The following is a 132,500-nucleotide window of genomic DNA, read 5'->3' as shown; positions in this document are numbered from 1 at the left end:
CATCATCTTTATTGTAGTTCGGACATCAATTGCTGCAATTACAGTATCTCTCTCCATCAGAAGAGGAAGACGACATGCATACAAAATATACAGATTGAACACGCTGCGTTTTGCATTGTGCATTGGGGAAGGCAAGGACCACAGACATTACGTGAAAATCAGCAATGGAGGGATCGATTGACATGAGACATTCAGTTAAGTGTGAGAGTCTAAGAAACACATTTTCACGGTCCACTCTGCCAACACAGTCACACGTGCACTGTAACGTGCACAGAGTGATCGATGTGCCGAAATTCGTTTTACACATTCGCACACGAGGGCACATCAGCAGAGAGCGCGCACGCCCTCACACACATACTGTAGGGACCCGTGCGGGCTGAGTGCAGCAGTGGCTCCCCATCATCTGCTTTCATTTATAATTCACGCAGGCATTTATCACACACATGCACTCCCCACTGTGCACACTAAGGAGTAGCTATAGCACCGGGTAGCATGGACATATCGATAGGGTGCGGCTGCTTCTACGGTATATGCCATACCGTATGCCTGTATTTGTGCAGGCACCCCCATTCAATGTTCTTTTTGGATTGTGAAATGAATGAAAGTGCAATGTGTGCAGACCGGGGAGCGTTAGGATCGATCCCTGTCTGTCACTGTCAGTGACAGGCTGTTGAGGGATGATGGCCTTTTCCTCAGATTGATTACAAAGGACAGCGGACAGCTAAGGGTTGTATCGACAGTCCTGCATCGGCCGCGTGACGGCGAGGAGAGTCACTGCACGACTCCACTGACGTTGCACGAGTGACGATTGGAACAAAAGGGCGAGGGGGCGACAAGAGTGACGGCACGAAAAAGGCCAAAAACGGGTGCTTTCACACCGCCTCCGACTGTTTGTTCAAGGTTCGTTCACAGATGGTGCAGAAACAGCGAAGGGAGGGAGGGGTGTGCGCGCGCATGCGTGCGTGCGTGCGTGTGTTCTGCAGTGTATAGCAGTGGCAGACGAAGGAATTAAGAACCTTTGTAGAATGCTTTGCTCTTTACACAATGTACAAGACAGTTTGAGCCAAACAGAATCAATCTGACTCCTATGGCTCGCAGTCAGAGCACCAGCAGTCAATTCCATCTAAAAAAGACCCTCCAGTCTTAAGATGACCCCTCGCACCAGCCTCCCTCTCTGCCTCCCTCCTTCGGAGCCTGTTACCATGGCAATTGGCCTCAGTGGGTCCAGGGTGCCGTGTGTGTGTGTGTGTGTGTGTGTGTGTGTGTGTGTGTGTGTGTGTGTGTGTGTGTGTGCAGATGGGGAAGTGTCCTTTCCCAGTGTTCTGCTGAGGGTGGCACAGTGACACATTGCCAGCTGGAACGGCACAAAGGCTCCACCGCAAGAACAATCTCAGGATCGACCTCCATCTATCTTTTCCCACATCACTCTACATCGATATCTCTCCTGATCTTCACGCCCATTTCCTCTCTCTCTTTCTCTCTGCTTCCCCTACTTTCTTCTCTGGCTCTTGTTTTTTTTTTAGCCCTCTCCATTCTTTATGCTCTCTCAATAAGCGCAACGTGAGATTGTGTTTACTGGACTATGCTGGGGAAGATTATCTCGATACAATTTGCATTTTGTGAGAAGGCCAATGGTGTTTGATAACAGGTTGCCTTGCGGCACAATATACATTTAGAGCAGCAAACTAATTCAATTTCAATGTTTGACATTATGCTACAGCATATCAAGCTGGTGTGATACCATCAGAACAAATAATAGATTTTGTCCCCTTGACAGGCATGTGGACTGAAATAACCTTTTACTAAGAACCATATGGATATTGTTCATTTTCAAGAGTGTAATATAGGGGCCGAGCAAAGGGCGGAGACCCATTAAAGAATTGTTACTTTTCTTCGTCTTCATTATTATTCCCATGGGTGCCTGTGGCATGCAGCCAATAGAATAGATTGGTCGCATTTAATTAAACTTGGCCCACTGATAAAGGACTGTGTACCTTACTCACACAAAACATTTGGTTGTCCCACAACCTTTACTCTAGCGCCATGCACCAACAAATCAAACCTTCAACAATTAAACTGGCAATTAAACAGTCATAAAACTGGTACAACTTTGCCACTGGAAACCTATGAAATCCCTCCATATTTCCACCATTAATTGTTTTCCCCGCTAAATCACACAAATGTTGTCCAATCCTCACCAGATTTCCTCACACAATCAAGTCAAGTCTCCTGATCAAGCTGCAACCATTCGTGATTATTTTAGGTGTATTTCTTTTTTTATGCTGTGTTCCCTATGTAATGTTATATGTAAAATGTATTCCACTGTTTTTCCGTTTTGTGTTTCCTGTGAGGACTGCGGATGAAAATTAGCAACTGTGCTATATCCGGTGTATTTACGTCCATGTGGCGTAAATTAATGAATGCATTGTCCTGTCCAAATAAACAAATAAAGTAAAGGATATCCCTCAAATTTACAACAACAACTCTTCCACGCATGGCCTCTCTTAACATTATTGAGCGTAAGTCATAGCTCATAACATCTGTCATCATCACAAGCTGACACAGATCTGCTGTATCACATTATAACAATCATTGGTCACAGCACCGCATCCACACCGTCTGCTGTAGACTAGACTGAACTAGACTCTCACTATAGACCGATTCAGAAACGGGTCTCATGGTCGCAGGCAACGTATTTCCTGTAGGCGGAGACGACATATCTGCGCTTTCCCCCGCACCTCTTCTACTACAGTGAATGGAAAAGTAACTGATGTTAGTCTGCCTCAAACGTTACTCTTTTACCTCCTTTTAACTAACACTAACATAACAAAGATGCCCAGAACATTGGGATGAACCTGTGTAGTTTATGGCTGCTCCAACAGTAGTGGCAACATAATAAAAAAAATTAAATAAAAAAAGAATGTCAAAATATCTACCGCGGTGGCTGAGACCAGAGCCATGGAGTGAGTAATGGTTGAGACGAAGCCGTGAAAGGTCCTGAAAGATACATAACGCCAGTCTTACCCAATACCCAATCTTTCTGTTTTATGAACACAAGGCTGCTGTTATTTATGCCTCATACTAAGCATTTAAAGTAGAAGAGGTGCAGATATGTCGTCTCCGCCTACAGGAAATACGTTGCCTGCGACCATGAGACCCGTTTCTGAATCGGTCTATAGACTCACGAGGGCACTGGTTCCCAAACACTGGGCCAGGACCCATATGTGGGTCGTGGACACCTTTTTATGGGTCCGTTTATTTTTTGTTTCCCACAATTATAGATCTTTCCCACATCTATAAATTAGAAGAAGAAGAAGTAGTGAAAATAGCAGACCTACAAGCAGACAACACGGCCTCGAAGCGACGCATTGTGAGCTTGTAGATCTGCTGTTTTCACTAGTTCCTGGCAAACATCTAATTACTCTTTTGGGTCTTGAGCTAAAAAGTTGCACTGCACAGATTATTTCATAGTATGACCTGTTGGCTATGAGACAGAGACATCTGCTATCCAATTCCTCAAACCCCCATTCCTCCTCTGCAATGGCCCATTCATTATGGCTATAATTCACATTAGGGGTGCACATTTACGGTCTTCGCCATCAGAAATAATGCAGTACCCAAATATACTGTTCACCATCTACTGCATCACAAATCCTCCTAACTCCCACCTGCAAGTCATCAGCCTCTCCTGATTTATGAACTAATTTTACACTAGAATGTAAATCTATTATATTGCCAGTGCGTGTGCGTATGCGTATGCATGCGTGCCATGTGCGCATGTCTGAGATTATAGAGAAGATATGTGCTTTTTCAAATATTCAGATATTTCTGGGGCTTTTTCTGTCTATTTGTTAGTGTGGGGTACGGGACATGGTAGTAGAGACATAATGGGGAGTGACATGCAGCATAAGGTTGTCAGGATCGGGACTGGGATTAGCATGCAGCCTATAGTGCCCGGAAGAGCCATTCTGGCTAAAGTCATTTTTTTTACTCCAGTATTAGCCTCTGGGGGTCCCTGGAACAAAATATTTTGAGAAGGTCTGCAGCCAAATACATGATTTGCCAAGTGCATAATTGTTATCATTTTTGAGTGGTGCAACCACTCCAAGGAACAGCAATGTCCGTGTTCACCTACCTATGTGTCTATGTGTTGGTTAATGAGCACCAGTATATGACTCTGAGTACCAGTAGGGGCGCTGTTGTGCCAGAAATAGAGGGATAGTGCTGCACTGTTGCCTGCTAATGAGAGAGAGAGAGAGCGAGAGAGAGAGGGAGGTGTGTGTGTGGGGGGGGGGGGGGGGGGGGATTGCACCACTCAGTTCACACGGGTATGATTTTTACATATTACTGGATTATGACTTTTTCTTTTTACTTTTAGAATTTTGTATGGGCATTATATGGTTTTAAAAAATCACATCACAAACCCCTATTGGTTGGTTTGCAATGAAACCATAAGCATTGTAAGCTCCCTGCAGCCATTGTGGACGCCATCTTGAAAACGATGCCTTTCTAGTTGTTTGTTTTTCGTAACATTTTAGTATGTTATTTAGCACACCCAATAGTAACAGAATCCATTGAAAGATCTCTATCAATTATTTGGGGTTTCAACCATATACTGACATATCTAATGTTGGTTAATTTGGTTTAATTGCAAACCGCCCACTAGGGGGCGAGCACAATTGGTTCATCATGCCAAAATTCAAAAAGTAGTTGCCAAGTGCAAGGATTTTTTTTACATTAAATCCCAGTATATAGGCATTTTAGCTCAATTTAGCCACCGTGGCATTGCGGCATTGAAAGGGTCGAGCTGTCACACAATAGGTCAGGGGTAGGCAACCTGCGGCTCTAGAGCTACATGTGGCTCTTATAGGCCCTCTCCCTTGGCTTCCAGTTGTTACGGCAAAGAAGTATGAAAAGGAATAATAATAAAAAAAATTACATTTAATCATCATTTATTATTGAATTTGTAGGAGGCATAAAGTTATTCTTTCACCACCAATGCTGCTGGCTTACTGGTACAGTATACTTGATATGCTTTGAGAAATTAGCAAACAATAAAATGTAATATTGAAAGACCAGAAAGATCCCAAATAATTAAAGTTTGCTTTATTAAAGCAAACATAATTTTGCGGCTCCAGATAGAATTGTAATACGTTTTTGGGCCAAAAATGGCTCTTCTGATAATAAAGGTTGCCTACCCCTGCAATAGGTGGTGACCACGACCTGCTGCTAGCTTTTTGTGATGCCTTTTGGATTTTCCCTTTACAAACACCGAAAGCTCTTAATGATGAACTGAAATGTCATGCTTTGATTTGCACTTATTATCCTTCAGATTGCTCGATATTTTAATTAGATTTTTCTTATAACATACTGCAGTTTGATTTCAAAATTATTTTAATCAGATGTATATAAAGCACTACACAGGCTAGCCCCAAATTATTTATCTAAATTAGGACTCGGCTAAAAACTGAGGGTGACTGAAGTCTAATTTATACTGCATGAGACAAGCCTAATGATTCATAGCTATAGATACAATTAGAGAGCTACAGCTTGGCAAACACAGTATAAGCCCCCTCTGTGGAATAGTTCTGAAAGCTGGTTTATAAATACAATTGACCTTAGTTGAACTGCAAAGAGCAAACTACTGTAATTGTAACCAATCGATTGTAATTATGTTGTCTGTTTGCGTAGATTATATTTGTCCTTGAATACGGCTTAACTATGCACATACCTCTAGCCTCTAGGTTGCCTCGTTTCATTTACTCATCTAATGCTATGTGATGTTTGAGCTTTGCAGGACTTTGCTATTATAAGTTAGTAAGTATCCTTGGGAACCAAATGTTCCGAGCCATATGGCCCAGAGACAGATGTACAAGTAGACCCCTGAACATGATGCTTGTATGTCACAGGGACTTGCCCACAATCCAAACCTTGATGATCAATGCCAAGAAGGGAGGCATTGGGTACCACTTTGTCAATGGTAAATAAAATGGTAAATTGTGCATTTATTTATATTATATTTGCTGCATACAGTAGCAACCGGATCAATGTTAACAGCTGGACTGGGGCTCAACTACTATATACAGTACGGAGTACATGAGGGGGTACGAACACGTTCGTACCTGGCTGATAACGTCCCATGGCTGGGGGGTACGAATATATTTGTACCTTGCAGAGAAATAATTAATGAGGCAGCAGTCACAAGAGCCAAGTGCCAGAGTTTGAAAACACTGAGTAACGCCAGAAGGGGTGGAAATGCTCTTCTTCAGCAAAGCCGTTGCTTCACACGGATACTTGCTGCCTTGGGGGGAGATTCTAGAATGATATGTTCACGCTAGATCCACCATGCGTGCTCGTAAGTCACGGCGACAGTAAGCGACTAAGCGTACACGATATGTCCCCAGACGGATAGCCGCGGTGCTGGTATCAGCTAGCCTCTCACATGAACCTGCAGGCCTAGGGGGCTGTCTCTGTCTCTATTAGAGGACTTCTCAGGGTGGAGATGGTAGGACAGCTGTTATGGTGATTGAGATGTCTGCAGGGCGGCTCGTAAAGATTGAAGGGGAACATAATAATAGGACAAAATCCAATATCGTATTAAGTGGAAGGAAAGCCTGCTTGGATAAACAGAGCCATAATTTACCACAACCTGCTCTGTGCCTTTTTTGCTCGTAATCCCTGAACTCATTACACAAGGCACATCATATACTGTAGTAGTGGGCGGCCTTTTAATGTTTGATGGGGCAGATCCTTGTTATCAAAATATCCTCCCCCCTCCCCCCGAAGGGATTACTGGTAGTCTGCTCCCACTGAGGATTGGAAAACTGTGACACAGCAGAATAGGCCAAATTACTGCAGCTACGCGAGTCCAGCTCATCATCGTAGATCTGTAGTAACCTTGCCATGATGTCCTCACCTTTGCAGAGTGCAACTCTGCAGTCCGGTTCTCTTTGATGCTGCCAACGAAAACGCTGTGTCAAATATCAACATAGCATTCACCGTAGGATACAGTGTCACACACTGCAGGCATGCAGTGTTGTGTACTGTACAGAACTGATTCCCAAACTTTTTAGCTCGTGACCCAAAAGAGAGATTAGATATTTTCCCGGGACCCAAACTAATGAAAATAGCAGATCTATGAGCTTGTAGATCAGCTATTTTCACTACCTCTTAATTATTATGTATGGAATGTCTTAGATTTGTTTGTTTGGTTGTTTTAGAAAATGTATAAAATTCGAGTCGTGACCCATAGAAATTGGTCCGTGACCCACAAATAGGTTCCGACCCAAAAGTGGTGTACACTACAGGATGCTATGTGCGTAACCACTTGAACCTATTGAAGTGGTTATTTTTGGCGAAGAGATTTGGTATAGACTATAGGGACAAGAAGAGAACACACAAGTACAGAGTATACCCTGGATCAATATACCAAGTATAGAGGGTTTAGTTGTTAAAATAACACGATATAGCGGTGCACACATTCTGACAGTCCCTTCTGGCTCTCCATGCCCCTCCGCCCCCAACTAATTAAATGGAAGCTGCGGGCCACAGTATACTGTGTAATAGTATTCCAGGGACCAATCATTGAACCAAGGAAACCAAGGAAAAGCAGCTTTAATAACAATAGTTTTCTCGCTTGCCTTCCCTCTCTCACCTACAATACAACCCCCACCAACTGTGCCTCAACACCACCACCATTCGAAGCATTCACCTTTACTATGGACTCCCCAGTCTTCTGATACTGTATGCATACTGATTTATTGTGTTGGCAGAGTCGAGGCAGATATTATGTCTGGTGTTTGCAGTCTGTCTGTCTGGGGTGTGTATACAGTTGTGGACAAAAAAGCCAGCTCATCAAAGCTTGCAAACACACACAGCAATGCGCCCACCTGCCCCACAGATATACGTTAAGTGCCTATACACTCCACACAGTAAAATATTCTGTGTTCAATTTATCCATCCGAGTGTACAAATACAACCAAATGGATCCGAGTCCATTTTTACAAACACAATCTAAATTTGTACATTTCTCAATAGAAGAGTAGGGAGACCATCTCCAGCGACCACAGATGCACTGTAGTAATATAGTATAAACAGTATCTCTATACTATTACAGACATTACACTATAAAAGGTTATTGCAGCTTTAAACTCGCACTCAGGATTTTACACACTGCCTTTCAATCCCAAATAGCCCAGTGTGACTATAACACTGCTGTCCTCACATGCCCAACAGACCTGAAGCCAGCCGGGCATGCAGAGCTACTCTATGCCTCTAGGTCTCCATCACTCATCTCCCCATCACTGCCTCATTGAGGCAACCTCCAGACCAGCCTCAAGGTCAGCACGTAGCTATCAACAAACCGGCAAAGAGCGATGCTGCTGGCTTTTAATGTCCACACAATTAACAAAAATCAGACCCGTCTGAAGTTAGTGGTACTGTACTGTACTGTACTGTACTGTACTGTACTGTACTGTACTGTACTGTACTGTACTGTACTGTACTGTACTGTACTGTACTGTACTGTACTGTACTGTACTGTACTGTACTGTACTAGCCCTCCTCCCTGGCCCGTGTGTGTCTGACTCTGTGTCTGTGTGTTAGGCTGTGCAACAGTGACACTGAACTGAACAAACGCTATAATGCTATTTTCGTGCTCGGACACAGGGACCCAGCCACACACATAGCTGTCTATAGGAGTGGTTGCACCACTCAAAAATATATATCACCATGATATTAAATGGCATATAAAACATAAAGCATACACACATAAGTAACGCAAGCAATGCAAGATAATAATAAAGAAAGAACCCACCCCACCCCCATCCCAGGACCAACAAACAACATACATAAAGTGTGCATTTCTCTTGTACATATAGTCAAAGACTTTAAGCTCATTCTCCCTCGATGGCTCGATCCATGCAATCGTACTAGCAGCAAGCCTCAGGCCTGCTCTGACTGACAGTACAGTACATGTCCCCACTGATTATTACTGCTGCAGGATTTGGAGGTATGAGTGATTGTGTGTACTGTGAACTGTGTACAGTAAAAGTGCAAAGTACCTCGGCTCCCCACCTCGTGGAGTCTAGAGATTTGAATCCACCATAGTGGATTGAGCATCATGTCATGTATGCGGGAGGGAAGGGGGGGGGGGGGGGGGGGGATCTTTGATGCTGTGCTAGCGACTCCTGTGGGCTGGGCTGGTCCCTGTCAGTGGGGGGGGGGGGGGGGGGGATAGACTCCTGTGGGCTGGGCTGGTCCCTGTCAGTGGGGGGGGGGGGGGGGGTAGACTCCTGTGGGCTGGGCTGGTCCCTGTCAGTGGGGGGGGGGGGGGGGGGGGATAGACTCCTGTGGGCTGGGCTGGTCCCTGTCAGTGGGGGGGGGGGGGGGGGTAGACTCCTGTGGGCTGGGCTGGTCCCTGTCAGTGGGGGGGGGGGGGGGAGGTAGACTCCTGTGGGCTGGGCTGGTCCCTGTCAGTGGGGGGGGGGGGGGAGGTAGACTCCTGTGGGCTGGGCTGGTCCCTGTCAGTGGGGGAGGGGGGGGGGATAGACTCCTGTGGGCTGGGCTGGTCCCTGTCAGTGGGGGGGGGGGGGGGGGTAGACTCCTGTGGGCTGGGCTGGTCCCTGTCAGTGGGGGAGGGGGGATAGACTCCTGTGATAGCCCCACAGGTTACTACTCTAGGCGAGGCACTCATGCAAGTGTCCTCTGATGGTAGAAGTATACCGGCTAGTATAAAATGGTACAAAGGCAATGGCAACACAGAAATGTATATGGGGAGGGTTAATTGGGGTGCGCACGCTTTTCCGACACACCGAAGCTCCGAAGCGGGGGGACATGCGATGCGAAAAAGCGATGGTCCGACATGCGCTGCTCCCGTGCTTACGGTTAGGGTTAGGTTAGGATTGAGGTTTCGGATCAATAGTATGTCGGAACTAAAGCCTGCACCCGGGTTAATTGCCGGCATAATGACTAAATTGGGAGAAGAAAGTGAAATAAAATAAAGATTAAAAATAATAATAAAGTAATGCTAATGGGGGGTTCGTAAAGTAACAGCAGGGCTGAAGTGAATTAACCCAGGCGGTTCATCGTCGTTCATTTGTGGCTGCAAAGTTCTACTGCACATTCCAGTCAACTAGTGTAACTAATCAATTATTCTAGACAAATTAATAACGTGGACCAGAATACAAATGATCTTACCCGGGTCATTTTATTTGCACGCACATCCCCTCAGGCTTGGCTTTGATGGCGTACCCAAACACAAATCGAGAAAGAAATCTTTCTATTCTACCATCATGAATTACACAGCCATGGCAGCCTCATTATAGGCAATCAATATCATTTTGATGATGAAAATGACTGGCGGGCAGATGATGTGCTTGGGCAGTGAGAACACAGGGCTGGGTGTGGAAGGTATTATGGCAGGGAATTACTGACATTAATCACTAGAGCCAAGAAGATTACCTGGATGTGCTTAATTAGAACTCTCTCTGTCTCCACAGGGGGAGCAGATGGTGACATAGCACTAGCATAGCTGAGATCAGAAGTAAAGTTGGAAAAGGTCAGATCATGTTTGTCTTAAAACCCAATCTGACAGCACACACCTACAGGAAAATGCGCTATTGATGATGGCTATTTATTTATTTGACAGCAGATGGTGTACAGAATAGATACAGAGCTTACAGGAAGCTTATAACAAACCAAAACCAGCAATGATATCACTGGGATCGCATTCCGAACATTTTGATGAACAATAGAAACACTGAGAGCCAATCGAAATTCATCACCATTTCATGTCAGTGTCAGTGCGTGGCTCATCTTTGAAAGTGACTCACACAAGTGCACCCTAGTACCCTACCCTCGATTTCCCTATTTAAGAATCTTGTATCTACATTCTACAATAGGACTTAGTGCCACTTTAATCGTTTTTCTACTAGTCCTCGGCTTGACAACTTTGTATGCAGCATGGGAGCTTAATAATCAGTAGGCAGACTTCCTTCCTTCTAACCTTCTAACCCACCCGTAGAATATTTTGAGAATGTGCGTCCCTTTTGGATTATAATTTTAACACGAGTGTTGTCATCACTCAGATGCTATCAGTGTGGACACTCACACTGATATTGTTATCATGGTGTGGAGAGTTGAGTTTAAGCTTTACTCAAACTCAACTGGGGGAGGAGTTATGTCTCTCACCCAGACCCCAAGCAAAGCTTCATCTAGCACTTGCACCCAGCTTTGTATTTTAATAACACTATACTATAATAGCAATTGTTATTGCATTTTAAGATTTTCGGTCACATCCACTAAAATGGGGGGGAACATTTTGGATGATGTCCCAACCGGAAATTACATTGAATGTTGCCCAACAAGCGCTCCCAGCCTGAGGAGCGGTGCGCTCGGTTATGATATAAAAAAAGTTCCGTCCTGTGATTAATCTCACTATTTTATCATTGTCACTTGCAAGTGCATGTTATTGTTGCTATTCTGAGCTAAAAATAAAAATAATAAAAATAATAAAAGTATTTTTTGAAAAGGGTAAGTTTTCCTTGGCTGGCACTCTGCAGTTACTGTCATCAGCAGATAAACAGTGGCATGCTGTCAGCTCTCCTCCAGTGGGGTAATATTGTGCAGGTGCCATCGCTCTGCATTAGGCACCAAGAAGGGACACAGGCAGGCAAATAGAACTTCCAGTCGGATGAAGCGGCATCCGGAGAACTCGCCAGCTTTACGACTCGCCGCGTTTTAGTGCATTTATTGTTTTACTTCACCTTCATTTAATTTGCATTGAATTGAGAGGGAGAGAGGCTAGTTGTTTAGAGTTAACACTAGATGTGGTATTCACACCTTTTTATCATTATCTAGTTGACCATTAAATTGCACAAAATAATTTGATCACTTTGGAAATGAACTATAACATCTGTGAGTTTGACATACTACACTGATGAATGTTAGTTAACAGCATGTTAGCATAACGATGAAGACATTGATGAAGAATATTCAGCACGTCGACTTGGAAAACTGACGAGTTCTCCGGTATCCGATGAAGCAACAACACAAGAGCTGTCCAGGTGCAAAAGGGTGGGTGGGGATGAAAGGGCCTGGTGGGGGAGGTTGTTCACATCATTAAATTATAATGATGTGATCTCAGCATGGTCTATGGCAGGGTTGTGTTGTGGTCCGAGTTGGTTGCCCTTGAAGCTAAATGCAATGTTGAGTAGGGCTGGGTAACATAATATCAATATAATAGCGATATTGTGAGTATTCAGCCTAATATTTTATACGTTAAAAAAAAATTGAACATTTGAAAAGCAAAATGCGACACGTTGTGAGCTTGTAGATTGTCTATTTCCGCTATTTGAAAATGTCTAAAGAAACGTTATATTATTAGTATCACCACAATACCCATATCGAGGTACAAATATTGTGATATGTGATATGATATATTGTCCATATAAATATGCCCAGCCCTATGTCAAAGTGCCTATAAAATGTATGACGACTTTTCTTTCATCCCCTTGGATGTAGTGGCAGCATAAACATCTCCCGTGCACGAGAATGCTTTATTCTCCCTGTCCACGGGGAATAAACCAAACAGTGGTCTTCAAGGGACAGGAAGGTGACCGACCACACACACTGGTAGCCAAAGTGCCAATACACAGAGTAAAGAAACCAACGTTTTGGCAGGTTTGCCTTCCTCAGCAAAGAAGAGATTACATATTTGGGCTGTATTCTTGACATCAAACTGTCAGATGAAAGCATATGGCAACAAAGGCGATGAAAAAGGTAAATCAAAGAACAAGATTCCTGGGCAGAATGTCCTCTTTTGTCAACAAAGGTGCTGTCAAGACTCTTGCGGGTGCTCTAATTCAGCCCTCCTTTGACTATGCTCCTGGTTCTCCAGCATCCCAGTGTTACTTAAGACTAAGCTTCAGACCTCCCAAAACAAACTAATTCGACTACTTCTTGGCCTGGGTCCCATGACCCACCTCTTACAGACCCATTTATTTTGCTAGTCTAAACTGGCTTAGGGTAGAAGACACAGTTAAGCACTTGAAAATGGGCCTGACCTTATAAATTGTAAATGCAACCTTGCCCTCAATGCCCGCATACCTCAAAAACGTGAGCAACACCCACAGCCACAATACTACTACTATGTTGCCGTTTATACATTCTGTCTAATAAACTATTCATTCAATCAATGAATCAATGAATCAATCAATAAATGGTAAATGGTGCATTTATATAGCGCCATTACATTCACCCATTCACACACACATTCATACACCGATGGCTGCGGAAACCATGCAAGGCACCAACCAGCACATCAGGAGCAATTAGGGGTTCAGTGTCTTGCTCAAGGACACTTCGACACTAACTCTGGGGGAGCCCGGGTTCGAACTGGCAACCTTGCGGTTCCCATCCAGCCACTCTACCCCTGAGCCACCGCTGCCCCACCGCTGCCCCAATCAATCAATCAATCAATCAATGAGGAAGGCAGTTAGGTCAAATATAAATCTCTTCTTAGCCACTGGCCTCAGGTCAGCACTGAGAATCCTGCACCTGATACTCTCATCTGACCCCTTGTGGCTGCCTGCCATTTAAGCTGCAGTCACAGTGACCCCACATACATCTAATAGTTATATCAGGCAGCAGAATATAAACCTGTAGGATACTATTTGTGCCCCGTGGGGGATTAGGTTTTGAAAACGAAACCTTGAATCCAAGCTCAGACAGAAAAGATGAGAAAGTGAGACATCAAGGATGGAGATGGCAAGGATATAGCGGTTAGAGGCAAAGCCATTTACTCCAGGAGGAGCCGGGCGGCCATAAGGTCAGCCACTGCCAGAATCCTTACACTGCTCAGGTGATTTACACTGGCTGGGCCAGACACTGGAGGGATCTTTCACAGTGCCAGAGCACACAACTCTCTCCTGGCAGTCAGATCTCTCACTGGTACAGCAAATCCAACATCATAAATCTCTGAAAGGACGGGTTGATGAAAAGGATGGGTGTTAAGGTACATAAGCACATTTTATCCTTGAAGGAAAAAATGAGGAGCTACTGTAAATGTTGGCACGCATGAATCTGAAGGGGAGGAGGAATGCCAGCCCCAAAATCACTCTGGCTGGATAGCAAGCAAAGGAAACTTTCCCCGTTTCATTCGTCAACTGCTGGCATCCTGGAGAGGGTAAGCTGATTGCTGAATCATGTTATGCACAGTTAACTGTACCGTTAACTGTACCGTTAAATGTAACATGAGTCACAGTCAACAGAAGAATGATGAATATACAACGACTTGTCAGGGACTTAGTTAAAACACAGTCCCACGTTAAGCAGGACATGCCATTTGCTTACTCCATTTTGTGTCTATTTCGACATCATAGATAGAATACGAGAGATAGGAAGCTAAAGAATTGCCACACAATTTAACAACTAATTGACGACAGTGCTTTCCAGTGTTCACAAAGGCTGTCCTCACAACCTGTCTGCTGGCCCTTTCTTTTCAGTGGCTGGAGCAATTGATCTGAATTTGCATACGGGCATTAGCATATGCACCTACCTGCGAAGCCCTTTTTTCACTTTCCCAAAATGTACACCGTTTATTAGTGTTTTTATATCTATTTTATATTCCTCTGTTCAGGCTATGGGATGGCTATGGGACTTTTAAATTCATCAAACTGCGTGGCACAGACCGTTACAAAGTCTCACTGCGCATCCTCACTGTTTAGTCAGACACAACGCTGAAAACTTCATGGCACAAACAAGCACAGAGAGATTCAGGTCGTGCACTATGGATATCATTTTCCATAGCACTCACACGGCGGGTGCGTGTTCGCGATTGATTGCGCGTGTGTGTCTTGTAGGAACTGTTTAGGAGAGTGTGTGTTCACCAACGGGTCGCGCGCACGTGTGTGTGTGTGTCTCGCCGGGTCCGGGGAACACTCTGAGGCGCCTTACACACTATTGAAACAAAATCGCTCTCTCTGTTCCGGGGGGAGGGGTGGTAGAACACAGCCATGGAGCAGAGCTGCTCTGTGAAACCCAGCAGGAGTTTAGGACACAGAGAGTTAGGGGTCAGGCAGAGAGGGAGTATAAGACACAGAGAGAGCTAGGGGTCAGGCAGAGAGGGAGTATTATAGGACACAGAGAGAGCTAGGGGTCAGGCAGAGAGGGAGTATAAGACACAGAGAGAGCTAGGGGTCAGGCAGAGAGGGAGTATTATAGGACACAGAGAGTTAGGGGTCAGGCAGAGAGGGAGTATAAGACACAGAGAGAGCTAGGGGTCAGGCAGAGAGGGAGTATTATAGGACACAGAGAGAGCTAGGGGTCAGGCAGAGAGGGAGTATTATAGGACACAGAGAGAGCTGGGGTCAGGCAGAGAGGGAGTATAAGACACAGAGAGAGCTAGGGGTCAGGCAGAGAGGGAGTATTATAGGACACAGAGAGAGCTATAGGGTCAGGCAGAGAGGGAGTATTATAGGACACAGAGAGAGCTAGGGGTCAGGCAGAGAGGGAGTATATTACAAGTATAAATTAATAAGGCACACTGTCAGACAGCAGTCTAGGACAGGCGCCTGGAGACTGCCCGGATGACACCATTTCCCTGTTAAAAAGATAGCATAACTAAACTGAGCCAACTGCCCCATAAAAGTGGACTCCACATTGTGTGTGTGTGTGCGTGCGTATGTGTGTGTGTGGGGAAGCTGTCTCTCTGACCAAATAATAGTATATAGCCCACTATATCTACCTGTGACAGGCCTCTTTGCACATGATGCCATGATAATATTGAGCCTGCAATTCATCACTGCCAACACACAGCTGCCAATTCCAGCATGTAACGGCTACATTATGTTGCTGTTGTCAGGCAGAAACCTCCATTTGGGGATGCGCGTTGCCTGTCCACTTGTACACATGCAGATCAGGCATTCAAATGCTAATCTTGTTTTCACATGCCAGGTAGGGTATTCATACTGTACTGTAAGCACTTCACTGTGCTTAGGCTACTTGTTCACACTGAAAAGGAGTAGCCTACCAGATGACTCAGTGCTATCATAGCATTTAAACATGCTCCAGCTCTGTGACACGTTTAAAAAGTGTTACAAATAAGTGTTTCGAACCGTCATAACGCTGACGAAGGCCACACAGGCCGAAACGCGTTCGTTATCAACGTCAGAGGTAAATAAATTCATATGATAAGGACATACAATGAGTGCTGGCATTTTCTTCATTTCAACTTATATATTCGAGCCTTGCACCGTAAGGACTTTATTCTAACCTGGAGTGCTGGGGGTTGTCTGCTTCGGCAGTACTTTCTTACCCCCTCTAATGTTTAATTATTTTTTGAAGGGCGCTAGCCCCTCCTATGCCCAGCTTTCTGGGTCTGTGTGAACACTGATCACCCCATAGCGATGTTTGATTTGCTGCGCAAAGTACATTTCATTGCCTGGCTGAGCACGGAATGTGTATGAGGATAAGAGCGCCCCTCACTTCACACAAGTGTGATTGTTTAATATATGAATTGTATTTGTTTACAACACAACACCAGTGTGCATGTGGCTTCTGTAAAAGCAGGTCACAAATTAATCTGTTGAAATCAAAAGAAGCCTGCTTCGCATACTTGCACAATACCACTTGTATGATGTTTATTATTCATCTTTCCCCACAGCACGAGTCATATCATGCTTCTTCTATTGCACGGCGATAATGGATTAGAAGGCCTTAAGTGATAGACAGAGCCATAAAGCCCGCCCGCGTTTAGTTTCATCTGGGGCCAATTTGCATAAACGTCTCACATTAAAGGTGCAGTCAAGCAGTTTAGAGGCAAGACAAAGCGAGGGGGAGATAACGGCATCTGGCAGATGTCCATTAGAAGATGGCAGCTGTGTGAAGTATAACACGGCAATCCCCAGGGTTCAGAGCAAGGGCAGGGGAAAGGGTCCTCGTGAGGATCTAATTGAATGAGGGGGACAGAGGGCTGGCAGAGACGGTGCGAGGGAGAGGTGGGCGAGGTGGCAGCTGTCTGCACTTCTGCCGCACAACAGCACAGAGGGCACCTCTGAGTCTGCACCTGACGGCTCCATCTCACCTGGTTCAAATATATATATATCACACTAAACCCAAGGTGCCAACTTTCACTGATACGAGTGGTGGTCTGGTGGACACTGGACACTACAGTAATGAAATACATTTACAAAATAAATCTGTACTTCTTACTTTTATAACCCATTTTAACCTGAGATCAGATTCTAAAAATGTCTTTTCAGAAAAAGCTGTTTCTATGTCAGTCGTTCTTCGATTTTTCAAAAATAGCAGACCTACAAGCTCGTAGCGTGCCATTCGGTGGCGCGCTATGAGCTTGTAGATCTGCTATTTTTCAATAGCTAAAGCATGACATGATGCTAACACCAAAAGGGGTTCCCGCCCAAAATGGGTTTGTACTTTTGACTCATTTCTAGGAATGGAACCCTGTAACATTTGACCAGGAGCATCTCTACTTTTGACTCAAGTACTTTACCGATGTCACAGCTCTATATCGTGTAGTCACGGCCAAACCATGCATATTTATGACAACTACAGTACACATTGCCTGCCCTGTAGAACTAACAAGAGAGCATTACAGCACATAAACTTGGACAGTGGTGTTCAAACTCTTTGTGCCAAAGGCAATGACCACACATGTATTTTTGCCTATAATGATATGCCAAAAATAGTGATGCCAGATTGAAAGTGATTAAAATGCTTTTAGGGTAGAGAATTTCCCTTTGTTGGGTAATGTATTGATACAGTAAAATAATCCAGAGATGTTTGTATACTGTAGTTGTACACATAATGTGTGGTTACGCAAAATCCCAAGGCACACCTGGACTTGTCTCACTGCACACCATTTGGGAACCGCTGAACTAGGACATATACTGTATCTATGTCACAAACTGGGGTCTTATGGGAATTATGGGTGAATGAGCGCCTTGATAAAGCACATCCTTTCAGCCACTTTGAAGAAACTTCATGAGACATGCATGTATTATTGCCAGAGGCCCGACTCTACTTTGCTTTATAGATCACATACCTTTGAGCTGGTCAGCCACCACGCTTTGTCCCACTCTGTCAGTGACACGTCCGTCTTCCCGTTGATAGCGGTCATCCAGGAAGTTAGCGGTGGCCTCGGAAAGGTGGACCTTCCCAACCATGCCCAGCTGCTCCATCAGGTTGGCCAGGTTGACGTCGTTGGACCAGACATCAAACTTGAAGCGTTTCATGCCGAGGATGCCACACAGCACGGTGCCCGTGTGGACCCCGACCCGCATGTTGACCATCTCTCTCTTCTCCTGGCAGAACTGTTCAATAGCCTGGATCATGCCCAGGCCCATCTCCACACAGCAGTAGGCGTGGTCAGGTCTAGGCTCAGGGCAGCCAGCCACACAGTAGTAACAGTCTCCTAGAGTACTGATCTTCTCGCAGCAAGTTAGTTCACAAAGCCGGTCAAAACGACCAAACAGGTCATTGAGAAGCGACACTAGGGCATGGGCAGACTTGTTGGCCGACATTTTGGTGAAGCCCACAATGTCTGCAAAGAGTATGCTGACTGGCTCCATGCGTTTCATGTTGAACGGTCTGAAAATGATCTGACCTCGAGGAATGGAGGTCTTCTTGCGCTTGTTGCTTTTGGGGCTGGAGAAGGCCGCCGCCGCACCGCCACTGGAGTATCGTTTACCGGCGCTGACGCCTAACTCCTCGTCGCTCTGCTTCATCAGTTCGTCGGCCACGAGCCTGGGCATGACCGAGTGGATCATCCGCTCCTTCAGGGCTTTCTCCACCTCCAGGTCTTTGCCATGCATAATGGCTTGTCCCACCTTGAGGAAGGTGCTCCGTAACCGCACTTCAGACATGATGAACATATGAATGCCGATGGCATGGGCGCAGAGGTGAAGCAGGGCTTTGGCTGGCCCGAGCCAACTAAGGGTGTTCCAGTCTGATGGAGATGGCAAACTCCACCCTGCACCCACCTGCGTCAGGTGCAGCCAGCCCAGACCCTCGAAGACGACAGAGTAGAGGAGGCCCAGTAAGACAGAGGCATAGAGACGAAGGTGGAGAACGCTGTATAGTAACAGGAGAACCTCCATGCTGAGTGAGAATGTCCCTACGGGAGAAAGGCAGGGGGCCCACGGCCTATCAGCCACAATTCTGTCATAAGACAGGTTGGCCACGAGGCCTGTGCCACTGGCATCATCCACGTCAAACTCTAGGGAGGAAGCCTCAGGGTCCCTAAACCCTGATGTCTGCATCTGGGGGGCCAGGGTCAGAGTGAAGGTCACCAGGATAAGCAGCAGTGAGGCCTGGTTGTAGCAGCGGGAGTAGAGCTTTGTGAAGGTCAGGAGGAAAAGGAGGAGGCAGAAGAGGAGAAAGGAAGCGGTGGGAAGGAGGAAAGCCGTCTTGTCACAACGGGAGGGGTTGATGGCAAAGTACAGGCCCCAGAGGAGGCCCGCCACCGCCAGGTAGAACAGGACGTAGCGAAACCTCCTCTGGGTCTGGGGGAAGCACCTCTCCCGGCACGCCTCCTCTAGGATGGACGAGTCAAATTTGGGGTCCCAGAAATGGCCGGCCGACCTCTCAAAGAGCTGAGGCATCTTCCTCTGGGAGCGCAGGCTCTTCCCCGCCGGCCTCCTCACACCAGACTCTCCGGAGCTACAGCTGGAGGAGATGCTATATTTGCAGTGTTTGGACACCCCCATGAATCCCCCACCGATTGAACCCAGCGCTCCGGTTCCGTGCTTGTGTTTCACACCACCACTGATCTTCACAGAGATGTTCCCATCTCCACTGGAGTCACAGCTTGCCTCTGTGTTGTGAGGCAGCAGCTGCTGATGTTGGGGAGATGCCATCTTGCTATCAGAGACTAAAGACTATGAAAATGGACTGGAGTGAACGATTTTAGAGGCAAAGCAGGCAGAAAACAAAGGCAACTTTATGAATCCACAGTAAGCCTGTGAATTAAATAGAAGAAAGCAAAAGAAAACAAAAGCTAGATAAATTTTAAGCTGTTCATTATATCCTCTCTACCTTTCTGACTGTATTGACCATTTGACACATTTCAGTTGACCCCCCTGACAGGTCGACTTACAGGTCAAGTCCCTTCATCTCTATTTGAGCTCTTTGGGTTGGACAAGTCACACAATTAGGCTGTAATATAGGCCTACTTGGCTGTAGAGAAAAGTAGAGAAAATAAAAATGAAATTATTCTGAAGGTTTACATTTTCAAAGCCGCTTCCAAATGTTATCTATATTGGCCATTGAGATATTTTGCTGATAGTAAAGAGCTTAATTGACATCAAAGTAGCCTAGTAACTAACTACACAGATGCCTCCTGAACGTCACATGGGCGCACTTAGTTTAGCCTACTGGCGGAACTTCGGAAGGTAACTTCACAAATAATAATGATAGTAACAATCACCACAAAGTCATGTTTGTATTGCCGAAGTAGGCTACAAGCTATGGACCGATTGCATGGCACTGTGTGGCAGCAAGTGTTAATCATTAAGGCGCAAATGAAGTGGAACAACGTGTGAGCGAGGAGGACGCAGACAGCCTGTCAGCAGAAAGCCCGTTGTGTCCCTCTGCTCTGCTTGTTGCTACAGGCCTCATGGTTAATATTCCCATGAATGGAGCCCCGTCTTTTCCTGTCTTCCTACGGAACGAATCTCCACCGCGGTGACTGCACAACATGCGGGGGACACGCACGCACGCGCGTCCATAGCCTGTTTAATAAAGGACGCCGAAGCATGAGCCACGCGCGCGCGCAGATGCCATTAAAAACGGTTAATTAATCACACGTGTGCCACACAGTGCCAGAGGTGATCCGCCAACTGGCATTTAATGATATTGCTTTGATGCAAATGTTGTCGAATTTAGAGGAGTTAATCTCTTTCGGAATGTTTGCTACTAAACTGTATTTGAAAAGATTTAAAAATAAATAAAAATGATGTGCATATTTCATCCCCGAACGACCAGGCAGGAAAATTCCTGTCCGGATAAAGTCTCTTTGAATCCTTGCTTTGTCCCCTTGTGGAAAGTTTGATCAATATCCTTTCATTCAATTGAAAGCCAGGCTAATAAAAAGCTCTCCTCTCCGATCACGTCTCCCCCTGATCTGGACGCAAAGTCCACACTCAAAAGTGACGCCTCGATTCAGCGACTTTGATTCAATTCATTGCATCCTTTATGATGACGATTCCAAAATTGTTATTCCAGTCGGATTGACTGGAGTAGCCGGATACAGAAGAGCAATAGTCCAATGATTCCACTAATCGTCTCCAGTGTTTCCCATGATCATCTCCGTTCGTTGGTACCGTCGGCGTCGACACACTGACTGGCATGAATTCAGCGCTGGCACCCCACGCTCCGCTGCCACCATCTTCTGAGCGCTGTCAAAATGTGTCTTCCTCCTCCTGTCTCATGGCAATATGTGTGCGCTCACTGACTGTGCTGTAGCCTGCAGTGTGTGTGTGTGTGTGTGTGTGTGTGTGTGTATATATTGTATAGTCAGTGTATGAGTGCGTGCGTGTATGTGATGTGAGGTGGCAAGCGCTAAGGAAAGGTTGACTCTACTGTCTGACAGGACTCATGACATGAGGGGAGGGAGGGTACCGGTGGAGAGGCGTGCACGTACTGGGGAGAAATGAAAGACACTGAATGGTGGGGCGAGCACGTATAGCCTTTCAGAGGATTGATGGAGGGAGGGAGGGAAGGAAGGTGTGGGAGTGGGAGTGGAGTGGGTGTCCTTCCATCCCCTTTTATTTCATCCTCACCACTGTCACCAGAGATGGTGGAAGTAGCCGCCTACTTTTTAATATTATTTTTGAGGGGCGCTAGCCCCGCCTATACACAGGTTTAATGTCTGTCTTTAGTTCATTGCTTGTTTTGTAAACGCATTGACAATGAAGGGGAAATGAAAATGTACGTCATAATTTGTCATTTACGTCATATTGCACGCACGCACACGCGCGCGCACACACACACACACACACACACACACACACACACACACACACACACACACACACACACACAGGCCTACGCAATAGAATAGGTAAACCTACTTAAATGTATTAATATTCTGTTACAAGTAAAATGTTGCAGTTTTTATAACTTTATGCTGCTGCATATAATGTATCCGTTAATCAGTTTGGTATTAATAAAATAATAAATAAACTAAATATCCAAAGTAACTATACATTTTCTAATTTCGGCCAATTCCCATCTGGGTTGCTAGTCACTACTGTTTGCATGATTCCATCTGGTTCTCTTGATGAATTGAAAATGGTGGACCCTGTTGTAAGTATAAGTCTTAGTGCTTTATCATGGTTTCGTCCACAAAGTAGCAGTTTTTGTATTGACTTGTCAATCAATCAATCAATCTGTTTTCGGCATCTTCCTCTCTCCTGTGTGAGACGTACTGACTCCTGCCACCCTGTCCTTAGTAAAGTAACTATAGTAGTTTAATTATAGTGGAGTAAAAAGTACAATAATTGTACTGATATAGTGAAGTATTTAGTACAAAAATCACAAAGTGAGGGGCGCCGTTATCATCTTCCAACATCGCTACCAATGTATATACATCTTTTATGACGTAATTATCAGACAAAACAAACATGGACAAAACAAACATTAAACTCTGTTCATTCTTAATGGCATTTAATGTTTGTGTTAGTGACAAAACAAACATTAAACCTGTATAAAGGAGGTCAAAAATAGGAATATTCAATAGGCCTCAAAACTGTACAGTATAGGGTACTTGAGTAAAGGCAGTTACATTGTCTCTTTACACACAATCCTGGAACCAAATAGACCCTAAAGGCCAAGAACTTGCATACCCAGATGTCCTGACTCTCTGAACTATAGAGTTGGGAAAGCCTGTCCGAATGACACCCGATGTCAGGAGCGTTTTTACTCCCATAAATACATCCATAAGACAGACAGGAGCTCTCCTAGAACTGTCTGCTCCCATCCCACAAGATCACCCCCAGGGTAGAAGACTTGTAGATTGTAGTATTTTTACTTACCGGTTTATTTAACTGGCATTAATCCAACGTATATGCTTAGTTGCCCGGGGTGGCGGGGTCGCCCAGGGCTCTATACTATAGGTGCGCTCGCCTTTTCCCTCTACTCCAAATAGGAAAATAGCAGATCTTCTATTTTCTTCTGAATGTTTACCTCCAGAATAGGGAGGCTAGGGTTCAAGGTTTAAGTTAAAAAGTGATAACGCAATCCAAGAAGATCATACATATAGACTATTCAACATCTTCACGGTGAGAGAGTATTCCCTCAAGGGAGCAAAGGAAGGGAAGTACAAACTCATGAACAGCTTCTTGCTCTGGCTGTCCATTTGGACCTGCTTTGCACATAAGGAAACAACAAGGTTCCTTTCTGTTGCAACAAAAAGAAGACAACGCAAAATAAATCAATATTACCTTCATTATTTAATCCTTGAATTAGGATGAGCCAACTTAAAATGTAAAGAGTTGGTTTATGTTTGTTAGAGAAGTCCATTGTCTCCCAATTTAGTCGTTATGCCAATGAATTCCTCACCACACATGTTTGTGTTACCAAACTTAGAGTCAAACTTAGAGTTTAATGCAGCAGTGCTGCATTAAAATGGGAGAGCTGACTGAGCTCACATAGCTGAGCGGTCATAAGCAGGTGGTTAAAGTGAATAGTAACTGTCCTCTTCACTTCAGCCAACATGTGGGGTCCCACAAAGGAGCATTTTGGGTCCACTCTTGTTGAGTGTTGCAACCACTCCTAGAACCAGCAATGTCCGTCCGTCCCTCTGTCCGTCTGTCTGCGTCCGTCTGCATGTTTAGGGTACCAACAGGGGGCGCTGTTGCACCCCTCACTTCAGACAGGTCTGATTTTTTTATTTGGCAATGACATGAAGTCAGCCTGTGACTGTGGTCTGTTCTATTTGCTCTCCTCTATACCATCTGGACAAATCACAAATTAGAGGTAAAATAAAAACACATGTAATAAGAGCATCAAGCATCACCTTATTAAATGGTAAATGGTGCATTTATCCAGGGCGCTTTACAGAGATTGTGCATTACATTCACCCAGTCATATACACACATTCATACACCGATGGCGGCGGAAACCATGCATGCAAGGCACCAACCAGTACATCAGGAGCAATTAGGGGTTCAGTGTCTTGCTCAAGGACACTTCGACACTAACTCTGGGGGAGTCCGGGATCAAACTGGCAACCCTGCGGTTACAATCCAGCCACTCTACCCCTGAGCCACCACCGCCGCCTGGTAACACGTTATCCCTTCACCTATATGAAAAACGGAATCCATTTTATTTGGGTCAAACGTGAGACTGAGGAGGGCTGATGGATTCATGGTTGTGGTGGGTGACATATATAAAAACCTAAATGCCTCATTGGCCACTGCAGTTCATTGGAGCGACCTGCATTGCGACACGAGGACAGTGTGCAGTGTGCAAAATATGGCTTGCTGAACTTAGGTAAAGTTAGCAAAAGTTGTGGAAAATCTGGAAAAACAATGCTTAACACTGAGACCTGCTGTCAAAATATGACCCCCCCCCCCCCAGTCAAAAAACACTTTGTTTGAAATAGACACTCGTGCTTTCCAAGGTGTGATTTGGGGTCCTATACAAAATTAATATCAACATCTTAAAAATGTTGAATTGTGGGTTTGAGCTCACATGCCCTTTTGATGTAAATCAAAAGGGAGGGTAACTACCTGTCAAAAAACACTTTGTTTGAAACAGACACTCACTAGGCTGGAAGGAGGAGTAGGACTAAGGCCCTATACGTCCTCTCTGGGGGGGGGGGGGGGGGGGGTATACTATTTATCATTATCTACTTCATTTCTCCCCTGGGCTCTCATGCCATTTTGATGTAAATCAAAAGGGGGGGGGGGGGGGGCGTTAACTACCTGCCAGTGGGGAGTGTTGGCTGGGAGGAGGCCCTATACGTCCTCTCTGGGGGGGGGGGGGGTACTACCTGTGAGTGGGGAGTGTTGGCTGATGAATGAATATTAACATCCTAATACATCCTAATACTGGGGGGTCAAATTTGACAGGCAATTCCTGCTGTCAAAATATGACCCCCCCAGTCAAAAGACACTCACTATAGGCTGGGCTGGGAGGAGGAGTAGGACTAAGGCCCTATACGTCCTCTCTGGGGGGGGGGGGGGGGGGGGTACTATTTATCATTGTCTACTTAATTTCTCCGGCATGCAGCTCCCACAGAGACTTTCTTGCGCACCTCTGCAATCTGCATGTGCACTCACTTGCACTTTTATCACACACATGCATTCAAGCATTCATTCATCAGTATTGTTTACATATATGTTTGGACTGCAATGGAAATAAGATGTTAGCTGTATTCTGTGTTTTTATCCTTTTGATAATGATGGAGCCTGTATGCATGCAAAAGCCCCCCCTTTCCATGCCTTGCCCCAAGGCAGCATTCAGGAGAATTGCTTCTGAACTTGAACACAGCATTTTGCGTTGAAATAATTTGTCCTCTGTGTTGAAATCCATGGTGTACCGCTGCAACTTCAGTACGGAAGGGGGGGTCACACACTGAAAATAGCTGATCTACAAGCTCTCAATGCACCGCAGTGCGATGTGTTATGAGCTTATAGATCCGCTATAAGCTCACAACACATCGCACTGTGATGTGTTGTGAACTTGTAGATCCGCTATCTTTTGCTGAAATTTCCCCCTTAGGAAGCCCTCTAAAATTCTCTTCACGTCCCTGCCTGACAGTGAGGAGACTCAGGAGAGCCCACTGGGAGGATGCAGTGCATCTGTTCTACTCTTCCCATTTCACCCACCCTGCTGACAGGTGCTGCCCCCAGGGCACATGCATCAACACATATAGTGTAAAATAGAATGTAACGTTATAAGTGATCGATCGATTCAATGTTTTAATTTATTTATTTTATTTTTATCCCACGATTTTTGTAACCTTTTTTTCACTCAGTGTCAATTGTCTAGTGTATAACCCTGGGCGCTACACTCCCTCTGCCCAGCTGGGGAGAGAAACGGACTGACCTCATGAGTCATGCTTCCTTGCATGAGAAGTCCGCTTCTTTTCACCTGGCAGGGGGGAGTTTCCCCGGTTGAACGTAGCACGTGTTATTATTCCAGTTCCGTTCCCCTTCATCAGACTGGCAGGCTGGCGGGGGAGGTCGTTTTAGAGACCAGGATTACTGCATGTTTTTTGCATCCAGCTTTTTCAGGCTTCTATGCGAACACAATTGGCCTGTGTTCAGGGGCCGGGATAGGAATTGAAAGGAAGAGTATTATTTATTTAATTATTTAATTTAAATTGTATTGGTGATATTGATCATTGCATGAACTCCTACAGGCTGGGGCAGCACCTGTCAGCAGGGAGTGTCGGATGGGAGGAGTAGGATGAAGGCTCTGTCAGGTTGGCACGGTGGCGCAGTCGGCATCGCTGTCACCTCACAGCTAGAAGGTCCTGGGTGGTCCTGGGTTCGATTCCTGCCCGGGATGCTGTGGGCAATGGGGGCGTGTTCTCTCCGCGTTATCAGTGCCCATAGGTGGGGTTGGCGAAAGGGCCTTTCTGCGTGGAGTTTGCATGTTCTCCCCATGTCCCCTAGGGTAGGTAAACGTCACAAAAACATGCAGTAATCTTGGTTTCTATACTGCCTCCCCCTGGTCAGTCAAGGGCACCTGATGCATGCAGGGAAAGGTTGGTGGTTGGAATAACGTATTCCTTCCACGCGTTACGTCCTACCGGGGAAACTAACTCCTGTCAGTTGAAGAAGTGACCTGCTGACTCCTCATGCATTGAAGGTAGCATGAGCTCAGTTCGGAGCTCTCCCCAGGTTGGCAGAGGGAGAGAGTAGCACCCAGGAATACAGCTTAGGCAATTGGCACAGAGTGAAAAAGTGGGTTGGGATAAAAATGTAAGAAAAAAAAAAGGATAAAGGCTCTACATTCTCCTGGCAAGGGCTCCTCACTGGCAGCAGGTGAGTCAGTAGGATACATCAGTAGGCCTATAATGTAACACGCAGGAAGGAAATGAAGAATTAGGACTAAATTGGGGAGAAAAGGGGGTAAAAAAATATTATCTACTCTAAATTTTAGAAGAAAAGAAAATGATCAAATGTGAGGCCAGAGGTTATTTAGGCTGTATAAACAGTGCACATGAACACACATACACACAACCTTACACATGCACGCCTCTCCACTTCTAGTCACGACAAAACTACTGATGCAATGCAGCTATCTTATATACAAGTGAAAAGGTGTACCCATACTCATTCTTCATGCTCTATCTCCGACCAAACCACACTTTCACCACACATCTCTATATGCAAAATAAATTCGCCACCCTCCCCGAACTGACATAGCCTATTTTTTCGCCACACAGCCAACTGCCCCCCCCCCCCCCCCCACACACACACACACACACACCAACATGCGATTCATTAAATAACCATTTCTCCGCACGCGCGCACACAACATTATTCACGTGAAGCCTACAGGGAATTACCGACGGAATGTATATATATATATACACACACACACACACACGCTTAGAATTTCTAGATGCGCGATTACATAACAGCTGTGCGTCATTATAGCCACACACGTCTCTAACTTGCGGACACAGTCGCGACACTTTTCAGTTCTGTGGTACTTTCATATTGATTTAACTGTAACAGAAAGTTCCCAACTCCCAGCCACGGAGCTGCAACAAAAAGCTGGCCAGTGTTGCCAAATAAGCGATTAGTAAGTAATGTAATTTAATTTATCAGCGATTTTGGGATTCTTTTTGTAGATTGAAACTATATTGGGGGTCCTTTGCTCTTGCCATGACAATGTTTGAGAACCACTGCTCTAAAACAATATTAGACAAAGTTTGAGACACAAACACATTGCTCTCTCTCTCTCTCTCTTCTCCTTTTGTATCAATTTCATAGGCCTATTCATGATTCTGCTTAGAGAGAAGTAGCCTATGTTAGTTTGTTTTATGGACTTGAGAGCTACTTTCAAAACCACCAGCACAACATACCCACCAAATAAAACTATCATCCCATTGCTGCAAATAGTGACAAAATGTAATTGACGGGCCTTTCATATAAACGCACATGCATGGGAAATAGAGGGGGAAAAATGCAAATCGTAGGCTTTTATTTTTGTTGGTATTTGACTTTGCTACTGATGATTGTAAGCAACAACAAGTATTGCATTGTGTGTTTGAGCTGACAGGCCCTTTTTTATGTCAATCACTCAAGTAATCTCAGGTCATCTAAAGCGGAAGACGCAAAAATACCTTGCATTTCACCTTTATTTCTGTCTCATGAAAAGCGTACATGACCTGAAAATGAACAACCATTTATTTCACTTCAATTGACGTTTGCTTTGGAACAATGCAATTACACACACTACAACTCGCTTAGAATTCGCTAACCTGGCAACCTGGAGCCAGGCTTCCCATTGGCTCCCCAACAAGCACAACAACCACACACACACACAACTGTTCCATTCATGTACCAACAACAACTCACTTGGACACGACACTTCTGAACTTTCACAACAATCGCATTGGAATTTTTAACGAGCGCATTGACGCCACTTTTGCCGCGGTACCAAGGGGAACACATTGCTCATTGCACGCACTTTCACAACAACCGCATTGGATATTTTAACCATCGCATTGACGCCACTTTTGCCGCGGTACCAAGGGGAACAACTCATTTGGACACGATACTTCTCACTACGGCCCTTTTACTCTTTACCTGCCACTTGGACACGACGTCGTCTTCCACCATTGCAGGTAACATAACATGCGTGTTTGTGCGTCTGTGTGTATCTACAACGTTTGCTTCGTCTGGAACTGTAACCGGTAGATTACATGTCAATGCAATTGCATTTAACATTTATTTGCTTTGGACAGTTGGGTTCTTCATAATAATATTAATAACAGACAACACACTGGAGTAGTTTTACACACTGTGGTGACCCAAACATGTGGAACTACTGTCTCTCAGGCTCCCTGCCTGTGAAGTACGCCAGACATTTTATTTAAGAAGACTTGGATCGAGTGTGATACAGCGTATGAAAGCTCACTTCCCAAGGATTGTGGAGATGTTTCTATTTTTTTAAAAGGTTGAGAAATGAAATAATTATGGTCGTTTCTAATCTCAACATTTCAGAAACGGATGCTTTTTCCGCCGCGCTGTTGCCATGTCTCATAGAAACCAGTAAATAGGTCTATACAAAAAACCCACAATAACCGCATATAACAGGGGTCTGGAACCTATTTCAAAATTTAACATTTATTTGCTTTGGACAGTTGGGTTCTTCATAATAACAGACAACACACTGGAGTAGTTTTACACACTGTGGTGACCCAAAAATGTGGAACTACTGTCTCTCAGGCTTCCTGCCTGTGGAACAATAGAAATGGTTTGCAGAAGTACGCCAGACCCAAACATTTGGAACTACTGTCTCTCAGGCTTCCTGCCTGTGGAACAATAGCAATGGTTTGCAGAAGTACGCCAGACATTTTATTGAACAACACTTGGATCAAGTGTGATACAGCGTATGAAAGCTAACTTCCCAAGGATTGTGGAGATGTCTTTATTTTCTTTTAAGGTTGACAAATGAAAGACGTGGATGCTTTTTCCTGCGCTGTTGCCATGTCTCATAGAAACAAGTAAATAGGTCTAATAACAAAACAAACAAAAAAAAACCGCATATAACTGGGGTCTGTAACCTATTTCAAATGAAGTGCCATGTTATTATTTTCTACATAGTGAGTCTGCCATATCCTGCAGTCACAGTTCATAGTTTTAATGAATGAATGTGACTCATTGTGAGCTGGTACATCTGCTATTTTCAAAAGTAATCCTGGACATTTTTTAGTACATTTTTTTATTAGCCGTCCTTAGTTGGGCAAATGCATTCATCTGGGTATCCTTCACATGGGAATGTGCTGTGTGAGGATCACTGCTTTAAACAACATTAGGAGAAACCTTCACAAACAAGAAAGGCAACCACAACTACCAATATTTACAAGCAACTTCACAGATCAAACAACCACTTATAATAAACAGACTTGCCAACACTCCTCCAGCAGCGTCCCAGAGCCGCTCAACTGTAAAATCAAACAGTGCTTTATCTGCTTCTTGCGTTTATGAGCTGGATAGACCCACGTCTAATCGTTATGCGCAGGTCAAGGGGCTTAATAGCAAATTGCGCACAGCAAAAATAAATAACATATGGACACTCCCACAATGCTAAAATATTCAGGAACGCCGTATGCCATACGTGTGTGCGTTCAACACGGGACGATAACACTTCTATAATACCATTGTGCGCAGAGCGAGGCCAATATAGGCCAAATCATGTATTACCCCATTGTACAACGGACATTCCAAATGGGGCCTACATCTCAGCTGGAGAAACATGTTTGCATGCATGCATCGCTGCCTTGCATGCTGTGTGCTACTGTTGAGTCTGTCACTTACTTTCACTGATTTATGGCATTGTCTTTCTGTTAAAATCCAACAATGTTAATTTAAGAACTCTGGACATATAGGTCATTATCGGTAGATTACATGTCAATGCAATTGCATTTCTCATTTTTTTTGTCTCATGAAAAGCGTTAATGACCTGACAATGACAAACCATTTATTTAATTTCAATTGAAGTTTGCTTTGGACGAATGCAACTACAACATGCGTAATTGGCACATGCGTGTGTGTGCGTCTGTGTTAGCCTACAACTTGCGTGTGTTTTCCAAGAGTCAACCTACACCACTGGTGTGTGTGTGTGTGTGTGTGTGTGTGTGTGTGTGTGTGTGTGTGTCAGAGTGATTACTACACCATTCTGGATTTACAATTTCAATGCTGAAAATAACAGCTGCTAATGCTATTATTAATATCATAACTATACAAATGCGTTAATGACCTGAAAATGAAAAAACATTCATTTTATTTCAATTGAAGTTTGTTTTGGACAAATGCAACTACAACATGCGTGATTAGTACATGCGTGTATGTGCGTCTGTGTTAGCCTACAACTTGCGTGTGTTTTCCAAGAGTCAACCTACACCACTGGTGTGTGTGTGTGTGTGTGTGTGTGTGTGTGTGTGTGTGTCTCCAAGTGATTACTATACAATTCTGTATTGACAATGTCAATGCTGAAAATAACAGCTGCTTGCATGTATTTATGTTGTCAATGCTGAAAATAAGGCCTGCTAACAATTCAGCTGTTGCCACAAATGCCATCATTAGCCTAATACCATAATAACAATTCTGATTTTATGTCATCAATGCAGAAAACACTTCCTTCAAACACTACAGCTACCTACAACACTATGCCGAAGAAACGAAGATCATCCCTTGCATACCGAACGCCAAAGGCCACCCGGCAACGCTTGCTCACAGCTGCGGCACAACGCCACGCACAAGGTACATGTGCTCTAACAACCTTACATCAACACACACACTGAACAATACATGTGTGCGTCTGTGCATACTGTACACACATACTCCTTCCCTGTGTGTGTACCACCATTTACAAACATCACACCACAAGTAACCAACTTACTCTTTATGTCCCCGCCCCCTGACTTCACCACACAGACAACTGCAGTGATGGCACCCACAACACAATGACAAACACACCCTCCTTGCACACGCCCCCCACCAAAACTTAATACTTCTTTATTTTTACCACTCCACTACATTATATCCCTCTCTCTCACATCCCTCACTCTCACATCACATTACGCTGACACCTTTCTATTTACTGTGTGGTGGCAGGGACACATCACACACTACCATGCCATAGCAGCACAAGTTAGTATGTTGACAACTGCTGATGATTATTGTCTCACTTCACAGCAGAACAACATGATGACGCCACTACACCACAACTGCTCCACACCCCTACTTTGCACCTGCATGACACCAGAGGTAATGCATTCACATCATATGTTGCACTCACATTTACACTTATGCATTGTGTCCACTACACTCACATACTGTGCAAAAAAGCAACTTACTCTTCATGTCCCCGCCCCCTGACTTCACCACACAGACAACTGCAGTGATGGCGCCCACAACACAATGACAAACACACCCTCCTTGCACACGCCCCCCACCAAAAGCTCATACTTCTTTCTTTTTACCACTCCACTACATCACATCCCTCTCTCACATCACATCCCTCACTCTCACATCACATTACGCTGACACCTTTATATTTACTGTGTGGTGGCAGGGACACATCACACAGCACCATGCCATAGCAGCACAAGTTACTATGTTGACAACTGCTGATGATTATTGTCTCACTTCACAGCAGAACGCCATGATGACGCCACTACACCACAACTGGTCCACACCCCTATTTTGCACCTGCATGACACCAGAGGTAATGCATTCACATCATATGTTGCACTCAAATTTACCCGTAATGCATTGTGTCCACTACACTCACATACTGTGCCAAACTACAATCGCCAACAGCTACACGCAAACAAATGCATCAAGCAGCTGAACTACTACATGGACCCTCCCTCGCCACTCACACGCCAACAGCCCCAACACAACACTTGGTTCCAGCAGCTGCAGCACAAGATGTATCAGGTACACTTGCTCAAAACTACACTGTGCACAGCACAATGCTATACACTGCATTTTTTTCTCCACAGATACTGCAGTATCTTCATCATAAACCTACATTAATTGGGTACACACCCTGTGCTCAACATGACTCATACTATATCTCTATACATCACTTCACAGCTCAACACCAGGGCAGCACTCCTCCACAAATGGCCCCAACACCTTCATTGGACGTGGCTGAGGCCAGAGGTACTGACTTCTGTTATTCATATAACCTTACTGCTTGGTACCGAGCATCCTGACACACTGTATGTGCATCTATCTACATATCTCTGCATAACATGTCGATAACATTTTGTACCTCTGTGTCCACACACACACTACTGACCATACCCAGCTCAGCGCAGGCGGGAGAAAACACGTGACAGACTGAGACGGACCAGAGGTAAGGCCTCAGATATATGTTGCCCTCTGCCTCAATGCATTACGCATATGTGTGTATGTTATACCGACATGTACTGAAGATAGTATAATATAGTAACATACACTCCCATCTTCATTTCTCAGCTCAGCATAAGCTAGACAAGCAACAGCAGCGCATGGCTACAACACAGCCAATGGCCACAGCAGAAACCACAGGTAACCAACGCAGTACACTCACATCTACACTTTCACCTCAATAAATCTAATGCAAAGTTCTATCACATTGTCCCACTACACAACACATACACACAGTTCAATTTAATGCCTCCACACATTTCCATTGCCTGCCTCAACAAAAACATCACATTCACTTACTGACCACATTCTACTTATTGCATGACTCATGAATTGAACTACTGACCACATTCTACTTATTGCATGACTCATGAACTGAACTTCACACCATACTTTCCATCTACCTTCACAGGCAGTTCCCATCAGCCAGCAAGACGACAAGTTGCTACCAAAATTGCAACTTGCACTGCACAGATTCTCAGCGGCCAACTAACTATCAACCAACTCTCCGACACACCACAGAGTATTGGCCAACTCAACTGCGTGTGTGACCACTGTGGAGCATTCACATTCAAAAATGAGACCTCCAGTATCTGCTGCTTGAATGGAAAGATTCACCTACCAGCCTTCCCTACGCCCCCACAGGCCATCAGTAAACTGTGGTTTGACGATAACCCTCAGGCAAAACTGTTTCGGAAACACAGCCGTGTCATCAACAACGCTGTCTGCCTCTCCAGTATAGCTGTCAAAGAGAAAACATTCACATGCTTCACTCCCACTGTCATTTTCCAAGGCAAGGTACTCCAGCGCATCGGGCCACTCCAACCAGAACCTGGTGCTGGTGCTGTCTTTGCCCAACTTTATGTCCTCGACCCAAGTCTGGAAATCACCACCAGATTTGCAAACATGACTCTCCCCGCCAGAACATCCACTGCTGACAAGGAAACAATGAAGCAGCTGCTACACACTGTGCAGCAAGTTATTCACCGGCACAATATATTTGTCCAAGATTTCAAGCAAATCCTTGAAACCCCAGAAGAACAATTACAGCGAGGCACTATTGTCATAAGTGCTGAAGCCAGGCCACAGGGAGGACATTCCGGTGTTTACAATGCCCCCTCCAATCTCCAAGAACTTCAAATTGTCACCAACGAACAGGCACATGATCTGGTCATCAACTTACGTGGTGGAGGTCTGAAAATCATATCAGACCACCATCCCAAAGCCATGCCCCTCCACTTCACCCTCCTCTTCATTGATGGGACATCTGGCTGGCACTGTGCTCTCAAGCATGTGGACAATGAAAAAAGGCTCACAGCCCGTGAGTTCTTTGCCTATCACATGAACATTCGTCACACTGCGAGCGACTACCTTTTCCAGGCAGGCAGACTGTTTCAAGAATGGATCCTCAATGCCTGGATAACATGCGAGAACCAGAGGCTGACTTGGCAACGCATGAACCAGAAGACATTACGGGCTGACAGCTACAAACAACTACAACAGGTTGTGGCTGCGCGGAGACGAGAACAGAGTGCTCCATCTCACTCTGTCCACCACAATGAGCAGGGACATGCTGTGGGTAGAGTCATCCTTGCTAGCTCTTTCCATGGCAGTCCACGCTGGTACCACAGCAAGTTCCAGGACGCTATGGCCATAGTCCGCCACATGCGAAAGCCAGACCTTTTCATCACAGTCACCTGCAATCCTCACTGGCCAGAGATCGTAGCTGGCCTCACCCCTGGCCAGACAGCCCAAGACCGACCTGACCTGGTGGCCCGGGTATTCAAACTAAAGAAAGATCAGCTCATGGATGACCTCGTCAATAAACACATATTTGGCCAAGCCATTGGCAACCTTTGGGTCACAGAATTTCAGAAAAGAGGTTTGCCGCACACGCACATTCTCCTCATTCTTGCACAGCAGGACAAACCCAACACACCAGCCCAAGTGGATCAAATTGTCTCTGCAGAACTTCCCCCTGACCCCCATGAAAATGGGATCTCTGCCCAAGAAAAAGCAAAGCGCCAGCCACTGTGGGACATTGTACTTACTAACATGATCCACGGTCCCTGTGGACAAGAGCATCCCAACAGTCCCTGCATGGAGAAGATAGACAACTCCAACAGCAAAGCCTGCAAGAAAAACTTCCCCAAACACTTCCAGCACCAAACATCAGTGGGTGGCGAAAAAACCTATCCTATCTACCGCCGTCGCTCTCCAGATGATGGTGGCCGAACTACAAAAAAAAAAGAGAACCACATCAACAACAGTTGGGTAGTGCCTTACAACCCCTACCTCAGCCTCCGATACAACTGCCACATCAATGTAGAAGTATGCAACTCTGCACTTGCTGCCAAATATCTCTACAAATATGTGACCAAGGGGCCGGACCGTGCAATGGTTTGTGTTGGGGTGGAGGGCGCCCAGGCTGCCCGTGATGAGATTAGTGACTATGAAGACATGCGTTCTGTTGGGTCAAGTGAGGCCAGCTGGAAACTCTTCGCATTCCCCATATCCGCCAACAAGCCTCCTGTTCAAGTCCTCCGCTTGCATCTGGAACACGAGCAATACGTCGTTTTCACCGAGGGTGATGAGGAGAATGTGGTGGAGCAGGGCAGACAGACAGAGTTGACTGCTTTCTTCAAACTGAATGCTCAACAAAAGGCAGACAAGGGTCCAGATTACAACCCCACAAACATGCAGCGCTATGTTGACATGCCTCACAAATACACCTACAAAAACAACACGTGGCAACTCAGAAAAAACAATGCTTTCTCCATTGGCCGTGTCCACACCATCAGCCCCCTAGCTGGAGATGTGTTCTACCTGAGACTGCTCCTCCACAATGACCACTCCAAAGGGAAAATAAGTTTTGAGGACCTCTACTCAGTCAACGGCAGCCGCCTTGACACCTACCAGGCAGTGTGCAGGGAGCTTGGCCTGTTGGATGATGACCAAGAGTGGTCCACTGTCCTTACCGAGGCTGCTGCCACTCACCTCTGCCCCCAGATTCGTGCCCTATTCGTCATCATCCTCATCTTCTGCCAACCAGCCAACCCTGCAAGCCTGTTTAATGACTTCTGGCCAGACTGGACAGATGACTTCAAGCGGAGAGCAGAGCAGAGTGCAACAACCTTCACTGACCAGCAACTCAAAACCATGGTGAGACTGGATCTGCAAGTCCGCCTCCAGTCACATCAACATGACCTCCAAGACTTCCACCTGGATAAAATGACAGATGAGGAAAAGGCCACTGTCCATGGGCTGGTCAATATCGAAGAGACGCTTATCCGTGAGGAGCTGGACTATGATGTGGCCCAGCTGAAAGCCAACGTACAGGCAACCATTCCACAATTCACTGCTGCTCAACAACAGATTTACAACACTGTCATGACGGCAGTCCAGCAACAGGCCAGCTTACAACTCTTCATATCAGCACGTGGCGGTTGTGGTAAGACCTTCCTGCTCAATGCACTGCTGGACGCTGTGCGCAGTCTGGAACCCGGTGGCTGTATTGCCCTTGCCATGGCAACTACTGGCATTGCTGCACAACTCCTACACCTAGGCAGAACATTCCATTCACGGATGAAAGCACCTCTCCACCCAACAGAACACACACCCTTCCACATCACAGCTCAAAGCAGCCTAGCCAGGCTGGTGCGACGGGCACGCCTCCTGCTCATTGATGAAGCAACCATGCTGCACCGCTTCCTGCTGGAGGGACTTGACTACACTCTGAGAGACCTGATGAACAAGCCAGACTGTCCATTTGGTGGGAAAATCCTCATCTTGGCCGGCGACTTCCGCCAGTGTCTTCCAGTGGTTCAAGGGGCTAATCCTGCCCAAATCGTCAACAGCTGCCTCAATAATTCAGGCCTCTGGCAACACTTCCAAGTCTCCAGCCTCACAGAGAACATGCGGGTCAGGGCCAGTGAAAACCAACACCTGAAGGACTTTGACCAATGGACTCTCAGCATTGGTGATGGTACAGCCAACGATGCAAACAACTTCATCCACATCCCAGATGACAGGTATTTCCACATTCAAAGCAACACAGAGAATGACCACACAGCAGAGGAGCGCTCCATGAAAATGTTTTGCCAAACAATATTTCCCAATATGCCCAACAACTTCACTACTACCGGCTGGCTGGATGGCCGATCAGTGCTTGCCCCTACCAACAAGGACGTGGACACCATCAACGACCTAATGGAAACCTGGATACCAGGTCTGTCAACCAACCTGAGCAGTGCCGATACCCTGGAGAACGACCAAGACAGACGGCGGTTCAACGTGGAATATCTCAACACCCTCTGCCCCAGTGGATTTCCCAGGCACCTCATCACCCTCAAGCCTGGAATGCCCTTGATGCTACTCCGCAACATCAGCCCCAAAGACGGACTCTGCAATGGCACCAAACTGTTTTTCCTGAGAACCCTCAACAACAAACTGCTGCTGTGCAAAATTGCAGCCACACAAAAGGAAGTCCTGATCCCTAGAATCAAGTTCATTTCTGATACTCAACATTCCTACTTTGAGTGGGCCAGACGGCAGTTTCCAGTCCGCACCGCTTTTGCCACCACCATCAACAAATCCCAAGGACAGACACTTACAAGAGTGGGGGTCTGGCTTTCGTCCCCTGTCTTCACTCACGGACAGCTTTATGTTGCCAGCTCAAGGACGGGTAACCCAGAAGCTCTCACCTATGCCATAAAGCAAAAAGAAGGACAGCCAGAACATCATACTACCAATGTGGTTTTTCAAGCCTTGCTTCGCGCTGTGCTTCCTGGCCCTACAATCCCCATTGAGGTAAGGCTGTTGCATTGCTACATATGTCATTTCTACACATAATATAAAACTGCTGCTAACCTGAAGATCATTATGATCAAACAAATCACTATCCTTTGTTTCACGTCTGCCCTGGTGGACATGTTTCTCCCATTATGCAGGCTCTACTGACCAAAACTTTTCTGTGTCTCCTTTTCTACAGGCTCAACCATGACAATCTCTGGAACCAGAAACACCCCTTCCACATCACCCCACTCCTCCACGCCCTCCTCTGGATCAGCTGCCCAATATAATTGTTCCTTTACTAAGTTGGCCTTTCCACAACAACTGTGTTCACTGTTGGGGGGGGAGGAGGGTCCAGGTGTTGCAAGGCCAGGGCTCTAAGGGTGTTTTACACTTTGAAGTATTGTAGTAGTGTATCTAACATGTTAAAAATGACATAGTGCACTTGATTGTAAAATGTAAAATATTTTGGTTAGTAGAACAGTTTCGTTAATTAACCTCAGGTATACATTTGATGAATATAGTGCACTTAATTGTACAATTTAACATGTTGATTACAAACTGCTGCTATGCAAAATTGCAGCCACACAAAAGGAAGTCCTGATCCCTAGAATCAAGTTCATTGCTGATCCTCAACATTAACATTCCTACTTTGTGTGGGCCAGACGGCAGTTTCCAGTCCGCACCGCTTTTGCCACCACCATCAACAAATCCCAAGGACACACACTTACAAGAGTGGGGGTCTGGCTTTCGTCCCCTGTCTTCACTCACGGACAGCTTTATGTTGCCAGCTCAAGGACGGGTAACCCAGAAACTCTCACGTATGCCATAAAGCAGAAAGAAGGACAGCCAGAACATCATACTACCAATGTGGTTTTTCAAGCCTTGCTTCGCGCTGTGCTTCCTGGCCCTACAATCCCCATTGAGGTAAGGCTGTTGCATTGCTACATATGTCATTTCTACACATGTCATTTCTGAATAATATAAAACTGCTGCTAACCTGAAGATCATTAGGATCAAACAAATCACTATCCTTTGTTTCACGTCTGCCCTGGTGGACATGTTTCTCCCATTATGCAGGCTCTACTGACCAAAACTGCAGCTTCTTTTACTATTCACTGTTAACATTAACACTCACATTTTGTGCTTGAGTCATCCCTTATCTGTGTCTCCTTTTCTACAGGCTCAACCATGACAATCTCTGGAACCAGAAACACCCCTTCCACATCACCCCACTCCTCCACGCCCTCCTCTGGATCAGCTGGCCAATATAAGTGTTCCTTTACTAAGTTGGCCTTTCCACAACAACTGCGTTCACTGTTAACATTTACATTCTTTCCTACAAATACACTCAGACTCCATTAAAAATACACTGAGACCAACATTTTACATGTTTTGACTTTGTCAACCTTTGCTCCCACAGAAGCTCTCACCTATGCCATAAAGCAGAAAGAAAGACAGCCGGAACATCATACTACCAATGTGGTTTTTCAAGCCTTGCTTCGCGCTGTGCTTCCTGGCCCTACAATCCCCATTCACGTAAGGCTGTTGCATTGCTACATATGTCATTTCTACACATGTCAATTCTGAATAATATAAAACTGATGCTAACCTGAACATGATTATGATCAAACAAATCACTATCCTTTGTTTCACGTCTGCCCTGGTGGACATGTTTCTCCCATTATGCAGGCTCTACTGACAAACCTTTCTGTCTCCTTTTCTACAAGCTCAACCATGACAATCTCTGGAACCAGAAACACCCCTTCCACATCACCCCACTCCTCCACGCCCTCCTCTGGATCAGCTGCCCAATATAATTGTTCCTTTAACAACATGTTAAAAATGATATAGTGCACTTCATTGTAAAATGTAAAATCTTTTGATTAGTGGGACATTTTCGTTAATTAACCATAGGTATACATTTGATGAATATAGTGCACTTAATTGTAAAATGTAACATGTTAATTCATTTCATGTATAGTAAATGTATGTAGGATAAATGGACAGTCATGGTTCCTATTGGGACCACGACTTTAAGGGGGGGGGGGGGGGAGTGTGATACCCCACACACATACTGAGTAGTGGATGTGCCTGCCTATTGCCTAACTTTCATCCTGTAGGTGAGCCTGGGTAGGGCATTGGCCCGATGGCTGATGGGAGAGCACCTGGGCCCGGTGTCTCCCAGAGGCCATAAATACCACACTCATCCCAGTTGAGAAGAGAGATCCAGAGGAGCCAGACCTGCTGCCTCCACTCCCTTCATTAGCCTCCATGCCTCCGTTCCTTTATGTTTGATTGTTCTTTCCATCCACACATGCACCACACCATGTATCACACATCCATACACTACACCTACACCACTGACTCACTGACTACACATTCCATATAATTTGTTATGTTAAGTACTGCAGTTCTTTTTAGTTCCTTATATAGGCCTATTATTTAATAAATCATATATTGTTCATCTTTCGCACGTCTCCTGCTCCGAATGTTTGTCAAGGCAAGAACCAGCCATGACAATTCTTTCCTACAAATACACTCAGACTCCATAAAAAATACACTGAGACCAACATTTTAAATGTTGTGACTTTGTCTACCTCCCACAATTTCCTTCCTCCAATTTGCGCTGCGCGCCGCTAGGATGAGCGGGCCGAAGGCCCGCGAAATTCTAGTCTTATATACAAGTGAAAAGGTGTACCCATACTCATTCTTCATGCTCTATCTCCGACCGAACCACACTTTTACCACACATCTCTATATGCAAAATAAATTCGCCACCCTCCCCGAACTGACATAGCCTATTTTTTAGCCGTTCAAGTTTCTTATTTACTCTGCAAATATTACTTTTATGAAAATCACGATCGAGCCAGCAGATAAACGGGTGCCACAACACGCCGAGAAACAAGGAATTTAACCACGCTACTTGCATACACTGCAACTCGCTTACAATTCGCAAACCTGGCAACACTGCCTGCCTCTTACGTCACCAGCTCTGCTCCTCCTGGCCTCCGTAGTCCGTCGCGCTCACAATCTGTCGCAGCCATCTTGCTTTTCTTTTGGATGGGCGAGTGGACATTTAATGCTAATAAATTAATTATAGGTCCAGCAAGCAAATCATGATGGTCTGATTGTGCTCAATAGGTCACAATAACATTCCGAAATTAGGTGTTGTGTTTTGTATGGCATTTTCCCCAGTAGTAGTTGCATATCTATCTCAGCTTTTGCCTGATAGCACACATGCTAACGTCAGCAGCCATAGCAACATACAGTGTGCGCAGACATAACATGAGTTGTTTACAACACAAACACACGGCCTTTTCACCACGCAATACACACAACAGCTCGGGAGTTATTAAACCGAACGTGGACGCTGTTTCAGTGTTACATTTGCTGCGCATATCGGAATAATTGTAACGGCATGCATGATAAATGTAACAACGCTAAAAAACACCATTAAACATATCGTTTTCACCTTAAAGCTATTACATTTCATTGAAGCAACTCCTTAGCATTGTTTTCATACCATGGATGTGATAAGATAATGTATCAAACATAAGGGAAATATTAAATAGGATCGGGTGTACCAGTTTGGCCATTTCTTTTTTTCCAATGGGGCAATACATTGATTAAACAAACGTTTGATTGATTGAGTTGTACAACGTTATACAACCCTAAACTAATTTTAGAATACACTACACAATACAATACAATTTTAGAACATATTTTGCACGTTCCATTTTTTTACTCAGAGATCCCTTTAGCTACACATGTAATATTTCCAGGCAACGGACCTACACATGTCAGCTACCATAAACCACTTCAAGTTATTAGGACGAAATAACTGACAGGAGTGACGGTGCTGTGCTGTGAGTAAACTAATAGGGGAGAGCCGCCAAGGATGTAACATTTTGCACGTTTCATTCTTTTACTCAGAGATCCGTTTAGCTACACATGTAATATTTTCAGGCAACGGACCTACACATGTCAGCTACCATAAACCACTTCAAGTTATTTTTTTGATAAAACAGGTCGGGAGTTATTCAACCGAACGTGGACGCTGTTTCAGTGTTACATTTGCTGCGCATATCGGATCAATTGTAACGGCATGCATGATAAATGTAACAACGCTAAAAAACACCATTAAACATATCGTTCTCAGCTTAAAGCAATTACATTTCATTGAAGCAACTCCTTAGCATTGTTTTTATACCATGGATGTGATAAGAAAATGTATCAAACATAAGGGAAATATTAAATAGTATCGGGTGTACCAGTACCAGTTTGGCCATTTCTTTTTTTTCAATGGGGCAATACATTGATTAAACAAACGTTTGATTGATTGAGTTGTACAACGTTATACAACCCTAAACTAATTTCAGAATACACTACACGATACAATACCATTTCAGAACATATAATATTGGCCAATATGTCAAATATGTAAATATTACATATAATGGCATTGAATGGAAGCGGACCATTTGTAACACATGTTACAAATGACCCGCTTTTGCAAGTTTTCTTTGCAGTTGCTTACAGACCAGAATGAACGTGAATTCCGTCTAAACACGATGCAAACTAATGAAGAACATAAGCATGAACACATCCATGTGGATTTTTATTCACCAACACCAAAGACAAAAATTGTACCACACATATACTCCAGGTGTAAAATTAGACGCATTTTGAAGGTAAACACTTCAAACTTCAAACTCCTGGCCACGTAGAGTACGTTGCTGTACACATACTGACGCGATGGCGTCATGGTGGCGTTGACCAATCAAGATATAACGTCCATGTTACAACCGTGAAGCGTTACAACCTTGGCGGCTCTCCCCTACATTTGTTACTAACATTAGGTTGTGGCGAAGTAGACACGTGGCCAGCAGATACTGTGTTTTGGACAAACAGGCTAGGTATTGGTGTTGATTTGGGTCAACTGGACAAACAGCGTGGTGTTGTTTTGTGTCTGTGTTTGTGTTGGAGCGCCTCAGTGTGGCCGTACAGGTCATGTGCAACCTCTTCCACAGAGAGATGGAGACACTAAATCTCAGCTGGACAAACATGTTTGCATGCATGCATCGCTGCCTTGCATGCTGTGTGCTACTGTTGAGTCTGTCACTTACTTTGACTGATTTATGGCATTGTCTTTCTGTTAAAATCCAACTATGTTAATTTAAGAACTCTGGGCATATAGGTCATTGTTTATTCACTGTGCACACGTGTAGCCTATTGTATGTCAGACTGTATGTCTGTCCCACAGTCACAATCCTTTAGTACTTAGGCTGTGGAAATATTCAGGACAAAACAATGGTACATTTCCAATAACCCATTCGTTACTACATGTGGAGTCAACTCCCGCCATTTATTTCTTCCCATAGTGCGTGGCAAAGTCGCTCTGGGATGAGTGCGCGCGTAGCGCGCACGAAATTCTAGTAACCAACAACCATGCCATGCCATCAGAATAAAAAAGTGAGAACCTTAAATCTCTCTAGACTTTACAAGAAACAATCCTACCATTTTGCTTGAGAGAAGTGGAAAATAGAGGGATTACGTCAGAAAATAAAGGGACGTGTCTTTATACTGTGAGTGAGTGAGTGAGTGAGTGAGTGAGAGAGTAAAAAAAAAAGAGAAAAGTTTTGTGTTTTTGTTTTTTGGGCTCCTTGCAATGCATGCATTCCTAAATTAATTCACAGTCAAGTTAAATTGATTGATAATGAAATATAAACAATCTACACAATGTTAATGACATGGTAGTATAGGTAAGTGAAGTAAAATGTATAACTTTGAATACATCGCCCTCTAATGGACATGCTCTGTAACTTGCCAGCCAGATGCAGGCCACTTCCACATAGTGCATGATTTGCTGACCATTGCCATTGCTCTGATCAGTGCACGGTAGGACTCAATTTGAAGGTGGCCTGAAAATCTATAGTAATCAAGAGATAGCTAACAAACACACACACTCCTTCCCACTTGATTTGATGTTTATTTGGATCTCTTTTAGCCTATTGGCTAATCTTCCAACAGTCCAGTCATAAATAAATAAAAACATTACAGAATACATTACAAAATACAATAGTGGAAAAAAAAACAATCAAGTATCACAGCATATATCTAAATGCATAACTGGTTGTTTATTCTCACAGGCCGTTCAGCTTGTCAGCATTGACGCTGCTGAGGATCCCAGCTTGGGATCACAGAAGAAACTCTGGTTGTCATAGAAGGCTTTCAATTCAATTCAATTCAATTCAATTTAATTCAAAGGGCTTTATTGGCATGAGAAAAGATACGTTTACATTGCCAAAGCATATAGAGGTCGACCAGGAGAGCGTGGATGCGCACGCGGATGCCGTGCTGGTGGGTGAAGGTGATCTTGTTCTCCAGGCGGTTCTCAATCACCTGGTTGAGATCCTCCAGGAGGGAGATCTCTTCACGCTTGAAGAGCTCGCGGCTGGTGTCGGGGGCATAGTCGTACGGCCAGAAGGAGCTGACGTAGACTCGGGGGGGCTCGGTCACGTTGATGAGGGGGGCTAGGCTCCAGAACAGGGCTCCATACACCCTCATCAAGTCCTGCCTGTCCATTTTGTCAGCCTTGTTGAGGATGATGCAGATCTGGGACTCGCGGCCCTTCAGCTGCTTGAAGATCATCTCCAGTTCCAGCCCCACGTCCAGTTTGGTGGGGTCAAACAATATAAAGATCAGGTCAGCGCGGTCGAACCACTGGCAAACATCGTTGAAGGGGTAGCCTGGGTAGAAAAAAAAGAGGAATTGTCAATATCACTGTTAGAATTGGAAAGCACTGTGACTGTGAGTTTGCATGTTCCCCAGCTTCCAGACTGGGACATACCCAGACAGCAGATTGAAGATTGAATGAATTGGCTTGCCAACCTCATAGGCTGCAGTTAAAACACTGCCTTCTCCAGGGGAAAGAGAACCGGCGGCATTCTGCATTTATAACAAATTCTCAAATGACTTCTACTTTTCAGAAATAACACGACTTGCAGCCTAGTGCCGCCATGTACTGTATATCAGTAGGCATCAGTAATGACCTACGGGCGAGGTCAAGCTAAAACAACAGAGCTTATTAATACAGCACAGTTAAGAAGCAGGAGTTAAACTATTAATCTGGTGTCTGAGGTGTCCCCTGAATCTCACCTCTCTCTTGCTGCTTGCGGTTTTCCATAATTCCAGGTGTGTCTACAAAGGTGACATGTTCCAGCATCTTGTGGGGCATCTCAATAACCGTCAGCCTTTTCAGGAAGTTCTGGACAAACTTCTCTAGATGGGAGAAAGGATGGGAGCTGTCTGCTGCCATGACGATACCCTGGACTTTGCTGGTCTTCTCCCCGTGCATGATTACAGTAAACTCAGAGGTGGTGGGTTGAGCACCTGAGGATGTTGAACAATTTACAATATGAGGAAACCTGAGAAAAGCTGGTTGTGTCAGAAAGACAGAGAGAAGTCCAGCGAAGAAAAGGACATGTTTTTAATGCAAGATAAGAAGAGAAAGAGAAAACCAGTGGAGCTGAGTTTCATACCAGTGTTGCAGACTCTATTTTTCATCAAGAAGAGAAAGAGACTCATTTTCATGAAGTGGGCAATCAGCTGTTGGCTAACCTATGGGAAGCTGGTAGGGACCGTCTTTCATGCCCAGGAGATAGTTGATCATTGAGGACTTTCCTACACTCCAAGGTCCCAGTAACAACACCATGGGCTTGGAGGTAATCTCCTTTTCTATAAGGACAGAACAGTAAAATAAATTTGTAAAACCGACAAACAAAAGCATAACCCTCAACTTCACAAATTCATCTCAACATATGGAAAATATGGATATACTATATAAAACAAGGTGAAGCGTCCAGCATACCTGAGATCTGAGGCTGTCCCAGATCGTCGTACTTGTAGGCCTGCATCAGGGGTATAATGGATGAGCGGTAGATGTTATGCAACTTCTCCAGAGCTAAACGAGAATGAAAAAGCAGTGAAAATAAGAGGCCGAAAGAGGCAACTGGAATGGAAAAAATCACACCCGTATGAACTAAGTGGTGCAACTCCCCCCTAGACTAGTAGTGTTAACTATACCTTTCCCATTTGCACTAATATATGCTACTCTAGCATTCCTATCAGAGAAACAAACAGTTCAGGCTCGCTAACATACTCCACCACCAGACATGTGCTTCTAACCCGTTTGGTACTGTGTGTCCAGCTGCAGCGTTTCATTGATGTGAGATCTGTCTCTGAGGATGGAGGGGGCATCATTTTCTTTCTCTGTAAAACACATTCGAAATGTATTGTTAGACGTTGAAAGCTAGACCGTTGACAGTTCCAGACACCTGTGTATAATTGATAAGCTACAGATACGGACAGATGCTCTCAGTAGAGTGCTGTTCAACATTTTTCACCACTCTAATTAAATATATCTACTTAGTTTAGTGATCTTTGGATAAACAAATTCATTTATGGCCAAATTTGAACCAGGCCTCCCAGCAAGGGCGAAATCCCCGACCGACCGGGCAGTCGGCCGTTTTGGATCTGGCCCTCTCTCGTTGTGAAATATATGAACCCTGAGTTCTGCAATTATTAGGCTAACACTTTGTAATTAATAGTCTGATTTGTCTTATGCCATATCCTCTAACTGCCTTGTTGACTTTGTTCTATACTTATAAAGATAGCTAGCATAATCATTATTGGGCATTCATCTTCATCCTCAAAGTTACCCTACAATTTACACATTATATATTGTAATTATCTAGTTTTACTGTACCATGAATTTGAACTATTCTTCGCATTTTAAGATAAAAATATGCAATATATACAATATTTTGTGGAAATACTGCCCATCCCTGACAAAGTAGCACAGTACAGTATTATTAACCCAACCATAAACGTATAGTAGAGTAACAGTAGAGAAAATATAGTAGAGAAAGCAGCTAGAAACTTACCCAGATCAGACCCCTTCCCTTCTGTGGGATGCAAGAGCAGCATGGAGACAAAGCAGATTGAAATGAAACCCTTCATGATTCCTGAGTTCAGGAGAACTGTGACATTATGCCTTGACACAGACTATATATACCGTTTAAAAGTTAAAGGGTGGATGGGAAAGGGGGTGGGGGCACAGAGACCCCAATCCAGCTATTGATCAACTATTGATCTAATCAACAGGCTCTTGAATATCCTGAATGGATGATGAGAAGGTTGGATTGAATGGTGTGACATGAAGGTGTGAGACGCATCATCACACATCACACATATTCATATTCAATATTCATTCATTCAGAAAGTGTAAGCACAGCTGCAGCTAGAAACTATAACTAATCAAAACAGATACAAACAGAAAGTGACTTCAAATCTTGAATCTTGCGAGCTGCTTTGAAAGCATTTATTTTGCAAGCTAATTAATTCACACAGGATATTCAGTATATTTGTGTGCTGATATTTTTTTTTAAATATTTTTGGGTTGTTAAAATGTATGAATGTACTGTATGTGGATATTGTGTTTCTAAGCACGCCTGTTGCAGTTTGGAATTGTGTATCACATTGTGGCACATTTCCTAGATTAACTTCATAAACCGTATACTTAGTTACTATGTAACTCTTCGTTTACAACATTGAGTCGCTCCTCCATTTACCGCCCCCAACTTGTGCAGAATGCGGCTGCTAGACTGCTAACTAACACACAAAGGAGGTCACACATCACTCCTGTGCTTGCAGCCTTGCATTGGCTTCCTATCGACTCCAGAATTGAATTTAAAATGTTATTAATTACTTATAAATCTCTTCATGGGCTGGGCCCAATTTATTTAAGTGAACTGGTGCACCCCAAGGTGAATTTGAGACAACTTAGGTCTTCAGACAAAGGTCTTCTCATTATCCCCGCCACTAAGCTGCGAACCAAAGGAGATCGGGCTTTCGAATTTGTTGCACCTACGCTGTGGAATGATTTACCACTCTGCTTGAGAAACGCTGTATCTGTTGAGATCTTTAAAGAAGCTACTGAAAACGCATTTGTACTGCAAACATTTTGGCTTGCTCCAGTGATTTCTATGTATTGTTTTATCTTATCTATTACTAGGTACTGTCTTTGCTCCTCTGTTTCTTATTTCATTGTTGGTTTATTTGTGATTGAGTTGTTCTTGTTTTATTCCTTTTTTTTAATTGTACAGCACCTTGTAACAACTGTTTTGAAAGGCGCATAAACAGAATTACCTTACCTATACTTTGTTGACTGCGGTCCCCCAGGGGTCTAGACTTGGCCCCCATATTATTTCCCTCTACAATACACTGAAAATAGCCGATCTACAAGCTTACAATTTGTTGCTTGTACATCAGCTGTTTTTACAGAATGTTTGCCTATTGTTGACAACTCTTTGCCTATTATGACATGCCCAGAATTGGGACACTAATGTTTATGTTCATGTGATTATTAATTGTATCATGGAAGGAAGAACATCTTATTTAGCGTTGGCAATGTATGTTCTCATAGAATTGTGGAATCTGAGGAATAAATGAAAAACACAAATGGTGTCTCTTTAGTCATTTTATAATATGAACAGCTTTTTCAATGATCCATAGCATAGAGAAATCTTTCCTCGTTCACCAGAGATGTGAGAAAGTCTGTCCTTATGTAGCTCCGACCAGATCGTGTGTGTGTGTGTGTGTGTGTGTGTGTGTGTGTGTGTGTGTGTATTTGTATTAATTTTGTCAAATCGTTATTTTTCAATATTTGTATTAAAACTTTTCAGCAATCAGATTGTGACACATTGAGCTTGTAGATCAGCTATTATTTTTATACTTAGAGTTAAGTATTTAAACTGTTCCTCAATTTGTTCCTCAACCTGTGGGTGGGGTCCCCAGATTAATAGCTTAATGTCCAACACTGTTTTCTCACTCAACAGTAAACAAACCAACATACAGTAGAAATGTATTACAGGGTATCTGCACATTTCTAAAGTGGAGGACAATTGAAGGACCTTTAAGACCATTTCATACTGCTAAGATGAAATAAAAATCATCAAAAGTAATCAAACTATACTATAAAAAAGTCAAACATTGGCCAAATTGTGAAATATTACCTGAGAAAGAGGTACATGATATACAAGATTCAAGATTGTAGATCGGCTAATTTCACAACGTTTATCTGTGGAACAGAGTCAAACAAAATGTAATGCCTCAAAAAAGTAGGCTAATGACTCAACTCCTACAATTCAACGTGCATTTATTTGCATTAAGTATTTTTTGGTGGTGGTCGTGGCCTGAAAAGGCTGAGAGCCACTGCTGTAAAGCACATCATTTTTATACCCAAGTAACTACAGTAACTATATTTACTCTACATCAGTAAAATATCTAGGTACTTTTACTTTGCTCAATACTTTATATACTTCTATTCCACTACTCACTTCACAATCCCTGATGTTATCAAAACCGTGTTTGTCTGTGCCTTTTATGCCCATAAATGGAAATCCCTGATGTCATCAATATAACATTAGTACTGCCGTCATACTGTGACAACAGGTACAATGGACTGATTCATGGGAGGGGCGTGTGTGGCACTGTGTGCATTAATGCTGCAGGGGTTTTAGCGTATTCACTGAATTTAGATGTCCCAGACTGGACATCTCAGTAGGCAGATATCTCTGGTAGATTGGTCATTTGGTAGACTTTTAAGATCGATTTGTAAACATACTAGGAAGCCAGGTTATATTATTATATTACAATGTTTCTTTATTTAGAAACATTGACAATGCCTCTCAGCCAATCACAATGTGAGGTCTGATGTCACAAGGCCAATATAAGCTTGCACACTTTGAGTTCATTTGTATGGCTCTGTTTCTTTAATCTCTGTGCACTTTGGCCAATTAGCTCCATTAATAGCATTCATTAACAGGTTCTCCAGATTTTGGATATAAAGCGACGTGTTCACAATGTCTATCATGTCCTATAATGGTGGGGCCGTCATGGCCATGCGAGGGAAGGACTGTGTGGCGATCGCAGCCGATCGTAGATTTGGCATTCAGAATCAAATGATCACCACAGATTTCCAAAAGATCTTCCCCATGGGAGACAGGCTGTACGTCGGCCTGGCCGGACTGGCCACTGACGTGCAGACAGTTTCGCAGAGTCTCAAATTCAATCTGAACCTCTATGAATTGAGGGAGGGTCGCCAGATCAAGCCCAAGACCTTTATGAGCGTCGTGTCTAACCTGTTATACGGAAGGCGGTTTGGACCATACTTTATTGAACCCGTGATTGCTGGGCTGGATCCTAAGACCTTTGAACCGTTCATCTGCTCCCTGGATTGTATTGGTTGTCCTATGGTGACGGAGGACTTTGTTGTGAGTGGCACGTGCTCCGAGCAGATGTATGGCATGTGTGAGTCACTGTGGGAACCAAACATGGAACCGGAGGACCTATTTGAAACCATCTCCCAGGCAATGCTGAACGCAGTAGACAGGGATGCTGTGTCGGGAATGGGAGTGATTGTACATGTGATTGAGAAAGACAAGGTTACCACACGTACCCTCAAGGCCAGAATGGACTAGAGACGTCTATTCATTACATTCTCATATTTTTTTCTACCTCTATAGGTATAGTGGCTTTTACTTACATAGGCAGTGTTGTGGACGCCACCTGACATGAAGCAGAATCAACAAGGCTAGAGTGGTGTTTAACATGCTCAGGAAGATCTGAAGCTCAAAGAACAAATCCATCGACACCAAAATGTGCCTCTTTAACTCGCTAACTGACTGATGCTGCATGGATCTGAGACATGGAGGACAGCAAAACAAACACCACACAGGCTGCAAACATTCATTCCCATCTGGTGGAGAGACAAAGTAAGCAATGTGGACCTGTGGAAACAAGTCAGGATCCCATTGACTTACAAATCCAAAAGAGAAAGTGGAGTTGGATTGGCCACACCCTCAGAACCTGCTACAAATATCACCCGACAAGCCCTGACATGGAACCCCCAGGGGAAAAGGAAACGAGGTCGCCCCAGCTGGAGAAGAAGTGTTTTTATGCTGTTGTTCTGTATGAGGCTATAGCCATCTGTCTATTTGTGCGTATGTCTGATGGAGATCATCTTGCAAACCGTTGGACCGATCAGTGGAACATGTCTTGTGCACTCTTGCCATTAGGCCAAGGAAATATACCTTCATGCATTTGTCCCCACATAGATGCGTACTGGTAGCCTACATAGATAACCAGACAGGCTTCCCACATGAAGTCTGGGGTTAATTAATTGACGCTACACCATTTCAATCTCAAGATTTATTATTTTATAATGGAAGTCAATGGTGTTCGAATTGGGCTACAACCTTGCCCAAATTTGGGCAAGTTATACATCATAGCGTTGCTGATGGGCAGAAACTTCTTATCTCCATATTTTAACTTAATGTAAATCATACCACAGCGTCACACGAAAGCATCAAAGGTAGCAGATGTACAAGCTTGTAGATCTGCTACTTTTGAATCCTGAAAAGTAACTGTTTTGGACATATGGGTTTCCACCCGACAGAGACGACAGATACAGTAATATACTGATGTTATAGACTGGAGAAGTCCGAGATCCACATGGACACCAAGCTTTCATTAGACAAAAAAAAAACTAATGTTCAAAATGTCACAGTGACGACTAATCAAATCAAACAAAATAAAGAATATATAGCGGCCTGTCATCTGGATGAGACTTGAAATGTTTTTTTTTTCTTGTTTTTTTAATTTATGGATTAATATTATTTCATATAGCTTTCATAGGCTATTGCATATGTATGTTTTCATTCTTATCTTATGGTGCCAACTACCAGATAACATAAACATAGTTCTCCATCAGCCACTGTTAGCCACCTCTTTTGAATGCTTCAGACAGAACATCTGCAGTAGGCTACTTAGCAGGGTGACGCAATAGACCAGGGGTGTCCAGGCTACTTAGCAGGGTGACACAATAGACCAGGGGTGTCCAGGCTACTTAGCAGGGTGACGCAATAGACCAGGGGTGTCCAGGCTACTTAGCAGGGTGACGCAATAGACCAGGGGTGTCCAGGCTACTTAGCAGGGTGACGCAATAGACCAGGGGTGTCCAGGCTACTTAGCAGGGTGACGCAATAGACCAGGGGTGTCCAGGCTACTTAGCAGGGTGACGCAATAGACCAGGGGTGTCCAGGCTACTTAGCAGGGTGACGCAATAGACCAGGGGTGTCCAGGCTACTTAGCAGGGTGACGCAATAGACCAGGGGTGTCCAAACTTTTTTCAAAGGGGGCCATATTAAAAATATATTAAAACACCCAAGGGGCCAACTTCATAATGTACCTTCGATTCTAAACGATTCAATTTAACTATCATCTTCAATATTTAATATCAATTGTATTTTGTCAGGTGTGCGCTATGAGCATAAGGTGTAACTCAGCCTTTTTTCATCCTTTTTACCAAATGTAACCAGACGAACAAGGTAAAAAAAAAGAATAAATACAAGGAACAAGGAACACTCACAAATTATACTCTGGGAAATGCCCACGTTAAAAGACTTTAATGTAAAAGTACGCCATACTGTTGGGCGGGCCGTTCATAATACAATTCAGGTATGAAGCTGCGGGCCGTATACAATTCGCCCCACTGCCACATTTGGCCTGCGGGCCGCACTTTGGACAGCCCTGAAATAGATTGATATGGTCAGGACTCAGTAGTGAGCATGATAGTCACAACAAATCGTTCAAAGAGTCCAGTAGGCACTGTGCACGCTCAAAAAGGAGAGGGAAGATTGCTCAGGTAATATGGACAAATACGTTTTATCTGTAATTAATTAATTGTAACGTCTATGAGACTACACAGAGTCTGTGTATTGTGTATTGTCTGTTTGTCTAGAGCTAAAATCTTGCAGACCTTTCTTGCATACACTGCCATAAAGCAGTACCCAAACTTTACGAATATTATACGGTGCCTATGAGGCCATTTATTATGATCGAGCATCATCTCCTCGTGAGATGGAGATAAAACTGGGAAAGGGGGTTTGCTTTTAACCGTAAGGGCGAGTGAGGCCTTTGCCGTTTAGCCTTTTCTTCTTTTCTTTATGGCAATGTCTAGACATTTATTATGTCTAGAACGATTCTTCCAATTCTTCACATCTAGAAAGACTTGGAAAATAGCTGGAGGCACAGATGGAGCCGCAAGGTACAACATACTAATGTTCTACTACAATCTCTGTGTTGTAAGTGTAGCAGATATGTTGACCTCTGATCTGGCCGGGTCTAAAATGGTCCAATGGAACATCAAATAAAAATAGCCCACCGTGCCACATTTGTGTTAGCCTCGGTCCCAGGCTTACTCATCTGAGAAGAGAAAAGCCTGGTCACAACCTAAGGCAGAAACGCTTTTCCGTTTCATTCACAGAGATGTAAACAGATTTGTAAAGCGTCAACGTAATTTCCTTGAGCGGTACTTCCGTCAAAATCCCACAAACCCCAGCCCTTTTGTGCCCATATATGGAAATCCCTGATGTCATCAGTATATGGCCAAACAGGCATGCCGATATGGGTATATCGGTTGGATCAGCGGGACTGGACAACTGGATATCCATACATGTGCATGACCATATTTGGGCATAGCGGTCACATTTGTGGCTCTGAACATCCTGATCTCCACATACAATATGCCTATATATGGGCGTATCGGGTTTGTTTGTTTATGGTTCTTACGTCGGGGGCCAATATAAGCTTGTGCAGCTAGACTTCATTTAAGCAATGATGCTACCAGTCAATAATTTGGATTCACAGATAGTTTAGACACAATTTGCTAGACTAGACAATGCTGTGGTTTCAGGGCTCCATTCACAATGCCATTGCCTCTGCCAAACAACAGACGAAGATCTTCGTTGTTGTTATCACAGGTGCGGATGAGCAGTCTGCACGGCTGATGTCCAGCTGGGAGGACGACAACGTTTCGGAAGCTGCACAGAATTGTGTGGCGATCAAAGTGGATGCCAGGAGTGAGACATGCGTGCAGTTCTCCCAGATCTATACGGTGATGTGCATACCATCCAGCTTCTTCATCGGAGAGAACGGCATTCTCCTCGATGTCGTCGCTGGCAGCGTGTCTGCCAAGGAACTCACAGGAACAATCGGAAAAGTCAAACAGATGCACTCTCTGCAGATGCGTGGCAGAGTAGAAGGGTTATCATCGGGCGACACCGCCAAAAGATCTCCGGTGGAAAACCGGGAGACCAGGGAGGAGGAAAAGTTAACAAACACAATAGACGACAGACGGGAACAAAGAAAGAAGGAAGAGCAGGAGATCAAGAAAGAGATGGAGCGGAGGAAGACGGAGAAGGACACATTGAACTTCAAGGGCAAACTGGAGGACTCAAAGAACAAGCAGCTCCTGGATGAGTGGACCCGTAAGAAGGCTGAACACAAGGCCGACCGGGAGCGTGTTAAACAGCAGATTGCTTTGGACAGCGTTGACAGAGCTTCACGCTACCATGAGTTGGATGCCCTCAAGCAGGCAGCACAAAAGGCCAAGCAGGCAGAACAAGCCAAGAAGGAGGCCTTAGTCAGGGACAGACATGACATAGTGAATATACAGTTCCGTCTCCCAGATGGCTCTTCCTTCACCAATCAGTTTCTCTCAGACAGCAGTCTGCAGGATGTGCAGCAGTTTGCCGTTCATGAAGTTGGCGGCCGCTGGTCATATGGTAACTTCTCCCTTGCCACCATGTTCCCGCCGCGGAAGTTCGCAGATGAGGACCTGAACAAGACCCTGCTTGAGCTAGATCTGGCCCCCAGTGCCTCCATATTGCTTATGCCTCAGACGGGCTGGCCTACCAACACACTGATCCGGTATTCTGGAGATGCAATATGTATTTTATACAACATAATTTTGAATATAACGTTGAATCCCCTGCTGGCTGTATGGAGGTATTTCAGGGGACTTCCCTCTCCCCCAGACACTACACAGCCCAACGCTTACCCCAGCTCATCATCAGCAGCCACCTCTAATGCACCGCAGAGTGAATCCTTCAAGAAGGACGGCAGCGTCAACCGGTTACGCGCCCAGGAAGACAGCGAGGACGACAACAACACTTGGAATGGCAACTCCACCCAGCAGATGTAGTGAAATGACAATATAGAGTTGTGCTGTTTTAGAGTGTTATTGTTTTCTCTCTTCCAGGGCTGTGCTCCCTTGCATGGAGTAGATAATAATAGCCAGAGGGAGGTCCTTTCAGTTCAGGTATAGGATTAGACTGCTATTGCCCAGGTCTGGCATGCATTGCATAGCGTTAGTCAGTGGCAGTTATTATGACTGACTCGTTCATGTTGAACATTTTATCGAGTGAACATTGAATGCATTACACTTTGCATGTTGTATTTTTGTGGGCCCGTTACGTATATATGTTTAAGTAAGCTGATTAAAGCTATAATCAGAATAAACTTAATTCGGATTACAGCAAAACATCAGCAAGACAGCAACAGTAGTTATTTGGAGGCTATTTGTATCTTTACAGCTGTTCAGCCACAGTTATTTAAATACTGTAGTTTTATATCTATGCTGCTACTCTTTTGGGGCGCTAGATCCTCCAACACACCTGGCTTTGTGTGTGTGTGCCCCTGTGACGTCATGTGGCACCAAGTCTATGGACGTTTTATGATTTTATGATCACGATAAAATCTACTTCACACAAGTGCGATTTTTTTTTGCCGCTGCATCAATCATTGGCGAGGTTACCCTGCTTATGATGTGTAAGATGTTGTTGTTGGTAACATGCATGTTGGTGTTGATGTTTACTACTGCACACAGCAGAGAAGTTGAGCTTGATATGTGGAGGGAGGTTCAAGTACACACTGGCCATACACCCATACCATTAGGCCTCTCTACCGTGGCTAGTGACTGGCCATACACCCATACCATTAGGCCTCTCAACCGTGGCTAGTGACTGGCCATACGCCCATACCATTAGGCCTCTCTACCGTGGCTAGTGACTGGCCATACGCCCATACCATTAGGCCTCTCAACCGTGGCTAGTGACTGGCCATACGCCCATACCATTAGGCCTCTCAACCGTGGCTAGTGACTGGCCATACGCCCATACCATTAGGCCTCTCTACCGTGGCTAGTGACTGGCCATACACCCATACCATTAGGCCTCTCAACCGTGGCTAGTGACTGGCCATACGCCCATACCATTAGGCCTCTCAACCGTGGCTAGTGACTGGCCATACGCCCATACCATTAGGCCTCTCAACCGTGGCTAGTGACTGGCCATACACCCATACCATTAGGCCTCTAACTTGTACACACTGGCCATAGGGCCATACCATTAGGCCTCTAACTTGTACACACTGGCCATACGGACATACCATTAGGCCCCTCTACCGGGCTAGTGACTGCCACGTGTCCTTCAGTCGCCAAAACAAATGAAAAACGTTTTCAAAAACAATGTTTCATTTTAGTTATGAAGCCTTTACTCAGTTACTCAGTTCACTCTCAAAGGACTGTGTAGTCCGTTATTTGCACCACACAAGCAGGCTAAAATGGACATGCCATCAGACTCGGTACACAGAAAGGGCTTGAGTGGTGAATGTATGTCATTCTAAATAACTAGGCAGCACTGGCCTACTTTGGATTGCAAATAGGGAATGCATTCATGCCACACCCTGTTAAAAACCCATCAGAGTACCTGTTTATCTTTATATAACAATCAGAACCATAACATTGTATGTCTGATTATATTAAATAACAAAAAATAAATAAAGGTGACAAGGTCCTGTACATGCATCAGTTATTCTTTGTACTGTAACCAAACTGTATTGCAGACCAAAATTAACTCAACTGTTGCTTTGAAGTTAAATTGTAACATTTTTTGATCAACCAAAATAATAATTCAATTGAACAATCAAGATTTCAAAGTGCAAATTAAAATGTTCGATCTCTTTAAGTCCCGCAATGTAAAGTTCCTTTCAATGTCGCCAATGAGTCAAGTATCAAAAAAGTTAGCCCTAGAATTTCTGTGCTCTTGCATACAGCCAGGTAATCCCCAAACAGGGTAATCTGTGTCCCCAGGTTATGTTCCCCACTTACCTTATGATTATGGGTTAGGTTCAGGTTAGATTTTAAGTGGGGAACATAGAACCCGGGGAACATATAAACATTCCCACACAAACGTATGGGGCACACAACTGACAGGTACGTTTCCATTGGTGCAGGGTGCATCGCTGGTAAATTTCAGATGACGTTTGTGCTTCCCAAAGGATGTTTTGATTATATTCAGTCCTGCGATCATTCAGGGCCCCTCGCCCTGACAGAATGTTGTCCGTGTGCACTTCGTGAAAAAGTGCAGATATCTATCTATCTACAGTATAAATGCACCAAGTCTCTGTAGTCTGTACGTATACGGCTGTAATCCACATTACTCGAGAACCGTTCCCCCCACCGACTTCCAACTCGACACACGCATTCCACACCACCACAGGGAGTGCAGTGTCCGGAATCAGCTCAAATAGCCCGTGCAGTACTTCTGCCCGGGCTCTGGACCTACAGTACATCTCCATATAGGCTATGGAGCTGGCCTGTAGCCGGGCACCGGTCTAGTTTGACTAAACACACCTTTTGGCCTACTTGTGCGCAAGCAGAGCGCATACGTATACTGCTACTAACTGGTGTCTATTACAACTTCTGTTCTAAATCCTTGTCCTGTTATTGACCTTATACCAACCTTGAAACGTACCGTAGTTACATCACCATCAATAGCCAATAAGGGACCACCATTCCACACACACACACACACACACACGCGCGCACTCGCACGCGCGCACGAGCGGAGAGGACTGATCTATGGTTGTGATACTGGAGTACATGAAATGTATGTAAGATTGTAGATCTTCTATTTTCCAATAATCAAGTAATCCATAAAGTCATCAAATAGAAAGACAATGCATCGCTCAAGAAAAGGAGAAAAGATATTCCTCACCCAACCTTCAAGTCAGGAGGCAGGTTCCCCTTTGGCTTTGCCCAAAAGCTCTGATGGATTCAATATTTTCAAAGCAGAAATGTTCCTTGATCAAACTTTTCTTCTGCAGATCTAAAAAGTTAATTTCTGGACCTACTACTGGTTTATCAATTTCTGATTATGGTTTAGTATTGTCCTTAAAAGAGTCTCTTTGACAAGCCACCACCAAACAGAACACTCTTTTTGATACCTAGAATGGAACCCCCTAGCTGTCACCTCACTTCCTGTACTTTTCCTCCTGCCACCTCACTTCCTTGCTTTTCTCCCACAGCTCCCCTTATGAGCAAACCTTGTCAACAGAAAATCAATGACCATGGTTTAACTACACAAAACTAATTATATTCAACCATATTTCATGTGAGTCATTCCGGTATGATTTGCGGTCCCTCAGACCTTTTCAAGTGTATTTTATCAATGGGTCATTCATTTTTAAAAGCTTTTTATCATCGATTGAAATGTTTAATATTGTGTAAAAATTACATACATTGTATCTTCATATCAGAAATGATTGCTTTCTTTCAGTAGACAGTACACCACCTATTTTGTCCATTTTGTCTTGAGCTATGACTACTAAAACATTTCAACAATCCATAAATTATCTATCTATCTATCTATCTGTGATTTATTGCTAGTCGTGTTTAGTTTTTGAATAAATAGATTATTAATCATTAAAATAGAGTTTTAACCCCCCAGTCGCACTCAACCCCATTACATTCTCCCTCCATAACAATAATAAACTGGCCCTTTAGCGACATCACCTATAGGACGTCTTCTGAACAACATGCTACAGAAAGAGGCAATTTCACACCTTATTTTACATTTATACTCTCATATTTGGTCGTAGCTTAACAGCTCAATTCTGTTACATGGAATAAAGATAGAAAATAATTAGTTGTGAAAACAAAAGGGTTGTGAAAATTATGTTTGTTATTTCAACAATATATTAGATTTCTTAACTCATGCATGCCATGTGGTGTGGTCTCCTCTTAATCCCCACAGGTAGAGTAGTGGCCATCTTGAATAAAAAAAATCACAACCCAGTTCCACTCAACCCCATTAATATATATATTATTCTATATTAAAAAAATAATGTAATGAATGAGATGGGGAAATAATGTTGTTCTGCAAATGTTGTCCTTAATGTTGTGTCATTTAAAAAAAGATAAAGTCCAAATTGTACATGGTTTGGTGGAATGACTCATGTTTCATTTTCTTTCAATACTAATAAGAGGACAGGAAATATTTCTTCACACATTTATATGGCAGTGTCACAGTACTGTGTCCCCTTTGTGCCCATATATGGAGATTTCTGAATCTGTCTGGCATATCGGGGGGAATGGCGGTTGTGGAAAGTCCTTGTGCAGTAAACGCTGAGGAGAATGTGTGGAGAATGTCTGAAGAGTGCAAATAGACATGTGTGGGGAAATTTGACAGGTGTGGGGAACTTGCCAAATCAAGCTTTGGCTGGGGTTGCCATGGCAATCAATTGGCAATTAAGTGCACCCAGCCAATTGGGACAAGTCCTCTTCAGTGACATGTCTGGGATCACGTGATGTCATGATAATAATCCTCTCCCCCTCTATTGTCTTGACACCACCGGTTGTCTTCGTGTACCCTGTCTTCTTCCTCCTTTGTTAAGTCACTTTTAATGTTAAATGTCTTCCTGAGCTCCTCCGTGGTTTTGCCTTTGATCATGTTGGCCAACCACCTGAAGGTAACATCTAACAATCCTTGGATGTCTAAATAGTTGGCAACCATGATAAGTTCAAACAGGGTGCCCTGGTCAACGTCGAGGAACTTCTGAACCCACACAGACATTTCATGTGTCCCCGTGCCCCTGTCCTGGGGCGGAGGAGGGGGGTTGTCTTTGTGATGGGTGAACCACTCGATCACCTTCTTGAGGATGGCAGTGTTTACATATGGGAGAGGAATTGGGTCATCATCTCCTTCATCATCCATTCCCAAATCTTCTAACATAGTCTTGATAACGACAGATTGCTCAGCCATTTCCACAGCCACTTCGAAGATTTCTCCGTTGGCGCTTTGCAACTTTATTTGGGGCATAATTGTGAATGTTTATAGTCAACTCACCGCTAAAGTCAATAGCCAAAGACACACATGTGTAACATGCAAAAGACAATTACTGAAACAAGAGCTCAAGTATTCTGTCGGGGCTATAAACTTCTTTAGTCAAGGCTATAAACTTCTGTAGTCATGGCTATAAAGCTGAGAGCTGTCCTTTTTAGAGGGATGTGTCATTATTCCGCTGTCAGAGTGATGTGTCGTCATTCCTATTATACTCTCTGAAGATCGAAGTGATGGCGTCAGTGTTGGTATGCCCATATATGGGTATTCAGGTAATGTATTGTCGATGGACGGTCCCATGGAGAATGACACTACAGTGTCCACATGAGCACACAAGTGCTCTGAGGACAGCTCTCTTTCAAACATTACTCTGTTGTTCTTAACCCATTCAGGCCTGACGTCGAAATAAAAAAAACGTTCTGAAAGATATACCTATTCAAAGATTTGTGCCGCATTTTTACGATTTTTCAAAAATTGAAGACCTACAAGTTCTACAAGCTATGAGCTTGTAGATCTGCTATTTTTCAATAGCTAACGTATAACAAAATGGGTTAAAGTGTAATGTCACTTATTTTGCTTTCACACTGAAAAACTAAATTATGAACCGAGAGAAAATTGAACATGTCTCAAAAAATTAAACAAATTGCCTGTAAATGAGCTTATAATGGCAATATATATACAAGTTAGCAAAAAAAAAAAATCTTGATGAAAAACAAAAACAGGTATGTTTAAAGAACATTGGTAGTAAAAGTATATCCAAAAAAAAGAGGGATGTCATTAAGGGAGTAAGGGAGGTGGTCAAATGGAGTTGTTTTGGAGTTGTTTTGTAAAAACTGTAAAAACTGTTAAATGCCCGGATGCAAACTGTAACCCAGATGAAACCATAGAGAACCTGCTAGTGGACTGTCAGAGGTCTAGAGATGTATGGGGGGAAATGCCACAGATCGGTTTTTAACATTAACGTTATACTTATAATGCAGTATTGTATGGAGTCTTTGACGAAAAACATGTCTGCTATGGAACAAGACTTTTATTGGGCTGTGGTTTTCACTGTGGTCAATAAGATCTGGAACACCAGGAGTGATCAGGAGGGCCATCTCTGGAGAGGTGGTCTTCATACAAATAGTAACTGAAATGAAGCGACAGAGAACCCTGGACTCAAGACAGAAAAACTGATACCAACACTCTGTGTGTGTATTGCAATTCCTTACTACTGTACTGACAAACTCAATGTAATATGAGTGCCATGAATAATTTAAATAAAGCATATTTAAAGGAAAGCAGGACATGGGTTTAAAATGTATTTCGAAACTTAATTGTATTAAATATTGTAGGATGGCATTTTGTATTGCCGCTATGTTTTGTATGTTATTTTTTATTCATCAGGTACCCACACTTTCTCTCCATAATAAGGACACACGCTCTTACACCAAATGGTAGGGCTGTAACGATTACAAATATAAGTTTATGATTAATTGTCACACATAATTGGGTGCATAATTGGACATGTATGAACTCACGCATCACTAACATGTCCTACACATACAAGACAAAGGAAGTGTCCCTCTCTCACAGAGAGAGAGAGAGAGAGAGAGAGAGAGAGAGAGAGAGAAGGATGAGGATACATGCAGAGAGAGAGAGAGAGAAGGATGAGGCTACATGCTTGGCAGGACTTAAGAAAAGGCCTACATTGACAGAGGTGTTGACACAATTGACCAGTACATAGAGATAAGTTTTGCCGTCAAGCCAGTCATTAAACAATAGCCGTCACAACACACAATCTTCAACACACCCACAACACAGCAGCCGCACACTTAGTAACACTAACTATCTACTAACTGTAGTGTAGATGAACATCAGTCTTCATTTTTAAATGATGGCTGTCGTCATGTGAAAGCCCAAAACCTCTAGCTTGAACTTAAAAGGCTAATTGAAGTGGCCAAGATCCACATGATAATACTATTCTCTGTTACAACAACTCAGTTTGTTCAGTGGCAAACACAACACAACACAGACTGCAGCATCCACCCAATCCCAGAGCAGACACAACACAGATTGCAGCATCCACCCAATCCCAGAGCAGACACAACACAGACTGCAGCATCCACCCAATCCCAGAGCAGACACAACACAGACTGCAGCGTCCAATCCCAGAGCAGAAACACAACACAACACAGACTGCAGCATCCAATCCCAGAGACACAAACAGTCACTGACTGAACATGTTTCATTAATTTCCACCCAATCATTGCGTCCTAAAATGACAGCAACAGCTTGAAGTGTACACACAGCTTAATTTGCTTACAACACAAGCAGCAGCAGCAAAGATGGGGAAAAGGGTTCGTACCTTGAGCTGTCTTCTACTTCAGTTGTAGAAGAAGGGATGGCAGCCAGCAGGGTCAAAGTTTGGAACCCACCAATGGATAGAGAGAGATAGAGCAGTCCTCTTTTAGTTGGTCCTCAGATGAGCCCTCCAGCGGGGTCTCCAGTCCTCTCCATCCTCCATACATCCCGACTGTGGCGACTGTGGCTCAGGAGGTAGAGCAGGTCCTTGGGCAAAATTGCTCCCGATGTGCAGGTTGGTACCTTGCATGGCTTCCGCCGCAATCAGTGTATGAATGTGTGTGTGTGTGTGTGTGTGTGTGTGTGTGTGTGTGTGTGTGTGTGTGTGTGTGTGTGTGTGTGAATGTAATGCATATGTAAAGCGCCTTGGATAAAGGTATATAAATGGCACCGTTTACCATTTAATCCCAGTGTCAATGGCACCGACCAGCCTCATTCTCCTCCTCCTCCTGGAGGCCATCTTCTCTCACCCACCCTCGGTATCACTCCATACAGATGCATGTTGGTAACGTGTTCATCCTGGTTGATGTTTAGCACTGCACGTAGCATTCTGGTGTAGCACAGTGGGGCCAGGGACGGTAGAGCAGGCTTCAGGGTCCAGCATTCACAGCTATATAGGAGAGCGGACATCATGAATGGTAAATGGTGCATTTATATAGCGCCTTATATCCAAGGCGCCTTACATAGATTGTGCATTACATTCACCCATTAACACATACATTCATACACAGATGGCGGCGGAAACCGTGCAAGGCACCAACCTGCACATCAGGAGCCATTAGGGGTTCATAAATCATAAATAATAATAACTTGAATTTATATAGCACCTTAAAAAAAACAAGGACACTTTACATCAACAAAAACATACAATTTTTTTCATGAATATACTATAGTAGAGTATTTCTTTTTACATTGTATGGTTTTATTACTGTAAATTGTTTGACATTGACTTATAATAATAATTATGAATTATGCACATGAATTTGCACATGTAGAAATGCCTATTCTCATACTTTAGTGTGACAGTCTTGTATGACTATGAAGAAGTATAGGGCATTAAGCCATTTTGGGGCGGGAACCCCTTTTGGTGTTTTAAACATTATGTTATACTTTAGCTATTGAAAAATAGCAGATCTACAAGCTCATAGCGCGCTATAAACTTGTAGGTCTGCTATTTTTGAAAAAAATAGTGAAAATTTGCCTCAAATCTTAGAATATATATTCTTTCAGAGTTTCAGTTCAAATCTTTGCTTCTGGGGGGTCCCTGGAACAACATATTTTCAATGGGGGTCGTGGCATATTACATATCATTTTTGGGGTCCTTGACATGAAATATTGAGAACCACTGATATAGAAACATGAGGTTTTTCAGATTTTTTTTTATAAATATAATTAGTGACATGACATTACACACAAACAAACAATTCACCTCTATTAACCATGAATGCTAATGCTAATTAACTGTAGGTAGTAGCTAGGTAAGCTAACCTACCTGGTCTCTTGGGGAATGGACTCCCTTTTTTTCCAAGGACGATAATTAAACTTCTCCTCCTGCTGTCACCGTCATGTCTCTGGGCAGTTTCCACTCCCTGACAACACTGACAACTCTCCTCATCTTCCATGAGGTGGAAGTTGGTACGTTTTAACTTGTTTATTTGTTTTACTAACAAACACGAAGGAGTTTGAGTCAGACAAACACTCGTCAGTTTAAAGCAGGTGTGTGTGTGGGGGGGAACCAAAGCCCTTTAAAGAGCCGCGCGTGAAGCAGGGAGTATCTGCCAATAACCTACATCACAGAATAGAGTGAGCGTCTGCCTTATTACGTTTTTAACTCAAATCTATGCTTCTGGGCCGGGGGTCCCTGGAACAACATATTTTCAGATGGGGTGTCGGTGGCCAATTCATTTTTGGGGTTCCTTGACATGAAAATGTTTGAGAACCACTGACATAGAAACATAGGGTTTTTCAGAAAATTGTCATGATTTAGAAGACATTTTGTAGAATCGTTTTCACGTCTAAATGGGTTAATGTAAGAGTATATGCCTACATATAGAACAAATATTTTAAGAGGGTTTAGATAGAGAGAGAGAGAGAGAGAGAGAGAGAGAGAGAGAGAGAGAGAGAGAGAGAGAGAGAGAGAAAGAGAGAGAGAGAGAGAGAGAGATGCATCCTAACTGAAAATAGAACAAACAACATTTCCACTGCATCGAAAATGTAGAATGTCTTTGCCTTCTGGAGGCTTCTGCTTGAACAAAAATAAAAACAAGTATCACCGTGCCCAGTCAATCAAAAATCTTTATTCTTGATGATCAAGCTTCCAAAAAATGGCAAAATTTAAGTTTAAAATGTACACCAAAATTAATTAACAGCGACTGGTGAGATATACACACATTCCCAACGTAATTCACAGGCAAATTAAATTGCTTGATAATTAAATATAATAACAAAAGCACAGCCACACAATCTCAGTTAAATTGCCCTGGGCTACCACTGTAATAGGTAGCCTATTATGTATGTAAATTGATGCTGCAAATAGTGATAATTGTATGTATAACCTTTTATACAGCACTCTCTAGTGGACATGCTATGTAACTGCAGTGTAAACATATGCCTGGACCAATTTCCTTAGCATACAAACACAGGTAGGAGTAATTGAGTTCCACTTATTTCACCCATAGGACTTTGTATTGTAGATCCAGTGCATTGCTTCCATAGTGTCCTCTGATTTCATTGTATGGCATCGGTTACTCATATCATACTGTAGGATTAGTAAGGCAAGTACATCATTCCAAATCCAGGAACTCTATGGAGGTTGTACTGTATGGTTAATGCCTACCTGTATGGTTTATTAGGGTGCTGTCCAGACAATGTGCCCAGCCCATACTGCTGGAATATTCATTGGGATAGGCCTACAAAAGCATAGATATAAAAACCTAGACACCTCCTTCGCCGCTGCAGTTCATTGGAGCGACGTATCTTATGGAGGCCGCCATATTGAGCTCCAATATGGCAGAGGCCACGCTGCCACTCAAAGTGACTACTGGTCAATCACAGTCTTTTCTGGGACTTGTCAGAATTGTGCGTGCGTTCAACGAACGCGTCTACTCACTGGGGAGGAAGTAGTCTCACGTGGCCAGACTGTTGCCTCTCGAAACTTTCAAATGCTTCCCTCATCATACTACATACATAGCATTCAGAGATTGTGGAATAGTTGTCTGGCTACGCGAGACTAAGGAGGAAGTGATGCTACTGGTGATGCTACTGAGGAGGAAGTGATGCCACTGAAGTGGAAGTGATGATTCTGACAAGTCCCGGAAAAGGCGTGGCAGCGTGCCGTGCCACTCTATTGGAGCTCAATCCAATACTATACACATGCCGGAGGAGGAGTCTACCTTTTTCTGACTTTGATGAGCTACATGGCACGGATCTAGCCCAGCCGCAGGGTCCTGATCTAGGTCAGATATCTCCTTGTAGGACTTTCTTACACAGAGGTCAGGGTTCAGGGGTCACTGGTTCTCAATGTCGGGTTTGGTGACCACCAGGGACCACAAATGGAACCTTACGGGTCTGTACACTCTCAGAGTAACACAGTAACGCCGTTACAGTATAGATTGTGGTTTCAACGGTATGTATGGGTCCATTTGAATCCCTAGCAGTGGACCCCTAGTGGGCCCCGGGCCAGACGTTGAGAAACAGTGCTCTTCTACACACCACGCCAGTCTACTCCTTATTCTCCCACGGAATTACTCTTATCTATTTGATCCATTAATCAAATTTGACAACATCTTTTAACGATAGTATGCACATTTTACAGTAGCTTTATTTTTTGTTATAGATAGATAGGTAGGTAGGTAGGTAGGTAGGTAGATAGATAGATAGATAGATAGATAGATAGATAGATAGATAGATAGATAGATAGATAGATAGATAGATAGATAGGTGCTCATTTATATCGATCAATAATTAAGAAATTGAAAAAGACAGCTATAACTCAAACACATTTTTATTACTGCTACATCATGGACGTGTTGTCCTTTACTCGTGTGCCAATGGTCATTCAGCTAAATCGCTGTGAAGCTTATCTTAAGAAGGAAATAATACACATTACAACGCTGACTTTGCTGTCAAAGGAAGGCAAACATAAACTTAGACAACAGTAAGAATAGTTAAGTGAATCAGAATGTACACTTTCGAAGACATGACCCTTGAGCCCTGACCTCCACCTACATAACAAAGCTCATTTCCAGGCTGTCAACAACCATGAGCGATATGTATATAAAACAAAAAGGAGAACCATGGAACCACTTTTGCTTGTCAGACACCTTAGGATAGGAAAATGATTGTGTATATATTAGAAGATAAATACATGCACCATCTGTTAAATAAAATGTGACACCTAACATGCAAAGTTTAGATCTAGACAGAAATAAATGCTTTGGCTTATATCAACTAGATTGAATGGCTTTCATAGCACCCGAAAAAAGGCTACTCCAAAAAAGAAAATACTTCTTAAGCACATGGAATTGACCTGCTGCAATGTAATTTTTCATGATCTTACAAAACAAATGGGCAATTCTTGTTTCCAATTTCCCATTTTATTCACATACAAGGGAGCTGGTATCGACTGCTTTCAGTCTTTAAATTAAATTAGATGCTTTTTCCTCCATTTATTTACTTCTGTCCCATGGGTGTTTTCTGTAGCCTCAAGAATCTCAGACAGTCCATTGAAATCGCGCAGAGAGAGAGAGAGAAATGGGCACATGTTTCCACTAAGCTTGTCAATAATATTCTCATCTCTTCCGCACATTCATTCTTCAGCTGCCTCATCATTCGTCCCTCCATCTCCTTCATATATACCCTACCACATATTCTCCTGAGAAAACAAACACACACATTACTCTCCTCACTTCTTGACAATACAGGCTTTCTAATAAAAGCAGGGTTGGCACAACACCAGTCCTGTTTTCTTTCACTCCGTTCTTTCTCTCCATCTTCCTCCCTACTGCTCCCCACTTCCCATTATCTTCTTATTTTCCCCCTCAGTTTTTCCGATAGCGGTTCTTTACTGGTTTCTCACCACAGCCGGTGGCCTCACAGTTGGACAGGCCGGGCTGCTTGCCAGAATTGACGCTGCTGAGGAGGGCAGGCAGCTCGTGTGTGATCGCCTTCTCGATCTTATCCAGGAGACAACCTCCCATGTAGGAGCACTGAGCCGTCAGGGATTTGAAGGTGGAGATCGCATTGATGCCAAAGAAGTCACGGTACGCGTGGGCGTTGGGCAGGTCAAACTTGCTGACATTGGTCTTGGCCAGGATGGACTTGAAGATGTAGAATTTGTCGGGGTCATCCACGATCTCTTTGAAGACCAGGTCGGGGTCACTGAAGTAGCTCATCTTGTCTTTGAAGGTCTGGACGTAGCGGTCGACCAGGAGAGCGTGGATGCGCACGCGGATGCCGTGCTGGCGGATGAAGGCGATCTTGTTCTCCAGGCGGTTCTCAATCACCTGGTTGAGATCCTCCAGGAGGGAGATCTCTTCACGCTTGAAGAGCTCGCGGCTGGTGTCGGGGGCATAGTCGTACGGCCAGAAGGAGCTGACGTAGACTCGGGGGGGCTCGGTCACGTTGATGAGGGGGGCTAAGCTCCAGAACAGGGCTCCATACACCCTCATCAAGTCCTGAGTGGCCAGGTTGTCAGCCTTGTTGAGGATGATGCGGATCTGGGACTCGCGGCCCTTCAGCTGCCTGAAGAGCATCTCCAGTTCCAGCCCCACGTCCAGCTTGGTGGGGTCAAAGGTTACGAAGATCAGGTCAGCGCGGTCGATGAACCACTGGCAAACATCGTTGAAGGGGTAGCCTGGGTAGAAAAAGAGAACGTTTATATAATCATAATTATCGCCAATGAGATCGTATGGCCTCAAAAAGATTAAATTAAATAAATGAATGAATAAAACCACATTAGATTATATGTGAGAAAGGATGCACCATTTTTTAACAAGATGATGAATTTTGTCCAGCGAGCCTCACCTCTCTCTTGCTGCTTGCGGTTCTCAATAATTCCTGGTGTGTCTACAAAGGTGACGCGTTCCAGAAGCTTGTGGGGCATCTCAATTCCGATCAGCTTTTCCAGAAAGTTCTGGCCAAACTTCTCTAGAGGTGAGAAAGAGCGGGAGCTGTCTGCTGCCATGACGATACCCTCCACAGAGCGGACCTTCTCCCCGTGCATGATCACAGTAAACTCAGAGGTGGTGGGTTCAGCACCTGAGGACAAGGGGATTAAAGAAGATTTCATACACAAAGGTAACTCAAAGGGTTTTACATAAGCCATTAAAAGGTATTTAATATGTTTAAAATGGACAAAAGGCATTTCAAGAATCTTATATAGGGAACTTAAACCCAAACTACTAGGGGGACTTAAAGCCCATGACAAATGGGTCGCTCAACCCACACAATATAAAATGCATTCTAAGATAATTTATCTTGTGTATTCTTGGTTTATGTTTCAGATATTAAGATACTTTCATTTCATTAGTTTGTTTTATGTATGTTTTATATTGCACTTACATTTGTGCTTTTGAACCTAATTGGATTTATTGGGTTGTGGGTGGGAGAAGGGAATGGGCTAGATTGTGGAGATTCCGCTTTAGACAATTTTGCATATAACCTTGCTAATTTAATAGTATTATGTATTAAATGTTTTGCTTTTTAATGTTGTGGACTCCAGGAAAAGTAGATGTTGCCATGTGTGGTAGCTAAATAAACTCTAACTCCACTAATATAGCATTATGAGAGTCAAGCCCTTATTAATTATGAATTATTATTCTTTCTCTCTTGTTCTGATCTACCTACCTACCTGCCTACCTACCTACCTAGCTATACCTACTTACCTACAAACCTAGCTTCCCAGCCTGCAGTCTGGGAAGCCTGCATATGCCTATGTTCTGCAGTGTTGGAATTTTGTTTTCAGAGCAGTCTTCAGTGTTGATAACATTTAAACTTAAAGTAATTTTTATGTGACTGTAGTGACATTTTGTTCGACATGTAAGTATTGATGGCTTGTCTAGTAGTGCTTTAACAAAAAGAGGAGAGGCGAAAGAGAGAAGACACAAAGTTGTGAAGATAGCAAATGGGTAACCTACCTGTGTAAAGCTGGTAGGGGCCTTCTTTCAAGCCAAGGAGATAGTTGATCATGGAGGACTTGCCTACACTCCAGGGTCCCAGGAACAACACCATGGGCTTGGATGTAATCTCTCCATCTGTAAAGAAAGAACAGGACAGCAATTGTCATAAAACAGGATAGCAAAAAAATGACTCACCGTGCAAGTTAAGCTCAGCAAATTGGAAAAGAATGGGAGTAAGCTAAAGTATATAAAATTATGTGAGGGGGAAAAGAAAATACAGCTTTCATATTTTATGTGGGTCTCACAAAGAACATTTTTATTTTGATTCTTAGACGTATAATAATATAATATATATATATGATAATAGTATAATAATACACTGCTGCTCATGCACTGTACTCATGCTAGGATTTTACAAACAGTAGCATAAGGCAACTTCAACCAAATGCTGCAGCCAGGTCTTAAACAAACATCGATCAATACATTGATAAAAATAAAAGACAGTCGTATAAATGGACAAAGCTTCCATAGCAAGCTGAGTTGTGTGCGAGTGGACATGGTGTTGGAGTGGCAGGGCTCAGTTTGTGTTATTCATCCAATTATACATTATCAATCTATAGTGTAGCCACAAGAACACAATGCCTGGCCAAGGCAGAGGGTGGTGGTTGTGGTCTTTTAACTCTACGGTACCCGTATGTCCCCTTAAATCACGATTTCATACTGCCTCGATATTAATTTATATACACACTATGCCGGTTTAGTTCCCAGTAGATTGTTTAGATTGTTTGAGTTTGCGTATTTACACTTTTCAATAGTTAAGACCACCCCTCATTAGTATTTTTCTCAAATCTGCAACACAACAAAACAATCTTGAAATAAAATATTGAAAGAATTTGCCAAAGGGTTAACAGTGTAAATGATAATAGACAGCACAGATGGAATGGTGGCATGATTCCAGTCATAGTTTGATTGCCAAAAAGAATCAAACCGGTCCATTATAACAATCAATGTGACTGGGATCATAAAGGGATAGATAGATGAAGGGGGGGAGGGATGGGGGCAGAGCACCTCAGGCAGTGCCATGCACAGAGAAGCCCCCCCATTATACCCACCTGTGTTGGAGGCCCCCAGGGTTCGTCCGGGGTAGGCTGTTAGATGAGTGGATAAATAGGTGTAAAGTCAAGAGAGAGATGAAAGGAATAGGAGGTTTAAGAAAGAGGGAAGAGAACTCAGTGAGCATGAGGGGTTTCTAGAAGCTACCGGGGGGGAGCTGGGGAGTAATGAGGGGTTCCTAGAAGCTTCCGGGGGGAGGGGATTAATGTAAAAAAAAGAAGATTCATGGAAGGAATGGGTTGGGTGGCATCTTATGTCATGTTTGACATGATATGTAGGCTACTTCTACAATGGCTTGTGTGATTTGTTTGGCCTTTTCCAATTCTCCTGCCATGATTTTAGGCTAATTAAGCCTTGTACTGTATGACAAATAGCAAAAATAGACTCTACACACTCTACATGCTCACAATGCGTTGTGAGCTTGTAGAGCTGCTATTTTCACTATTTGTGATCATTTTCGGGAAAATAAAATATGATAAAAAATAATAATCTCTCGCCTATAAAAAAAATATGCCCAAAATAGGGACTCTGGAGATAACGTGGTTAAACTCCCCACCTCAGTACATGTTAAAGCTCCTATATAGAGTTGGTGTTGGATGTGTTAGCATGCACACCAAGCTAGCCAAGCCACAAGATGAGTTGTGTTGTTTGTCCTTTGGCAGTTAATTGTACAGATAGAAAGGAGAGTGGAAAGAGTAGGTGGGGAAAAAACTAAAGAACAAGAAAAATAAAAGAATATGCAGAGGAGAAAAAGAGGGATGAATATAGTAGAAAAATATAGTAGCCTACCTTCAACCACCAGTGCCAAGAATGCCATTGCTTTCAAATACTTCCAGATTTAATACAGGGCATTTTCAGAGAGAGAATGTTTTAGGATTAAAGGTGGTGTAAGTGATGTGTTTTTGTAAAAACACTTTTTTATATAAATATACAGTATATATATTTAATCTATTACGATTGTTTAACATTGCTAAAAAGTTTGTTCAGTAACAAAGGTCTCCCCATCTCTCCAGTGAACAGAAAATATATTTTCAAGTCGAGATACAACGTTTAACCAATCAGGAGAGAGAGAGCTTCAATTTCAAGACACCTGCTACTGAACACACACTAGCTAGCAATGATTTATATCACTTACACCCCCTTTAAACATTACGTTTAGGTAGTCTATTATCATATTACAATGTTGCTTAAATATCAATTTTTGAACCCAAGAAGTAGCCATTCCTCTCCAGGATAAAAGTAATATACTGTAATGAAGCCTAAGACTAAACTGCCTTTTACTGTATGAGAATGACGATGTGTGTGTATGAACAAGTCAACAGATCAGTCTCCAAATCAATTAAAATATTGAAGTCACACTAGAATAAGGTGACGCACAAGGTGCACACACACAGCCACAGCCTCCATCATACCTGAGATCTCATGTTGTCTCAGCTCATTGTACTTGTAGGCCTGTTCCATGGGCTTGATGGCCGAGCGGTAGATCTTACTTAACTTGTCCAGAGCTCCTGCAGGGGGACAAGAAAGAAAACAAAAAAGCAGAGAATAAAAAAACTGGGTGAGACTAAGATATGTTGTAAGAGTCTGTTCTTGCTACAAACAAAACTAAATCTATTCATGTAAAAGGTCCTCCAGCAGCCCCTAGAGGCCAAGCTGCTTCTTACACCCAATAGGACTTTACCTGACCCAGACAGTAGTGCCAGAGCTCAAATGATGATTTGAAATTGAATTACTATTTGTCCACTTTTGATTTTGTTTTCTAGTTTAACCTTTTAACCTTTAACTAGTTTTTCTAATAAAATTGCTTTTACTTAAAACAATTTAAAGTGACTTTGGGGACCTTATGACTCATAAGAGTCATAAGGTCCATTTGCTTCCATTTGTACACTTGGAGTGATACAAAAAAAACATACGAAATCAGCCCTTTTCATCTGTGACCTGGAATAAGTATTGCTGCCTGCCTGCTGAATGTAAAAATGTAATGGATGAGCTGATGCCATAGAGCACATGTTCTAGTCTTCCCATCAGAACAACATCCCTCTTGTTCAGGCCCACGGGCCACGAACGGCCTCTGCCACCACACACCCTACATCCGGATTAATTATTTATTATGTGCCCAGCATCAAAAACAGAAGATCTACAAACTCATAAACACATTGCATCGTGATTCGTGACGCATTGTGTGTGTTTGTAGATCGCCTATTGTACAGGTGCAAGTGACACGGCATGCAACCAAGCCTAAATCAGCCATATGGACTTCTTACCGGTATAGTCTCGTCCCTTATTCTCCTCAGTGGCGAGCCGCAATGTCTCGTCAATGTGAGACCTGTCTCTGAGGGGGAGGCCGGTGACCACATCTTCCACCGCAGTCTCCTCTGTAGAAAAAGCAAAACAAAAACAATAAGCTTCACAATGATGCCACTACCAGTCCAGACCAATACGTACAATTGTAGTGTTTGTATAGGTGCCTTAATCCTTTTTTGTCAAATTGCAACTTAGGACAGTTTTTCTCAAAGTGGAGGACCCCCGTGGGCGTGAGGTCCTTATGGGGGTTCCAGAGGGTCCACAACCAAATAGGTTAATATAGCATCAAAAACAGTCCAACCACCTTAACCTTATTTCATACTTTGGCTATTTGAAAACCGCCGATCTACAAGCTCACAACGCATTGCATCTGCCCATTCCTGGCACAAAATCCTTTCAAATGCACTTTCTTAGGGTCTTTCACATGAAGATGCTTGAGAATCACTGAGTTAGGCATACATAAACAAAAGAGCCATTAAGACCTCTGTCCTCTCCCTTTAGAGGCATCTTTACAGCTCAGCAGTGAGAGTCAAGTGGACCCAGATGCCAGGGTAACAAACATAATGCTGTTTAATGGCTGTTTCGTGACAGGTTTATAGTACTATTCAGGCAAGGAGAGAAAATGTGCTCTTGATTTAGACTGATAGATAGAGGCATGTTGTAAATGTTCCATAAAGCTGTGCTCTACGAGGCTCATTATGTTGTTATTACTTCTTGAACTGCATTGATTGATCGATCAATCAATATAGGCTATGCTCCTACTGCTGGGAATGTCTGTCTGTGTATAGCACGATGAAAACTGCTCCTATGCTCCTACTGCTGGGAATGTCTGTCTGTGTATAGCACAATGAAAACTATGACCAGACAAGGTTGTTGAACCTGAAGATAATGATGATGTTCTGCAGTCCTGAAATGTCTTTCCACTTTGTCATCTTATGCAAAAAGATGTTTTTATTTTTATGCAGAATGTGTGATATTGTATGACTACAATTTACAATTTAGGCATTTAGCAGACGCTCTTTATCCAGAGTGATACTATTAATAAGCAATGTAAACACATACATCAAATGCATAGACACAGTGTAGTGCCTCAGTCATCTGGGGTCATAGGTCATTTGGTAAACCAAGAACCAATAGAATCAAAACAGTATATTATAAAGAAATAAAACAACGACAGTGTATTGTGTATCTGTAACTACCGTAGTCTGTCTGTCTGTCTGTCAGAACAAGCGTAAACTGTGAATGGACAGAGTTTGCAGGTAAATATAGCTGTGCTCCCATTAATTTGAATTCTGTCCAGAGAACACAGCCTACAAATCAATGTGACATCAGTAGGAATAATCTCATCCAAACTTAGCCTATAACAGAGAGAGAGAGAGAGAGAGAGAGAGAGAGAGAGAATGTATTTACACTAGACTAGTGCTGTGTGACATCTCCATATTTGAATGTATCATATTGCTTAGATCACAGCTGCTAATACAAGCCACTCTCAATTTAGAAATTGCATGACTATAAATAGCGAGACAAAGACATTTGTTTGACGTCGCCATGGCTTTACAACAACAGAACACAGAGATATAGTGACTAGAGGGACTCCCCCCGGTTTCATAACAGATGAGGAGGAGAACATTGACAGGGCCAGAGCTAGACCAGCACTCCCCATTGCCCACTGTACTGGAGACAGTGACATGTAATCATCTGCCTTTCTTCTACATTTAAAATCCTTGTCAGGGACTTATCAGCCTATGGAACAAGTCCGACCACCCACCCATTGCATTTCACACACACACACACACACACACACACACACACACACACACACACACACACACACACACACACACACACACACACACACACACACACACACACACACACACACACACACACACACACACACACACACACACACACGATATGCAACTCCCACATTCGGTATTGACTGATTCATTTTTTATTTTAATTTGGGGTCATTTCCCATTCAGAGAGGCGAGTGTAGACAGACAGGACACTGAGGGCATGGGCAGAGTCTAATAATTCAAACTCGGATGCTTGCGACTCACAAGGAGCATGTGGTTACTGGCTAATTTCGGTGTTGTCTATTCTCAAAAAGCACTCGGTTGATCTGAGCATACTATGTTTTATTCATAAGGATTAGTGCTTATAATAGAAATAGCAATTGCAAACGATAGGGGGTGGTGGGGGGACTTATTTGTACATGCAAACTTTGAAATACAGTAGATATTCTATGACTATAATATTGATGCATTTGAAATATTGTGATATGTCTTTATTGTGTCTACATTGGCAGAGAGTTAATGATTATCTCAAATATAAGGAAGATCATTATATTGATTTGCTTAAGTCAGCCCTCTCACACAAGACCAGAGTAAATAGAACATATTTCCACAACATCCTGATCTCAGCTGGTAACTGGCAGAAGTCCCGCTGAGCCCAGGCCATGCCATGCCTCTTGTGTCTCCAATAACCATCATCACAAATCACAAAGCCACAGAGCCTTCCCAGGCCAAGGACCTCCAAAGTTTTGATTAGAGTATAATGATACGCCCAAAACATAGGGATGCCAACAATGTTATGGATTACATTTGAATGGAAATTAAAAACATAATTCATACGGGCCCGCCAGGGGGCTTCGAGAACCACTGATTTAGAGCATCGGTTTTATAGATGAAGTCGTTTGGGGAGGCAGACAAGTGGTTCAGTTCAATCCTCTGCTCCTCTTGGCTTAATAACAAAGTGTCCTTGAGCAACACACTGAAACTGCTCACGATGAGCAGTTGCATGGGAGCCTCCACCGTCTGTGTATGAATATAGTTGCAGTTAACCGAACTAACCAATTTAAATCGATGAAAAAAAAAAAAACATTCCATTATAATGAAGGTATCCAGCCGGCTGGACTATAATTGGCTGAATGTCACCGATATGTTCTCCGTTTGCTTTTCCTGTTTCTGTCTACAGTTCTACACTGCATCTGTCCGAAGATATAGACAAAAGAAGAAAAAGGTAGATTTGCTGATATAAAAACTAAAGTAAAATATATACTTGCTTCAATCAAAAAAAGTGATATAACCAGTAACCACTAAGAAAGCCCTAGATCACATTTACAGCTTCAGGTCATGGTATTTATTTTTCTTTCAGTGAGCTACTAAAGGATTCATTGCAAGTCAGTTTCTGGGATCAAACTGTTTTCATGCCAATGTGACTGAAACATCTGGTTTGCTCTACAGTATCAGAATGTTCCAACACCATTGCACATTACTGCTACATTGCCAACTTTTCTATCCCAGTAGGTTGAAATTTAAAGCTCCTGGAATTTTCTCACATTACTTTAGTTTGCTTGTGTGAGAGTGGCTTCTGAGCTGGAAACAATAAGAAGCATCGAACCGTCCATAATGCATAAAACCATATACCGGTACCTTGAAACAGCTGCTACTGTACTTACATGCTCTTTAACCAATATATCACATTTACACACAATTAGCCACAATCTTATGTCATCATATCATGTCACTATCATTCCTTTTGTAGAAACATAACACTGAAATAAAATATGCACTCTATTGAGGGTCAAAGGGTATGCTCTGATGGTGATTTGCACGATTTATGGCATTATGTTGTCTCAGATATAATTCCTAGCTGCTTACCGACGTTTACCCAACCAAACATGCTTGGCTGGACAGAAACCACTCCATTTAACTCCATTCAGCACCCTAGTCCTCCCAGACACATTCTTTGTTTCAAGGACGATGCTAAATGTCTCCTAAGTGGAGATACTTTATGGCTGCTTAACCACTAGATCTTACATAGAACTACTTTGTTGACAGAGGCTCCTCAGGGCTCTACTCGCCCCCTCCCTTTTTAACCTGTGCTGCACCAAATCTCTTAGTTGAAAATAGCTGATCTTCTATTTTGTCCAATGTTCGGCTATTTTGCCATGCCCAGAATGGCGACGCTATGGTTTAGTGGTTAAATTAGCTGTGGGAGTGTGGGTCTGAGGCAATGTTAATTTTCTCACTTGCAGCATTTCTTATCAAGTGTCTAATGTGATTGTCTTAATGATGGATCAAATTACGAGTAGTCGCCCAAACGTCAAGCTGGCACTGCAGTGACAATGATCCATTAATGAATCTCTTCGCTCACATTACACCAGGTTACCACTGTAAAGGAAACATACCAAAGGAGATACTGTTTTCCTAATGCTGGCATAATAGTATATACTGTACTTCAGGCTTTCATTGAGCACGCGACAGATGCTCCTATCAGCAAAGCGGCGTCTGTGACGCGCTGCTTGTTAAGGAGCAGCGCTGCTATACCCTCAACCTGCTAAAAATAGCCATGGGTAATCGTGCTCCCAGCATGGCTAAAAAGGTTAACAGTCTAGATAAAAGGGGTACAGTCAGCGCCTCAGAGACGATTTGATAACAAATCTATAATAGAGGTTCCAAAGACCGATACTACAGGAGGCAAGATTATTGTGGAGAGAGTATGAGGGAAGATTAACCACGTAAAGCCTATAATCTATTGTATAATGAATAGCAAAAAGAGAACAATCTTGAAAGTATCACTATTCCAGAATTTGATAAATCTGTGAAAGTGGTTTAAGGATTATGGTCCAAGGATGTATAAGAGGACATCAATCTGTCCTTGAGGCCTATTGAGGCCGGAGTGGAGGTCAACTATCATCATCCTTCCAGATTCTACTACAATGACTTGTATTGGGTGAATGTAACCCACAATGTAAAGCACTTACATATTGTACATGCAGACCATTTTATTGACCATCATCCATCCCATCTTCCATTTTTGTTGTGCGAACTTTGAGGTATTGCAAAGTGTAAAGTGGAATTTTTAACATATTTAAGCCCAGTGAATATGATATCATTAAAGATGCATACAAAATAAATTGTATTTGTTCACGTAAGTGTGTGAGTTTTACATGGAAGTCCAGGCAATGGGGAGTGTTGTAGGAGTGTTGTAGGCGGGAGTGTTGGGCAAAAGTATCTTGCTCAAGGAGTGGGGTAGGACTTTGACTTTGGATCGGGACGGTCCGAGGGTTGTATCTGTGGCCTTCTGTTCTGATTACCAGACAGCCCTCTCTACCCACTTACTGTAGCTACACAGCCACCCTAAATCCTGACGTGTCATTCTGAAGTACCAACTGTACTTGACATGTACCAAGACCTTGCAGACATCTTACACTAGCTTCTCACCATTCTCAAGTTAGCGGCAGGTCAAAGTGAGTTCAAGTGGAACTTGAGGAAATAGGAAATAGAATTCTCTTTTCGTAGGCAAACCTGAAGTTACCTCCCACCCGAGGATTCCCAGCCGTTTGGGTTTGGAAGAAGAACAAGTTTGGAACAAGATAATCTCCGCACATGAACACACATTACAGAACCACACAGGCATGTGTGAAATAAAAGCTAATGACAGCTTCAAATTCATGGTTGTGATAAAAACGAATGATTTTAAAGTCATAGAATAATGCTTTCAATCTGGCTTCCCCCATATATTGGGATGTCTTTATAAAATAATTTTTAAAAAGGAGGGAAGGAATCATTTAAAAAAGTAGCGGCAGATATACAAGCTCAAGATGCATCACTATGCGATAAATTGTGAGCTTGTAGATCTTCGCTAGCTGTCGGGTTTTAGGATTATAAACTGTAGCATATAGACCTATGTGGACTGCACAGGCAGTAGATTTGATTAGAGATTTTGAACATACTTTTACTACACTACAAACACTTCTATAAAAGGCCACTAATTGCAGAAAACTGTTTGGTGCAAGGCTGCAATGGATAAGCATAAAAGTATGGCTATCACCAGCTATGGTCTATCCTACATTACAACCCAGCATTCACTGGATCTGCAAGAGCAGGATGACCTAGTAGGGATTGAAAATGGAGGGTCAGCTGACAGCATATAGAATAGTACATCCGAGGTACGGATCACATCTTCTCAAAGCATTATACCTGTCAGCGTTAGGCAGCATAGAGAGTTTAGGGAAACTGCTGTAACTTGAGGCGTCATTGAGAGCAGTCATGTATTCTGACCCAAGCCTCTTGAGAGGGCCTTAACTGCTGTGAACTTGTTAACGCCTGCCCAGGACTGGGCTGCACAAAGATGAGAGAGTATGTCTTGCTAGCGGACAGCGAACCTTGCATCAGTCCCGGAGCACTCTAACTTAACCCCGCAGGCGCCGGGGGAGCAGATACATATGAACCCGACATCTGTCACTGAGACCCATGTGTCCTGGTTGAGCCGGTTGCCAAGCAACTGTCCTCAGTTTGGGGAAAACATTCCGATGGCACCAGCATATCCTGTAGGAATGTCGGTGATTTGGCTTCAGTGACTGAGTAAGTCACGCCTCAATTATATCAGTATTAGCTCAATGAGCTGATGGTCGCATGTGGAGGGAACTCAGTGATTCTGAATTATGCACAATAAGACTTTAGATCAATTAGTAGCAAAAATCTATTAATAAGTCAATCAATCACTCACTATTCATATCATAGGACACAGCAAATTTTGATAGTTTTGAACTTTAAAACTAAAAGAGAATGTTGAACTTTCATATTTAGCGTCTACTCTGGATACTGTGTGTGTGTGTGTGTGTGTGTGTGTGTGTGTGTGTGTGTGTGTGTGTGTGTGTGTGTGTGTGTGGGGGGGGGGGGGGTACACTATGTGCACAGTGTCTGCTTGCAGCAGTGGAGATCAATTTAATTTAATTTAATTGAACATGATGAGGGCTGTACAGACTGGAGCTTCTACTCAACAGGATTTTCCACTCAAGAAGATTTATCCTGAGGGTTTTCACGAGCTATACAATCTCCGACAGATGACATATTTAAACATGAGTACCTCAACAAGAGTCATTCAATCCTAATAGACCATCTCTGCAGGATACGTCTTCATAGAGCACCTGGTCAATAGCCAACTAACTTTTGTGCTGACAAATCGAATAACAAAGAAATGCATAGGTTTAACACACACTCACACGCCAAACTACTTTCCTCCAACCCTATAGTGGTCAGTCACTCACAGGCCTGAGAACTGACAGAGCAGTGCCTGGTGAGTTGGGGGCAGTGGTGGCAACAGGTGCTGGCAGAACTGGTACCACAAATAGCCCTACAATGGGTCAGAAGACGGAAAGAGGAGGGCTGGGGGTGGGGGAGGAAAATGGCTATTTCCTATTTTAAGGGTGTGAGTGTTAGTCAGTCTGGAGACATCCCCGTCCGTCCGACGGGCCTCGTGCAGTGAGTGTGACATGCAAAGGCCCATCACTTCCACCGTACTAGAACTGCTCTGGTGTACTATGCTACCATCCACCTATAGGGGTCGCGAATACAGTGCTGCTTCACACTTTAAAGAATACAACAAATTGATGCCCATATTGATTCCCATGTTAGTAGTCTAGACTCTAGAGGAAGGAATTCTATTGACATACAGAACGCTTTGGTCCCATGTATTAAGTCTGCATCCGAGCAGCCCTCTGCAAAATTCACAGACAAAAAAGATTACTGAATTAAACTACTAACGTCGGAAGTTTGGAAAATTCCTTTGCACCCAAAATATGGGTGTAAACAGTAAACTACTGCGGGCCGGGTACAACGTGTCAACAGCAAAACATATTCAAAGCACGTGAGCCGGGTTGCTTTTCAGGGCCAATCTTAGTGGCTTAAAGGGCCTTCCAGACCAATGCCATAGGCCACCAGCCTATATGGAGCAGGCCATATCCTGGTGGTAAGTCCCGGGATCAATTCGAGGACACACAGGAAAATGGGAAGAGGACCGAGGGGTGTTGATCTCATCCCTGCTCTCCTGTCCCTGAGCCAGAAGACATCAAGTGACCTTGAGGCTGGACCACGTGTCCCGTGGAAGGGTGGGGACTGGGGAGTGAGCGGGTTGGCCATGACTGGAGGGTCCCCTCTACTACTATCACCCGAGGGATGTCCCAGACATGCCGTCAGCGGAGAGCCAATGGATGCTTTCTGCCGCCAGTGCCAAAGACATTCTGCTGTATCAATGATGGCGATAGCATTGCAACTCCAAATGTAAACAGACTGGACTAAAACACAAACTAAGGTTATCATTTGTGGAACAACTGTGTCACTCACTGAAAATAACTGCTTTAAAAACAAAACCCAAAAGACACAATGACAATTTATTTTCATTTAGAAATCAGTTATTGTTAAGAGAGTGACGTCATACTGCCCTAAGACTAGGAGGTACTAGGAGGTGCAAGGAGCCTGACCTATAGGGTCTAGCACCTTGGTCTTTGACCCCAGGAAAGTGTGTCAACAGTGTGTAACAACAGACGTGACAGGCCACTGAGTCAACACAGCATTCCAGTCAATTACCATTTTCCAGGAATATTTTTGCATCCCCAGACCTCTCTCTTATAAGGCACGTACTGTACTCATGTGACAAGACATTGCAAAACTTTCAAGAACTGATTTTTATGGGGTTTTTTTGGAGCCATGTACTGTAGTAAAGGCTTTAACATATTAGCTTCTTAAAAGGCATAGCATAATTATACCAGCTACTGTATATATTACCTCAGTATGTCTATTTTAGTCAAATTACATTGCATAATATACTGATGTGCATCTCATTCTCAAGTCAAATGGTAGATCATAGTATCGTACGTATTAATCATCCAAATCAGCAAACTATTGTAAATTAACAGCGTGCTTATTTTGCCTGTGTATTTGCACTCTGTCCGACATGCTTTTAACTTGCTAGAATCACAGGCACACTGACTTTACAACACCAACATTACCAAACAGTTGCTCTACTTCACTTCAATGTTTTATCTTGTAGAACACACACTCCAAAATCAAACTACTCAGATCCTGGAGCAGACATGATCATTCACAATGTGAATGATAACATGATAGAAACTTGACTTCACATTTAATTAGAGGGATACTGCATCTTCTCTCAATCTCCACATAGCTGCCTCTATCTCCAAAATATCAAACCCAGAACACAGCTGCTGCTCACAACAGAATAGCTTGTTGGCGCCAATGTGTAAGTTGTGCAAGGACTGAAATGGACTTGAAACAGAAACATCAAAACACATGAGTCTGGAGGACTACAATATAGGCAATTACTCCATACACTATAATTAAAACAATACCTATTCACAATTGTCTTTGTTATAGTTGTGGTGTGGACTCTGCCTTTAACTATACCTGTATCTTCATAGTTTTAGTGCTCTGTGTTTAGCAAGAGCAACTTAGTGCAGGAGTGAAGTAAATGACATGAACCCTAGTCAACAAACAACAGGCGAAAATAGACAAGAAAAAGAGTGCAAAGAGAACCGGTAAGTTCCACAAAGTACTGTATCTAGGATAGCAGGTAAACATCGAACCTAGCATCTGTCTAAACAAAATGCTATCAACATAGCATACTTAGCACTTGTGGACAAGCAAATGGAGGAGTCTGAATGGATGAGTCTATGAAAGCCTAGGCTGAGCTTCACCCTGGCCCAAACTCCAGTCCGCCCCTCCTGCCAAGAGAATGCATGTCCCTATAAGGTCAGCTGCTGGGAATAAATTGTGATTGTGACAGTGCTGGGTGACAGCAGCTGCCCAGCTTGTCTAAAGGGTAGTGACTGTGGCATGGAGGGAGGGGTGAGGAGGAGGGGAGGAGGAGGGGCAGTTCAGGGGAAGGGAGGGAGGAGGGTGGACCTACTAGTGGACGGTGTAGGGTTTCAGGAGGCCTTCCAATCTTAGACACCTGGCTGGGAAATGAAGGCCTGGCCCTCGTTTCTGGGACTGAATGCCCCCTCAAGGACGGACAAGGGTGACAGACAAGGGTAACACCGATGGACCCATCAGAAATCCAACCGATTCTGTATGAGGTCATCTGGATGTAAGCACTAAGCAGCAGGTCACCACATCACTTACAGTAGCCCCATCGGTGACATGTAGCCAGAAACCGTTCAGCCGTGATCATCACCGTTAACGGTCTATTGATAATATGCCCAGATAGAAAGTAGAGTATCATTTGCACAAATCCCATCATTTAGCATGGAATAACTTAGTATTATGATTTTGAGAATGTGAAGCACAGAAAAAAAGCAATCTATGATGATCTGTATGGTTGCTATCTTTTACGTTAAGCCCTTCCATCAGTTGGTTCCACGCTTTAAGACAGCTGGCACACTGCATCCCCAGGAGACCCCAGGCTCGTCTATTATTCTACAGCCTCATGCAGTGACATCGTTGTTAAGACATTGCAGTGCCATCATGTTCGTTGTCCATTTCTGTATAAAACACACGTCAGGAGGATTGCTTCCCACGCATGCAGTGCACGTACTGCAGTTATTTAAAAGTTGCCTGTTAACAGGCAAAGTTTAAATAACTCTCTGGTCGACTTGGGTGACGCTATCTTCTGCCAGTGTGGCGGTATATGTTCCCTCACACTAATCTCACATGTGTTCCGGCCAGCTCCCCTGATATCCAACTCATTCAACGGCCGACGGACGGAGGAATTGGCCCGGGCAGATCTGACAGTGATGTTGATCAAGGCTGATCAAGGCTGACCAGGATTGACCGTGGCAACAATCTGAATCACATTATCCAAATCGCCATTTCGACTACAGTATCTCACAAACAAAGCAACAAAGTGTGACCACAGTACTTGGTCGAAGCAGTACACCACTGACTGTACATTAGCAGTATCGAAGCAGCACAATAAAAGCAAATGGCAGTGCAGAATGCCGAAGCCCACGTGCCATTTGACCCTCGTGAACACCACGCAGTGGGAAAGCAGCTAGAAATGGACTCGTATAGTTTGTTAAAATGTTTGAGCTTACCTGCTGTGGCCTGCGAGAGCAGCACGGAGACAAAGCAGCATATTGAGACTAAACCCTTCATGATGGTTGCCAGGAGAGCTGTGATAGTCACACTGACTATATATACCACGGCAGGAAGGTCAAAGGGCATCACGGGAAAAGGGGGTGCGGCATGGAGAAGGCCAGCGGGTGGGGGGTGAGAGGTGTGTGTGTGTGTGTGTGTGTGTGTGTGTGTGTGTGCCAGGCGTCACAGAGTCACAGCATACCAAAAGGTCCTTACGTATGCAAACAGCTGACTCCTTTTTGAACAGGTTGCAGCTTAGGGCTCTGCATCGAGGCAAGGGACCCAGGCTCTAAAAATCGGTCTGAAGTCATTGCACATCACTATGGCAATAATAATAATACACAGGCTGACCGTAAATATATTTGGAACCACTTAAAGGTGCCTTCAATTATATTTATTCGTTAACACAAAACATTATTTATTTTTGTTAAAAGCTCTATATTCCCCATGGCAATCATCACTATAGTTTGTTCAGTAACAGGGGTCTCCCCATCCCTCCAACTCTATAGTAAAAAGACCCACTCTTTTATACAAAAAATATTTTGTATAAATTGACTTGATGTGAATGCTCTGATGAAGGCTGCATAGCCGAAAGGCGTAAGCGTTCCTTTTTGGTGTGTTCCAATAAAGAAATTGAAATGTGAGTACTTTGTCCGCCGTTTGTTTAATTTTTGGATGTGCTACCTTTAAAAAAAAAAAAAAAAACGTTGTTATTCTTCGCAGACAGCGTTTGTTTGTACATCTGCAGTTTTTGAGAATAAAATAAACTTTACCATAGATTGTTTTGCAATTCTTTGGAAGATTTTATTGTTTTGGCTGAACTGCATATCTAACAGGGTATATGAGGCCCTACATCCATGTAATAACATCTCATTAGAGTAAACGGGTTGAAAAGAAAAATCAATGCTGACGAAATAATGTAACATTTTATGACCACGGCATAATCAAAAATCGATGCGACAATTCACTTTCCAGAATCGCATCCATTAACAAATTAAAAGATGGAATCATAAACTGCAGTCCTGGTCAGCTCGTCCCAACCATGAATTATCATCAAATGTCCGAGGCAGATTTATGGCCTAGACTCTAGGCCATAAATCTGCCTCGGACATAGAGAGTGAGACCACAAATCGTTCAAGAAAATGAACCATTATGGTGACACTTGAAGGAGCTGTCGAATGCTCAATTTAGCAAGAAAACATAGCTAAAAACATTTGGCTGGGAAATTATAAATGAATGGGTAACAGGGGGGGGGGGAGATTTTCTTACTTAAGTCCTACACGTTGCGAGACTGTAGATCAGCTATTTCCCGTCAGGGGGATATCAAAACGCATTATGAACCCTGGGTGCCAGATCTGTGCATGAGAAAGAAGGATGATTGGGTGTAACCATGTATGGCACAGAAGTACCTCCGAGTCAAACTAGAACTCCAAACGCTAGTCAGATTAAGCCTAATTTATACAGTGCTGTCTGCCAAAAATAACCCATCTCACAGATCGGTTCTTTTTGGCGAGAAAACTCGTGAGATGGAGCATAAATTAAGATTTACTGCTTTATGACAGTTAAGCAGTCACAATCTGGTGATCATATTCTCACAAATCTCTGGAATCAATGTCTCCACTGTAAATGAATCCGCAAACATGGCTGCGGTTCCTTATTCATGTCCATTCCAAATTCCTCAGAGCCCTCATGCAAACAATGCATCATCCTTGTGTGTACACACATTTTCACCAGGATCATGCCTTAACCACTTTCAAGTCCCTATTTCAGTCCTGGCATCAGTGGTGGAAGAATAATTCACATTTTTTTTATTTAAGTAAAAGTACCAAAAAGTACAAATACTGTCTGCAATATAGAGGCATGAATACTATTCCAAATGTACTTGAGTAAAGTACAAAAGTATTGGCATCAAAATGTACTTAAAGTACTCCTTATGCAGGATGTCCCATTTCATGTTTTTAAAATGTTTAAAAATCATTTGAAAATAGCTGAAGTGGTTAATGTACGTTTTGTAAAAAATAATCCAAATCTACAAAGTAACTAGTAAACGTGACATACTCAAGTAAAGTACAAAAAAGCCTACCTCAAAATGGTACTTTCCACCAATGCCTGGCATTGTAGGTGTTAAAAAATCTTCAAGGAGTTTCAAGCCTTTTCTTTAAAAAATAATATTCGGTTGTCCCATCACAACGGGTTGTACCGCTAGTAAATCAACAACTTAAGATGACATAACACATGCACATGTACATGCACATGTACATGCAAGTGTTCTTGCACTTTTTGGTTTATTCTATCCCTTTGTTTGCTGTGCTTTTTTGTTTGAATGTTATGCTATCTATGCTGCTGCATTGTCTGTAAGGAAGCCAAACGAAAATAAGTGTTAAAGTGTACCTGTACACAAGATGTAACAATAAAGTACAACCTTGAACCCTTGATAAAACAGGGTTTTGGTGGTTCATTCTGAGAAAGTAAAGGAGTCCTTTTTCACCATGCTAGCAAAGTGGTGGAAACTGGTTTGAAGGAAAGGAAGCATGTATGCTTCAATGAATTTCAGTTACCGGTAGAAATGGTCCGATCCAAAGCCCATGTACCCTCACAGTGAACACTATACAGACTTTCTTTCATTTTTTGGTACCTTTAATCCCAGTTTCACCTAGCTGATGACTAGGTTATGGTTATGATGATAGCATGGGGGGGGGGATCAGTTAGGCTAGGGCTGAATTGTTTTTCTCAGGGACACTTCGACACCTACTGTAGACTAGGAGACTAGGGTCGGGGGGGCAAACTGTTCTACTTTTTACACTTTCTTTTAAGAACTGTTCTTTCAACGCCTAATCACATTGTAAATTGTGTGTAATATAGCTGGCTAAATCCTTCCATCCGTGTTTAAATATACTGTGTGTGTATACATCTATGTACTGTATGTGTATGTATGTGCAGTGCATATATTATGTGTTGCCATGTAGTGTTATTTTTAACCAACTCTGAGTGATCCCCAAACCATTTGTTTTTGCTATGCATGTATTTATTCGGCGGTGATGTGTGTTTTAGAGTGCCACACCCATTCACACTGGGGAAGCATCGGTGTCATTTTAGATTTTAGATGCAGTATTATAGCAACATACGTTTTTTGGGAAAAAAGGAGATCTGCAAGCGAGCTAGTATTGGTGATAAATGTTTATAAATCTAGAAAGCGTTTGGAAAATGCTTTGGGGATCCCTGGCATAAAACATTTTCAGATGGAGGTCCGCTGGCAAATACATTTACTTTTGGGTTTTTTTGGCAGAAAAAGGTTTGAGACTGATTTAGAAGGCATTTGTAGAATCTGCCTCAGGTCTTAATGGGTTAAGGGCGACAACAACTTTGTACCCACAACATCTAGTGAAATTTGGAGACCTGCTTTTCATTTTAAAGCTTCATCAGATTGGAACAACTAGTCTGTTTCTTTGAGATCAATTACATAATTTAATATTTTCAAGGCTTCTTTGCTGGTAGACCTGAAACCCATTTGTACCCGTTTTTGATTTTTGGAGAGAGGTGTGTACTTTAATGCTTGATTATTCTTTTTAGCTTTATCTTTATTTTTTATTATTTTCATTATTATCACGATTAGTATTTTGTTAGGTTTTTCAGTGCAGTTGCTTCTGGTCTTGATGTAGTGTTTGAGTGTTTTGGAGAGCATCTATGTTTTGTTGATGTTGTGTAATGTGAAGAAGTGTATTGTTCTGTGTCGACGTTTAATGTATTGTTTTTGTCTATGTACTGTATTCATTGTGTTGTGCCCGAGGACCCCCTCTAAAACGAGATGATACATCTCAAGGGGCTATCCTCTAAAGGAAATACAATTTCAATATATATAAATACTATGTATCAATCCTGTTCTCCAGAAGGACATTTTAAGTGACACTCTCCAAGTGTGTGAACAAGAGGCAAAACGAGATGCCACCTACTGTCTCTCTCTGGTGTAGATTCCAACACTGTCACACAAATGGCTGGCAATCCCAATTTAGCGCTGAGCCAGTCAGGGCGTGTGGGTGGTGGGGCTTTCACCTCCGATACACCAATCACAAAGAGACACTTGTGCAGCAACTGGACCACTTGCGAGTGACACCCAGCCTGAGGTAGAGAAGAACAGATGAATTGTCCTGATCACGTTATCATTAGCACCAGGGGACACGGCTCAAGCTCTCTAGGTTTGGAACTTCAAGAGATATGTTCTTGTGATAAAAGAATATCACTAATATTACGTTTTTGTGTAAAGGTTAAAGCTCTGTACGAGTGTATGGTATTCCAATTGTAATCATTGCAGCAACAAGGGTGTCTCCATCTCTCTAGCACTTTAGTAAGCAGAAAATACATTTTCAGGTTGGGATACCAAATTTCATCCAATTGGGAGCGTTTTTTGTTCCAATTTAAATTGATATCCTGTGACATGCATAAATTCAATCTCCTGAAGGGATGAATCCAATTCAATTCAATTTTATTATAGTGCCTAATCACAGAAAGTTGTCTCAAGACACTTTGGTATCCCAAACTGAAAAGTTATTTTCTGATTACTAACGAGAGAACAGAGCCCCTGTAATCAAACACTCTAGCAATGATTGCTATTGGAATATTATATAGAGCTAGTTAACACTCATTTTAACAAATAATATATATATAATATCATAATAATGACACCCAATGTGTAAAAAACAAAGTACAAACTTTATTATTCTCTCTTTACAAAAGGCACAAGCCTCTTTATCCCCCCAAAGAGTTTTGCTCCTTGAAATAAAAACAAAACAAAATAGCTTCTTGATGACAGCGTGCACATGACGCCAAGGACAAAAAAAATAGAGGGGTACAAAGTATTAAACATTAAAAAAGAGAAACGACAGAAAAAAAGTTAAAATTAGAGATTTTTAGAGATAAAATTAGAGAACACAGAACAAGAACAGCTGACGACACCAGGAGAGTAAAGAATAATAAGAAAAGAGAGCTGACATAACAAGGTGTAAGAGGGACCGACAATAGGAGAGGGGGGATACACAGCTGTGCGGTTTTATCTCACAATTCAAGAGCTTCAGCCAAGGAGGAGGACCTCCCGTTCGTTATTGTACAGTAAAGGCCTTATTTATACGTCGGCGTACGATGGCAGCGCACATGCCGGGAATAGCCGATATGCAAGATTACGCATCGGCTATTCCCGGCGAGTGGCGCAGACGCACGACTGGGTATAAATTCAGCATAAGTGCTTTGTGATCTTCACCTCCGTTATATTGATGACCCCCGCAACCCTCCCCCTCGTCCCGAGTCTGACAATCTGATATGTGTCCACTTTTAAAACTCGTGCCGCGCGCTGGGCTGAGAACAGAGTGGAAATGGACCTAGAACAGTGCTTGGCTTCAATGGAGGAAAAGTTCTGATACTGGCACTCAAGAGGATATAGAAACCGTTCTACACAAAAGCAAAAAAAGAAAGGAACAAGGAGGGAAAGAAAAGCACGCAAACATTTATGTTCTTTTCATTGACAAGGAACTGGGGGGGGGGGGGAGAGTCTCTGATAGATTCCATTTGTCAGACGAGTCACTCAGTTTCGTTTAGGTGACATCCACATTACGTCTTTAAAGGGTAAATCCAGCAAAACATATCATGATGGATAAGTGTTGTGTTCCACTGAACACAGTATCTGTCCAGCAGTTCAGGTTCCATCAATGCATACAGGACAAGCGCAAATTACAGCAATTACGACAAAAGTCATAAGATAAAGAAAGAAAAAAAGTATACCGTTGTTTGGCAGTGTCGTGCCAAACATAACCGCTTGATTGCTGAGAAGTATTTATCATGAAGAAGGAAAAAAACAAAGACAATAGATGGATAATTTCTCTGGAATGTCTACATTTCATTGTGGAATTTCCATCCACAACTAGTGTTCGAGAGCTCGTGTGAACTGGGAAAACCGGGGGCACCGGAAATAGCCCATCATACAAGCTTGCATCTGCTATTTTCGGCACGCCTGTTTACTGTACATGCGTTTATGCACGTGTTTTGTCAATAAAGATGACACACAAGCTGTCAAAACGTGAGTGTTCATGAATCATGAATCATGAATTGTCACATTATTTTTGAGCTGATTTGATTTAGACAACTGTTCAATATTACGTAAATACGTACACACGAAACACATGTCCATCCATGCAAGGACACATTTAGACTGCCATATAAAGTCCATTTCAAGTCGTAGCATATATTTCAGATGCTTTTTGACAAGTTGTTTCCATTTTTGCATGAGATGACAGTAGCTATACAAATTATGTCGCAGTTCTACTGAAAATAATCGCATGTGCTTTAACAAAGTCCATTATGACAGCCTGTAGTTATAACGTACCCCCTCCCCCCAAAGAAATAAACACATTTTTTAGTGGGTGCCCGGGTGGAGGTCAAATGTAATCAATATTATTTAAATGACAAATAAAAATGAAATAAATGTAGATGAATGAACGATCTGTGCATTGTTGAGGCTCTTGGGTAAAAGAAAATTAATATACCTCAAGAGAACACATTTTTTTAGCCTGGGTCGGTTAAGAGGGGTTTCAAATGCCCATCAATAAGGCCTAGAATCTAGATCAAGTGTTGGTGTACTGTTTATCTTCCACTGAGACCCCAGGGCTGAGTTAAGGCTTCCTGCACATACAGGCTGTTAATAAGGCAAGCCGCTGCCTCTCTAGATCAGTCTTCATTATTTGTGACAATTTTGCACCATTTCAACGAGGGGACACATTTAGCAAAGACAATGCAGAAACATGTACGGTAAATTGCATGGTGTTCTATTGCAATACTTGTTGCAACAACAAAAAAGAGCGCACAAGAGGACACATACGTACTTAAGGAAATGCATAGAGCGTGTGTGTGCACGGTGTGGAAAAACCAGTCACCCCCACCATGCACACTCAAAAATGTCATTGGGCATTCCGAGATGTTCTTCAATTTAGAAGCATATTCAAATGTATGTTGCAATTAACTATTAACCCTGGCGTTCCTATTTTGGCCATGTCATTATAGGTGAACATTTTTTCAAAAATGTCATAGATTTTAAAATATTTCCTTGTATTTCCTACAAGCTCACAAAGCGTTGCATCGCAAAGCAGTATCAGGAACGAGATACTACTATTATTACAAGGGCTGAATAAAACTAGCCCTTTCGATTATGCAAACAAATGATTGGGGGCGTCAGTCAGTCTGACCCTATCGGGTTGTGTGAGCGTCGGGCACACATGCAGTTACGCGGGCAGACTGCCAGAGTCTGGAGGCACCGCTTAAGCCCTGCCGATATGAAACGAAAGGAACAGAAAGACGAAAACACACACACAGCCCATCTCCCGAGCGGGATCACTCAGGAATACCCATAGAGTAGCTTATGAACTATCAAGGGGGTGGGACAAGAAATGAAGCAGCGATTATAGATTTTCTGTCAGGCCACGAACAAGAGGGTCAGCATGCCAAACACATCAGCAGGAATACTGGGAACCCAGCCCAGTAAAAAAGAAAAAAGGTAAAGAAAGAGCAAGAGGAGACAGAGAAAGGGGGTGGGGAGGGGGGGACCGTAAGTGCACTCTCGATTCTCTACATAGCAAAGCTTGGCTTCAGCAGCACCAGTCATCCATGAAAAAACGGCTTTTAAAATTCCTGTCAGTGTGGCGCTTTTTGTGTTTCATACAATCACTTATAACTTGCAGGCTGGGAGAGCCCCCAGAGGAACGTAAAGTTAACATAAAACATAAAAGTAGACTTCATACTCAATTAAAGTAATAGAAAACAAATGTTTTCTGTCGTTTAGAAGCCAAAACGTAGGAACCGAGTGGAACTAAAACGGAGACTCGAAGTCTCGTGTGCCTCTCCAACGAGTTCGGATGGTGGTATGGAGGGGACCAACGTGAGGTCCACTGGGGTGTGGGGCAGTACAAGAGGCCGGGCCGCTGGGCTCTTCACCCAGGTTCCCCTCCTGTTCCGTGAGTGTCCCTCACGTATCGTTGAAGGAGAGCTGCCCTGCTTGTTGATGAGAGAAACTATAGCAAGCTTCGTCCAATGTGACTGCACCCAGAACGGGAAGGGTTGGAGTTCAACATTTTAAGAATGAGTCAGTCAAACAACTTATTGTAGACGAGTGAGCAGCTGATTGGGAAAGCCGAAAAGAGACAGAGAGAGAGAGAGAGAGAGAGAGAGAGAGAGAGAGAGAGAGAGAGAGAGAGAGACTGTGTGTATTCTCTTAACCACGGTATGACTGTGTAAAAGAAACTAAACTAATTATGTCCATATGACAAAGGGTTGTGTGCCTCCCATGGCCCTGCCTGCTTGGGGCAGTGTCTTTCTGTACGTGTGTGTGTCTGGTGCTAGTAGGGACATACGAAGCGAGGGAAAGAGGAAAAGAGCTCAGGGCAGCTCGTCGCTGTTTGAGGTGTCCGTGTCCGGAAGGACACGCCCCGGGGTGACGATCACCGCCCGCCGCTGCTCCTCCTCGGCCGCGCCACCCTTGCCCTGGTTGCCCTCGATGTGTTGGATTGCCTGGAACAGATGAACAGTGGTGTAAAACAGTGGTTCTATTTTCATGTGAAGGACCCCCAAATCGAGATTTATTAGGCTGCGGACCCCCATGGCATTTCTATCTCTGGGACCCCAATTTATATTGTAAAATCACTATGTACAAAATGGAACCAAATGGACCCAGCCTAAAGGGTCCATTTCGATGATTTGGAAATACTCAAGTAAAGTACAATTATCTCAAAATTGTATTTAAGTACAGTACTTAAGTAAGTTACTTTGCAGATGACCCTTCATCTGCAGTGGTGGAAAGTAACTTAGCACATGAGAGATGTTTGGGACATGATCAAGGACGGCGCCCTCTTGTGTTCAGAGACGATAATGGCTGTACTGCTGTGACTTGACAAATTTTGGTCAACAAAATATTTTTTTGTACAACTATAGGGCTGGCTTGTAGCTTGACTGGTAAACAAACAAAGATTTTGGAATTGTAATGTAAAATACAAAATTATGAGTGAATGCGAATGTTGCAAAAAACATAAATAAATATTTATATCGTGTTGAGTCTGGCGTAGAGAATTGCATCCTGTGCCAGAAAACTTTCAATAAACTTCAAAAAAGAATTCCGAGATGTAGTGGAGTAGAAGTAATAGTAGTGAAAATTAGAAATACTTAAAGGATCACATCACCACTTTTCAACTTATCTTCATATAATTGTTCCTCACTAATGTTGATAAAATACCACAATTTGTTTCTACTCAATCTGTTTCATAGGAGGACTGTGGGCAGTTCAGCAACCCGTCCATCAGTGACATTTCTTTTTAAAACAAGATTTAACAATATATATATATATTTAGATTTGTATTATCGTGAGAATGATGGCTTTCATTATTGTATTGCAACTCTTAAGGAATAGAAAGCTTGCAGTTTCTATTAGCTTAGATTCCCCATCGATGATGTCACTGGTGGACGGGTTTCTGAACTGCCCACAGCCCTCCTATGAGACATAGACCGAGTAGGAAAAGAATGGTGGCATTTTATCATGAACATTAGTGACAATCACTTATATGAAGGTACGTTGCAAAGTGGTGAAGTGGTCCTTTAACCGTTGGACTGCCACCCCTAATAGCAGCTTTTCAGTGCCTTCTGTCAGCTCTAGACGACATTTTTGAATGCCAAAAAAAATAAATATATATTTGTTTATTTTTCCATTACGTCAATGGAGTGCTGGATTTTGACGTTAATTACGTTAACGTATTACTTTACGGGTTAAGTAAAGTAAAAATACCTCAAAACTGTACTCAAACACAGTACGTGAGTAAATGTACGTAGTTACGTTCCACCACCGAGCGCCGGGGTCTCACCTGAACGATGGTGTCCAGGTTGTGTCTGGATGTGGACACCGCGTTGATGACCGAGGCTGGACCCATGGTTACCACGGTGACGTGATGAGGCTGGGGGGGTTGGGGGGGCGCGGGGACGATGACCGTGGCGTGGTGGGTCGGGGCGGGAGGAGTGTCAGGGGCCACAGCCTGGAGGAGGGGCACAGGCAGAGCACAGGTTAGGGTTAGTGTCAGAGGCCACAGCCTGGAGGAGGGGCACAGGCAGAGCACAGGTTAGGGTTAGTGTCAGAGGCCACAGCCTGGAGGAGGGGCACAGGCAGAGCACAGGTTAGGGCCGTACGTCACCGTTACACATTTAAGATGACCACCACACAAATAATTAGGCTTCGTAATCAAACTGCACAGGGCAGATATGACACATAACTTAGAAATACAAATACACAAAGAAATCACTGACACATTTAAGCATTCTTTTTTATATTTTTCTCTTTTCAAAAACTTTCCAAAACAGCTGATCTACAAGCTGATCTACAAGTGACGTGTTGTAAACTTGTAGATCTGCTATTTCCGCTATTTTTGAAAAATGTAAATGTATGGACATTGTATGGACATTTTTCAACATGGAAACAATTGATTATGCAAAAATAATTATCTCAAGTAATTGTGATTATGCAATGATGTATTAATTGTGACAGGCCTAGCACAGCTGCATCATGCTCATGGTCTCCCACGGAACACATTCATGATGTGATTGTTGGGAGCTCTGGCGCCCTCTGGTAACTGCAAAAGATAATGGCTTGTGAGCTTGTAGATTGTCTATTTTCCCAATATTTATCTGTGGAACATCTGAAAGTTGAATGCCTAAACTCCTACAATTCCATGTGCTTATTGGGGTAGTCGGTTTTACAGTTCAAATATGATTATTTTTTTGGGGGGTCGAGGCATGAAAAGGTTGAGAAGCACTGGTCTAGGTCTAGGACTCTTCATTGGACCTAGGAATCTGGCAGCAGTGCGGCTCTGTTCATTAGCCACTGTGAGGCTGACACTGTGGGCCGTGGCCAATTGATTTGGCATCACCTTCAGTAAGACGCCTGCTGAAATGGGATTCACTGGCTGTCTGTCAGAGTGTAAAGAGATCTGGGAGCTGCTTATTGACTAAACCATGAAAGTGTCTTCGGCTGTTTAGAGCTTAAAACCTGAAACAAAGACATCTATTCCCGTCTAGAGATGTGCCACACTTTAGTGAATGAAGTATTCCAATTCTAGATCGCACTTTGAGGCTAGTAGGGTTATTTTGCAATCTTTAATTAACCTATAACATAGACTGAATGGTCACTGGATCCCGATTATTCAAAGTAAGCATCGTGTGAATATAAACCTGAAAAACCTGGCCACCTGAGAGTACCACAGCTGGTTGACTCTTTTAAGAGAGGACTAAAGACCAAGCTTTTTAACAGCGCATTTTCTTTAGATATACTGGTTTTACGTAAAGGCTTTATGCCCTCATGTTATAAATGTTTTGTTTCAGTTTATTATAGATCTTTTTAGCTGTGTGATGATTCTTCTTTTATGCAATTGCCTATTGTAGCACTTGAGATTTTCACAAATGTAAAGTGCATTATGAATCAAATCCATTATTATTATATACACAGTCGGTGTAATAAGGTTTCATTATCTATTCTAGTCCAAGAAGTGCGCGCACATCCAAAAATAATTGTGACGGCTGCTGGATAAAACAAGGACAAGTAGAATAAAAATAGATAATCAGGTTACATCAGTTACATTAAACTGATGTTTGTAGTTGTACCTGACAAAACCTCTGTAGGTCAAAACATTGTAATTGGAATGAATAAAGTTATTTAGGGAGTACTTTTCCTTTCATTCACTACTTGGTCTGCCTGGAGCTGCATTGATCACAGTTAAGCCTGAGCTAAATGTGTTAGGTTTATGGTCTAGAGGGGCGGGTCGCGGCAGAGATTTGCGCACGCCCTGATTGGATCTCACCGATCTGTCAGTCACTCCTCTCCCCCCCAGTGCAGCGCTACGTCACATTATTTGGAGCGACGCCCACCCAGAAGGGTTGACTCCCACTTCTAGGCCAGAGCGGCCAATGCTGCGTTCCTCCATGCTTTTTTGCGCCGACGAAAAGGAAAGCCTGGTACTGAGGCTAATCATAGTTTAGTACCTGGCAGTGGGCACATCTACACAACGCTGTGTTTAATGCATTTTCAGAGAAACGCTGAAATTCAACTGAAGGTACAACCTTCAGTACAACATAGGTGTACACTTTCAGTTTTTGTTTTTCTTACATCTAAACATTGTGAGCTATCTGTGGGTTTTGGCTGACTTTTTTGCAGCAACCAAATTACAGCAACATATACATATTTGCAATTTTAGAAGTCCCTTTTCCATCAATGTGGGTGACATACTTCTGCATTGAATTAGTAGCATAATAAGCTTGTTTCTCTCCATTGCCAGTAGCCAACATTCTGTCACCTCCAATTCTGTCTGCGATTACTTATTTTGTATTCAGTATAACAAGATGCCTGTTATATTTTGTGCTGTCATCAGACAACAGAAATATAACACTATGTTAATCACAAGACCTGTACTGTGTTACATGCAATAATGAAACAGAAAATACAATACAGTGGAAAAATACACCAATAAGTCCTCAAAGACAGAATTGAATGCAACAGAATATTGGCTTCTTAACATTGCTGACAATCAGGTCACCTCATGCAGCCAGATGATCAGAGATCTCTGCCTACTGCCTAGTATGTCTGGTAACATCTGCATTGCAGAACAATAGGGCTGTCCTTCATATTGGAATTGTGATATGATTCGTTTTTTCAAAGTAGTGGATGTAGATTCTTGTTGTTGTTCTTGCTGCTGTTGTAGACTGTCATTGAATTTAGATTCCCCGAGTCATAACAGTCTGATTGCCGATCTCTGATCATCTGCCAGACTGGCAACCGAGAGGAAAAATAATATATGTATGTATGTATGTATGTATGTATGTATGTACAGTATGCCGTGTGTTTGGGGGGAAATCCCACGGCCCTACCTTGGGCACGCCTTATCCATTATCCCTAAACATCTTTGCCATATTTTATTCACTCTTGAAAACCATTTTAAAATAGTTCAACTAGCAGATCTACATCTTTTAGATCAGCTATTTGAAAATGGAAAATAGGTTTAGGGATAAGGGGGTACGGGGGTTGCGCAAGATATGGCAACTAGTATTTTTAAAGGCCCTAAGAACAGGGTTCATGCAGGTATCAGAGGGGTTGGTTCCCTCCCCAGTCTGAGGGTTCATGCAGGTATCAGAGGGGTTGGTTCCCTCCCCAGTCTGACCTGTGGGCTGCAGGCTGGGGCCAGGTCTCTCTCCAGCTGCTGCTCATGCAGATGGATGAGGCTCTGCGTCTGAACCTGCTGATCCTGGACCTGCTGGGCAATCACCTTCAGCCTCTCTGGGTACAGCTGCTCATCCAGTGAACGCATCTGGTAGGTATACGTACCCAGCAGGAGACAGAGCTCAGTGTTTATAACCTCGTCCTCTACGAGTTGTGTGTGTGTGTGTGTGTGTGTGTGTGTGTGTGTGTGTGTGTGTGTGTGTGTGTGCGTGTGTGCAAGAAAACCTGCACACTTGGACTGTCTATTATGCATGTCAACTTTTTGTTTTTTTGCCGTAAATTGATGCCTTACTACTTCATCATAAGAGTGTAACAAACTATTTTCACGATTAACCTTTTTAAATAATAAAAAGGAATGTTTTTTGGACATACAAAGTTTCCACCCGACAGCAACGATGTACGAGTACGGAACCATAACGAATGCTTTGTGTGTGTCCCACCTGCTCTTCTAGCATCATCCTGACCGAGCGCTCTTTCTCCAACTGCTGTCTCAAATCGATCATCTCCCTCCGCAGATCGTCTGTCTTCTCCTCCTCCAGGATGTCTGGTGAGCCAATGCCTTCATCCTTCTCCTCCGCACGCCTCCTCTTTGGAGAGGAGCCACTGAACTCCTACAGGGAGTAGAGGGAGAGAAGGACAGAAGGACGAACAGACTTTAAGCGTAGGCTAAACCAATTTGGACGGCTAACTGCCTACTTGTTTGTTGAGACGCACATTGAAATACTCAAGGGACACATTTTGTCCGTCCTAAATCTCTTGCTGTTGTCTATTACCTGGATGAAGCGTTTGAGTTGATTGTTCTGCTGCAGTAGTCGTGTTTTCTCCTGTTCCAGAGTGAAGATATACTCCGCTGTCTGCTGCAGGATGGCAGCCTGGAGTGAAAAGGAGGCATGGGTTACGATGATGATGATAATAATAATAATAATAATCTTTATTGTCCCGAAGGATATTCATCCTCACATTCTGTTCAACACCCACAACAAAACAACACACAGCACAGAAAAACGTATCACCAAGACAATACAAAACATGACGTCCCCACTGTATATAGAACCATCCTCCTTACTATCTTCGGTAACTTTTTTTCTTTAAAAACACATCAAAAATGTAAAATAAATCTTCAACCGGATTTTACAGTAAAAGGGCATAACTGTAGCAACAACTCCAACACACCGCATACACCCAAGGCGCCGCATCACGTTCTCCACATGCACAACACACTAGGAAAACAAACTGTACAATCTGTACAGACAGACAGACAAACAGGCAGACAGAAGGGGTGATAGAAAACAAGTTAAATTCCTAGTCAAAGGGCCACCAGTGACGCACCTTGCTGAGCTTCTCTCCGTCGCTGTGGGGGATGAGGGTCTTGAGTGACTGGAATCCAGAGTTGATGCTCTGCATGCGCCGCCGCTCATTACTGTTGGCAATCTCACGCCGAATCCGTCTCTCCTGGTCTCGGGCTGTTTCTGGAGTCAGGGGAATGTTGGCCAGGCTGGAGATGGGGGAGAGCCAGCAGTCAAGCATGTGGCCAAAAATGCACCAAGGTGGCTTAACAGTTTGACTGCGGAACATGCTAAACCCGACTTTTTCCTGCGGAACACACTTTGTTTTGTTTAATTTGCCGTTTTTCTTCATAACTTCCATGACACGTTACACGTTTGGATCAACAGAACGAAAGAAAAAAAACACTGACGCTCGAATTCTAAGGCTTCTTGGAAACCGTGGGTCAATGCATGGCCGCTTCCTGCTTGATCTGTTCCTTGTTATGTTCTGCATCCCCGATTCAAACACAAACGATGGGACTATTTTCAGGTGGATTTTCATGAAATAAAGTTACAAACTTACAATTGTGGCGCCGTGATTCTTCAAAGGTTAGTGTAAACACTGGCAGGGAACGGGAGTTAGCTTTGATTTATAACGCAGTAAATATGTTAATACCAGTAGCTGTTTGTGTTAACCATGTCACCCTAAATAAAATAAAAAGAGGTTTAGGACTGCCCTGACAAAGTAGTGATTATAAAGATTGTTATTACACTACACACCCCCAATACTTATATCAACAATGAACAGGATATTTTTCTAAACGTATCCTTGCTTACAACTTGAACAGCTAATTCTGCTGTACTTTATTACTTGAGACATCATTTAAAGGGACAAGAAATAACGTGATATCATGTTACTCCCATTTGGATGGAAATAATTCAAGGTCAATGTAAATAATTCCAAGTTCAACGTTATGGGTGTGTGTATTAAGATATAATTAAATATTTGTTTTACAAATTCTCTATGCCTTAAGCAACACATTCACAAAGGCAATGTTCCAACATTGTATAAATGATATGCACAAATACAGTACACATGGTAACATTCCATACGTACAAGTATGAGTGAAACAGGCATTCTCTTGACTTGAGCTAAAGAAACCCGCTCGTAAACAGCAGGCCTGGTAATGCTCAAGCTGCAGAACTGAACTGGGGCTTTTCTCTTTCCAGGACTAACGATTTGAGAAGAACAATCTGGTGAGTGGTGACCTTCCTAACATCCTCAGTATCAATGGAACTTTTCTAGCAAGGTTCTTATCAGCTGTTTCAATGCAAATATTTGTGCAGAGAGACATGAGAGTAGGACTCCCACGTTGCAGTAGCCCTCAATCGGTGAGGGTTCTCAAAGTGGGGTACGGGGTGAATATTTTATATATATATATATTTATATATATACATACATACCGGTATATATATATATATATATATATATAAAAGTTCCATTGAGTCCTGGAATATATATATACATATATATATATATATATATATATATAGTACTCAAATCTTTATTTCTGGAGGTCCCTGGCACCCCTAGAAACATATTGATTTTGACATAAGGTTTGAGAGCCACTGCAGTAGCCCATTGATTCAAACGAATGCACAACGAAAACATTGCTAACTGGGCCTGCAACACTGGCCACATCAGAATGAGGTGATCATCAGCCCCTCCCACCCACACACAAGCATCCCCATACCCCGTTTCCAGACCTAAGCGCAAAACGGTTTTGCGCTGCAGACAGAAGAAGCTGTCCACCAGCTGTCTAAAAACCCGGTTTTTAAGCTGTCCGCAGCCGAAAACGTGCGCAGCTCTTTTGATAGTGTGGCAGTACGTACCATACAGGGACTGTTATCATAGGATAGTAAACCTACAGTACACGTGTAGGGATGTACAATTAAAAGGTAGGGTAAGTGATCTTTTCTGGTCACAACCAAGTATTTTGTTAAAAGGTTAAAGCACCATATTTTGATAGTATTAATTGTGTTTGTTCGCAACAAAAAAATACATTTTCAGGTGGGTTGCACATTTTCAACCAATCAGGAGAGCGTACCCATTTATATCAGCTTACATTTTAAAGTGTTCCACTTCCAATTTCATCCTGTTTATCTCTCTCCTGATTGGATAAAATTGTTACTGAACAAAGTTACAAACACCCTAGATTAATATCAGAATATATAGTTATTTAACACTTATTTATGGGATATCACTAACCCTATACCTTCCACCACTCATCATATCTAAATCCCTAAAATGTATTTCGAAATATTTATGTTTGAAATAAATGTGATGCTTAAAAGGCTTTTGTGATGATGAAGGCAGCGGATTCAACCAGTGTTTTGCGGGGATGCAAATAAAAGTGAACACGTTAGAATGTGTTTGAATTTTGTTTGAAACATGTGCTGTGCAACAATTGGATTTATAAATCAGGTAATAGCCTACGAGTGTTTTTTGCACCCAGAATCACAGTTGCTAAGGTAAACCATACTTGAAACTTTTATTCTAATATAGCAATCAGATATCACCCACCCTATATCTTGCATATCTAAATTGTGTGCATGACAACAGTTTTTCCTTTATATTGTTGATGTTAGAGCATGACCAAAGACAACATTTTCTAAGAACAGATAATAAAGTTTCATCTTAATGATTGTATCTTTCAACCTAGCCTAGCATGGCCCCACAATGCGCACATGAATAGAAGATGGGCTATAATGACCACATGTAGGTATTGGCTCAATTTAAATATTGGGTTGCTGTTTGATTTAACAAGGCTGTCACTAATGTCTGTCTTGATTTAGTGATGACAAAAAAATGATTATGTGATACATACATTTATGTATACTATACATAAATGTACATTGTATGGGACATATGGACTATATCTGTCCATCATGCAGGCAGAGGTGTGAAACTTTTGTAGTAGCCTACAGTAACACAATAATAATTAATATGAATATTATTAATACATAATTAATAATATTGAAATATAAATGAAAACGTATTAGTTGTTTTAGATTATGACTGAGGTCTGGTGCAGCCAGGCGTTCCTGGAGTGAGGACTACAATTCCCAGCACTCCGCCACCAGGCAGCAACAGATTCCTCCGCCTCCCCCTCGGAAAAAAAGGTTGCAGACGCATTGACGGGCCTTCCACGACATACACACCCCCTTATTAATAACAGCATATTAATGCATCTGACGATTGCGAAACATCCGACGAAAAGCACAAAACATAGTAAATGGTTTTTAAACGGTTCCAACCAATGCCACATTACTACAGAAGCCAACACCAACAATCGCAAAAAACCCACTTATGGTCTCCTCCGCCATTACAACAATGCGACTTCGCTTCCCCCTCTGCCCGTATGTCCATGCGGCAGCATGGCACAGAAAAGACGCAGTGGAAATGACCCAATAACTCGCCGAAATGGCGAACAATCACCAGTAAAATTGCAAGCCCGTCGAGTGTCGTCTTTTTTTGGACACCCGAGTGCGCATTTTCCTTCAAAGTAAACGAAAGCCACCGTGCTATAAACAGGAGAGCAACGCCAGACCCCCTCATCACTTTTTAGCACAAGCCACAAGCATGGCCGCACTGCCCACAATAACTTCCAGACTACCAACCCAACCAAACCCCCTGCGGTGTTATGCTAAATTAAACCGATGCACAGCGCCTGCATAACGCATTAATGCCACCTTTCCTATTCTTATGCAAATGACAGTGCGTGTGCGAACCACCACGGGGATAATAATAATGAATAATCCACCGGGGATCATGCAACTCTCTCTCTCTCCGTCTCGCAGCAGAGTTGCAGCAGCGTGGTGTGTGTATGGAACCACGTGGTTAATGTTTGTTCGCTTCTAAATGTATCGATTTCGCAGTGAAATGTGACAAAGTTACAAGGTGATCATGTATCCAGCGCAGCGAGGCCCCCCTCGGCTAAATGCAGTAAATATCTGGGGTCTACCGTGGGCATTTTGAGGTCCCGCTCTTCGAGAGAGAGAGGGAGAGAGTGAGCGAGTGTGTAATCGTGTACAACAATAACAGATCAGATCAAGCATGTTGCCTCGCCGCCGCCGTCGCTTATGTGCGCGTCCTCACAAACACACACTAGCGCGATCCAGTGATGCACTACTATAATTATTATTAATAATAATAATATTACAGAGGAGTGGATACACACCTACAAAGGCCACCAATCACTTCTTTCTCCGTTTTCCTAAAATGTTGCAAGGAGGGCACCTTCTGAGCTGGTACCATGAAATACTCCATGCTTGCCTCCTATCCAGTTTTGGTCCCCAGGTTCTTGTGGTGGATTAAAAAAATACAAAAAAATATATATTTTTTAAATGAAATTAAATCCCTTGATCCCGGTGCGTATTGATTCCTCGCGACAGAAGCATGTATAAATCCTGGTGTAGTGGTAGGTAGCTGGCTGCTTAGAGTTGTAATGTTACTCGACTTCCAGCTGATGGGGTTCCCTCGTTGTGTGTGGCGCTCTACCTCTCCTCCCCTCTCTCTCTCTTTCTCCCCCTCCCTCTCTCCCTTCCTCACTCTCTCTCCCTCACCCCCCTCCCTCTGAGTGTGTGGGTGTGTGTGTGTGTGTGTGTGGGGGGGGGTGCGCGCGCGCGCGCGTGCGCGTATGTACGTGCATGTGTGTGTATTTGCAGCTGATCGGGTGGCTTTTCAAGGCGGGAAACAGCTGGTAGGAATCACACAGCACTACCACCAAAAAACCTCCCTCCTTCCGCCGTACAGCCATGGACCGACTGCATGTAAACAAAGGACTATTTAACTTCAACGCACAACGGGTTAATAACACTGTTAGCCGGGTATAATTTCAATTGCTAATAAATAATAGTGCACGTGTGAAGGCTATTGTTAAATGCTTTTTATTTTTTGCATGGAGACATTTTTCCCCTTTTCCATTGAAGCTTTCTGATCTTGATGAATGATATACAAGTGTGGGAGTGAATGGGGCGTATTAAAAAGGGGGTTGTCGCTAGTCGCTTGCCAAAAATAACAGATTTACAACAACGCATCGAGGATATTGCCACTCGTCAGCTTGTAAATCTGTTTATTTTTGGAAAACGACACGTTGTCGTAGACTTTACAACTGGTGTACTAATCAGTAATGATGAGGCTTGTAGTGTATGGGGCGTTTACTCGCCTCCGCCGTTGCGATATACCGAGAGAGGGACAAGGGAGATCAGCTGACGACAAAACAGCGACAGGCAGCCCAGGGAGGGGTTGGTTATTATGAGGGGAGATCGGAGGACAGCACAAAACAGCTGAACATGTTCACCATTTTGGGTGTAAACTGTAAGAGTAATGCTAGGCTAGGACTGTAGGAGCGGACTCAGCGGAGGAGGAGGAGAAATGTGTTACCTAATCGCCAGCCACTTCTCTTCTGCCTTGTGCGTGTGTGTGTGTGTTTGTGTGTGCGCAGCACGCAGACACAGACAGACAGACAAAATGGGAGCAGTGTTTTTGTACCCGGAAGAAATGTGTGCAGGAGGAACCCAACACACACAGCTGCTGCATATGATCAGCTGTTACATTGTATTGTTACACTAAGTTCCTCTTTTCTCGACTTCAAGTTCAAACGACTTTGACTTTGTAGATAGCATAGAGTAACAATAACATCCCACATAAATAAACAATAGATAATTTGAGGTCATATCCAGATCAATATAAAATTATTATTTTCTATAAGCGCACGCGCACACACACACACACACACACACACACACACACACACACACACACACACACACACACACACACACACACACACACACACACACACACACACACACACACACACACAGACAGAGAGAGAGAGAGAGAGATAATGAATGACCTCATATCATATCATGTTTGGAGGTTCAGATTCAGAATCAGAATGCCCACGAGGTGGATCCCATTCCCTACATTGGAAACGGCTGTATGAGTCTGTTCCATACCCTCTAGTGGCAGCACTGTGAATTACGTTATCCTAAAAGTATATGGACACTGATTGATATTTCCCTAACCTAATGTTATGTAAAAAGCTATGACGCTGAGTACGAAGTATCCTATATTGGTTTGATGTAATTTCGAAGGCATTTTCAGTAATTAGGCAGCGACACAATAATTTATTTTTATTTTCAGACTAATTCTATGACTAATATGACAACTGAATAATTAAAGCTGCACTATGTGTCTTTCCTTTTCTACCCTGAATTTGAAGTCCTGGCAGTGGTGCAACCACTCCTACAACCAGCAATGTCCGTGCCTATGTGACGAGTATATGACTCAGTTGCACCACTCAGTTCACACGGGTGTGATTTGTTTTTACTATTGAGCTCTGAGTTAATAGAGCCTGCCTGCTTGCTCAGGGAATACATTGAATCTTGACCAAGTCGAAAACTCATGTCAGATCCTGTGTCTAGGTGAGACATGACCTTTGACACAAGCTAATTGTCTAAATAGAAGAGCAGGGAGACTAAATACAACCACACCAATTGTATAAATTAACATTAACATACACTATACAGATTGGATACCTAAGCTCTGACAGAACACTTCACGTTTGGATATTGATGATGATAATAATAATAATAATAATACAATCATTACAATACATTTGATAGATTTCTTTACAGCAGTTCTTCAAACAAGCCTTTGAGGGCAAAACACCCCCCCCCCCGTGAAAAATATCTACAATACAATTTAGGCATTTAGCAGACGCTCTTAATCCAGAGCGATTTACAGTATAACAAGAACATCACACGGGAATACCTCAAATAGGCCTTCATAGAAATAGTCATCAAGGATCATAAGTATAAGCTTAGAACCTAACATCCATCAGTATAATATCTATGCAATGAATATGAGTAACTTGAGTGCTATTGTCTACATAATATGCTATCTAAGTTTAGCCTTTGCATACGCCTGTAAGGCTGTTGATGTTAATCATGTTGTTATCTAGGGATATAGACCTTTTCAAAAAAACATGATACTGTAGCATTTGCCACCTTGAATGTCCCTCAGTGAAAATTCTGTTATGGGCCTATGGACTAATGAGCCTAGTGCAAGAAATCCACTGATCGAAACATCAGCTGATGTCTGACTACAATCAGCCTTTATTTTAAAGGAAGGAATTAATTACAGAACCCCATGACTATATATGCTGCTAGTGAACTGTCAGTGATGGAAACATGGTTACTGTATGGACTGGGTGCAAAAAGGAGACTACCGCTATTGCTTTATGGCGACCGGTCGCAGTTTACTATGAAAACCTGTGTCCCGCGTCCGTTATGCATTGTGTGACACACTCCATACATGGCCAATGTTCATTCCATATGTTGATCTGACCTCATCAAACCCTGTACACTCAAGACACGCTCCATATATGACCAGTACAGAATTCATTCCATGTTGAACTGACCTCATCAAACCCTGTACACGCAAGACACGCTCCATATATGGCACGTGTCATGGAGAAGACTGGATCATCACCTAGATCTGCGTATATGAAGCCGGCCAGCAACTCTACATCTGACCTCACGGACACCAGATTAATAGTTTAACTCCTGCTTCTTAACTGTGCTGTATTAAGAAGCGCTGTTGTTTCAGCCCTTTGGGGCGAGGTTGCTTCTCGCCCTCAGGGCGTCTTACTGGTAGTTTCAATTCTCAATTCAGTAATGTTATATAGGCCTACTATATTCACAAAATTAGACTAGACACATGTTGTCAGTGTCACACTGTGTCTTTGATGAGAATTAAAAGCATAACCAATATGGCTACAGATAATATTATTATTATATAAGGCCTGCAATGCAGGTAGTGTTGGATAGAAACGTAAAGTATACCTTTTACTCAGCATTGTACTATACTCAAGTACAATTTTGAGGTATATGTTTAGTTTACTTTACTTGAGTACGGTATGTCCAATTTCTCAGAAGCAAATATTGTAGCTATATACTTCAGACAACTTCAGTTACAAGTTACTGTGTACTGTAGATAGAGTATTATTATAATACATACATTATTAAACCCTACTCTAGGCTACTTTAAAATTAGCAGGTCTGCAAGCTCACAGCACGCCAAAGGATTTTTGACAAAATTTGAAAATAATATGCAGAATTTGCAGATATACTTTTGTACTTTTGTACTACTGAAACTGAGTATTTTCATATTGCAGTTCTGTAGTTTTATACTTTAGTATCTGAGTTCTTCCACCAGTGCAGGTCATTATAGGAGGCAGGGCAGACTCCCCCAAAGCCATATTGTTGATAAACACACAAACTACACTGATTGTGTATGCTATGTGGATTTGTGTAGGCTACTGTAACTGTATACGCTTATTTGCAGTGTTGGGGAGTATTAAGCTACATGTAGCTGAGCTACGTAGCTTAGCTACATTTTGCTGTAGCTTGTGGTATTTTAGCTACATTCATATTTGTGTACCTCGTCAAGTAGCTCAGCTACTTTTTGGGTCATTTTTTGTAGCTTAGCTACTCAAGTTACAAGCTACAATTTTGGGTCTCCCAGAGGGGAGGAGGGGTCTCCCAGAGGGGAGCAGGGGTCTCCCAGAGGGTAGCAGGGGTCTCCCAGAGGGGAGCAGGGTGGGAGGGGTCTCCCAGAGGGGAGCAGGGTGGGAGGAGGGGTCTCCCAGAGGGGAGCAGGGTGGGAGGGGTCTCCCAGAGGGGAGCAGGGGTCTCCCAGAGGGGAGCAGGGGTCTCCCAGATGGGAGCAGGGTGGGAGGAGGGGTCTCCCAGAGGGGAGCAGGGGGAGGAGGGGTCTCCCAGAGGGGAGCAGGGTGGGAGGGGTCTCCCAGAGGGGAGCAGGGGTCTCCCAGAGGGGAGGAGGGGTCTCCCGCATGTACATTCTCAATTTAACGCTGAAAAAAAAAGTAGCTGAGCTACTTTTCCTATGTAGCTGTAGCTTTACAAGCTACATTTCTCCAGGGGTAGCTATGTAGCTTGATCAAGCTACTGCCATGGTGAGCTACTTGTAGCTTTACAAGCTACGCTTTCAAAGTAACTTCCCCAACACTGCTTATTTGTAATTGTAATCATTTGCATGTACGTCTCCTGTGCCTGCATGTGGTACACTATGTAGCCATCTGTACTGGGATTAATTCCAACAGCCTATACTGTGTGGCAATGAAATAAAACCTTTGGCATTTCATACACAAAAGACAATTAAAATGCCGTAGGCCTATAAAACAAAACGCACAACACATGGCTTTAATAGCCTATAACGTGGCCTAATCTTACAGTAAACAACAGGTGCCTTGCTTTTTCAAATGTATATTTTTGGAGCTCGAAATATGTCTATTGTATACATGTTATTTAACTTATTTCTGCAATGTTGTTTCCCTGCCTACATCGTTGAATGTTTAAGCATGCAATGACCATGTATTCAAAGATATTTTGGACAAAATAGCCAATTTAAATACAAGTGCCCACCGGACCTGTATCTAGCACTAATAATGCTGATCATTGTTTGATTCACAGTATGTAGAATGGGTACATTTTAAACGAAAGCACAAGTCAATACAAAAACTGGACGAAACCATGAAACATCAGGGTCCTCCATTTTCAATTCATCAGAACATTTAAATTAACTTTAAATGTTCTGATGCAACTCAAATCAATTGATCAATGATGTTCCTGTTTTTTTAATGAAAAACAGGAAATCATCATTGATTTGAGTTGCAGTTGCACAATGTGTGGCCCTTCGCTTTATTAGCCTACTCCTTTATAACTACTAATTCAGTATATGTCCCTCTGGAAGGAGAAATTACCAACTGGGTCTGGGCCTGCTACAGGCCAAACTGGAGAAAAAAACAACGCTCACTTTTAATATCCAAAATAAAATATGACAGCCCGATTCTTTACAGCAAATGTGTTCAGATACAGTGAGTAGATAAGATATTCGAAACTAAGTCGAGATGTTGTCCCGCTTGTCCGGACAGGCCAGTTGGAGTTTTTATTTTATTTTTTATATTTATGTTTTTACTTACTTGTGGAGTGAGCAGTGAGGACAGGGACACAGGGAGGGAGGGAAGTGGACTTTTTGGGTCAGAGCCGAGGACTGCCCATCGGTGGTGGTGGAGGGGGCGGAGCAGCAAGCATGCGCTGAGCTGGCAGAGTCTGGGGCTGGGAGAGACGGAGACACGGGCTGGCTCGGCTCCGGGTGGTGGTGCTGCTGCTGTCTGCTCTTCAGACGGACGCGGGGACGGGAGACCACCGCAACACTCAACGCCTCCTCCAGTCCAGTAAAGCCCACCGAGGCGAGACACTAGCGGAGAAAAGAGAAGCGAGACACCGAGAAAACTAAAAAGGACAACATCCCCGCTCGGCGCTCTGAATCTACGGGGAGTCGGCATCTGGAAAAGAAGAAGAAGAAGAAAGAAGGGAGACCCCCCTTCGTGACATCTCTCCCGGTCTGAATTGCCCAGCGCACCCCTCCTATGCCCCCAGGAGACGACCACCCATAGAAAACCCCCCACTTGACCAGCGTTGCCATTAAGCGATGCGTTTTTTTAATCTAGGAAACAAATCAATTCATTTTTGATGCACAACGTAACCGGTGGTCTTCGTCTACTCACGAGGAACAGCTATACGGATTTTATTTTGGGTGTTTACACTTTTTGACGGGTTTCTGGTGGCATGAAGATCATCATTCCACGGCAACTGACAACACTATAATTTCATAGACGATCCTGTGTTTTTGAACTGATGTCTCATTTGTCCATGTTTAGAAATAGTATTTACAACTGTCTGGGAGCGGGCTGCCTCTCTTGACACCAAGACGTGTCAGTTCTGTATTTAATTATTATTCCCCCCCCCCCCCCCCTCCCAAAAAAAAAATCAAAATCAAAGAACCCACGACAGACTTGCGAGAAGTCACTGTCACCAACAGCTGGAAAAAAAGAGTCGCTTCGCCTGTGAAGTTTTGCACCGAAGAGAGAGGGGTCAAGTCGGAGATATCTCGGCCATATCCACGACATTTTCCCTGCAAGGTAAGCGACAACTCTCTGCATCCCACTCCCCGACTGTCTCTAAAAACCGGTGGCTGCATGCTGGCATCGGTACCACCCGGTTCCGTTTGTGTCCAGAAATGTGCATGTATTTCGTGGCGTGAGTTCACGCAGGGCAGCACCAGACCCACAGTGACCTATTTTCCGAGTGTACAGCGGCGCGTTGGCCTCAGCGTCAGTCATTCCTACAGGCTGGAGTGACTGTCACATCCAGCCGATCCAGGCTGTGACCGTCACCGTCATGAATGATGCGTGTAGCCTACGTGCCTCGCCAGCGTCTGTAGAAATTACGCAGACGCAACATTTTCTGGTGTCTGGCTGTCTGTGTCCTCACGGACACCCCCCCCCCAAGAGAGGGACATTTTACAGCACTGTCACAAATCCCCCATCATCACAACTCAGCCACTGTGATGCAAGATGAAGGCTTCATGAGCTCCCTGTTGTAAAAAAGAAAATAAAAGAAAAAGAAAAAAAATAAGTCAGTGAATTTAATTTGACTCGGAGAGAGTAGGCTACAGCCAAATGGACCGTTATATTTGTACAGTCTCTGAGCTACAACTTTACAAGGGATACATTAACACTGAGAATTACATTTCTGTGGTTGTATACTAGCAGTTATCTAGGGCTATACCTAGTCATCACTCACTCAGTGATGTGGTCCTAATTAAGTCATATAACTTGGAACTGTTAACTGCTTCTTCTTAGCCTGTTGTCAACATCTTTGTCTTCAATTTTTCCATTTATGATTCAGGCCTTGGCCATGATGTCAAAGTTAGCTGAGGCATGTCACTGGGGGGGGGGGGGGGGGGGGGGGGGGGGGGATGAAACGACGAGCTTTGGGGGCCTGGGGCCTTATAAAGAGCTGCTTATCCTCCAATTAAGCAATTCCACTGTCCCCAAACCCTAATTGTGTGCACATTGCAACTGGGGTTTGGGACCCGCGGAGCCTCTCTCTCCATTGGCTCATTTGGCTGCCTCCCATGGGCCCATTGTCCCAGACAGCGTCAAGGGGAAAGAGACCAACCCTGCCAAGGCACAACCTAACAAGCTCTCGTACTAGAATGAATGAAATATAAGGGCCTGATCATTAGACGCATTAGGCTACAATAGTGAGTGAGGCACACTCAGGGGGGTGGTGGTGGGAGGAGGGGGGGGATGCATTTCAGTTCTGAAAGTGTGTAGGTCGGTGGTACATTTTTGTGTCGGCACACAGTATAGTCCGGACTGTTTATTTAACTCTGAAAAAAGTGTTAATGGCATATACATTTTCAAAAATAGCAGATCTAAAAGCATGCATCACAGTGGACTGTGGACTTTACCCTGCAGGTCTTTCTGTGATTATGAGAGTAACTTTGTAAGTGTACAGTAAACTCCTCAGTGTTAATTCATCGATTTGCATTGAGCTCCCTCAACACTCAGGACGTGACAGTGTGTGGCTGTGTGTGTGTGTGTTCACTGTGTTGGTTGCAGATTTAGCGAGCGTGCGATTCTGAAGGAGTTCTGGCTGGTCTCAAAGTATGTGGTCTTAGAAGAACGTTGATTTATACACAGTCTGCATAACCAATTTCTGTAAGCGCGTGAGCTTGTAGATCGGCTATTTGAGGTGCGCGACGACACTGGGGCTCAACGAAGTCCGAAGAGTGAAAGAAAGAGAGACAGCACAGGGTGTACTAACCACTCTGGAGTAGAGGGAGGACTCTCTCCTCCCTCCATTCCTCTGCTGCCATTTAATCCCCCCCCCCCAGAACCGCCACCAGCACCTTCCAGGTGCTCGTCATCACATCCACAGCTTTGTGTACCCAATCAGCTGATGACATGACTTCTGGGTTCACCCACGGGTCAGCCGTAATATCCATTATGAACAGACACAGTGGTATCGATCACTGATGGCACGCTGCTGGTTATTTATAGGGAACGCCTCTGTCTCTCAGGCACACACACACACACACACACACACAGTGAGTGCATGCGTGTATGTGTGTCACATGCACACATTCACACACACATATGCAGATATACAACGGAATAACGCACTTTCTGCGAGAGACACCGTCGTACGACAGAGTACGAACTAGGCTTTAGGACAGATGTGTCCACACACTGGGGTCCAGCTGTGCATTCCACAGTCAAATATTCAGGATGTGTCTGTGTGTGTGTGTGTGTGTGTGTGTGTGTGTGTGTGACTGGATGTGTGTGTGTGTGTGTGTGTGTGTGTGTGTGTGTGTGTGTGTGTGTGTGCATGCATGAATGTGTGTGCACCTGCATGGGCAGCCTGTTTTGCTGTACATATTCTCATTCTGACTGCATGCTTGGCCAGATGTAGATACTTGGACAGATGCTGGGAGCAACAGTGTGTGTGTGTGTGTGTGTGTGTGTGTGTGTGTGTGTGTGTGTGTGTGTGTGTGTGTGTGTGTGTGTGTGTGTGTGTGTGCTCAGCTTTGGTGCATTCCTGGTTCAAGCCGCAAGCTTTGACACTAGCTCCTCCACCACCGAGCAGACATCATCTGCTCCAGTAATTAGTAATAATGGATAATAGTGGGTATCATCATTGCTGTCAGGCACAAACCTATCTCCATATTTCATCCGTTTGTGTTTTTTCCATACACGAATGCCCTATTTTAATTTTATACCTCAATCTATGACGGTGAAAGTAGCGAAAATATCGGATCAGCAATTTTAGTTATTTCTGAGAACTCTGAAATGATGTGCCTATGATGACATGCCCCAAAACTAGGGAGGCCAGGTTGGAATGTGGTTAAGTCTGTCTGTTGGTTTTATAAATATTTAACCAATGAAAAGTGTTGAAGCTTGTGACTAAATAATAACTACATTGGGTCAACTGGAACACAGGCTCTTTTTCCCCCCATTTCCTGAAAAGTAACGAGTTCGGACCTTTAAGGTTTCCAGTCCAATAAAAAAAGTCCAATACTTCATACCCAACCACTGTGAAATGAAACTCCTAATGGCTTTGGATGCTGTAGAATCCACCTTCGTGGACTTGGGCGGCACCCCCGTCACCCCTATAACTTCCTGTGTCATGTGAGCTGAGCCCTTTCACTGTAGCTATGACGACATCATGGCTCTGAGGTCCCGGGGCCATGTGAGGGGAAGACAGCTGCATTAAGGGGAAAGAGGTGCACCCACACGGGTATATTCCTGCGTCATAGAGCGCAGCCACCAGGCATGTGGCGGAGGCATGGTCGCAAGCCGCAGAGTGGCTGTACTTAACGTTTTCAAACCAGCTAATAAAAGCACACCGCATTTGACATTAAGCAAAGTGTCATGGATTCTATTTCTCTCGTCATCAGAGGAGAGCCGGACGCCGCAAGGAAACGTCCAAGAATGCAGTCAGAACACCCCCCCCCCACCCTCACCCCACCCCACCCCACCTCCTCAGACACTCATCTAAAACCTTAAGGACACTGAATTCCTTCACACACAGTTGTCAGTCTGTGGCCAAACCGTTGAGAATATCCCTGAGGGCCGGCGAGGGAGGGAGGGCTGGTGGTGATGGTTGCTCTCGTCTCAGTGGACGGGGGTGTGAGGTGGCCCAGGCTATGCTATGGGGAGCCAGTGTGTGAGTGTTTGAATTAATATCGCGGCGGGGTTCCGTAGCTGCCGGGGGATTACGGTCAAGCTGAAAGGCAACTCAGCAGCAGGGGGGAGGATTATAGTGACCAGTGAAAGGGGGCATCATGCAGCGGAGACATGGCTCCTCATACACGCTCGCATTTATCTTCACACGGATAAAAACCACTTAATTGTACCCATAGATCCACATGACGGGGGTGTCCTTTCCCTGGTTCAGTGAAAAAAAGAGAAGACAAAATTAGAGCTTGACAGCAATTAGTGTTGCGGTGAACTGCTCTGTGAAACGACGCATTGCTCCCTCGAAGAATTATGACTACTATTATGCCGTGTTGTTGCTCTGACATGCTGGATGGAGTTGCACATCCCAGCCTGTTTGACCTTTGCTTGGGATGAAAATTGGTGCCAGAGGAGGTGTGCTTTTCCATGTGTGTTTATTGTATTGGAGTCGTTTGGCAACAGGATGAGGTCACGGTGTATACAAAATACGCTTGTGGTGTGATTCCTTTTAATATTTCCATTATTATTATTGATTTTGATTGAGTCAATGTTAATACTACGTTGGTATATGCTTATAATTAAATTTAATTAATCTTTCTTTAGGTTTATTATGTTTGTGGTACAACACCAATTTCACTGACTGCTATATTATTAGTGTGGATTTTAGGAGAATTTGTGGCCAGTACCTATACAGTTTTTCATGTCACTGAGCTGGTGGGAATCATTGATCCTGGTTATACAACAATCGTAAGTCTTAATATATTAATTTGACAGCAAGCTGACACCATAAGTTAACCAGACGACACTAGCTCATGTCATCGTCAAAACAAGTACTTTCCAGCAAGACACTATTAGAAATAAAGTTCATGTAAGGTCAGGAAATTAGAGACGAGTGTACAATTGGGGCATGCATGCATACAGCATACGGTACTCTCAAGTCTGCACAGTGATATTATAATTACAGTCCAAAGCACCAAGTCCAAGTCTATTCTTTCCACTATCTTGTCAATAATCGTTGCCATGTGCAGGCCAGCAGGGGAGGTGACACATGCATAGCATGGAGTGCAACAGCATGATCTGTCTCTGTGGGGTGGTGGCCAGGCTCATGACCCATCATGATCTGTCTCTGTGTGGGGTGGTGGCCAGGCTCATGACCCATGCATAGCCATCAGACAGAGCGGATACAGAGTCCAGAGGAGCCTGACTCACACTATAGCGCATGAGCTGAAGGAGAACAGTGCATTCCGCCTTCCTCCCTGGCTGGCTGGACCCACAGACCATGCATTTTTCCCCAGTTAAACTATAACCACTAATCACCACGCTGTCTCACAATTTCCTCCATAAGCAGACCATTTCTTGGCCCCCAAAGTCAGTTAAAACTAGGCCCCTGCAGGCAGGGGTATATCGTGTTGATTCGTGTACCCCTGTTCAAATCACCTGCGTGGGACATCCCAGATGCCACCAGGGCTCTCAACCTATATGGGCCGGAATCTGGAATCTGCCACACTGAAGTGTAATGGTCAGTTCCTGTGCTGCGAGTCTACAGGGCTGTATTTCCAAAATAAACACAGACAACTCAGTGCCTCACTCCAGCTACCCCACCCTACCTCTCTCTCCCACCCACACGTTCTCTTTAATGCTCCTCGTGAGCTCCCTGCTCAATGTTTCTATAGCGTGAGAGAATTTCAGCTTTTGCAGAACCCTTCAGACAATACACAGACCGTGTCTGGGTCACGGCACACTCCATGAGGAAAAGCAAGAAAGAAGGAACATAGGAACAAAGCCAAAGTGTGAAAGAATAACAGAAATATTAAAGGACTCATTAGCATAAGGGTGGCGGGAACAAAGCAGTGCAGCTTGTTTTTTTACAAAGTCCATTTTAGGTTAGCTCCTAGGAGATACTTAATGTTTAACTCCCAGATGATATTAAACGTGGAACCAAGCTGGAGCCTGCGAGATATGTGGGAACGTCGCTCGTGAAGCAGTTTGAGCTGTACAGTAACATGCTAGCAGTGCAGCAGTTAATGTGGAGACACAGCTGGTTTGTATTATTATTTACTTGCTTTGGCCAACACCCTGGATTCTCCAGTATACCCACAATAGCACTGTAGCCCGTACACTAAGGTCGAGGTATGTATTATATGTGTGTGTTTGCTTGTTTGAAGAGAGAGAAAGGGAGGAGGGACATGGGGTGGGGTAAGAAGAGGGGGGTAATTTAAGCGAGGGTGAGGCGGCGTTGAGGAGAGGAAACGAGTGAGGGAATGAGGGAGGGATTTTCATGTTTTTGTTTTCAGAGAACGGGATGAAGGAGAAAGATGAAGTGAGGCATTTCGCAGACTCGAACGAGACTCTCAAGTCTGGGCCTGGGCCTGGCTCTCTGTCTGGGCATATCCAGTCCTGTTAGCAAGCTACTAGACTCTGCCCCTTCACCCCTCCCTCCCTCCCTCTAGCCCTGACTCCTCGGGACGACATCTCCTCGCTTTTAACTCTGCCTCGGTGTCCCTCCTTCCCTCCCTCACATTTTCCTCTCACACTTTCCACAAGTCCATAGCTTCATAATAATATAAGCTTAGCTGACATTATATAAGATGTTCATCAACTTATACATGCAGAGAGAGAGAGAGAGAGAGAGAGAGAGAGAGAGGGAAGAAAAAAACGCTTGGTCTGTAACTATTTACCCTCACTGGTGTCGTACAGTTGTTGCCAGCACTAATTTAATTCATATGGTCTGTCTCTAGCGGCTTTGTATGTATGGGGGACTTGTATAGTTTGGGTACATCTTATTACCTTTGAGCTGTAAATTATGTTTCGTGATAGAACACTTATCCTCAATTCTTATCCAGTAGTAAGTAGTTTGTTTTGGTAACTTACAGTGGCCATTTTGAATATTGACCATCGCACTTAACACAGCCTGTCTCTCTGTCCTTGTTGCTTATTTTGTTCCAGTCTCAATAAACCTGTCAGTCACACTAAGCTATACCATAATTGATACTAAATGCCAGTATTGACCCTGGGCAGATGAGGCTGCGAGGACATGAGCACTGCACTGACCTTCAGCACTAATGGAGGGAGATCCTCTCCTGGTTCATTGTTTCCAAAAGCTGTCGATAAGAGATTTACAATTATTAAAACTTTACGGATCAATGACTTGATCCACAACGGCAACAAATGACTCTGCACACATTGAACATGAAGTGGCAACCTTCAGATGGGCTGCATGCTTGTTTACAGCATCAACCTGACAGAGTCATCTATCTATGAATTCCAGGAATCTCTTTATGTACAGGTATGTGTCTGGATGTTTGACTGTCCTGCACAAGCATTCATCCGGTCGACTTCACACATGGCGGAAGTGTTGCTGAGGACCTAGTCTCGCGTGGCCAGACTGTTTGACTATTTTCAAACGCTTTCCTTCATACAGTCTTGAAGCATGAGCAAGCGATAAAGCGGAATTGAAACCGCCTGCCCACTTCTGTTTCGTCTTTACAGTCGCGCAAATCTATCCTTCTGAATATAAATCATCTAAGCATATATAGCTTTCTGCTTAGCAGAAATTAGCTGGAAAAAAATCAAATGTAAGGATATTTTAAAATATATTTTTTGTGAACGGAAATCCCAGCTTCCTTGCTCGGATTTCAGGAAGTGTAGTTCACAGACAGGAATAGTTGTCTGACTACGGACTGAGGACCCAACACTGAAGTGCAGTGTTGTGTTGGTTTGAAGTCAGTCGCATGAGAGGTCTCCAAACAGCTGCCATATACCCTTAACTGCCAGTTGTGTTGAATTGTAATAGAAGTGCAATGCTGTGCCAGTAAGCTTAATCCTGAAAATGACAACCCGAAGACTGAAAACTATTTCCATTCAATAAAGTATACATTAGCCATTAGGACCAACTGTAATTACGGCCATCTCTCTCCCTCCAGCCTATTCTCTCTATTTTTCTATCTCTTTCTCTCTCTCTCTCTCTCTCTCTCTCTGATGGAAGTAGCATCAGATGAAAGCTGTAGTGCGGAGCCTTGTTGCTCAGCATGATCCAAGACCGAGAAATACAGAGCGAGAAAAGGAGTGGGAGACAGATAGAGGGAAAGAAAGAGAAAAGGGCGGTCATGTTGACCTTGTCTGGCAGCCAGCCTGTCGGAGGAGAACGGGGGGACGCCAGGAGAACGGGAGGGCGCCATGCTCCGAGAGAAGGAGGAGAACGTGGAGGGGGGGGGGGGAGAACGGGAGGGCGCCATGCTCCGGCGGTGCCCCTTTTGCGAGGGGAGAGACCACAGTGCTGCGGTTCAGGTTGGCACGGTCCGCCACACAAAGGAAAACCAACACAAGCATTGTGTTTACAAGCGCGTGTGTGTGTGTGTGCACTTGTGTGGTACTGGTAAAGTAAGAGGGCACCCACATTTAAAGACGCAGCGGCTCCCTGAACCCTCCCCCCCCGTGGTGTGTTTTTCTGCATCGCCCCACCTTCCTTCAGACCGCCAGATCCCACACACACACACACACACACACACACACACACATCACGTCACTTCTACTAATTGCTCTCTGCTGTTTTGTGTTTCTCCCTCTTCCTGTTTTCTTCTTCTTTCAATATGCTTTGGGTTTGGGAGCTGAGCCCCTTCCCCGTTCCTCCCTCCCGGCCATGCACGCGCGTCGCACGTGCACACACACACTTATACACAAATAGTCTTGCATGCTAACAAACATACACATGGCCACTCCCTGGCCAGAAGTCCTACTGCCCATCTGGCCCGGTGGCCCCCCTCTCGGCTGTGCCCCCCGTGCACCCTCCCTTGCTGTGTGTGTGTGTGTGTGTAATACAGCGTGGCTGGTGCACAGGTGTCACCCCGCCCTCCCTTGGGACGGGGTGTGGTCGCCTATAGGAATTCTGGGGCAAGTGAACACGACTGCATGTGGAAACATTACGTCACCGCCCCCGACGTGTCCAAAAGGCCTCGGTGACACCGCACAGACGCACAGATGCTCAGGAAAAAGACAAAGTACACAAAAAAGCCAACTTGTCTATTATTGTGACCAAAATAATTGCGATTCAGACTCAGGATCATTCATAGTACAGGCAAATTTAGGGTTTAACCTCGAACAAAGTGCAACAGAAACTTTTTTCGTTTCATAGAAATGTTAGCAACAACATATCTTTATAGCAAGAGGCCGATGCACACCTCAGGCTAGTGAAAGGTGCGCAGGGCAATAGAGCATAATATTAAAAAGGGTATCTTTGAAAAACAAAGAAGAGGTCCCGCACACTGTCAAACACATTAACTATTTTTTTTTGCTCTTTATTAGGTCAACGTTTTAGTCGCTTAGACCTTCATCAGGACAGACAATTGTCTTCTTTGTTTTTCAAAGATAACCTTTTTAGTAACAACATATCAAAAATCCTAAGAAATCCCAGTGGTGGAACATATTGAAAAATGCTAAAATAGGTGAAGTATAACAACCTATATAATAATAATTCGCAAAATTAAATTCTGATTTAAGTAGCATGTGATGTGAAACAATAGGGGGTTTCCATCATTCTGAATCCATCAAATTATAGTTTTGCAATAGCATTAGCTTTGCATGAAAAACAATGCAAAAATCCTTTGGCTAAAAACGGCCACAGCTTCCCAGAAGCCCAGCCCAGAGGATGACTTGATTTCTGGTTTCGTAATCATAACGCGGTGGCCTCGTCACCAGGTCCGGGACAAATCTGTTGTTTCTTTTTATTTATTTAAAAATGGCGAATTAAACGCATTAAACAAATAGCGGGTTTAGCGTGTTAACCCTGGATTAAACAATTTAAAGCCCTGAAAGTGTTAGTTGTTCAATATGTTCCACCACTGGGATTTCTTGATATTGACTTTTGATATGTTGTTACGAACACATTTATGAAACAAAAGAAGTTGACAGAGTTTCTGTTGCAATTTGTTTGAGGTTGACCCCTTTTTATTTTTCCATAAATATTGAAATACAGTGAAACTTGGCGTTAATAGCTCTGCACAGTCTGCAGATGTTCCCTACATTTTGCTAAGCAGCATGCTAAACACGCGATGCATAATCCCCCCATGGTACTATACCAGAGCAGGCCCAAAGCAAGACATGTAATCAGATTAACTTGTCATACAAACGTGAATGCATTTTAACATTAAGAGTCATACCGGATATGCAGCTCGCCAAAGGTGAATTGATCCAGTGTACAAATTCACCATGAAACTTAAAACGATTATTGTGAGCATTTTTTAAATAACGAACCAAACGATAACGATTATGGTCCCATCCCTAGACCCACCGGAGGCTGCGTTGCATAAAAGCATGATGGTGGGATCGTATTACCCAGGCTATTGAATAAGAAGGGCTATAGCTTCCCAGGGAGTTCACCATGTGCCTTTTGGCTCATTGAGTTGCAAGCAAAAGGGAACTGGCTGGGGTCAGTGTGTAGAAAGGCGCAGGGGTTTGTTTCTCAGGCGTGTGGTGCCATAATATCCCCATCCAGGAAATTACTGTGAGACAGGCCACACCCCTCCCAAAGCTGGAGCGGTACCCGGCGGTGTTCTGTACTGAACTGAACAACACACACACGCACGCACACACATGCGCACGCACGCACACACACACACACACACACACACACAGCCAGCCTGATGTGCACTAGCATGTGTGTGAATACACAGTATGTACTGTATGTATGAATATGAATGTGTGTATGCATGCGTGTGTGTACGTGCACATGTACATATGTGTGTGTGTGTGTGTACTGTATACGTATAGGTTCTGCACATTTCTCCGGTGCATACTGTACATGCATGAGTGAGTGTGTTTATCTTTGGTGTGATAAACAGTAAAATAAATTATAACCCCAAACAACCCTCTTTACCCAGAGCACTGTAAAGCTGCAGTAAGCCCCCACACTCACCCACCCCTTCATGCTGTCATTGGGAGGCGAAACCGCACCTCCCCGGCAACTGGTGCTGAAATACTGGCCCAAGGTTGTTCCTTATCGCAGCGCAGTTTCCATACGCGAGTCACCCCTATTAATCCTGCTGTTATACACTTAGCTGCGTAGGAGACCGACGGAGGGAGGGGGGCTTGGGATAGAACGAGAGAAAAGAGAGCAAAATCTGGACCCCCTCCCACTTCCCTCCTACCCAGTGGCTTGGAGTTGGCGCTGGGCTTTCACCACCGAGGGAACATAACAAACACATCTCCTGTAGAGTCCAACCGCAGCTGCCTCTCGCTCGCTCCCAGAGACGCCTTGAAGAGAGAGAGAGAGAGCTCTCTAAGCTATACGGAGCTTATTTACTGATGTACTCTTGAGCAACCCTCCAGGCAGCGTTAGCGGCGGGCGCACACCTGCATCACACGTTATGGGCTTAAGACCTTTCCACTTGAAGCTTAAACACTCACCTGGGTGAGAGTGGCCACCAACGCCCTTTGTGTGTGCGTGCGCGCATGCGGGTGGGCGTGTGTGCGGGCGCTCAGTGTGGTATTTTAAAGCGTTAGGCAGGTGCCAGTGCTCTGCATTCCTACGGTGACCTTGTGCTCCTTTCCCTTGCGTTGCCTTCAGGGGAGGTCTGCCTCAGCAAAGCCGACAAGGCAGGGAGAAGTGTGTGTGTGTGTGTGTGTGTGTGTGTGTGTGTTTGTGTGCATGCATAATCATCTCAAGGGATCCTTTAAAATGGACCCTAACCCTATTAAAAACACCGTAATCTCACTTTCCATCGCCTTTTAGGACCATTGGGTTGGATAAAATCTCTTGGTTGTATGTATCCAGCCCCATAGTAAAGACAAAAGTGCTTAGCATACCTCCACACATGCACTATAATAATACACACACACAACACTCGCACGCATCATCATCTGCACAGCCCCGGGAAGGAAATGTGGAGAGCAGTCAGGGGGGGGGTATTGATCCCCAGAGAGAATCTTAACATGCTGCCTTTGACATATTTATGCCTGGACAAATATTAGCAGTATTCCGCGCTGCCGGTCCAGCCGCGGTGGAATAACAGTGGGCCGAGTCAGCGGTGGATGACACAGCGGCGGAGTGGGACTGCACTGTCACACCTCCTCCAATCCCTGCCCAGGACTCCTGGCCCCCGATACGGGGGCCATATATATATATATATATATATATATGTATATATGTTAATGACGTTTAGAAGATTTAGAACTGGGGGTCTATGTGTGTAATATGTGGTTTTAGATATTAACAGTGAGCCCAGTGTCTCTGATGTCATCGACACTGGGCTCACTTACTTCCTGGACTACATGTTGTCTCAGTAAGACAGCCCTCCCCCTATCCACAAGGAGGAGCAGTGCACCAAAGCAATATGGGAATTGTGGTCCAGGAAGGAAGTGAGTGGGCTCACTTCATGTCGATGACATCAGAGACACTGGGCTCACTGCTAAAATCTAAAAGATCTAAAACCACATATTACACACATAAAGACCCCCAGGAAAGTGTTCTAAATCTTCTAAATGTCATTAACATGTACTTTTTTGCAAAAAAGTGAAGTGTCCCTTTAAACTGAGAGGCTAAATAAGTGCAACACTTAAGTGCATCACTTAAGTGTTGCACACTGTAAAATACACACACACACACACACACACACACACACACACACACACACAGACACACAGAAACAAAACATGTTTACTGCGAGTGGAAAAAAACTGGGTTGTGAATATGGACAGGCTGTAAAAAAAAAAGAAAAAATACAAAACTAAAAAACAGAGTTGTTAACTTTTATCGTGGGACTTTTTCCTCTATCACCCACCAGCCCAGACACCCCCGCTCCTTCCACAACCCCAACCCCACCCACCCCACCGCTCACTGGCTTGGTTACTTTGCTTTCCCTCCCTACCTCTCTGTCTCTGTCCTCTCTCTCCTCTCTCTCTCTCTCTCTATCTCTCTCCTCTCTGTCTCTCTCTATCTCTCTCTCCCTCTCTCTCTGTCTCTCTCTCTCCTCTCTCCCAGCTCTTGTGGTGACGCCCCTGTTTGGCTGGCGAGTAGACTCCAGACCCTGTGATTGCAGGCAGGAGTCGGAGTATTGCATCACTGCCTGTGGGGAGAGGCCACAGGGACAGACCCAGAGAAAGAGAAGGGAGGGGGGTGCTTTCAGCATGGAAGGCGCAAGAAAAACATATAAGACTTTAGCCCGAGGATGGGAGAGAGTGAGTGCAGGAAGAAAAGCAACGAAGAGACAGCAGGAGGTAGAAAGATGACCAGCGTTGTTTCATGGAAGGTCAGCATGTGACAGACAGTCTGTCAAATATCCCCCAGCTCGCAGGTGGACGAGGCTAACACATGCACGCACACTCCACTTCTCTCCCCTCCTCTTCTGCTGTGTTGTGAAATGTCCCACGTTATTGTAAGATTACTCACCCACCCTTCAAAGACCACCCTAGTGTTGAGTGAATTGCCGTAAGCATTAGTGTTGACTACCGTGTTCCATGTTGATATTAAGTGCTTTTACAACACTGATGAAAAACATAAAACTTGGCAAGTAAGCGAGGACCTCACAGAATGACTTGCCTGTCATTGTCTGTCTATATACGTATCATTGCTTTTCAGCTTCGGGGGAAGTTTCCTATAACCTGACGCCAACATGCTGCTATCCCTTTGCCCGCTCCTATTACTGTGTCTGTCTCTTTCTTTTCTTCTCTCATGGCATAGATTCGACGTCGTGCCTTTACCTAAACTGTAGGCAGCACATATAGTCCAAACATACAGGCAGTAGGCTACAGCACAATAGCACTCACTAGTTCCTTTTTAGGATCTCTTGTTTATTGTGTAGCCCCAGCAGCATCCATCCATCCACCCATCACAACCCACTGCCCTCTACCCAAGAGTCAAGTCAGGTCAGTGTGGTGTGCGTGTGTGTGTGATAATCCAGGCTTAGTTGGCTGTAAGGCTTACTGACACAGTATCAAATCCCCCATCCATTCTGCTGGCTCTTTATAGATCAGTAGTGGCTTAATCTTGCTATATGACAGACAGAGATAAATGATGTTCTGGTGTCAGGCCTGCAATTCATTGCCGTACATACTAGGCCCATTAGGCTTTCAAATGTTTTTCAGACGCGAGTTGAAAGTGAGCAATGCGATAGGTTTTTCTCCTCTGTTACTTTTTGAATGAAAAAGAAAGAAACAAGGACCTATATCTTCCTGATTGTTCAATGTGAATTTATATATTTTGTTATGCGTTATGTTGTATCTTTGTAACTCGGTAATCCCTCAAGAACAGAATCTGAGCTGTGGTACTGAATCTGTCAGCAGGGGCATTAAGAATATGTATGAGGAGAGTTGAGGACGGGCCAAGTGGGCCAACATCCTGTTATCCACATTCTATAGGGGTGGTGCCCGCAGAGGCAAATTCAAAGTTCTCGGAAACAAATGTGTTAATTTAGACTTCTGTTTAATACAGACTTCATCTCGATATAATTGATGCTATCCTTATTAGTTTGTATGTTCTTAATACAGACTTCATCTCGATATAATTGATGCTATCCTTATTAGTTTGTATGTTCTTAATACAGACTTCATCTCGATATACAGTAATTGATGCTACCCTTATTAGTTTGTATGTTCTTAAATTAGCTCCCACGGCACACCATGTCTCTATATTTACCATCTTCACGGGAGTACATGAGCAGTCAACAGTCAACAGTTCAGGTATTGAGGTATTTACGGGTTGCAAAAGGCGCTACCGTTGCTATCCAGCTGTGAGCAAAGTGAAATATCACTTTAAATGCGTGCTCCTCCTTTCTTAGGTAGCACTCCCCTTTAACAACAAACCGCAAGTCAGACCCGCCCTCGTCATTCCCTCCCTCCTCCCCCCCTCCTTCCCTCCCTTCTTCCAGCTCTCCCTCCCTCCCTCCCTCCCTCCCTCTGCCTGGAATTCCTCAGTGTCTGAACGATCTGGCTGGGGGCCATCGGTAGCTCACTGTGAGGCTTCCTGTTGCACTCTCCTTCCTATACTCTCTCTCTCTCTCTCTCTGCCTTTCTCTTTCATTCTCCCTTCCTCTCCTCCTCTCATTCAGTCCCCGTTCTCTTCCTCCGTTCTTACGTTCCGAGCTTTGTTCCCTCCCGCCTCACCGACACCGCTATATAGGCCGCGTTTTGTGTTCAGGTCATTAGTGTCTCTTTCAAGACGCTGCGATGTATTCTCTTCACCCTTCCTGACGTACACAACAGGTGTCCCTGCCTCGCAAACACCTCATTCATACTTCCACAAACAACTTCGCTCGCCAAAGATTACGTATTTTCAACTGAAAAAAAAACCTTCTGTGACTTTTTCGTCAAACCATATAAAATGAGCCTTTCAGACTTTCTCTGTGCTGCGAGTGTCTTGCTGTGTTTCTTCCCTCGTCAACACTCCCCAACGCCAGTTATTTTCCCAGAATGGCTCTGGTACCAGAACAGCTGTGCCAGTGGACCTTCCGCCCAGCCAGCTCTTACATAATCCCCGTACATTGCTGCGTGACGTGGACATGGCTAGCGGGTAGGGTGTGAGGTGTAGACTGACAATATGGAAGTAAGTGAAAACCCTGGGAAAGGAAAGACGCCCCGGCCTGGAGGTCACAGAGGACAGGGCTACGTTTTGTGGCTGGAAGCAGGGATGGGGGGGGGGGGAGAAGAGTCATGCAGGGTCGCGTTTACCATGAATGACAGACAGGTACAAGGGAGGAGTAGGTGAGAGTCAGTGATAAAGGAAGACAAAAACAATAACAGAGAGACAGAGAGAGAGAGACAGGGGAGGAGGGTGAGAGGAGGACTTCATGGAGTGGGGGAGATGGAGAGAGTTAGAGGGAGGAGTGGTTCTATATGGTTCCCAAACCTATTAGCCTGTGACCCAAAAGAGACATTTGATGTCTCCCCGCCGGAAACCGTTGTAGATCGGCTTTTTTCGCTTCCGCTTCAAAGTCGTGTTGAATTTCAGTAATTTCTTTTAATTTAATTTATTCATTTTATCCATGAAATTCTTTAGAAAAATAGGTTGAATTTAATTTTAGTGTATGAAAAGCTCTGAAATATTCTTTTTGTATTTTTTTGGAACATAATGGAAATAAAAAGAACCAGAGAAATCCACAATTGGGTCCCGACAGAGTTAGAGGCCCGGAGGAGGAGGAGTGGAAAGTAAGGCTTCCTGTCTGTGGAGGCGGCTGGCTGGAGATGGAGGCAGGGGGGAAGAAAACCGCCCAGTTTGGTGTGTGTGTTGCATGTGTGTGTCCGTCCTTGCGCATTTGCGTATGTGGTGTGTGTTGAGTAATCCACCAGAAGGAGGGGGAACTACTCTGGGACTTTTGTTTGGGGTGTGGATGTGTCTGCCTTGTTACCCTAAGAAACATAATTGATGACAACAATAAGATAAAGAATTAAGGGGAGCAGAGAAAGAGGGGAGAGCTTTTTTGGGAGCTAAAGGGCAGCGTCACACATGCAGTACGTGTGAGAAGACTCAGCGTCCTGTTCACGTTCATTCTATGGGAACAAAGGGATGGAGCCTCTCATTGCGCCTCATTGAAGACGTTGACGCTGTTGAGGTCAACCAATGGGAATGACCCGTGTTGTTCAGCCCAGGTATTTTGCTCGTAGTTTTCATTCAGTGAGCCAACCACTCCAACGTAAGTCAAACTACACACACCACCAAAAAATGGGCTCTATGCATACACGCCATTTTGGAAAGAACTTGGGTCCCTTCGCTACTTCCCTCACAGGTGTTACCGCTGATACTAATGAAGGCTCTGTTCCATTCTGGTCCAACAGAGTAAGGGTGCTGCTATTGTGCAGGTTGGCATTCATATACACTCTCAGAGTTATGGGCGTCCTTGAAATTGAAAAGTTTGAAAACCACTGTACACTAAACGGAACAGAACCTTAATTAGTATCATCAGTAACATCTATGAAGGAAGTATATATATAGGGAAGTGGCCCGGAAGTAGGAAGAGTTATATTCTGTGTGCATAAAGCCCATTGGCACTGCCCACACTCCCAAAGACAACATGGGAAATTGACCCATGTGTAGACATGCATATTATACACTATACAGTATGTTGGCTACAACCCTTGTGTGTGAGTGACCATACCCATGCCATGTGTGCAGTTTGTGAACGAACTGGCACAAACGACTCTCTGGTGTTCAGTGGTGAAGCCGCCCTGTGCAGAGAAAAAGCCTGCATGGCATCACTCCGGTGCAGCTGGCAAACTGCCCGCGTTGATTACTGCGTCGACAGTTCATGTGCCAGTTCAATCATTTCAATTCAACTCCAGGTCCATAACAAATAAAATAACACAAATCAGTCCAACTTATGGACAGTCCTGAATGCTAAATGCCCACAGTCTATATATTATAGAGGCCGTGGCACCAATGTCTCCGCATTGCCGAAGAGAACTGATTTGAACTCTTTACAGGATGAATTAAAACCACAACAGCACAGTTGTCTTTCGGGGGGGAAAGTAGTCCGATGCGCAGTCCCATATAGGGTAAATGTAAGCCATGAACTACGACATCACATAATTCAATCCGTCACATTAGCTAAGTATAGTAAACGCAGTGATCACATGGCCATGCCAGCTGCCTGACGATCGCTGACTAGAACCACTTCACTACTTTAACCTCGAAAGACACACATTGTTTGTGACCCGCCCACCGGTTCTAAAAATATCTTCCAAATCCAATTTTTCAGCTTTCTGTCAGTAGAAAACGTTTTCATGTCATAGACCCACAACATTATATATATCTCTGTATATTAAGAGGAATAATGACTTGATGCCGGCACCAAAATATTTTAAGTTTTAAAAATGTTTAAAATAATATAAATTCAAAGATTGTCACAAATTGTCACGATTTACAAATATCCCCCCCCCCCCCTCCTCTCTCTCTCTCTCTCTCTCTCTCTCTCTGTCTCTCATTAGCAGGCAACATTGCAGCACTCTCTCTCTCTCTCTCTTTTTCTGGCACAACAGCGCCCCTACTGGTACTCATAGTCATACTGGTGCTCATTAACGTCAGATAGGTGAACCAACACATAGGTGAACACGGACATTGCTGTTCCTTGGAGTGGTTGCACCACTCAAAAAATAGCAGATATGCAAACTTGTGATACGCTACGAGCTTGTAGATCTGCTATTTTTGAATAGCAAAAGTACATGGCTATGACACAGATTCTTTCCCGGTTTTATTGTGTTAAGACAAATCCTCTTCTAAATGTGATGGTTGTGGGGTCTGCCTGTATTTCTGTGCCAAATCAAAGCAATGATTGCACTCTCAGATAAGTTTCAGCTGCGAAATCCTCTTAAAATGTCAGAGGTTAGAGTTCACGCCACACCCGCACCGCATCCGTTTCACCTTTGACTCCGTCTCGCCCACCTGGTGAATGGAAAAAGGGGCCAGGTCTGTACACGACCCCCCCCACCCCCACCCTGCCCTGAGGGCGGGGCTATTCACACAACCGGCAACCGGATCCAAGAGTGGACTACTACAGACACAGAGTACAGACCAGCTCAGTAACATCACTCGCTGGCAGCTTGAGTCACAATAGAAGAGAATCATGGTATGTTCATACTGTACTGTTACTGTATATATACGGAGAACGTGACCAGAAGAACAATTATTTCAAATTAACACCATGCACGCTATACTGCCCCTATTCTGAGGATGTCATTATCGGCGAATAATCGGCAAAAATAGGAGAACTTTCAGTGAAAATCTGCAGATCTACAATCTGACACGTGGCGAGTTTGCAGATCGGGCTATGTTCGGTGAAGAGATTCGGTGTAGAACAGAGGAAAAAAGGACAGACCCCTGGGGACCCCGGTCAATGAGGTACAGGGTTTAAAGTGGTTTTGTACATTGCCGTATAGGATGGTGTCGCTGGAACATATAACCTCACAACAGTGCAATACATAATAGACTATCACCTGGGCATTTGTCATTGCCCAACGTTGGTTATGGGGGGCTTGCATGGTTACCACTTTAGCTTGTACTGATTGGCCAGTTACTGCCATGTTATCGTCCTCTCTGTTCTTTTAGCACTCTCCCACACCCATGGCAAGAAGCTGGGTGTGTGATGAACATAAATATACATTATGTACTTACTATACTAAACTAGGAAAACAAGTCAGTTGCTTGCGTTTGAGTTCCTCTCTCTCTCTCTCTCTCTCTCTCTCTGTGTGTGTGAGAGCAAAGGGAGCCCCAGGGGGCGATGGCTCGCCTCCTACAGACTACCTCCCAGGGTCACAGCAGGAGGCAGATTCAGTTACAGTCAGCCTCAGAGGGGGTCCCGTCCCGCACACACACATGCACACACAACACTCACAGAGACGATAACACACGATACGACTTATTTTTCTGCGGCTTTCTGTGCCTTCTCTGCGTGTCGTCATCCAATATGCTCATCTGCCTCGGCCTGACGTTTAAGCCTGATTTATACTTAAGTAAAGTTTAGTTGCTCGTCGGTGAAGTGAAGATAGGCAGTTTGCGAGCGTACATCTCGGAGTGTACGACGTGTTTTCGGTGCACGACACCGTGCGCGAACAAGTACAAATCACGGATTCACAGTCCTCAGCTGATCTGATTTGGCAACAGATCAGTAGAGTCAGACAGTGTGGGGGTCTATTGGGCACTGATCTACTGGCCTGGGACCTCCTGGAGGTGTTGAAACATCGCCTTTGACCTAAAAGCCACACCACCCCAGACCCCACCCCCTGCTTGCACCTTCAACCCCAACCCCACCCGTGCCCTCACCCACACACGCACCCCATCAAAGGGGTTCAGTGCAGTGCTTCCTAATTTAAAAGGGGGTTACTGTAGGGTTCGGACAGGACGGGGTCATTTTGGGGTGGAAGGGTCTTTAAGAGGACAAGGACAAACCTCTCTTTCAGCGCCACACTCTCTCTCTCTAGCCTGTGTTTACTCTGCTGGGGAGAGGGGAGGGAGGCAGAGAGGGAACTAGGGGGTCTAGAGAAGAGAAGAGAATTGAGAGAGAGAGAGAGAGAGAGTGTGGGTGGGGTGGGGTTGTTAGGGCCTTCAGAGAGGGGACAATGTTGCCTTTCAAAGTGCTTGTCGACCCCACGGCCAAGCGAGGAAGTCTGCATGGGGGCCGGTCAACACCCCTTCCCCAAACTTCACAGCCACCCGTCACTGTGCCTCATGCGCAGGCACAGGCTCACACAGACGCGCTGTATGCACGTGTACGCAGAGCGCAGATGTGCATGTTCTAACACGCACGATGCTCTCCAGTGCATGCTCTCTGTCTGTCTCTCATTCTCCCTCTGCGTCACTCTTTTGCTTTCGCACCCCTGGTATTCACAGAACACACTTATTACACACACACACACACACAGTACACACACACACACACACACACACAGTACACACACGGAGCATGTTAGAGAGGCAGGGGCTGAACTTCCCTAAAAGGGCAATTTTAGCAAAAACAGGGCTGATTACACATGAGATACAGGTGGAGAAGACAAAAATAGGACCAAAACAACTAGAACAAGAACATAACAGAAATGCAACACCTAAACAAGACAGACAAAGTCTGTAACTGTGACAAAGATGCGTAACAACATGGATTTCTACACAGAGGACAAATTCTTTCAACGTAAAATGCTGGGTTCAAGTTCAGGAGAGTTCGGAAAAAGCAATTCTCCTGAATGCTGCCTTGGGGCATGGCATGGAAAGGGGGGCATTTGCATTTATTTCACCATCTATCGAGAACCCTTCGCCCCACCGACTGCACATTTGACACACACGTTTCACACCACCACAGGGAGTGCAGTGCCCGGCCTCGGTGGGATACACCATTGTCCAGAACCAGCCTCTGCCCTCTGACTCCATATTTGGGCATGCCTGACAAATAACTCCATATATGGGCATAACTGGGTGGGGGGATGCACTTCCAACTTGCAATCGTTCCAAGTAGGCCACTGCACAATGGGCACCGCTCTAGTAGAGTAAATGCTGCATTCATGGTGAGGGAGAGGGCAGGTTTTTTACGGATGGGTAAAAGGGCAGGGGCTCAAGGCGCCTTTGATGTCTATGTGTGCACGTGCCTGAACCGTGAGTCACAGCCCAGGCTTCCGGCCCGGCCCGACCCGGGCCGGGCAGCCTGGGCCCCGAGGTAAAGTTGATTCAGGTGATTCATCAGGTAGAACTCCACGCTTCTCCTGGGAACACATGGCACCACATAGACCGCTTATAGTATAGAGTGACCGACCACTGGGAAGCCATATTTCATGAGCTGCTGACTTGCTGAGAATAAGCGCACCAACAGAGGTTCAGTGATTCACGTGGGAATTTTGACACGTCGGTGAAACGTTCCGGTCTGATGTTTACCTTTATGGCGCATGCCTCCTTGTGCGGATGCTGTAACAATTTAAGCCCTGTATGTACCGTACTTGGTCGTAGACCAGTGGTTTCTGAAACATTTTCATTTCAAAAGGCCCCCCATAACTCAAATAGTGTACAAAATACAAATGGAACCCCCTCAGGGGACCCTGGGGGTCCCCGGACCCCACTTTGAGAACCACTGCTCTAACCAGTTAAGCCCTACACACACTTGGTCATAGACAAAATAGTGAAAATGGCTGATCGAGCATTTTCGCAACGATCACAAGACCAAACGAAATAGAGCTCAAGTGGTTGAACCAGCGATTCTCCAAGTGGGGTCTCAAAACCCTGGGGGAGCGGAAAGGGGATGTGGGGGGGTCTGTGTGATGTGTCCAGGGGGTGGTCTGCAATACATTCTATATGAAATTCCATGTCTATCAAGAGACAAAAAAAAAACCTTTCATGTGATTGGTTGTTAACCCATTCTGACCGGGCACCCATTTTGGTGTTTAGCATCATGTTATGCTTTAGCTATTGAAAAATAGCAGATCTACAAGCTCATAGCGCGCCACCGAGTGTCTCCAAGTGGGGTCTCAAAACCCTGGGGGAGCGGAAAGGGGATGTGGGGGGGTCTGTGTGATGTGTCCAGGGGGTGGTCTGCAATACATTCTATATGAAATTCCATGTCTATCAAGAGACAAAAAAAAAACCTTTCATGTGATTGGTTGTTAATGTCTCACGTTGCTAAATTGCTGGCACTTTAAAGCAATATCCCCCTGCATGAGGCTCATACCCCACAGTGGGGGGTCCACAGAAAATAATCTATGCCAAAAAGGGGTCTGTGACCTCCAAATGTTTGAGCAACACTGCATTAAGTCCTCTCGATTTGTCCAACACGCTATTTAATTGAGCACATGCTGTAATGCAGTGCAACAGCAAGCAAGTGCAACATCAGAGCGAGCAGAGTTGTCTGTTTGTTGACTAGAGTGAACTCTAGTCAACAAACGACAAGGTAAATACGCGAGTCAGATAAGTAGAGTGCAAAGAGAACAATGTGGTGCTTCGGAGAAACTAGGATACCAGGTAAACAATGACCCCCCCCTAGCATCCATCTGTCTGAACCACTGCTTCCACAAACACTGGGTCAATAGTAGCCTGGCTAGGCTAACAAGCCAGACTCGGCTGATTCAGTCTGGCCTATTAGCCAGGCTAGGTCAATTGTGGGTCGTGGTGGACACATGTTTACGGGGCCCTTAATTTTTGGGTTCTTACATTTATTTTGTTTCTAATTATTATCATTTCAAAATATTTTCAGAAAAAAAACTTCAATTAAAAACAAATTCAATGATTTTGCATGTTGTGAGCTTTAGTATATCTGCTATTTTCACTAGGAGACATCACATTTATCTTTTGGGTTTACTTACAGACTAAAGTTTGGGAGCCACTAAATAACGTTCTTAACATTTGTGCTCCAGTAAAACAAATCTAAACAACAAAAGCATGTGAACAAGTAGTTAAACCAACATAGATCTGCATAGGAAAATAATGTACAATAACAAGAAGCAACAGAAGCAGCATGGCTCGTTTTATACGTATAAAGGGAAGAGGGCATTATTCACATAAGGATTCAGGGTGGGCTAGCAGCGCTGCAGCGGAGGCCTATTTAATAAATTGGAAGAGATGAGATTTAGCGGCCAGCTATTCTTGAGGTATAGTAATGGTTTGCACATGGAGCAGCAGCCTAGAACAGTATAGTAGGTGAGAGAGAGACTTTGCATGTGGACTTTGTGGAGACCCCCGGAGTGGCTTTCAGGGCAGCTAGGCTCAGAAGTATGGCGTTTATTTGGCCACAGCGAGAATCTGGGACTGTGCATTCAGATGAACAGTGTCCAAATGTACACTGTTCACTGTTCCACAGCTCCATGGGTCCAAAGTTTTGTTCCATGTCGTAGTTTGTTTCGTATTAAACGTCGTTATGTAGACTGGATTATATATTTACTGCTGATCCCGGGCCCAGCTTTCTGTTTGTGCCTCCGGTGGGTAAGAGGCAGGATTTGGGGAAAGGTTAAGCCGGTTCTTGGAGCTGTGCTGTGGGGTAGGGGGATTTCAACGCTTAGCGTGGATGACAGATGATTTTCTGCTGCTTTGGCCAAACAATGAAGCCAAAAC

At 43.8% G+C, this 132,500-nt stretch overlaps 10 protein-coding genes across 17 annotated transcripts in view; 4 read left to right on the top strand and 6 right to left on the bottom strand.

Moving 5' to 3' along the window:
• The window catches only part of LOC308324687 (CREB-binding protein-like), a 133,646-nt gene extending 116,533 nt beyond the window's left edge, over window positions 1-17,113 (bottom strand). The window contains exon 1 of the mRNA XM_080776896.1: window positions 17,101-17,113. The gene's annotated coding sequence lies outside the window, so the exon portion shown is untranslated. The remainder of the gene's footprint in view (window positions 1-17,100) is intronic.
• The window catches only part of LOC308324686 (adenylate cyclase 9), a 66,470-nt gene extending 44,986 nt beyond the window's left edge, over window positions 1-21,484 (bottom strand). Inside the window, exon 1 of the mRNA XM_080776895.1 lies at window positions 18,065-21,484. Within this exon, the coding sequence (XP_080633021.1) occupies window positions 18,065-19,877 (1,813 nt within the window). The 5' untranslated portion in view covers window positions 19,878-21,484. The remainder of the gene's footprint in view (window positions 1-18,064) is intronic.
• A 7,065-nt stretch (window positions 21,485-28,549) lies between these two features.
• Window positions 28,550-40,450, top strand: LOC308324550 (uncharacterized protein). Of its 4 annotated transcripts, XM_080776640.1 has the most exons (12): window positions 28,550-28,831; window positions 31,340-31,472; window positions 31,908-31,979; window positions 32,368-32,439; window positions 32,535-32,654; window positions 32,814-32,882; window positions 33,031-33,078; window positions 33,201-33,272; window positions 33,544-37,940; window positions 38,122-38,849; window positions 39,106-39,461; window positions 39,653-40,450. In XM_080776640.1, the coding sequence occupies exons 2-10, from the start codon at window positions 31,379-31,381 to the stop codon at window positions 38,131-38,133; spliced, it is 4,956 nt and encodes a 1,651-aa protein (XP_080632766.1). In that variant the 5' UTR covers window positions 28,550-28,831; window positions 31,340-31,378; the 3' UTR covers window positions 38,134-38,849; window positions 39,106-39,461; window positions 39,653-40,450. The 4 variants fall into 4 exon arrangements, with proteins under 4 accessions (XP_080632766.1, XP_080632765.1, XP_080632764.1 ...); XM_080776639.1 differs by having other exon boundaries at window positions 32,371-32,439; window positions 33,544-38,849; XM_080776638.1 differs by having other exon boundaries at window positions 33,544-38,849.
• Window positions 40,451-44,068: 3,618 nt separating this feature from the next.
• LOC308324470 (sarcalumenin-like) lies at window positions 44,069-46,946 on the bottom strand (the record flags this gene model as incomplete). The annotated part of the gene is made up of 6 exons (XM_080776514.1): window positions 44,069-44,115; window positions 44,225-44,674; window positions 45,084-45,317; window positions 45,546-45,662; window positions 45,796-45,888; window positions 46,871-46,946. The coding sequence occupies 6 exons, from the start codon at window positions 46,944-46,946 to the stop codon at window positions 44,069-44,071; spliced, it is 1,017 nt and encodes a 338-aa protein (XP_080632640.1).
• A 2,903-nt stretch (window positions 46,947-49,849) lies between these two features.
• LOC308324677 (proteasome subunit beta type-3-like) lies at window positions 49,850-50,467 on the top strand (the record flags this gene model as incomplete). Its single annotated transcript, XM_080776887.1, has 1 exon — window positions 49,850-50,467. One exon carries the CDS (start codon window positions 49,850-49,852, stop codon window positions 50,465-50,467), a length of 618 nt encoding a protein of 205 aa, XP_080633013.1.
• Window positions 50,468-53,727: 3,260 nt separating this feature from the next.
• Window positions 53,728-55,032, top strand: LOC308324469 (UBX domain-containing protein 4-like; the record flags this gene model as incomplete). The annotated part of the gene is made up of 1 exon (XM_080776513.1): window positions 53,728-55,032. One exon carries the CDS (start codon window positions 53,728-53,730, stop codon window positions 55,030-55,032), a length of 1,305 nt encoding a protein of 434 aa, XP_080632639.1.
• A 4,438-nt stretch (window positions 55,033-59,470) lies between these two features.
• Window positions 59,471-59,989, bottom strand: LOC308324468 (S-phase kinase-associated protein 1-like; the record flags this gene model as incomplete). Its single annotated transcript, XM_080776512.1, has 1 exon — window positions 59,471-59,989. One exon carries the CDS (start codon window positions 59,987-59,989, stop codon window positions 59,471-59,473), a length of 519 nt encoding a protein of 172 aa, XP_080632638.1.
• A 4,641-nt stretch (window positions 59,990-64,630) lies between these two features.
• On the bottom strand, window positions 64,631-83,812 carry srl (sarcalumenin). Of its 2 annotated transcripts, XM_080776082.1 has the most exons (7): window positions 83,732-83,812; window positions 72,849-72,959; window positions 71,997-72,092; window positions 70,584-70,619; window positions 69,490-69,606; window positions 68,378-68,611; window positions 64,631-68,207 (listed from the first exon to the last, which is right to left on the bottom strand). In XM_080776082.1, exons 1-7 carry the CDS (start codon window positions 83,790-83,792, stop codon window positions 67,393-67,395), a joined length of 1,470 nt encoding a protein of 489 aa, XP_080632208.1. In that variant the 5' UTR covers window positions 83,793-83,812; the 3' UTR covers window positions 64,631-67,392. The 2 variants fall into 2 exon arrangements, with proteins under 2 accessions (XP_080632208.1, XP_080632209.1); XM_080776083.1 differs by lacking the exon at window positions 70,584-70,619.
• A 4,684-nt stretch (window positions 83,813-88,496) lies between these two features.
• Window positions 88,497-102,851, bottom strand: tfap4 (transcription factor AP-4 (activating enhancer binding protein 4)). Of its 3 annotated transcripts, none has more exons than XM_080776174.1 (7): window positions 102,560-102,851; window positions 98,383-98,548; window positions 97,827-97,925; window positions 97,494-97,664; window positions 96,995-97,141; window positions 93,659-93,826; window positions 88,497-92,318 (listed from the first exon to the last, which is right to left on the bottom strand). In XM_080776174.1, the coding sequence occupies exons 1-7, from the start codon at window positions 102,646-102,648 to the stop codon at window positions 92,187-92,189; spliced, it is 972 nt and encodes a 323-aa protein (XP_080632300.1). In that variant the 5' UTR covers window positions 102,649-102,851; the 3' UTR covers window positions 88,497-92,186. The 3 variants fall into 3 exon arrangements, with proteins under 3 accessions (XP_080632300.1, XP_080632302.1, XP_080632301.1); XM_080776176.1 differs by having other exon boundaries at window positions 102,619-102,851; XM_080776175.1 differs by lacking the exon at window positions 96,995-97,141.
• A 5,677-nt stretch (window positions 102,852-108,528) lies between these two features.
• Window positions 108,529-132,500, top strand: part of glis2b (GLIS family zinc finger 2b) — a 42,613-nt gene continuing 18,641 nt past the window's right edge. For both annotated transcript variants that reach the window (XR_013964896.1, XM_080776173.1), the window contains exon 1: window positions 108,529-109,393. The gene's annotated coding sequence lies outside the window, so the exon portion shown is untranslated. The remainder of the gene's footprint in view (window positions 109,394-132,500) is intronic.

This window comes from Protomyctophum bolini (assembly GCF_963924005.1).
Source record: "Protomyctophum bolini genome assembly, chromosome: 11".
NCBI lineage: Eukaryota > Metazoa > Chordata > Actinopteri > Myctophiformes > Myctophidae > Protomyctophum > Protomyctophum bolini.
The sequence above is the reverse complement of the archived record's forward strand: the minus strand, read 5'-3'. Positions and strand labels throughout refer to the sequence as shown.

What these genes read in the sequence shown, in the direction of transcription:
- srl (XM_080776082.1), bottom strand. Translation starts at nt 83,792, where the DNA reads ATGAAGGGTTTAGTCTCAATATGCTGCTTTGTCTCCGTGCTGCTCTCG. An exon ending in GCTCTCGCAGGCCACAGCAG is followed by an intron (nt 72,960 to 83,731) that starts GTAAGCTCAAAC and finishes CTTTTTCTACAG; the next exon opens with AGGAGACTGCGGTGGAAGAT. An exon ending in CCGCAAGCAGCAAGAGAGAG is followed by an intron (nt 68,208 to 68,377) that starts GTGAGGCTCGCT and finishes TTTTCTACCCAG; the next exon opens with GCTACCCCTTCAACGATGTT.
- tfap4 (XM_080776174.1), bottom strand. Translation starts at nt 102,648, where the DNA reads ATGGAGTATTTCATGGTACCAGCTCAGAAGGTGCCCTCCTTGCAACAT. An exon ending in AACTCAAACGCTTCATCCAG is followed by an intron (nt 97,665 to 97,826) that starts GTAATAGACAAC and finishes TACTCCCTGTAG; the next exon opens with GAGTTCAGTGGCTCCTCTCC. An exon ending in CCCCAGCCTGCAGCCCACAG is followed by an intron (nt 93,827 to 96,994) that starts GTCAGACTGGGG and finishes CCCCTCCTCCAG; the next exon opens with GCTGTGGCCCCTGACACTCC.
- LOC308324550 (XM_080776638.1), top strand. Translation starts at nt 31,379, where the DNA reads ATGCCGAAGAAACGAAGATCATCCCTTGCATACCGAACGCCAAAGGCC. An exon ending in GGCACAACGCCACGCACAAG is followed by an intron (nt 31,473 to 31,907) that starts GTACATGTGCTC and finishes CTCACTTCACAG; the next exon opens with CAGAACAACATGATGACGCC. An exon ending in GGACGTGGCTGAGGCCAGAG is followed by an intron (nt 32,883 to 33,030) that starts GTACTGACTTCT and finishes GACCATACCCAG; the next exon opens with CTCAGCGCAGGCGGGAGAAA.